This window comes from Colletes gigas, unplaced genomic scaffold, assembly GCF_013123115.1.
Source record: "Colletes gigas isolate AHSC1104 unplaced genomic scaffold, ASM1312311v1 Colletes_gigas_Sc00006, whole genome shotgun sequence".
Classification (NCBI taxonomy): Eukaryota; Metazoa; Arthropoda; class Insecta; order Hymenoptera; family Colletidae; genus Colletes; species Colletes gigas.
The window spans coordinates 8,329,427-8,464,035 of NW_025106635.1; the positions used below are offsets into that span (position 1 = coordinate 8,329,427).

At 39.0% G+C, this 134,609-nt stretch overlaps 5 protein-coding genes across 5 annotated transcripts; all 5 read left to right on the plus strand.

The window, feature by feature from the left end:
• Positions 1–39,186: 39,186 nt before the first annotated feature.
• LOC122395904 lies at positions 39,187–70,027 on the plus strand (the record flags this gene model as incomplete). The annotated part of the gene is made up of 8 exons (XM_043393818.1): positions 39,187–39,210; positions 39,994–43,449; positions 48,472–48,597; positions 48,978–49,088; positions 49,781–49,967; positions 59,628–59,809; positions 65,985–66,225; positions 68,152–70,027. Coding segments are annotated over 8 exons (4,575 nt in total), but the record flags the coding sequence as incomplete, so codon positions are not given.
• Positions 70,028–85,298: 15,271 nt separating this feature from the next.
• Positions 85,299–96,720, plus strand: LOC122395905 (neurotrophin 1). The gene is made up of 10 exons (XM_043393819.1): positions 85,299–85,331; positions 90,068–90,220; positions 90,475–90,645; positions 91,832–91,943; positions 92,075–92,198; positions 92,734–92,919; positions 93,399–93,563; positions 95,643–95,959; positions 96,086–96,365; positions 96,504–96,720. The coding sequence occupies exons 1-10, from the start codon at positions 85,299–85,301 to the stop codon at positions 96,718–96,720; spliced, it is 1,758 nt and encodes a 585-aa protein (XP_043249754.1).
• A 10,597-nt stretch (positions 96,721–107,317) lies between these two features.
• On the plus strand, positions 107,318–112,086 carry LOC122395906. The gene is made up of 3 exons (XM_043393820.1): positions 107,318–107,429; positions 109,435–109,545; positions 111,860–112,086. Exons 1-3 carry the CDS (start codon positions 107,318–107,320, stop codon positions 112,084–112,086), a joined length of 450 nt encoding a protein of 149 aa, XP_043249755.1.
• A 1,821-nt stretch (positions 112,087–113,907) lies between these two features.
• On the plus strand, positions 113,908–120,572 carry LOC122395907. Its single transcript, XM_043393821.1, has 3 exons — positions 113,908–113,925; positions 117,124–117,190; positions 118,942–120,572. Exons 1-3 carry the CDS (start codon positions 113,908–113,910, stop codon positions 120,570–120,572), a joined length of 1,716 nt encoding a protein of 571 aa, XP_043249756.1.
• A 4,577-nt stretch (positions 120,573–125,149) lies between these two features.
• LOC122395815 (glycine-rich protein-like) lies at positions 125,150–127,900 on the plus strand. Its single transcript, XM_043393693.1, has 3 exons — positions 125,150–125,240; positions 126,420–126,573; positions 127,384–127,900. The coding sequence occupies exons 1-3, from the start codon at positions 125,223–125,225 to the stop codon at positions 127,440–127,442; spliced, it is 231 nt and encodes a 76-aa protein (XP_043249628.1). The 5' UTR covers positions 125,150–125,222; the 3' UTR covers positions 127,443–127,900.
• Positions 127,901–134,609: the final 6,709 nt, after the last annotated feature.

Genomic DNA, 134,609 nt, shown 5'->3' on the forward strand with positions numbered 1-134,609 from the left:
CGCGAAATACCAGGCCTGGCAATTACAGAATTTCTGCCGATTTTTCATTCACCGTCAGCATTGTTTTCCATCCGGCGCGGCGGCCGGGGAATGCATCGGGGCTCGAAGAGAAACACGTGGCCGTGCTCCCTTGGTCGCAAACCCTTATAGGTCCGTAGTAAATAGCGAGAAGAGAAGAGGTAGGAGGAAAAATAATAAAAAAAGGAAGAAAAAACAGCTGACAATGGTTTGCGCGGATACCAGGATGAACAGATGGCCACGCAGCCTTTGGGCAATTTACGATTCCTTCGAATCGTACCTCGCCTCTCTCTGTCGCCTCTGGCTGTCCACGTCTCCTTCTCCAGTTTCCAAAGCGGGGGCCGGCGTGGCTTGTTCACGAATTCTTCGCCGTTTCGTTCCTACGCCGAGGGCCCGCGAGCTTACACGAAACGCAGTTTCGCGGAGGATGTAAATTCCGGGGGCCCCCGAGACGTTGTAGCGCCCGGGGGCCTTAAAATCGGCTCCGTTTCGTTGTAGGGCTGTTTGACTTTCAAATTGCTATTTGCGCCTCGAAACGCCGTTGAAGATTTCCACGGAACATTCGTACGAGATGTTTCTGGCTACCGGGAGCTTGGGACGCTCCAAGAAGTCTGCACGGGGACGTCTGTAACGAAGTATGGGGTCTACCAAGGGGGCAGGAATCGAGATGTTTCTCACAATTTCTCAGATTTCAAATAATTTTTTTTCAGGGTGCTTAGAGCTTCACATTGGGATTACTCTTTTCTATTACAATTACTCTTCATTTTGTATCCAACTCTTACCGTAGTTTCTCATATCTACTATTTATCAGACTTTTATGCTTCCCCACGAAGTGTCGATCAAGTTTTAAATATTCCCGTCTGTAACGAAGTTAGGTCTACCAAGGGGACAGGAATCTAGGTCAGTTGTTTCTCACGATTTCTCAGATTTCAGATAATTTTTTTTCAGGGTGCTCAGACCTTCACATTGGGCCCCATTACTCATTTCTATTACAATTACTCTTCATTTTGTATCCAACTCTTACCGTAGTTTCTCATATCTACTGTTCCCCACGAAGTGTCGATCAAGTTCGAAATATTCAGTGGGTGGATTTGATGCTCGAGGATATAAGAACAATGGAGGAAGTTCATATGAGCATTTCGTACTCAAAACAGAGTGTTTACATTAATGAAATAGAATTTCCTCATGATCCCATTGACTGATTTGCTTAAATATCTTGGGGGGCTTGGTTGCAAACATTCGTTTATTCGAGAACACTGCTAATGAGCTCGACATAGCTTAAATATTTGAAACATCAAGAATGAAGGCCAGAAGCTGCACATTCTGTATTTGACGCGTGGAAGAGTCGATTCTGAATCGTGAACTTTGGCGTTATCTGCTGAAGAGTGTGGGTAATATTCGCGCGTAAATCAGGGCCAGCGGCTCTATTGAGAGAAAGGATTATACAGGGCGTCTCAAGATAAGTGTTATTTAATATAATTACAAAGACGAGTAAAGAAAGTTGCAAAAATTAACACCAACGTACCAAAAATGCGAATGGAACAGCGTTAGAAGATCAGTACATAAATAGAAGTCTACTTTTCTATTGCAATTTTATAAAAAGCAATTATTCAAAAATTAAGGAAAAAAATATCTTCCGCTCTATCAAATTTTTCATAAAAATCCTTGAAGGGTCATTCTAAGTTTCTTTTCATCGTTCATTGTATAATCAAGCAGTGCTTATTTTGAGACATCCTATATTGCAAGAAGCTATGAAGAATGCCTTCTCACCGATGTTCTCGGCGCGAAGAAAATTCGTCTGTCCGACCATAAATTGCATTTCATGATAGTAATGCTATTAGCCATTAGTTTATACCAGGCGTGTCGAATGTGCTGCACGCTTGATCTTCTTATTACTTCAAAAAATTGTTTCTTATCATGCAATGTTTCGTCGTACACGTGTTATCTATATTCAGGAATTCCTGATGCAAACTTCTTTTCTCGGTAATAAACAACGATGGAACATCTTAACGATCAAAATTAACTGATCGAAAGCAACATCGTTTCAAAGTTTTGCTCCAAATATTTTCTAAATATTATTTTAAATAGGAATTTCTTTAACATCCTCACGTCTTCTTAAAAATAAAAATATATCGTTTAATTTATTTACGTGGATTGAAAGATAGCCTTCAAAATATTCTTGCTCCTTACAAAATAAATGTAAATTCGCCCTGGATTAAAAATCAGCATGAAATAATCTTTTTCAGATTGAAATAATGATCTTGAATTTCATGAGGAGTGTTACGATTATCGCATCGTCAGAAAGATTTGCTGCACCCAGGGGGACTCCAGACAGGAAACTTAGCGGACTGAACGAAGGGAGATTCTGGGTTTCGTAATTATTCGAGCATAGTGATGGGAGAATGCGTTCTGGCGAGGGTCGTTGCATCCTAGACAGTCCTTATACGATCGAAGCCGCAACGCCGGCATTGTCTAAGCGTTTTTCTAGCCGACGAAGAACCTCCTTGCGTGCGAGTTATATAACAAAATGGCGGCTCGCTCGTCCACCGGCCTCGCGGTGGTCGTTCGTGTAAGCCAGTCGGCACGTAGGGAAGGAAGGGTTCTATGAGACTCTGCGTTAGGCTAGGTAGGTTAAGTCGGTTGGGTCTTTAACCGTGGCGAGGGAATGCCAGCGAAGCGTAGAGCCGAGTTATCATCTCGGTCGTATGATCGAAACGAAACGAGCGAATGAGCCTGCTCACGCGTTCACGACGATCCCTCCGTTCTGGATCATCCTTTATGTGTCTGGGCTCTTCCACTGACCATAGTTTCGCGATTAAAACCCGGGACTCTCAAGAATTTTTTAAATTATACCCTTTTTCTATGCGGATTATCTAATTTCAGTTTTAATTCCAACCATCGCCATTTTTCTCGTACTATACATCTTTTTCAATATATGAAGTAATTTATGTCTTATTTTTGTAGTTAGTTTTCCATAGTTTTGTTTAGATGTTGTTATTAAACGTGAATGTATACTTCGTTAAATTTCTGTTAAATTATGACAATTAGAATCGATTTTCACTGCTCTAGAAAAATGCTTCGATAGGAAGGAAGAACTATATGGACTATGTTCTGATAATAGAACATTCGAATATTAAATTTTGAGTAACAGAGGTTCGAATAAAGAAGATTTTACTGATTCAAAGACAAAATGTCTCTTCTTTCAGGGTTTCTAGGATTAATAGGACAGAGTTTAATTCATAGTGTTTAATAACTTAGAATTCCATTAAACAATCCAGTTAAAATGAATGGTGAATCACACCGAGACCAGGAAGGGTCAAACTGCATACTAAACCAGTTTGTTTTCCAAATATAAATAAAATAGTAACATACGTATCGTCAAAATGAAAAGATACAAACTGAAAATATAAATGTAATAAACACCGAGTTCTTGAATTCCTGCGATCGAAGAGCTCCCTTGAGCCTTGAGGCTGGAAGCTTCACGCGCTAATCGCTATGTAAAGTTATCCAATTGAAGTTAAGTACCGTTGCACGTAGGACTCGGTGTTCAGCAAAGAGGAAACATAGTTTGACAATAGTTAATTAGAGATCATTTGTCCGCGTACGGTTTCTGCGATCGTGCGTTAGAATCCTATTAACGGTACGTTCGCGGCTGCAACTACATTCCGCTTAATACAAAAGAAGCCGTCAAAAAGAGACGGTGACCGATGGAATGATATTAAAGCCACATCGTCCCGGCGTGACAGGCAACACGGTACGAGATCAGATATCGATCACAATCAGTAGGTTTGTCCGTCGCCGGTAAACCCGATCGCTACAGGTCTGAATTGAAACGTACACTCGCGCGATAAGCTACGAAACGCTTTATCGTAGGAACGAGTGGTTTCTTTTCACCCCGGTCGATTCGTTTTCCACTCGGCGGGGCTCGTTTTCAAAGGGACCTGGACTGATCGAACGACGTGTCTCGAGCGCGATGCGTGCACGAACGGTAAAACGGTTGGAATCCGCGGTGCCACAATGCAACCCTGATGAAACGATACGATCGGGTTTATTCCTGCGAGGATAATCGCTGATCGAAAACTAGAGCTCGTTCTGACGAATGTTTTCAGGGTCTCGTGACGCTGTGTAATGCAACTTGCATCTACTCTCGTTCCAAACACGATCAAAACGTCCTGGTATCTTTCTTGCGAAGCGTAGACGCGTTTCTCGGTTTGCTTGTAATTAGTGGGCACGATAGATATTAATCTCATTGATTAAAAGAATTTATTAAAGACGATTACTGCGGCTTATAGGAAAGAAGTAATTTTTTTCTGGCTAAGTATACATTTTACGTTTCGTGCAAGGAACTTGGTATTCGCCTTTGAAATCTGCATACGTATGGGACTAGTTCTTCTGGTCTATAAAGAGTAAATGGACGACGCAATCGAGCCTGCACCACCGACACAGGATTCTTCCAATCGATGTCTTTTTAATTTTTTCTCCCCCCAGTGTCATCGTGTTTTTCTTTGTATTCAACCGGTCGCTATTAAGACTTCCGATCTCGTATCGGTAGAAGCGAAGGAAGGAGAATTTTTCGAGAAGATTGGAATCTCAAAAATCTCGAGCATTACTCGACCAGATATTAATTAGAAATTACAAAGTTGCTTTCAATTTAGTTCTGTCGCAATCCTTCGTTTCGACTTGCACAATTCGGAATCAGAGCCGCGAAGGAGTCGCCATCACCGTGCGTCTGAATTTCAATCGGCGAAACCAATTAAGCGTCCAACGCGAGGGACTTCGTTTCTCAATGGGTGGTGGCCAGTGGGGAAAATTCAATTTCGAGATCGATGAATTAACCGGTTAACAGTGGCGCGTCGCGTTCGTGTTTCCAGATGGCCGATTGTAATAAGAAATGTCTGGGAAGAGGCTCCGGGGCGAATTTTTATTTCCGCGAACAATAGGTGATTTAGCTTCGACGATGGGAACGCGTATCGTTGGGAAGTTTTTATATCTTTATTTGCTGCGGGAGTTGGATCTTAGCGCTCGGTCGCGGAGAGCAATGAAACGCGTCTGATTTCTGCGCGTTGAACTCTCCGGGAATTGGCCGTTATTCGTTTCCACGTTTCACTATATTATCACTAAGATTCGGTCATTTGGGTTGTCACCATCTTTAGAACACGAAAAATTAGAATAGAAATAAAAATAGGTTTGTATTATTGTGTGGATCCTCTGTATATCTCGCTTTACTCGATATTTTTGTTAGTTTTCTTCTTTGTAGTTGCTATTCTATTATATAGAAGCAATCACAGACTGATTATTGAAAAGGCTAGTTTATTTAAAGAATTCATGTTAAATCAAATTGGAGTTGAATCAAATAAATGGACATTGAAATAAAAATAACACTGTTTTCTTCTACTGAATTAAATTTATTATAATATTTCACTAATATATTAAAAGCTCAAAGAAAACAATTCCCATAAATTTTTCTGAGGACAGTCGACGGTCTAATCACTCGTTCGAATATAAGAAACGTCGTTTTTCGAAAGATAAAATAAAATTCACGCAATGGTCAAAACTTTGATAATTAGGAAGTTCGACGAACGTTTCAGTAATCCGGAACACCGTGGATCTCAATCCGTCGTCTCGCGGACTAAGACGGATGCCGTTCGAGCGGTTTACGAATCATTCCCGGCGTCATAATCGAGCCCGGCGAACCACTTAGAGCCACACGAACGCGGTAATTACATAATTCAATCAGCACGCGCGAATAAATCGCCGTCGGAACAAAGTGCAACCGTGGGAGTGCAGTGAACCTCGTCCCGCGCAGATAATTTCAACATGTACCTCGAAAGATGTGTCTAATTCCTCGGCGTTACTCTGTCTATTCTCGCAACCAGTATTCGCCGTGGCCCTAAGAACTCTGCATAATTTATGTGCCGCTTCGCGGCAAGTCCTCGCAGAAGGAAATTGAAATTAAATGCGTAAATGGTTGCAGGTACGCTATTAGTCCTGTACGAATGGGGTATACGAAATACACATTGCAAAATATAATTCCTAGCTGGCAGAGCGAGGTGTGCAAACAACTCGCGTTGCTCCTTCGAACCGTCTGATCGATTGCGCGTGAAATTTCTCGTACACTGTCTGAAAGTTGTGTTCGTTGTCATCGTTCGGCGACTTCATGCTTCATGCAAATTGCCATAGCAGATGCAATGGGTTCAAGAGTTGCTCTCTGGTTCCTGGTTTGCATTGACAGATACCCTACAGTTATTAGATTTATCATTTCGATGATATGTTTCTAGAAATTTTTAAAAATAGTCTCCTTAAATGTTATGGCTGAGCTTGAATATAATGTATATTCTTGCGGTATCAAACTTGGTTAGACATCTTTAATAACGTAATTGTAATATGTCTCATGATGTTACAAAAATCATATCCAGTGACGACATATATATCTAAACTTTCTTTCTTTCCTGTTTTGATAAGAGTTCGTCGCTGGGGTGAACTGTTCTTCATTCTCACCTTTCTTCTGCGGGTAAACTGCATAGTTTAGAAATCAATACTGAACGGACTCTGAGATATATCTTCACGCTTATAATATAGACTAAATATTGTTTAATTCAATTATACATCCCATACAATTCCAATATGCATCCTTTTAAACAAAGTCATCCCCCATTTTCGACCCATTAATCGACTCGATTTCGGTTTCACTGAGAATTTGCAAAACGTTTGGCTCGCGTGGGACGAAGTTTGGCTACGTTCCAGAGCGTGTATATAAAAAGAGCTCCTTCCGCGAGGGGGCATCGTGCATTTCAATTTTCCCGTCGAACGCGAAGAAAGACTGGGGAACAGGCTGAAGGATGTGTACACGTTCCGCGAGGAAATCCAAAGAGTCACGGAACGACCGGCCGGAGCGGCTTCGAGCCTAGTTCTCTAATGTCCTTTTGCGTGGCAGTCACTGGCAGCACGTCCGTCTATGATTCCTCAGCAACATTCTTCGGGCTCAGCAGCGCTATAACCGTAGCGAGAGAGCCGCAGCAGCCGGTACATAAGTTCAGCCTGGGCGCAACGTTCACCAACGAGGAACAGAGATAGCGACAGGCATGTGCACTCGCGGCTCCAGTATTTCTTCGTTCGTTCCCCTTCTTTGCCTCGTCTTCTTTTTATTCCCCGTCGTTTTTCCCCTCTTTCCAGTTTGTATCGTCCTGTGATTCCGCCAAGCGGAACTGCCGGTATATCAAGTGCGCCGACGTTTTCCTATATACAGTGCACCGCGGTGACCATCCCGCTCCTGAGCTTTTTCGACCAAATCCTACGTACAACGTGGCTAGGTAGCCCAAACGTCTCGTTCAAATCTTTTCTCGCCCTTCGCTTATCTCGAGACTTTCGCGAATTGGACTCGATCATTCCCCATGCATTCGATCTCATCCTTGTTGGATGATAGAACACGTATTTGTCCAAACGATGGGTGAGAAATATTGATACTTGATACGTTTTAACTCTCTGACTGGCCACGTCACATGTAGACAGGGCTAAAATAAAAGCTACGGAAATGTGGTTGGTCTCTTCGCCAGCTAGCTAAACGACATACGATCATGGCGGTCACATACATAGTTTCTTTTGTTACTTCAATAAAAATAATTCATTCTCCAGTTGAACTCTTAAAAGAGATACACTTAAATAGGATTCGTGAATTTTAACGAGGTTATCTAAATAAGTACTAAGGCCACGTAGTTTACAAATGCCGAAAATCAACGTGTTGAGACATAATTTCAAAGTAGTGTACCTAGTGACGAACCATGGATACGAGTCCCTTGATCGTAGATGCCACGATGGCGAAGTGACACGTTGCGTGGGTTGTAAATCGGGAATTCAACGATGTTTAACCCGTGGAATCGATCGCTGAACTTGACACGCAATATGTCATTTTGTCACTGTAGCTTCTAAGCCCAGACATCTGTGCTCATACTGCATCACCGAGTGGGTAACTTTAATCAATTATATTGGGTCACGTATTAAATATTACACAGTGTAGAAAATATAATTTGTCGATTGCTTCGATAACTGTTTATCGGATCTGCTCTATACAAAGACTTCTACACTTCTGTAATCGTTGCATACGTGTGCATGTGGGTTTACCATGTAATTATCTACGATCTGTCCTCCACTCATCGATTGTAATTTTTAATAACAGAGGTACTCGATCAATCCGAGTCGGTGACATAAGTTTCTTAGTTACTAACACGTTTATTTCGTGTTCGTGGATTTATTTATTCCAATAAACCGTCAGTTAACGGTTAAACTAAAATTGAAGAGAACGCCCAAGAGAACGTGGTTCAAACAATGGGTATGTTTAATACGACAATGGAACCACAGGTAAAAGGAGAAGTCTCGCGCGTCGAAATTCGTCACACCCAGAACAAGTGAATGAACCAGAAGAGAATAAAGCGGAGGAAGAAGTAAAAAGCCCTGGAAGGAAGGGCCTCTCCCTGTTGCGGTCTGCCTACGCCCCAAGACGATGTTGCATTGTGTACGTACAATATTAACCGCGATATGCAGGGGACGACAAAAGGACCACGAAAGTGTAACTGGCGCTGGGGCTGCTGAGAACTGACCGCGGGACGAATGAATGATTCAGAGCCGTGACTGTCACGACAGCCACGGTGCCACCAGCTAATGCAGAGATGCCAGACGGAGCCCCGGGTGCACCGAAGACACCTCATTCCATTTTCTCACACTATGCCAGATCACTCGTACGTGAGCTCGTAGAGTTTTGGAGAGTCGACAAAGCCAAATTGACACATGCCCTCTTTCTCGATTTTCTGAAGCTCCCCTAAGTAATTTCGAACTGTCTCGTGGGAGTCGAGAGAGGAAGTCTCACATTTGCCTTCTCACTATTGAACAACTGAAATTCGACCTCACGTCAATGGCATACGATTCCAAGTCTCGACTGCCCAGGTATTTTTACTTTCCGACCTATGTAGATGTACATAAGCAAAGTACCATAATGAAATAACAATTTTATGAGACATTTGTTATGGAAATACATATTTTAAGACCCCCTTATCATATTGTAACTATTGAATAAAGAAATTTTTGTTTATTGTTTCTACGTATCAGCGTACATATGTATGTGCATTATTAGTACAATTGAGTATAAATAAATAACTGAGTCAATTTAACTGCAGACGCATGAAAGCCACTTAGACCACTAACTACTCCTGGTTTCTATTGGCCTCTGCTGGCCTGAGCTGGCCTCTGATGATCAGTGCTGACAAAAGTAGAGAGCACATGACAACTTCTGACACCATAGAGCTATTGTTACTGGTTACTCCTGATTTCTGCTTGCCTCTACATGCCTCTGCTGGCCTCTGCTGACCACCGCTTACATTTCTGACAACGTATAACGACTACTACTGGCTTCTGCCAGTCTCTGCTGGCCTTTGCTGACCTTCGCCAGCGTGTGCTTCTCTCTGCTGGCCTTTCCAGGCCTCCTCTGGCCACTACTGGCCTCCGCTGGCCTCTGTTGACCACTGCTGACCACTGCTGATACTTCTGATATGATATATATGTAATAACGTCTGTGTACAATAAATCTACGGCAATAAATGATACAATTGCAAAGAATTCTATGTGTTCTCATCATTTTTTACCTTCCTTTTCCTCTCCAAATCATTCCCTTAGTTATAAGACTCCCTCGGAAGGCTGTTTAGAATTTTTTGACGTCATTTCTAAGAAATCCTGAAAATTTTTGGAAGCCCTGAAACAACTGGGAAGTCCTGAAACAACTGGAAAGTCCTGAAACAGCTGGTAAGGCCTGAAACTGCTGGAAAGTCCTGAAACAACTGGGAAGTCCTGAACCCCATTGGAATTTCGGAAATCCCAGGCCCGCTGGAAAGTCCTGGAACAGCTGGAAAGTCCTGAAACAGCTGGAAAGTCCTGAAACAGCTGGGAAGTCCTGGAATTTCTTGGAAACGCCGAAAATTCTTGGAACCCCTGAATTTTTAGCAAAGTTCTGAGTTTCAGGACTTCCGAGGTGTTTCAGGGAGTCTTATAACTAAGGGAATGATTTGGAGAGGAAAAGGAAGGTAAAAAATGATGAGAACACATAGAATTCTTTGAAATTGTATCATTTATTGCCGTAGATTTATATTACATAGACGTTATCACATATATATCATGTCAGAAGAATCAGCAGTGGTCAGCTGTGGTCAGCATTGGTCAACACTGGTCAGCACTGGTCATCAAAGGCCAGCAGAGACAAGCACACGCTGGCGGAGGTCAGCAAAGGCCAGCAGAGACTGGCAGAAGTCAGTAGTAATCGTTATACGTTGTCAGAAATAGGAGTGATGGTCAGCAGAGTCCGGCAGAGGCCAGCAGAGGCGGGGAGAGGCTGGCAGTAGACTGTAGTAATCGTTATACGTTGTCAGAAGTATCAGGTGTGGTCAGCAGCGTTCAGCAGAGACGGGCAGAGGCTGGCAGAAGTTAGTAGTAATCGTTGTCCGTTGCCAGATATATAAGCGGTGGTCAGCAAAAGCCAGCAAAAGCCAGCAAAAGCCAGCAGAAGCCAGCAATGGTCAGCACAGGCTGGGAGAACCTTTAATCGTTAATTCTACATAAACAAAAAATCAAAAATTATCGTACGTGCAGTTAAACTCTGAACTTATTTATTTATTCGATAGAAAATCCTCCTTTTGCAATATAAAACAGAAAAATTTTCTTTCTTAGTCTTCCTAAATTTCGCGGTCTGGTCACAAGTTCTTCGGGGTTAAAATTCCAAAAGAAACGGATAGAGCTCCCCGTGGTCGTAGGATTCATTAAACGACTTCTTGAAAAAGTACAATGGACAATTGTTCTTCGTCGAGACGCGACAGCGTGCGTTCAAAGGCGCCTCAAGACCGGAGACAATCATTTCCAAGACGCATCTTCCGCTACCCACGCAGTCTCGCACCTGACTCATACTCGCGCATCCGGAACACAGACACTTCACACAACCGTTCCGACCATTCTCTGGGTAAAAAGCTCGCCGAAAGGGAGGATCACCGGACAGTGGCCATTCTTGATCCAATTTACACGTCGTGGATCTGACTGGAATGCCTGGAAGGCCCACGAGGAACGAATAGACTTCAACTGTCTGTATTCTCGCATTCCTAGGCGGATGACGCCGTAAATTCGGGTGGAATCTCCGAATACCAAACTGCCAGCTTGGTTCACTCGAGCCCCCTTCAACGAGGAACATCTTTTGAGTCTACCGCACCTGGAATACCCTTTGCTTTTAACCAGTGTGCAGAGAAAAGTATTGGAAAGAAGGGTTTAATTTTCAAGACTGGTAGAAACGATTATTCGTGGCCAATTTAAGAAGTACGAGCAATGGTATCGTCTCATGATATTACAAGAATCATCTCCAGTGACGACTGTACATGTCGAAAGTTTACTCATGGTGTTTACTATGTATCTTACGCTTATAATAAAGACGAAATTTTACAGTTAAATATTGTTGTTTAATTCAATCATACAACCCATAACCCTACAATTCCAAAAGCTTGGCAATGAACTAAGAACATTGTGAGCGCGTCTGAGACACGAGTGAAGAGCTATGAGGCGATAAAGCTGGTCCTACGATGCGACAAGTGGTTCAATTTATGTGACGACTATTCGGAGGAGCAGTTCAAGATAGTCGTGGCAGGACACCTCGAAAGAATCTTTTTAAACGGTCTTACGTTGTGCCCTTCGAGACCGCTAGAATTTCGACTTATCTGGTATCTGAAGGGAGCGAGGCAGAGGGGGATCGCGAACGTCGTTTTTCACGCGAAACTTTTACGAAACCCTTTGGCTCGTAGCGATACGTACCGGCGGTTGTGTTCCTTCATCTTTTATTCAGTCGCTATCACCCTCGATTCTAAATCCCGGCAGTCATGAGCGACAGCGTCGTCTCTTTCTCTCTGGCCCCGTAAGACGTTTCCTTAGATCACTCGAAGAAGAGCTGGGGGGACATAGAGCCCGTTGCGAAAGGGGGGCCTATGGGTACAGGGATGGCGGAAAAAGGGGGGGTGTCCCACGTAGCCAGAGAATGTAAACGTGGGCGGTAGTTTACATAGAACTTTGAACCGTTTGGAGTCGATGTCGGCTGGCAATGTCTCTCGCCGGGCAAGGGCAGTAATTCAAATCGACAGTAGCATCCATTTGGTTAAGGAGGCCTTACCGAGATACGAATCAGTGATTTATAACTGGCTGCCGGAATGCGTGCGGACGTGCCGATGTCTCTTCCAACATCATCGATATCCATTATTGAGCCTCTTCGTTCACCCCCGAGGCACACGGATCTTCACGAAGTTCGTGTTAACCGGTGAACACCTTTTCTACCGCCACCTCTGCTTTCTCGTTTTCGCGGCTCGATCGACACAGAGTCGTGCACGTCCAACGGAATCCAGCGCTGCTCGCCTCCTGGATGATTCGTGAATTTTCGGTTCTCCGGGGAGTGTAATTCCTCGTTGTTAGAATTTATGGTCGTACGGTTCTTTCGAAATGCTCTGGGTATCGTCCACGATTCACCAAGACTCGATAAAGATTGATTCTCGTTATGTTTACCGAGACTACTATTGTATTCAGAGTGAGCTGCATAAGATGTTACAAACTGAATCAACCTCACTTTCTCGTTTACTTAGAAGAGTTTCAAAGAAAACTTGAGTTTTGATAAACGTGTGGTGTGGAATTGTTGGAAATTCCTCGAACATATTTTAACGATTGTAGTGTGTGACGATTTTTCTCACGTTTTTGGAAAGTATTCGACGATGTCTACATTGCTAGACTGCGAATCTTTATGAAAATTCATACTTTTATTAATAAAATTAAAAAGATGGGAGCTGTGTAGAAGGTTGTCTCTACTCTTAAATATAATAATTCGTATGTTACTCTCTTTTTTGAGATTTAAAATTTCCCATTAGCAGTCTAGATATCACAAACAAAATATGGGAATAAATTTAAAAACATGACTACGGCTCCAGAGTTCTAGCATAGAAACTGAGGGAGCACGCGGATGCCTCCAATGAATTATAGTCTAACAAATTTGATAAGATCCCTGGAAGTGTGGCTTGTGTGGGAGGAATCAGCGGCGGGGATGAGACTAGACGGTTAGACTATCGCTTAGGTGTCTAGTCCAGCTAGTGGGTGTCATCAGATACTGTCTGAAAGAAGCCAGACCGTGGAAGGATGATAAGAAGCAACGTCGAACTGAATTCAGTCACATTCAACATGGTTGCATCTTTAACTGAAAGGAAAGCAAATTTCGTATAGATATTTTTGGTGTATTTGTCAGTAAGACTGATTTAGCACTTTTACCTTATCAAATATTAAACACAAATATTTGAGCCTCGCTTATTACCAATCTAACAAACGTAATCGTATCACTGATTAAAATTCTCTTCCAAACAATTTTTCCTGGATCACCCTTTGGTGCGATTAAAAGTATACGAGTCGAGATAACTGAGAGTTTGAGTGTTCTGAACCCTCAAGGCCAGCGCTATAAAACGTCGAATAGGTTTGTAGGAGTCATTCGAGAAGGTCTCTTTCCCTTGTCTCTTTATTCGCGAAGACGCTGAGGCACGGAAAATTCATTGCACCGACACTGTCGTCGCGCGGGGCATTAAATCTGCGTTCGTAGCGAATACGTTCCATGTGGTCCATTAGCTGATAGCGCGTGTTCCACGATATCTAACCTGGTCTATAAAACGACTAATGTTAACACATCCGTCGATATTCGCGTATGTGCGCTGCATGGCTCACGATACGAAGGTACTTGTTCGCTGTGACGGGTATGGCTGCAGCCCGGTGAAATAGAGACATCGTTTTGATTGCTTAAGTAGTTCAGACGTTCGAAGTTTCCAGCTTGAAACACGAATGGGAGATCCAAACGATCTCGTTTGACAATTAAAAGAATCGTGGCCTATCGATCGATCGAACCGTGCATCACATTTTTCATCGCTTGTTCCTGCTAAGATTTATCTTCTGTTCCCGAGATACTCGAAACGAAAGGCAATTTGTTCGTCGAAATGTTTCGTCTTTGTTGCTACGATTTGGGTTTGTTTTACCCTCGTAGTGGAAACGAATAATCGGAAATAAACGATGTCGTCGAAATCCCGAACGTCGGCGTGGCTGTGGTGCTCGTGGCAAACGTAGATGCACCGACGTTGATACCTCTTAACCTTTGCGATTTTCTGCGTGACCCTAAAGGGCAAGTATAGGCCCGTGCATTGTAACAATGCATCATCTTGTCGCGCTGGGAGGTTCACTGCTTCAAGGCTGGCTGAACCTGCGACTCCGGCTACAGAATACAATGGACGGTTCAGGCACCGTCGTCGGTTCAATGCTTACATTATGACTATCCCCGTGGCTTGGCACATGTAACGATACTTATCCCCGTATCCTTACAGGCTTTGTCTCACATCGGTGGGAGGAGGCGTTCGTGGGATGTAGGCCAAATAAAAATTAATCTCCATTAACGTCCCATCGACTCAATTTGGCACCGTTCCCCCATCAAAACGCTTCCTCTCGACAAACACGAATTTTTCAAACTTACTATATTTCTCTTTCAAGGCACCAGTAATGGTTTTATTAAACTCTGACAGTTTTAGGTTTCCAATGTTTACTTACAAACTCAAAGAATGTAAATTACATATTCAAGAACTTCGTTGTATGTAACAGGATTCACCTGCTTAATAAAAAGAAACATTCGTCTGTTTGCTTCTTATTCTATACTTTTAAACAACAAAGTCTGATCTCTCCCTACACAACAATATTGAGTAAATGGCGAGAAATTGAAAAAGAATAAACTTGCCGTCTGTTGAAAGGAAATTGAAGAAGAATGAAGTGTCCTATGTTTAGTATTGTAAATAGCGTCGAAGATATTTCGATTTAAATGAGGCATCCTGTGCGTGCATTTTTCGCAACGTCCAATTAAAATTGGTCTTCGACTCGTTAGTTATCGAAATGAACCGTACCGAGGCTCCTGAACTTAAAAGAGACGCAAATAAAGAAAATCGACAGGTTTCGCCCGAGGTACGAAGGGAACCCCATTAACAACTCCCCATGGATGGATGAACGATCCGACAGGAGTCAATAAATTTTGACGCAAAGTTAAAGCATTAGAATTTTCCTATTCTAATTCCACCAACGACACGTGTGTGAGCCCTCGAACAAGACTAGATAGTACCAGAACTATTAATTATTCCCGTTCGTGTTACAAGCCTGTCTTCGAAATCGACTACCATGTCGCTCTCTCTCCGTCTCCTCTGGTTTTACTTCGTTGTTCCTCGTCTCGTGACGTGTCCACGCGTTTATGTAACCTGTACTCGAGATACGTGGGCTCATTAGCCACGGTATTACGTGCCGAAAGAAGATCGCATGTAAACGATCGGCATTTATATAGTCAACGATCTGTCTCGAACATCGAGACCACTCGGTGGTTTGCTCCAATGATCTTCGAGACAATGGAAATTTTCGTGTCATTCGCGTTTGGTGATTTTTATTTACTACAGGAACTTTGTTATCTTATTCTACGATAACACTTTCTTCTAATTTATTTTTTTTTCATTAAGCATTTGAAAAGAATTACCTTCTTTGAGGGAGCAGAAAATAATTTTACAAGCCTTCATGTTGGGTTTGTAATTAAACAGATCAATGCTTATTTGCAATTGGAAACCCAAAGCTATCAGAGAGTTGATTAATTGAATTCTGGGATGTTCAACAACTTTATTCAATGTAGTGAAAAGAAGTTCATGTACGTGGAAATGTATATAGTGGAGGAAACAGGATGAAAGGGCAAGGTTCACAGAACATCCTTGCAATATGATCTTAAGAAAAGAAATATTCTACTATAAGGTCGTATTTAATTTGAACAGTAGAGTATAATGAATATTCTACTGTAATTCCTTTTTGACAATTTGGCAAAATCTCTGGTCAATCATAAGACAATTTAGGTCCAGGTTAGGTTTAAATGAAAATTTATTTGTAAACATAATTTCAATCGTAGTTTCATTTTGATTTTTATATATTTTTCTTTGTTTTATAATCTGTGAAAGTTTGGGCTGTTTCAAGTTTAATTCATGATATTGTGATTCGGTCCAACTGCACGACAATTGTGTTTGTGGAGCGGTCAGTGACCAGATCGCACGGACGTATGATCTGAATCACGATCAGAAAAATTTGATTCATGGAACACGGCTCTCGCGTCCTCGTTCCTCTAATAACAAGACCGAACGAACAAAATACGACGAGGTTCGTTAGTATGCAACACGATTGCACGACACTGACCTTTCTCCTCGTAATCAAGGTTCAATGTCCATACAAAATGTTGCAACGAAAATCTCGAGACCTCAGGATGATCGCGATACATCGTAAAATTTTGTTACGAGTAAAAATAATGACATCTTGTAGAAGAAATTACATTTGTAAAATTAAATACTGAAAAAAGCATTCTTCTCAATTTTGTTAGATCATTCACAGCTTTATTATTCTTGTTTCTCGATTTTATAAACAGTTTTTAATTATTGTAAAAATATTCTTCTCTTAAATAAAGAAAAATAATGTATAATTTATTAAAAAGATTTTTCGATTTTTAGATGAGTTTAAAATTGAATCAATAATGTTGCAAAAATTCATTTATTAATTCGTGAAATTTTCATTAATTAATGATTTCCACATTTCTTTCATAATTGGCGTATTTTTTTGCGACAAATTGACAGCCTATCGAAATGTTTTTCTCCGTGGCTCGGTTTCGAAACCATTTCCACTAATTCTTGCGTTTTAATTACCATCGCGAGTGGATTTCGACCAAATACAACGCGTTAAACAAAAAATCTTTGGGTTGGCAGATTAAACGTTGTGTCAAAATCGAGATAAAAGCTAAATTGATGACCACGATGTCCACTAAGAGTCCTCTACGTGCCGTGAGTGGCTTTTAAGATAGTCATTTTTAATTCTTTCCTCTTCACTGTCGACCTTCGTTTCGCGGGCGCTCTCAGCTCTACGCAATTAAGAGTAAGTTTTATTAGTTTATCGCGATGATGAGCTCGGCACTCCGCTTTTGTGGTATTTTTCACGAACCTGTTGTTACCGAAAATTTGTCTTTAATGTAGCAGAAACTTGCTTCATTAATTATCGACGCATCATTTATCATCGGTGTCCTGAAGGATCCTTTCTTCGACGACGATCATAATATTTGTCGTCCAATGATGCATAGGTTCCAACAATAGCATCCATACTCTGAGACGACGGGCCAGAAAGCCGATAAATATGATAGAACCTCCATTATCTATATTAGTGGGCAGACAAGACTGGATACTCTGTTTTTTTCATTTCGATCGTTTTCTCAAGAAAAACTCTTTGTCCTCTTCTACGTCATTTCACTCACTCATTCAGGCCCAGTTACATACAATAAACGCTAATAATAGAAACAAAAATGATTAAAAAGATCCCCTTTAACTATCAAAAGACTTTTGCTCTGTTTGAGTAATACTCGAATCAACAGAATTTGTTTTACAATATTGATGTGTTATTGTAAGTATTTCTGATTTAAGGAAGACTCTTAATAGGACTGTTTGCAGATGAAAGTGTACTTCCTTTCACAGTCGTAATTTCACTTTCTTTGACCATTCCATTATTAACTGCACTTTGTCCAGACGAAACGACAGAATAAAATTTATGTGAACACCTGTTTATGATATTTTCCTGGTACGTTGCAATAGGATGAAGCGAAATCGATGCATCGCTCGAGCAGGTCGTCAGTGGATAATAAAACGAGAAGTGTCCATAAACGGTAGAAGAAGTAGTATCGTACTAGAATAGATGCAATAAAATACTGTGCGTTCGCGAGAAGTTGACAAGTGGGACGTCATCCATCCCCACCCTCGTCATCAAGCTTTGGACTAGAGTGGGGGGATCTGAGGACCAATCAGATTCCGCTAGCCAACTTCTCGCGAACTCGTAGCGCTGCTATTCAAAAGGATCTACGGTGAATCGACAGGGACGAAAGATTCGTCGTGAAAATGCAAACGCGAAGTCGAACCCCAGGGATGATATATGTTCCGGTAATAGCAGAACGGTATTACTGTTTTCTCTTCTTTTGCCTGGACGCGCGCGGACACTGACTGCGCGAAACGGTCGATGACAGATGGCGATTGTCCAGCACTAACGACGTGACCGTGATCTTGAGGGTATCCTTGAACGCGCGTTTCAGTATCCAGCGAAGACAGAAAGTCATTCTTCCTTTCTCCCGATCGCCAGCGGACGGTATCAAGGAGCAAGGTTCAATTTATTCCTTTTATCAGTTCGTAAATTCCCTCGCAATACCGGTGGCCAACGTGATAAAGCCAACATGTTCAGATCCCTCGATAGGAATATCTCTCGTAACGGGATGCAAGAAAGTCGACGTGTTTGGAAAGGAAAGCTTGCTCCTAATTTGATCAACCCCTTAACGTTCATGTTGGAGTCTGACTGCTTTTAAAAGCGATATTTCTTTAATCTAACTGTTTAACACGTTGACTGCCAGACCAAAAACCCCTCAAATTAAAAGGAAAATTAAATTTTGTTTTTAGACAATTGGAAACTAGCATACCAAGAATTTGTCATGGAATTTATTTTGACAGACTCGTTAAAAATCAAGGGCCCTACCTAGCTTTATTTTCTTTTACATTCAATCTTGAGAATTTATTTTTTTAACTCCTTGGTGAAAAGTCGTGTCACCCATATGTGGGTGACGTGGCAGTCAATGTGTTAAGGGATGACAATATTTGTTTTCCTTCAAATTACACGTTAGATACAACATTGTAATTAACAAAAACTGCAGTGTTAGATAGAGAAAACTGATCATTGTTGGTTAACCCGAAAAATATAAGCGTTGAGGGGTAAATGAAGTCTTTCTGCCATAAGAAAATATTTCTGCTTAATATCACTTCGATTTGAACGATCTTTTGCAGGATGATAAAACACGGATTTCCAGCGATATAAAATATTAAAAGCTCGTAATACAATATGACGAAATTAATTTAGAATACTTCTCCCATGTTAGATGTTAAAAATGAAATTTAGCGACGAAAACTGTGAACAGGGGGAAAAGGAAGGGAAACAGCGTGTTTGCAGCGATGGAAAAAATTCTGTGTGAGCCAGTTCGTGACGACGCAGCGATGCACGACTTTGATAACTCCTTCCTTTCTCCGTGTCCACGTGATATCCGGGCGAAAGATCGCACCGGCAGCACGGGGGCTTTTCAGGCGATCGCTTTACATTCGTGAGAAGTCAATGATCTTGATCGTGATCGTCCGTACGCCCGTTTACCTTCGCGAGAAAGAAGGATACCGCTCCTCGAAACGGTACGCAAAACTACGATCGTTGGTATTTCCACCGTTTCTAGCTGATTGCAAGATGCCTCGAATGCCTGGAAAATCGATTAGAAAACGCTCAGTGCTCAAATAGAACGATTTATGAATATTCTAACATGGTTCGAATGCCTAGAACGAATTTTTTCCATTTCCGGGGATGAAGGACTGTTTTCGAAATTTTTTTAGTAGAAAACTATGAGACGTATCTAATTGTTAATTTTTGTGTTCGTTAATGAATGTTTGAAGATGTTATACGAATTCTTTTATTTAACTCGGTCGAGTAATACACGAGTTATTAATTACTGTATCGAAAGTGTCATCGAGTAAATGTAAATGCTACATTTATTATCGTTTTTCTTTTCCGCTTTATCAAACTTTGGTTCAAGATTTTGCATTAAGATAATTCTTGCTGAGATGAATATTGTTACTTATAATATGGTTAAAATTTCAATTCGATCGTACGATTAATTCCTGAAACATCGTGGCCACATGTTTGAAACATGTCGATTCGATGTTTCGCTTCTACGAACGGTGACTTGGCATTTTCGAAAGCTTTGATCATTAAGAAAATGCAAACGAAAAGTAATCGATTCTTTTTCTGCCGAGACAGGAGGGAAGGTTACAGTGTGCGGGGATTTCAAAAATATCAGGGTACGCGCGTTGTTAGAGGTAACGAACGCGTCAAGCGTGCATGATCGATCACGTATCCGCAGGAAAGCGCCTTGAATTCCGTTACTAGGAAATAACGACGCCAGCTTTCTAGAAGGAAGATGAATTTCTGTTGCTGTCTCGGAGGTTAGACACGGAAACGAGGCGTCAATTATGCAGGATGCGCGCCATCCTAAATCATCAGCCCATAAATTAATACTGTCGTACAATTTATTATGATTTATCCTTGATCAACCACGCCCGTGAGAATCTGCTCAGACTCCTTCTGAGCAAATATAGCGTCAGCGAACATTTCAAACTAAACAGTCGATGATAATTTTTATCTCCGTTCGACGATCTAGATCAGAAATTTCCAAACTCTTTGGAAAGTTGGAAGGTTCTATTTAATTTGCAATATTTAAAAATGATCACACACTCATGAGCTTCTAATGTAAACTGGAAAAAACTGGTTATTTTGAAGTCAAATTGAAGTAACTAAAATCACAATATTTTCTTGGGACCTTCTAACATAAATATCCAAGAACATTTCAAACTAAACAGCATATGGTAATTTTTATCTCCTTCGTTGGACGATCTAGATCATTAATTTCCAAACTTTTTGGAAGATTGAAAGGTTCTATTTAATTTGCAATATTTAAAAATTATCACACACTCATGAGCTTCTAATGTAAACTGGAAAAAACTGGTTATTTTGAAGTCAAATTGAAGTAACTAAAATCACAATATTTTCTTGGGACCTTCTAACATAAATATCCAAGAACATTTCAAACTAAACAGCATATGGTAATTTTTATTTCCTTCGTTCGACGATCTAGATCAGCAATTTCCAAACTTTTTGGAAGATTGGAACGTTCTATTTAATTTGCAGTATTTAAAAATCATCACACACTCATGAGCTTCTAATGTAAACTGGAAAAAACTGGTTATTTTGAAGTCAAATTGAAGTAACTAAAATCACAATATTTTCTTGGGACCTTCTAACATAAATATCCAAGAACATTTCAAACTAAACAGCATATGGTAATTTTTATTTCCTTCGTTCGACGATCTAGATCAGCAATTTCCAAACTTTTTGGAAGATTGGAACGTTCTATTTAATTTGCAGTATTTAAAAATCATCACACACTCGTGAGCTTCTAATGTAAACTGGAAAAAACTGGTTATTTTGAAGTCAAATTGAAGTAACTAAAATCACAATATTTTCTTGGGACCTTCTAACATAAATATCCAAGAACATTTCAAACTAAACAGCATATGGTAATTTTTATTTCCTTCGTTCGACGATCTAGATCATTAATTTCCAAACTTTTTGGAAGATTAAAAGGTTCTATTTAATTTGCAATATTTAAAAATTATCATACACTCGTAAGCTTCTAATGTAAACTGGAAAAAACTGATTATTTTGAAATGGAAGTAATTAAAATATTTTTGGGGAAATATCCAGGAAACAATTTTAGAATAAATGATTAATAATTTAGAAGGTTAATGTAACTAGTGTCTCGTATTTTTGGAGCAAGTTTTCAAGTAATTAACAAGGAGCCCGGTTATTTCGAACGTTGGATCATCGAAGTGCTTAGTCAAATACCAGAATGCAAAGTACCAGTAAGAAGGGTTAAAGTACGGTCTTGAATTCCTTGGGATCTTCTTCAGGGATCCCCTGGGTCGCTTGCCACATCCAGGAAGCGTTCCGGCAGGCGACCACTGACTTTTCGCGAACGTCGATCCGACCGTCCGCGTTCCATTGTTCTCCGCGGAGTATTTGCATACGATTTAATGGAACATCGGGGCCCTATTGTGCGTCCCTGGAAACCTTATGTAACGACGTTCAAGGTGATAGTATCTTCGACACGTAATCGCATGCGTAACTTTATCGATGCTACCGGAAAGCCCTTAAACGGATGCTGAGTGTACCTCTGATTTCTTGTTAAACACGTTTAGAATGCGATATCGATAGTGTATGAACACCGTGCTCGACGCACGCTAAGTTTCGAGTACGTAAAACTCGATAATAAAGCTGTGTCTGCGCGTCAAAAGTAATCTATCTATTTTGAGTCGATTTTACCTATCGAGAATTTATTTATCCGTGACACGTTTTGGAAAAGAGCTCACTACTTTCACAAAATGTTTTATATATAAGAATTGTAAAGTTAGATAGATCACTTTAAAATATTTATTTGACTGTACGGTTTATCTCGAATGATAAAAAGAGATTGTTTCATCGTCGATTTGAACTGATAAAATAAGAAACCGCGTAAGTAAGAATCGAAGGCGTCGAACGATGGCAATCAATTTACGGGAGCTCTTCCAACGATCACTTTCGCGAACGAATATGAATCCGTAATTATCAGCGTACTTAATGATCCTTTTATAAACCACTTTAAGGCAATAAGCTATTGAAAGTTTCGACGTTCTGCAATCTGAAAATGCACTCGCAGTTTCTCTTCGGGCCTCGTGTATGATTTAATGGAGGATCGCGGATCCATTGCGCAACGAGGAGCCCGGCGCGATGCGATCTTCGACACGTAATCACGAACTGCTACCGCTGGATTAATCGCGAGCGTGTGTCCTTTATTGTTCGTAAATCGCCCCAGGGACGAGAGAGTGGCCATGAACTTCTCTTGTAACGAGTCTGCAGGTCCATGTCCTTTGGATCTGCTCGGATCGAAAATCGAAACTCGAATATTTCTGAGTTTCTTTCGATGGGAGAATTCGACCTTTCAATTTCACATTTTGTTCTAAATTTTGATATATTATAAGAATTTTTCAAATTGTTGTAGCCATTGTCCTAATTTTAATTCAGTGTTTAGTGAATCTGAGAAAACTCATATTTATTGTAATTTTTTATTAGGTTTCTTCTTCGATTAATTACCATTGTTGTAGCTATTGTTCTAACTTTAATTCAGTGTTTAGTGAATGTTAAAAAACTCATATTTATTGTAATTTTTTATTAGGTTTCTTCTTCGATTAATTACCATTTAATTACCATTGTTGTAGCCATTGTCCTAATTTTAATTCAACCTTTAGTGAATTTGTGAAAACTCATATTTACTATAATTTTTAATTAGATTGTTTCTTTAGTTAATTATCATTATGCATTTGATTTATACGAATTTATATCATCAGGAGTATTTGATTTTTCATTCTCAAATATAAATTAAAAGGAGGGGGTACAGAATAGAAACTTTTCCCCATGGTGCATCCTTTCCCCATTAATAATAAACTATAAGATGTTGAAAATTACACTGATTTTGCTTTCCTGCTGCGAAAAGTTCTCCGTCTGTCACACACAGACGAGTCCACTGCGATGTGTCCGCGCGTAGACGACTCGTTTCACTTGTGTTCGTCTTTCGTGAAGCGTGTATCCGCTTCCGGCGGGGCGATCCGCAGAGGACACTCCGGTCACTGAACACGCATAATTCGTTGATAATTATGTAATGATTATATCATTCCGCGATGATCGACGACGCTCCACTATTTTGGAATTCAATGGACGGCAATTGTATCACCTTTTGTTAATTGAAAGTAACGTTTCAACGATATTACAATGCAAATCTTCACGAATACGTGTAACAATATCGTACTGGTTAATGAAAAGATATTCCTTAAATTTATTAACGATAGTGTCTTCGATAACAATTATGTACTATAATTTGATAAGCATACAGTTTTAAGGTAGATGCAAATATCCAGGGTCGTGTCTAGGCAGTTTGACGCCCCAGGCAGTAATCATCGTTTGTTCAGTCATGCATATCACCTTATGTGTGCATTTAGTAACGGAATAAGTGTTTGATTATTACTTTCGAGGAGCTAATAATAATAATCTACGTAATTTTACTATTTGTACGACAGGAAATGTTTGAAGCTAGAATATATGCTTTCAACGTAGTTCATTTAATTTTGAAAGACCAGTTTCATTTATCGAAGCCTACTACAAAAACCACCTGAATATTTTTAACTTACAGAGTTAAAAACATTATAAAAAAATTACAGCAAGGAGAAGGATTTCCTTAAATTTATTTTACGCCGCGGGAATCGTTTTAAAAAATTCGAGAGATTATCTTTTTCAGCAAATTATGATTCTGTCGACTCGTTGAATCGATTCGACGTCAAGATTTTAGTGCACCGGCCATTTTTCGTGCCTTAATGCCGTGTCTGCTAGATCACGGGGAAGGTTTCTCTAGCGCAACAGGTTGCAGAACACGGTAATAAACATTCTGGTACAGTTAAACGTGCTCGAAGACCGTGTAACCCGTTGCGTTGTATGTCGGGTATCATCCGAAAAATGGTGTGCAACAAAGAGAATGTGTCCAGCAGGTGGTTAGACCTGTTCAACATGTGCGCATCATATGCGCGCTGAATACGATCGTGTGCCACCTGAGGAACACGCGGCACAATTGCCAGCCTCTTTAAACCGTCGAGTTTCAATTGATATTCCCCCTGCCTTCCCATAATATCTACCAAACACGACTGTCTGCAATTATCTCGGTCCTATTCGGCTCTTGCATAATTAATCAATTAATAGTTACTGTTGCTGAACATTCGGTAGCTCCTCCTAGGATACAACAGCCACATATTTAAATTATCGCTTTTTTATTATTCTTAAATAAAGGCTTTCGTAAACAAACAGGCTCAAGAAGATCTAATTCATTTTTGATACACGAAACTAGTGTATTTTTCTTTAATTTAAAATTAGAATCGTTCCTTAATTCTAAACTATGGAAATCAAAGTATCCAGCGATTTTAACCCTTTGACTTACGATTTAATTCCAAATAATTTTTCCAACATATGAGATTATTAATTTTTTTTTGGCTATCAATATTTAATTCATTTAATAAATAAAATAATAAAAATGACTTGCTATTTAATTTTGTTTAAATTTGCTGGTACAAGAAATGGCTACAAGAAAGAATAGATTTACGAATACCTTGTGAATGCAAAAATGTGTTGATTTTAATACATAAGACTTGATGACGAGTGGTCTCATAATTGTGAAATTTGACATCAAGAATTTATGACGAGTCAGACACGTCATTGTATGGCAAGGGGTTAAGAAAGGAAGGAGAAAAGATCTTGGAAAGAATTTCTGATTGACATTTGCGAAGACCTGCGACTAATTGTATCTAAAAATTACACCTCAACCCATTACACAGGCTCCAAGTGGAGTGACTGGTATAATTGGTGCGAATCACTGAACGAACGCCAACGTGTTATTATTAATCACCAATCAATTTACTTATTGCTTGTAGGCAGACTGTAAATTGTATAAGAAAATTAAAAAAAAATACACTGTTTCCATTTAAGGATTGTCACTCGACTCGTGTCTGTAAATTTTTGCGATAACTGCAATTTGAAAGAATAAATTGTCAGCAAATTTCATTCGAGTTTTACAATTCAGTGACTTGTGGTGAAATATTAAATTCGAAACGAGTCTCGTAGGGCTCTAGCTTTCTAACAGAGTATCTTGCACGGGTGAAATTATTATAGAACTTGGGGTTAGCGTCGGACCAGTTCACAGATTTATCGTTCCGAGCAGGTCGCGATCGGTACATAAATATCTTTCAAATATCGCGGGGCAATTACTATCGGTTCTGATAATCGAGCGGATGTAACGCAAAGAAACGAGCAGGTCGACGATCGTGACGTCGACCTCGCCTCTGATCGGTGAACCGATCGCTTCGACGATGACGTTAACATACGGCTGCGCTTCGGACAATCGGGAATGATCCAGCAAATTTTAACGCAAATAAGTGTAATGTCTATTTAATACAACCATTGTGAGTTTAATGAATGGGCCTGTTGCCGCGATACACGAGACGTTACGCTGCCCATTATAAACGAGCAGTTTTTCGAAAGAGAGAAAACCGATTACTCACCGTGGAAGCGTGTGATTTATTTCGAACAGCATGGCAAATCGATTAAAATTCAGGGGGAAAGAATTTTTAAGATCTCGTGCCTGAGAAATAAATCTAGGCTAGAAAAGATTGTAATGGCTGTAATAAAATGAACGATGAACTCTACGAGGCGTCGATCTACATCTCTCGAGACTATTATATACTAGTTAATTGGGCTCTTCGTTATGTAAAACTACCGCATGAATTCTATTAACAACATTTTGAAGAAGACATTAAACACGGAGATCTTCGTCGAACTTCGTATAATTGCAAATTAAATTTGTCTTCGTGTTTCTTACAGAAGTATCGAATGAAAGAAATTTTAATAGATGAGACACATTTTCCAACGATCAACAAAATGAAAATTATGATCTACGTAAGTTTAAGTCTTACAGTTTGAATCTAGATTATGCTTCACGTTCGTAACTATAATTGCCCTTATTATTCACTGCATTCTTGTCCACCAGTTTGGTCTGTATATCTGACCAGGAATGTGGTATTTATTTCCAAGGAACGTTTCGGTTCGCACTCGCGAACGTTTCAGTTTCGTGCAAAATCTGTATGGAAGAGTTCCATCGCGCGGAATACTGATTTTTCCTTCAGATCCTCGGAGGAAAGGAATTCGTGACATTCGCGTTGTCACAGGAGTCACGGCTTCGGCATAAATACCGAGATAATACTCATAGATACAAAGTAACCCTACCAGTTATCCTCCGCACGAAGTCTTGGACAGTACTGAAGCGCGATTATGATCCCAGCTCGTTTAAAATAAACCAAGCGAAATGCAAGGCACCGTGGACCTTGTCTGGTGAACAACAATCATTACGAGACTCCCGTTGCGCCGCGTATTGTAATAAAATCGAATTTACAGTCATCGTCCACATTAACACTTTAATTTCTAACGAGGCTGCAACGACCCCCGAGCATTTAAAAATATCCCGTGAATATTATTTCCACGAAGATCGACTCTCGCGCGTTTCGATAATGTCATTCGCGTATAACGATCGTGAAATTTTATTAACTGGGGGAATTAAATTTAATTGTCGGGATACACGTGGATATACTACCGATCGGAAGATTACGGATAAACGTAAAATGAAGTGTGTTCGATTTAATTACTCAACTTTATATCGTGCACTAGAGAAGAAGGCATTCTGTAAATAGTTTAGATATTAATTGTGGTTCTACTCATTTTTGAAGCAATTATAGGGGATATTAAAAAACCCTTTTAAATTACATTCACCCTCTCAGAAAGTTTAAGGAGCAACAAAAACGATATATTATTTGATTTAATCGAATTATGAGAATAATATGAATCATGGCAAATTTGCACGCTGAATCGACCAATTATCAAATAGAGTGGATAATAAATGCAACAAGATGGTCGACTAACTTAGCTGTTTCTCGCGACGACTCGAACCAAGGATGATCTGATAAATCTGTATTCTTTTTACGCGTTATGAGGCACGTGGAGGACAATAGCGACGCGGAGGCGACGAAGAGTATGAATTAAACGAGAAGTAATCGGTGATACGGCTCCGTTTCTGCGTATTTAGTCGTCTACTCGAGACGCGGTGATTTCGGCGTGAATTTACGAGGCGTAGTCCGACGCGAGTAAACTTATCACGTCGAGTAATGAACACTTGTTCGTTTTAAGTAGCCGTCCGGCAATTTGTACGTCAGTCCGTGCCGTGCGACAAGACCGACTTCTATCTGGCGCGAATCTCGCGGCGCGGCTCGTAATTCTCTTTTTGCGGCGCGTGTACGCTCGCGAGCGAAGTCGCGGTCGCGGAGGCGTTCCAGACGAAACGACCGAAATTCCACGCTAGGAACGACGCCACCAGCACGAGTACACGGACACAGAGATCCCTCTTAATCATGCGACGACTAGCTTCGTTCCGCGCTTCTTTCTTGTCCGCGTCTAATTCGCTGTTTCGCGTCCACGTTCGCTTCGTTATCTTCAATCACGCTAAGTATTCGTATGTAAGATCACCGAACAACAAATTTAATACTACGGTTAGTAACTAGACTTTCGTAATTTTAGTTATTTTTTCGTTGACATCTATTGTTGAAACAATCATTTCATACTTAGAATACTCTACTTGTTTATAAGGGCACTGAAAGACTCTCAAGTGAAATACTACGGTTACTAACTAGACTTTTCGAATTTATTTTAGTCATTTTTCCTCGTAGTTATCAATTCTTGAAACAATCATTTCAGACTAAGAATTGTATGCTTGGATATAGGGACACTGAAAGATAGATTCTCAAGTGAAATACTACGGTTACTAACTAGACTTTTCGAATTTATTTTAGTCATTTTTCCTCGTAGTTATCAATTCTTGAAACAATCATTTCAGACTAAGAATTGTATGCTTGGTTATAGGGGCACTGAAAGACTGATTCTCAAATGAAATACTACGGTCAGTAACTAAACCTTCCCAATTTATTTTACTCAGTTTTCCTCTTAGTTATCTTTATCAATTCTTGAAACAATCATTTCACACTAAGAATTGTCTATTTGTATATAAGGACACTGAAAGACAGATTCTCAAATGAAATACTACGGTCAGTAGACTTTCCTAATTTCAGTTATTTTTTCGTTGAAATCTATCGTTGAAACAATCATTTCACACTAAGAATACTTTACTTGTATATGAGGACAGTGAAAGACAGATTCTCAAGTGAAATACTACGGTCAGTAACAAGGCTTTCCTAATTTATTTCAGTTATTTTTCTGTTGATATTAATTCCACGTACTTATCGTTCAAATTGCACACAATTACTGATATTCTCATAATGAAAAGTAAATATTCATATCAGTTTTCAAGTGAACTGAAAATGCTATACGAAACTGTTTACTCTATATTTTATTTAATCCTGAGATAATTTTCTTAACTACTTTATACTCTAAGCAAACATATCTTTTTTTACATTCTCTCCTGGATAACCCTTCAGAGGGGACAGTCGAGTGCAAAGGGTGCTTCTCTAAAAAGACGAAACGAGAAATACGATCCGAACACGTCAACATTTAATTTCACATATATTATATAAACAATTCCATAAAAATTACGGCGGTGGTCTCACGAATCACGTCTGGGATTTCATTTTAAAAATTCTCTGTCCACGCTACCTCCAACTTTCCAACATTTTGTCTCCGGAGAGGACGTTTTCGAGGGCCCCTGATGATCGACGAAGTAATCGGCTACATCGGTCCGACGACAACCGTCTCCCTCCGGCGAGACAATGGCTGTTACGGCCGTAGTCGCGGAGAAGAATCAACGGAAACAAGGACAGAAGCAACAGAACTGACCTTCCTTATACACGTGTTCACATAAAACATTACGATCTTTTATGCGGTCACGTTCGCGGCGATAACCCACGACTTCTCGTGCCTTCTTCTACGCGACGGGGCTCGGGCTCTCCCTCTCCTTTATTATTATCCCCGATTTTTTTCCGCCTTCGTTCCTCCGGTTTCACGTCGGGACAGGGAGGACACCCACCGTACCTCGAAGAATTCCGTGCAACGTGGATTCTTGCGCGCGAGGCAGAAGGTCAGATGATGACTCGCGATTCCGGAAGGGATAATAGGTGGTCTGCATTATTCAGGACCTCGGGATGCAGGAGTGACCGTGCCCGGTGTCGGATCTCACGTTTCCTCGCGGGAGTTCAACGTGTTCGTGCAAAAATCCCGACCCGTCGATGGGTCGAAATGGATATTCGGCGGTCGGATCGAAACATCCGCCGCGCTGTTCGCGAGCTGATCCCTTTCGAGGAGAAATAAATTGCCCGGACGAACGAACGCATCGATCGTTTTCGGCCTCCTCTAACCTGGCGGTTACGTTGCTTTTATGATTTTTCGAATCTAATAACCTGCGGTCGGTTCGTGCGGTTCTACACAGCCGTTCAATACAGGGTGACTCGTTCGAACCACACGCCATTCGCGATAAAAAAAATACTCATCGAGGAAACCTTAGTTTCGACATTATTTCATCTGGATATTTTTTTTATAGATGGAGGAACAGAGCTGACGGTTCGAGCCAATTTGTAATTTAGTCAGAAATTGTACAATTGAGTTTCTCAACAAAAAAAAAATAATTTTAAATACATCGAAGAATAAATTTGCTCATAAAAATACATCGAGAGAAAATTGTTCTTTAAATAAAATTATTTTATAAGTAGTAGGTTGTTTTAAATTCTTTATCCAGCTGCCTGTACCTTCTCAGTCCTCGATCGATCCTTTGTTTGATTATTACGATGTGAGTAAAATTGAGTTTTCAAGAAAGAAAATAATTTTAAATACATCGAAGAATAAATTTGCTCATAAAAATACATCGAGAGAAAATTGTTCTTTAAATAAAATTATTTTATAAGTAGTGGGTGGTCTTAAATTCCTCGCCCAGTATTCCTGTACCTTCTTGGTCCTCGATCGATCCTTTGTTTGATTATTACGATGTGGTTTACGGTGCCCGTCTTTCTCGTTGACTGTCTCCTCTTATTCAGCGTATCCAAAACTTGTCTCTCCATCTTTCCTATTGTTCTCGTAAATTCGATCGCATTACTCCGCTGTTTCAATGTTCTGGTTGGTTGAATACCGCGGCAGAGATGGATTCCTCGTCTGTGGTGCCTTGTTTACAAGGTCCTTGTCTCGAAGACTCCTATCTATTTGTTTATTTTGCTCCTCTTCAATCTGTCTCTGCATACTGTAGTGTGCATTCAAAACAGGCCACCTGAATAGCTTGCATACTTTTGGCGATAGAATTGCCAGCCATCCGTTCATCGCTATATTCTGTATTTTTCTGTGGCTTCTCTTGTCTGTCTTGGATGAAAATTGTAGACTTGCAACTCGGTATTCCTTCTTATACCTTACAACACTTATTGTTCACCCCATATTTTTAAATTGGATGTAAATTAAATGAATTATATCAATAACTTAATCTCTATCCATCGAAATTGCAATTTTTCGACGGTAAAAATCATTATCAGCTTCGAAAAATGGTAGAATAATATTGACCTGTGTTGGATGAAAATTGTAGACTTACAACTCGTTATTCCTTCTCACACTTTACAACACTTATTTGGTATAGTTATGTTATAAAACAATTCACTGAACTTCAACCATATATACACTTCAATTTTATTTCATCTCAGTTTCTCTACCTATCGAAAATTGCAACTTCCCTCAATGATAAAAATTGAACCATTACAGCTTTGAAAAATGGTAGAATAATATTGACCTTTGTTCCTTACGCAACTGTTGCAGGAACTAAATAATTTTAACGGTTTGTTACATATTTGTCGAGATCGCTGTGTGGAAAGTTTTACGTAATTCGCGTAAAAAGCGGGACAAAGGATCGCCTGACTGGAATGAAACGGGAAAAATTTTGAAAGAAAATGGCGTAATCGCGTGGTAGCCGATTCCTACGATCCTTGCAACCATTCATTTCGCCGGCGCGAGTGTGGGGGGGGAGAGGGGTCATTTTTCGAAGGGAAACGAAACGAGAATCGCCCATTAACCGCACGATAGGGTAGAAGACGTCGATGTACCATCGCGTGTGAGAAAGCCACGAAGGAAGACCCCTGGAGGCTTTCTTTACCCGTGTCTTAGAATGTAACGTAGATGCATCGTGTCTCGTTACTTTTCTTATCAACGTTCGAACGAACGATAGAGAAACGCCAGATTTATACGTTACTCGAATAATATCAGAAAAGAGTGTGTATTATTTAATAATTACATTCATTCTCGTCTCATTGTTCGAACGAGACCTCCACGAAACTCGTTTTAATAATGGATACTGCTTCCTGCATAATGAAAATCTTAAAATAAATCGCCCCTTCGCGATTTGCAATTCGGCTGGCGAAACATCGCGTCTCGAAGTTTACAGCTTTCGTTGCGTGGGCTCGCCACGCGTGTGTGCGTGCACGTGTTTGTGATAGGTGGGCAGTCAATCATGTTCGACCTCGATAAATAATTTTACTGGGACCCTTTGTTGTTGTACATCGACTACCGCCCGAACGTTGCCGTCAGGAAGCTATTGCAATATGCTCGTACAATGAAGACGCCACGGCATAACTGATTATAGGGTTTCAGCTTTGGAATGCTTCAGATTTCTGATTTCCAAGCCAATATTTAATAAATCGTTACGTAAATTTCAGTGGAAACAACGAGAGCATCTGGTAATCATATCATCATGTGATTTTCGATTTTTCTGTGTTTCCTCGAATTAACCCTTTCTCATACAATAACGAGCCTGACTCGTTACAAGTTTTATACATTAAAATCAACACATTTTTACATTCACGAGGTATTCATGAAACAAATCTTTTTCGTGGCCATTTCTTGTACCAACAAAATTAAGTAGTACAGGTTTAAAAAATTATTTGGAATTAAATTGTATGTCAAGGGGTTAAGAAAAAGGTGAGAATTATTTTCAAATCCTTCGAAGGCGGAATATGTTATGACTGAGGATTTTAGTATCCATGACATAAAAAGATCAGGCAAATCATTGTGAAATATAAGAGGTGGTTGGTATTGATATCGATGATTCAAGGGGGAATAAAATTTCGCGTTTAACGCGCGGAAAACGACGGAAGTATATGTAAGTTTACGGTTCGCGTAAGAAAACAACGAGACAACTGTGTTAGGTCCGCACAGAGGCGTCCCTTTTCCCGTCAACGGTGATTTACGAAGGAAGTGATTCCCCTCGTTTAAGGCTGCTTTCCACGTGTCGTAGACTTGTAACTTATGCGCGTACATATGGAGACGTAAGTACCTGATGCGGTCATTCTCGCTACAGCGCCGAGTCGTAGGCTACGGATAAAATTTTGTCCTTCCACGTTAGAGAACCCTGGGCAAAAAGTGTAAATTATCGCGATGGTGGGAAGGCTGGCGGTAGTAATGCAATGCAAAGAGACGGTGCCGGAAGAATCGCGAGATTTACTGTCCACCCTTAATTGTAATGCTACGAAGGTGTTACTGATTTGCATCATTTTGTAACTAAATTTACCGCCGGACTCGCCCGGGGGGGAGAAAAAATATTAAATATGTTACTTAACAGACCGGGTTTCCGTTCGTATCTTTCATCTTGATTTACCGTTTGTCTATTTCAATAATAATTACCGTCTTGTAAATGTGAAAATTAATTTTATTGTGATTCAAAATTCACGAGAAATAATCAGTGAAAAGAGTTAGAGACATATATGTATTTTCTTAAAGAGTACAGAAAATTCTGACCTTTGCAAGAATTTTTATTTCAACGAATTTAACAAGTGACTTGAGTCGATAAATATACTTCGATTATCTCAACCCTTTTATCACTTTGACCCAACGAAAATAAATCTCCTCGACGAAAGGAATATTTTCACGATATCAAATATTGACAAGATGGCTGAAAATTCACCGTTTACATGTTCGTCGTTTCGATTTTGGTAGCAAAAATCACAGCAGCTGTTTACATTTAATCAGACGAAACGAGAAGTGTTTACTCGGTAGCTGAGAGCTTCTTTGGCCTCGCAGATCGAGATAAAAAATAAAATTCTTAAGAATAGTACTCGTCTGCTGCTCGATGCAAACATATATCATTAAAAATTCTTCCCCTCAAAAATAAAGAGAAAAATTTTTTCATTCGAGACTTTGTTTTTTAAAATTCGCCTTCGATTGAGAGTGGTTGGTACAGTGTGTCTGTCCACTGCCCACTGTTTCAACTTGTGCTAATTTTCAAAGCCAATATTCTCGAAAACGGAGCCTCCAACGAACAAATTTGATATCTGAGGTACTCTGTATATTTATTTAATTTATTTAATGGTGAAATTTCTCATTTTTACTAATTTAATCTCACTGGTCAAAAGGAATATTTCTATTGCAATAAATCCCTTTGGCCAAATTCGATGTTTACAACTACTTTGTTATAAATAACACTTTTTGACGAGTACAATTTTTCTTGTAAATAGCATTTCACTTTCACCGTACTAATTTTTATATAATTTTTGTTGTCTCAGTACTGAAGATTGTTTAAATTTCAGAACAGTTTTTGTAACTCAATATCGAAGAATTTTGATAACGAACTATGCTCGCGAATGCTACAATTAGCATGCTCGGGGTAGATACATTTATTTTCCTCGTCTTTCGTGTTCCATGCTTAATAACGTCGAAGGTCGTCCCATCGACAAAATACCAGCGGGTATAGTCTTTGATTAGCGAACGGAATCGCGCAAAAATGTCAGGAATGGTTATCTGCGTGGCGAGTAGCTTTGACTTCTTTTATTTCCGAATGCTTATATGGAAACCGGTACCGTGTAATTACCTCGAGATACCGCTATGGTGTTATCACACCCTTTCCTCTTTTCTCTTTGTCGTATCGGGAACCGAGATAAAGATCTTTCCTCGTCTGTCTTTATAAAGTGGTTTGACCCGGGACCTTGACACTTGACTTCGGCCGCATCCTTTCAGCATTGGAGGAGACCCGTTAGCTTCGAAGGTTCTTTGAAGGGTGACCCTACTTTCCGCCGCTGAAACTGTTACACCGAGCACGGCAATTTGTTTATAAACCATTTTCGATCTTACGCAATCAAATATTTTTTTATTATTTCGTTCGAGAATCTAGTATTTTTTCTCTGCTCCATTAGGTATAATTTGACTTTCCAGAGAAATGAAATTAATTTTGTATATACAACAGAAATTATAAATCGAAATGATACTTATATTGTACAAAATTTAATACTATTAACATTGCTATTGGTGGCTACACACTTCTTTTATGTCGATTTTTAAAATTGTGCACCTTAGGTACACCAAAATGTTGATAATATTGCAAATAACCTCTTTACTCATTTTCAGTTTAATTCTATATTTGTGTATTTATTCAGAAGTTCGAGGAATTTTATTCCTGAAAAATTAGCTTATCGAGAAATATAAAATGAATTTCCATTTTACTTGGCCCAATAAAAACATGCCTAAAACTTGAAAAAAAGAGGAAAATGAATTATTCTGTTCCCATATTATTTAAAAACATTGCAATATTTTGAGACAATAAATTCGAAAAAGTGGTAATCAATTACAAATTTGCACGACGATAAAAATACTGTAACAAACCAAGGTAATAATAGCCTGTAAAAATTGTGCATTTACTCTCAAACGTTACTCGTTAAATAAATATCAAAGTTTCTAAACCTTATATAATGAACCAATAAAACTGCTAACCTCGCCAATAATCTATAATTCGACTGAAGTTTGCCCATCTCCGCCAAAAACTGAGTTTTCAGTATTCCCTATCGCGATATGGCAGTGTTCCAGTTTGATCCCGAACATCTTCCGCAATATCTGATCGGAAGTTCAAGTATGATAAACGGAGCCTGTGCTCCGATGCTGCTAACGGTACCATCCGATCCTTTCTCTTTCTCGTGCCGTTGTATCTGCAATCACGATGAAAGTCTTCCTCTTGTCTACATGCACAGAGTGACTTGACCCAAGACCCTGGCACTCGATCAACTTAAATTCTTTTCTCACGAGCCTAGCAGCCTTCAAATGTCGCTGATGTTAATCGTTTGCACGGGTAATTGCTGCTGTCGTCCAGCCCCGCCGATACGTCAAAATCAAAATTACCGCGTTAACAGTCCTTCCGTCAGCATAAACATTTCCGTTTCTTTGTTTTTTTTCATCACTTTCCGTACCTCGATCGATCCACATTTCCAAACGGTCGTTGCTCCGCCGTTTTGTACCGCGAAACAAGTTTGCACTTTTAAAATAGCTTTCGCCCGCTTTACTCGATGAAAACGGGATTCCTATCTGTGACTTTTCAACGATCCACTCGCGACGTTTGTCATTTTCTGTCGACAAAATTTTTCTGGTCATATTTGACTTGGGATTCTGTTTTTAACAATTTCATAATTTAATTCTTCAACTTTCTTTTATGCATAATGAAAGAAATATATTAGCTAAAAGTGAAAACAGCTCTTTCTGGCCAAACGTAACAATTTCTCAAATATTACAAAAAAGTTTCTCTTGAAGATTTCTCATTTTCATATATACTGTCTCTTGCAGTAAATGCATGTTCTCTTTCGATAAATAAGAAAGGGGTAAGTATTGTATTATAGAAAGATTCTGTCTTTCCCTTGGAAGAAAATTGGAAAAATAATGTCGTAATGAAGGTGTATTCACAGAGAATATAAATTGGTAGGGCCACTATTCGAGAAACAGGTTTTATGGTTAGTTTCAATGTCACGAGCGTTCTAACGGTGTTCCAAATCGCTAGCCGCCGCGTTCCACGCTCGAATTTGGTCCGCGATTTTAATCGGATCGTGACTCCAAAGAATTTCACCGGCACGACGTGGCCGAAGGCGAAGAGCAAAGAACCAAATATTCCTCCGTGAAGTAACGGTACAGGGTCCCTGAAACCCTGAGAGGCAAAAAAAAATAACAAGACCACTCCAGCCATCCGCGACACCGATGAGCGTCCCGTTCTTTTAAGGACTGCCTCTCGTGAATTCGTTCCCATTCACGTTCTGTTTACCCCCTTCAGCCGAACAGCCAACCGTGTAATTTGAATGGAATGCGGCGTTAATCACTCGAACAATTCGTTCCTCGATAATTAGCCCTCAAACTGTTCGTGCAAATTAGCGAAACGACCAGCTCGTTATCGGTAGCAATTTCGTAACACAAAACAGTTATAAGACAACATTCTATTTTATTAAAAATTTCTATTCTGCTTCTATAAAAATCTTCTTGAAAAATTGATTTAAATAGATGATGGAATAAACTCGTTCTTTATGGGAAACTACTAATCTCTAATCTATTTCTATAGAAACCTCGTACAGTTTGAAACTTGTATCTCATTTTATATGTTAAAATCTTCGTCGAGAAATTGATTTAAATAGATGATGGAATGAAGTCGTTCTATATAGGAATCTAATAATTTCTAATCTATTTTTATAGAAACCTCGTACAGTTTAAAACTTGTATCTCATTTTATATGTTAAAATCTTCTTTGAAAAATTGATTTAAATAAATGATGGAATGAAGTTGTTCTTTATGAAAAACTAATAATTTCTAATCTATTTCTATAAAAACCTCGTACAGTTTAAAACTTGTATCTTATTTTATATGTTAAAATCTTCGTCGAGAGATTGATTTAAATGGATGATGGAATGAAGTCGTTATTTATGGGAAACCACGCGAAGAAAAATTGTTATAGATGATGAATTACCCTAGTTTAAGCAGCCACGATTATTTCTTGTTAATGCGTGCTTTATTAATCCAAGACAAGTATTACGATCGAGGAAAGACACTCGCCATGCAAGAAGTTTCATGTTGATTTATTATTTCGCGTACGCTGGCAGACACGGGGGCGTATTATGGAAAAATTACATCGTGTATTCGAGTTCGTGTAATGATTGTTCTAATACTCTCCGATGCATTGTTACAGATCCGTTTATATTATCCGAACTTTCCCTTTACGAATAGTGCCGGAACGAAGCGGAATTTTCATGTCGTGATTATACAGCGGCGCACTACTGCCGCCAATTATTCACATCGAGATCACTGAGCACCACAGATGCTTCATTATTACTCTGTAACTCTAATTTTTGTGTACCTGTACTTCTATCATCGAAGACTTTACTGTTATATAAAAGAGGGCACGATTTCTGTCAAGAATCGTACAGAAAATATTCTTCTCCTGATAAAAAATCTGTTGAAATCGAATGTATGTTACGTTAGAGACAAGAATACTTTATTTTCCAAGTTGGAATGATGTTTTTACAAGTAAAAAATTTTATGGAAATGCGTTGAGTAGTTTAATAAAATCTCAAACTATCGCGCGTTGGGAGAGACCGTCGGTGATTGGAAACTGATAATTTAAGTGATCCATTTCTGAGATCAGACAGAGCAACAGGGGGCTAGTAGTCGAGAAGATACGTAAAAGTCTTAAGCAAACGCAATAAACGTTTGACTGCATTGAAGATTCGATCGCACGTTAGTGAAAGTCGTTAAAATCCAATCGGTATTACAACAATAAAAAGACGTTTAATGGAAGCTAGTCTTCACGGTCGAGTTACGAAGAAAAAGTTTCTTCGTTTGTTTCTGCTGGAAGGAAATCAATCGTAACGTTTCCAGTTGGCTAAATTGCAGTTGAACGGAACCGAAGATCTTTCAATCGACGGAATTTAAGTTTTATATATTCTTGGAAATGATTGTCATTATTGAATAAATACATATCAAGATTTGTTAAAAATAGTAGTCTTCTCAATCTCTAGATTTTAGTCAGATTTAAATGACGTGTGGAATGAATTGGATAGAGAAATAACAAAAATTGTTAAACAGTTAGAAACGACATGACAGAGGTTTCTTCTATGAAAAGACAATAGAATTTTAATGTTTGTCCAAGAAATAATTATAACACAATTACGATTTTTATCTTCAAATACTCAATGTTCTTTCAATATTTGAAGACAAAGTTTTTGATAAAATGTTTTAAAGCTCGAAGGGTGCTTAAAATGTTTGAGTGGCAATGTACAGGGCGTTCATAAATTCAGTGTTTACACGCTTAGAAAAATAAACACGACGTTAGAGTTGAAACAATCTCGGTTGATCGCTCGAGCCACTATTTCAACGTCAAACGTGACTCTAATTTTTACGTAAGGTTGCCTCCGTGACTGTGGTGGGGACAACCTGTCAGTAGCCTTGAATGGATAATTAATTCAGATCCCACTATAGCAAGCATCGATTCAAGAAAAAGGTTTCGATAAGCAATAGAAAATATTAAAGCAGTTTTTAACTATCTTTCACCGTTTATACTATATTATATATTTAATAGTTGGAAAATCCATATCGTTTAATGGGTTAAAGTACTAAAAATTAAATAACTCTGTCAACCGATGTAAGTAGAAATGTTTATTCAAATATTTTTAAACAACACGCACGGCTAATCTCACGCGTCACTCGCAGATACGCGAAATATATGCACATATACAAAATATGCAAATTGTAACACGCGTTGTTAATAATCCTCAAAAGACAAAACGAATGACTGTTCGCGTCTCATTATTTTAACATTATCCCACAGAAATATTCATTTGCATCCAACGCCTACAGTCTAAATTTCTCACAACCCGTTCCGAGCGGGTCAACCTGTTTCTTCTACTGTTTGGGAATGTCGATTTGTGGGTACTACGGGTTGCATTAATCCCGCGTTACGACCATGCTGATAATTCTTTTTCAAATCTGCACGTACAGTCGAGGCTAAAATAAAAATTTTCAAACGCAAAGCATTGGGTGAATACCTTGGTGGTAAATATCGTAGAATGAGACTCTAAATTTTAATTTCCTTACGTAAAATTTAATTCGAAAGTATATTTACACCTGGGTAAAATTTTTACCATTTTTGCTTGAAAAGAAACTTTGTCGCAATTTTTCTCAGTTACGATACTTTTCTTTCTCGATAAAAGGCCTCGAAGTTGCAATAAAGACTATTGACCTTGCGTCCAAGTGTTCACTGGATAACATTTATATTTATTCTAACTCTTTGAGGGCACTTAAAGCCCTAATTAGTAGATCGATTAATGCTAAAACAAATTCTATTTTCAGCTGCAACTCTCGATTTCCGTGTTACTAAATTCGCTATAAAACTTCAAACCGAACGAATCAGGAACCAATATTAAAAGGGGTCCTCCGTATCGATGGCCTCATTTGTTTAAAATAATCAGAAAAAAGGTATTTACTTTCATGTATGTAGATAGGAATTGAAAGGGTTCGACTTCGACAGCAGAAAGAACTCTGGTCGAGAGTAGTCACTTATGGTTCTTACGCTCACGTTTTTACGTTCTTTTATGTTAAATAGCTATAGTAATATTAAATAATATAATTTACATAGTTACGTTTAAAGTGTCCCAATATTTGAACTCGACAACACGCTTGTGCCATCCCTGAAGTCCTTAAAAATTTTTAAAATCGTCTTATGTTCGGTTTTTCAGGGCAAATACCCCACCGTGCCTCCGTTCGGTCCCTAGAATAATTGTTATCCCTCGCTACCGAGAACGGTTTGTTATCGTCAAATATTTGCTTTCAGAGTCCCCGGTCGGCGATCACCGTCAGGGTCGCATGTCCCTTCAGACCGAGCTGCCGTCGTCGAAGGCGAAGAGGGAGCAAGCTCTTCGCAGCATCCTCGCCGCGAGAAGACGACAGATCTTGAGTCAACGACCAATCGAATCGCGGAATCTGAACCGCACACCGAGACCGCTCGAACCGTCGCCGAAGGATTCGCCGGATGTGCTGGAGGCGCAGGAGACCAGGCACGGAATGTACGTAACAGCGTCGTCCAAGGCGGAGCTACCGATCGCGGACGAGCCATCGAGCAGGATTATCGTGGCCGATTTAGCGGGCAAAGACGCGGACGTCGAGCTCGTCTCTAAGGAGCTAGAAGGCGAGCAGGTGGCCGAGCGTACCACGAGAAAACCGAGCAACGAGAGCTCGCCGGCGTCAAGCGTCGAGGGTAAACCGGCCTCCGGTAACTCGAGAAGCAATTACTCCATCGGCCATAGAAATTCTTCCTCGCCTCCGTCCTCCCCGACGTCTTCATCGTTGCTCGCCAGCAGTCAGAAACCAACGGACGCGGACGCCCGCAAAAAGAATATCGTATCGATGCCCGAGTCGCTGTACAATTATTTCAGGCCCGTGGAGAGCAACATACCGGTCGAGGACATGTCGCAGTTTCTTTACTTCGGCCAGAAGATCCAGTCGGAGGCGCACACCAGCACCGGGAACACCGAGGCGACGCCGACGTCACCGATCGCCTCCATCTCGCGACGCAGATACTCCATGAAACGATTCGGCGCCACCACTCCGGTACCCAGGTTGGAGGAAATCATGAACGAGGAGATGAACATCGCCGTGGAGCGACGCATAGTGGAGAAGAACAAGGTCTCCAAGATCAAGAACGCGTTCAGGGGCCCGGAAAACGGAGTGTACTACAGGAAAGCCAGGCCCACGGATCCCACGATTGCCTCGAACGTTATCCTCGGGAATTCCACGGAGACGGTCTGCGGAACGGACTCTCCCGACGATAACCCGTCCGCTCACGCCGACAGGGACCAGCTGCGCCGCGAGAGAGGAAGTCCTCCTGCCCACGTGCCCGCGGAATCGAGGAATGCGAGCAACTCGACCCAGATACCGCAGCCCGTTTCCGCGGAAAGTGAAATCGAGTTTAGGGAGCTCGACGAAACGGACACGGAGATGTTCGGGGACCACACCGAACAGAGGATCAGAAGGGTGGACATCTTCGACGTACCCCAGAATCGATCTCGAGCTCCGAGTGCTCGCGAGAGCAACAACATCGAGACGTCGACGTCCAGGGAGAAGATCGCTCGATCGAGCACGGAACCGTTCTGGACGTCCCCTGAGACCTCCACCCTGCGGATAATCGTAACCGAGGGCAGCTTGGATCAGGGTTTCGCGGCGGGCACCGACGCCGTAGAGAAGTATACCGTTAAACCGGTCGATTCCACGGAGGAACGAGTTCGCAGCCTCGCTTCCGGCGAGGCTCCCACTCCGGGTGCACCGACGGCCGCGACGACGCGGACCAAGGGTCGACACCGGGAACAGAAGCATCGGGATCAGGGGCAGCATCGACATCGGGAACAACAGCAGCAGCACGTGTACGCGTACACGATAACGAACGTGACGCGGCTATTGCGCAACTACACCGGACCTGGGTTAAGCAGAGAGGAACAAGGAGGTTCCGAGCGGGGCACCGGTACGACCGAGATAACGACCGGATCGGTGCAGCGGCGTCAGCCGCCGCCGCCGTCTCTTCTTCTGCTTCCTCGTGCCGGTAGTGGTATAGAGGCGGACCGAGCGCCGGCGGAACTCAGTGCCGGCACGACCGTCGAAGCAGTCGCAGCTGGTGGAGCGTCCACTGGTCACCTGGTGGGGGAACGACAGAGGAAAGTCGTAACAGTCGCGCCTCAGACGGGGGAACGCGCGGTCAACGGTGCATCGACGCAGCTGACCGTAAACAAGAGCGGACCGAGGCCGGGCAAACCGACGGAAGTCGCTAGCAGAGGCGCCGTCCGATGGAACCACACTAGGGCCAGGAACGACGAACTCGAGGGCGTAGGGGACAGACGGTTCCTCAGGAAGTCCGCGAGCGCGGTGCTCAATCAGAGAATCGGGGCCAACGGCGACGAGGACGCGGCGGTCGGGAAAAGGCGACGGACAAATGGCCAAATCAGAAGGGTCAAAGGTATTCACGATCGAACGACGAATGGATCCGTCTCGAGGAACGATGAGGACACTGTGAACCGGACTACCGAACTCGCCATGACGACGGAAAGCGTCACCGCGGCCGAGGAAGTCGGTTCGACCACCCCTCAAACGGTCGTTAATACCACGGAGGAGGACGCGAGCAATCTGACGGAGGCGGTGACTTCGATGGACAGTGACATCGGTGATACCAAAGACAAAAATGAGAACGAAAGTGTACGCGGTTCGTCGTCCGTGACAGTGACCGTGGACGAAACCGTCGGGCCCAGAGAAACGACCGCGACACCGATTCCGGCGCCAGTTTTCCCAGTTACGCCCAGAATAATCGCGGAAACCGTTCGCGAGAAGGAGACTTTCACCGTGAGTCCAACGGAGCCCAGCCAGGCGACGGACGCGAAACCGACCGAGCCGAACAAGCCCTACGGGATGGCCAACCTGGACCCATCGGAGATCCAAAAGATGTATCGATCCAACGCGACCGTACCTACCCCCGCGACGACGATAGAAGCGCCCACGACCGCGATCACCACGATAGAGACTCCGACAACGCGGGACCAAAGCGCTACTTCCGACTCGAAACCAGATCCAGATTCGCCGAGACGCGTGTCCGGCGAGAGATCCCCGGAAGTCAGAGGGCGAAACCTGTCCGACAAATCGAAAGACAAGGACGACGTGTTGCCCATAATGCAGCTGTACAACACCTCGGATATATTCAACGGCAGCGGACCCATGAACTCGTTCTCCCGCGGAACGGAACGTCGAGTCGAGCTTCCGGTGGAGTCCAAGCAACCGGACGTTTCCAGAACGACCGAGAAAGTCAACGACACGGTCACCCCGAAAAGTTCGCCCGGCGACGGTCCCAGCACCAACCGTGTCCCCGTTTCCGAGACGACGAGGAAGGACAAGCACGACGACGCTCGCGAAACGTCCTCTCACGTGCCGCCGACGGGCCCGGGCAGAGGGCCCGTGAATGGGAACAGGACGAGACACAGGCCCCTCTATCATCACGCGATCCTCCCGGAATACAACATCTCTGTGTACCCCGACGAACTGAACAGGACGTTCTTCGACACCGGTCTGATATCGGTCAGTCCCAGGGAATCGGTGAATGTCAGTGAAGTGATATCGAAGAGACACGACGGGGACGCCATCGCGTCCCAGGAAACGGTCGCCGTGGTCAGCTACATCCTAGCGACGCTCGTCGTCTTCCCCATCGCTGTCGGCGTTGGCCTCATTCTTAGAAGACTGATACTTAGGAATCGTAAGGTGAGTGTGGCTGGATTTGGATTTGGGTCAGAGGTACAGACGGGGATTAGAAAGTATTTCTACGCGTACGTAACGTATGTCGCTGAACGAAAGTGGTCTTGTGATCTTTGGTGCTGGTCCGGTGCCCAGACTCCGCGGCGTGAAAGTTCGCGGAGGTGTAGGAACAAGGTTGGTGTCAGTGACCAGCTCACTTTCGGAATGGGTATCCTGAATTGTGTGCGGCTCTTCCTCGTCGGGGCTGCAGCGATCGTGTACGAGATGGTCGAGAAACTTTTTAATAAACTTGTTAGCGCGTCCCAGAAAATATTAGTCGCTTTCTTTCCTGGTTGCTGGAAGTCTATGAAATCGATGCATATTCTTGCAGAAAATTAGTATTCGAAGTGAAATTTTGAAAAATTTTACTTTTATGCAATTCGCGATGAAACAAATTAAGTATTGAGAGCGAAATTTTTTCATTCGAGGCTTCGTTTTCGAGAAAATTATTAGTCGCTTTCCTTCTTGGTTACTTTTATGCAGTCTATGGAATCGATGCATGTTCTTGCAGAAAATTAGATTTCGAAGTGGAATTTTGAAAAATTGTACTGTTGTGCAATTTTTGATGCAATTCGTGATTCTACGCGAAGAAATAAATAAAAAGTTGAGAGGGAAATTTTTTAATTCGAAGCCTCGTTTTCGAGGTAATTGACTGAAAATATCAACGCAAGTAGAAACATTGATCAATGGACAGACATGTCAGACAAATCGTACTCTATTTGTAACTCTATTATCTCGAAAAGGAAGCCTCGAACGAAAAAAGTTTCTTCCTTATTTTCGACTTGTTTTTTTAAATATTCTCCGTTTCTTTTTCACTATTTGAGCATTAAAGTTACTGTTTTTATAATTTATGGGTTTGATCCCTATGTATATTCTGTTGTGATTGAAATGGAGGATGCAAAAAACAGAGTTATTCTAATAAAATTAAAAATTCTCGCATTCGATGCACTTTTACTGAAAATATTCTTCAGAAGGTTCGAATATTTTTTTTGCTCATAAGAACAAGTTCACTTACGACAGTTATTGAAATACAGCCTCATGCTACGCTTTCTCCAATGTCTGGAACATCCGACACAGCCTGATCTAGATAAAATATTCTCCTACACCTGAAACTTAAAAAAGTAAAAACAAGAATATAAATAAATATATAATAATGGTGTTTCGAGACGCATATTTTCTGGGATACCCCAATAATTAAATCGCAATTGCGAAACTGGTTGACGCGCCGCGATGATGGATCCTCACGTCGAAATTATTTTCCTCCAGTTCGCGTTTCGAAAACACGATTTGCATGCCGCGTTTCCGGCTCGAAATCGGATCGAGACAGCGTCGATTTTCGACGGAGATTTTCCTGGAAACAGTTTTGATGAATTCTGCAACGAGAATCCACGATCGATACAGTGAATCATGGCGGTGCTTCGAAACGCGCAGAAGTCGAAACGTTTCATTTTTATTGACCTCGATTCCCGTCCGGTGGGTGTAGCTTCCTTTCGGTCGCTGCCGATCGTCGGAACGTTCTCGCGGCAAAAACTTTGATTTACGATTGTGTACCGTAAACCGTATCTGGCCGATGATCGCAAAATCGAAACGCAGATCGTATACCAATGCCACTTATGTACCGTTACGCAGCCTGCGGATTACCAACGACCACGAGCATTTATCATCCAGCCATTAACCGAGACTTTCGTGTTATCTCGCGGCCAACGAAACAGTTGTGCGTGTGTAGCGTCAAGTTCAACAATTTGATGGCTGGGTTCGAAAGTGCCGCTTCCCAGCTGGTTCCGTGTTCGAGGAATTAATTGGATCGAGATCGCGCCGGACGAATTAACGAGGGGACCCACACGACACCTTACACACCGATTTTTTGGAAACGTAGACAGATAAAGAACCAAAAAAAAATGTTTCATTTGAGGCGAGAAATTGGCTGATCCAGGGTTCCTCGAACTTTGTCTTTTCGACATTCTTTAAATTGTTACACATTTCTCGACTTAAACTTTTGTAGCAGATTGATGTAGAACTTGAAATGTATTTAAAATTATATACATTTTGACAGAATTCTTATTAATTGATTTGTAGGTAAAACAATTTCATTATGAAGAGAAACAACTGGGTTGCAAAATTAAATTGCTCCAGCTGTGTAATCGACATGGCTGATCAATAGGAAGGAGATTGTACTGTAACCAGTCAGACCAGCTCCTCGTCACTGCACATTGAAGTTCATTTATACAAATGTGATAGCAATTCTTTGTTTAAACCAAATCTAATTGCTGTCCAGTGGTGCACAACCTTTTTAGTTCTTGCAATAAATCAGTCAAAATAGTATTTTTTGTAGGCTAAATTTCAAGTTAAGACGATAGCAAAGTGTAAGATAATTAAGTGCATATATTGAAAGATTTATGTAGTAGCCTATCATCTACTGGAACATTAGTTTTGTAATATCTTTTGTATAGATCTTTGAATTTTCTTTTAACTGTATTTTGTGAACGTAACGTTGTCTTGAAGCATTTAATATATAATAAATTAAATTAGAAGCATTTAATATTAATAAATTAAATTTAATTATACAGTACTTTTCAGCATAGAAGAACATTCTAGATCACTGTTTCGCTTAAAAAAATACCATTTACCTGATATGTATAAACTAGTTGTCATTTATGATATTTATTGTTTATTATTCGATAAATTACGGAGTATCTGAATAAACGATTAAATAAATACGAAATATTTTTTGGTTGTCTATCTATTTACGAAGTCTCGATAAAATCAGTGCTTAACAGCGCGTTATGTGGTCCCCATGTAAGTTGGCGTTAGCGTGTATTCCGACGATCATCAAGGTTGAAAGACGCTGAATGAAGCGTAATGAAAGATTGCTTCTTCTGATGAAAATGGCATAACCACTGGGAAGCAAATGCTTTGAAGGCTTATTAATGATGGTGTTTCGGAGTTCCGCTGGAAAGTTTGCGGGTCGTGGTAACAGGACTTCGAACGCTTATGTTTTTTTTGTTTGCGCGATTATATCAGTTCTGCGAAGGATATTTTTCAGACGCTCTTGGGTAATGAAAGCATCTTCTGTAACGGACCTTCTGGGAAAAATGATTTCTCGGAACACAATTTATTTTTGATACTCGTAATTCGTTGTTTGCTTATTCAAATTTTATATCGTTCCTGGTAAATTTTTATAATTTTAATTTTTAAGAAATTACTTGAGTAGTATTATCAATGTTTCTGATTTCATTTCTACTGTGCATTTCGTACTATTTGTACAAAATTTCTAAAATCAAAGTATTCATGTGCTCACTTAGGAACTTTGATGCAAATTCAATAAATTTTAATAAAAATACATTTTCTAATTATAAACGATATCTTCGTTGATGCAAATACTGGGCAAATAAATTTATTACTAATACTTCGTGGAATGTTCAATGAATTATTTAACGACTTTGAAAACACGAATCGTTAATCAATTTTTACTTTTAAATATACTTCTATCGTGTTGACATTTTAATGAATTTTTGTTATCTTACTGGCAAGCAATTTCGCGATATACGTTGTCATTTCAGTGTCACAGTAAATTGCGCAAGCATCTAAATTTCTCGATTAATGAACGAAATGTTGAAAATGAGTCATCGTGACGCGATATTTTGTTGCATATTTTTGTGAAACATGTCGTACCGGCCCTGAACTCGTCACGAACACAACGACTCGTCGAATAATTTTTATGGTTCGCGAAGGTTCGCCAATGATTCACCGCGAATGGTCGCTCAATCGACAATTACGATCGTCAGGTTCATTGTATGAAGAGGATTACCTGCTGTCTTCCTTCGAGCGAGAATGCGCCATGACGTCCCATCATCTTAGATCCATTTGATAGTATAATGCCTTAACCTAACGAGAAAATAAATACGGAATTGCATAACGTGAAGATGGTTCGCGCCATTGTCTCCGATAAGAGTTTAATTGCTCGTCTCGCGAACAGGACGCGCCGAACTCGAACATCGAGACTGAAAAATTGAAATTCATTGATAAAAGCCGAGGAAAAATGAGATTCATTGACGAAGTTACCGCGAGAAGGAAACTTCGATTCATCGAAGTTGCATCGAGGAAGTTCGTAATTTGCTCTTTAAGCAAGAGCAAAATATTCAATCGCGTCAGCAGGAAACGAACAACGTCGATTTATTATCTGCAAATGCATGCTCGATTCGCGAATTATCTGGCACAGCTCGATTATTTTTAGCGCGAGCGATCGTAAAAATCGAGGATATAAATTCGAAGCTAACTGGACATTCATGATTGTAAACTCTCGCGATGGTACAAAGGGTCACGTGAAGACAAAAACGAATGAAAAGATCCAAGGGCCAAACCCGTTTGAGGGCTTCCTCGAAAACATCGAATATGCTTTACGCGCTTTGCATTGAAATTTCATCGAAAAGAAAGAGGGGACCTGTTAGTTTTGACGCGAGATCGTCAGAGAACACAAGCTCGACGAAACAAATATAAAATTTCAAAAGAATTCTATAAATACAGACACTGATTTGTCGTTTCTAAAAATAATATTTATTTTAAAACTAGGCGTCGATCTCCTGACATGGGCAAACAGCTCGTTCGATGCAACGCAAACGAAACGCGTCGCGAAATGATTCGCACGACATTTTTCAAGCGTCATTCTTTAAATAAAAAAGCAAACAGTCGCGTATCGTCTCTCGGTTTTGCGTCAAAGTCGTTTTTCTATCTGCCGCGCTGCTTTGCATATTTTCAAGTTCAACGAGCGTTATCTGCGAGATTCGTGCTCGGTTACGACGGAACAAACTCTCGTTTATAACGAAACGATAAGAGGCCCGTTGAGTCGTGTAATTAAATAAATGAAACACACGATGCTGCGTAGCTACCTGACATTGCAGCCACGGTGGATTGCATTTTACGAGACGCGTACTCGCAATTTTACGCGTGAAAATTTTTACGAAATCAACGTACGACGTTCATGTTGCATAGGTGCTCGAGGAGTCTGACACATCGTCGGAGATAAGTTGCCGGAAGGACGCGCTGAACCTTGAAAACGGAGACTTCAAAACGTCCATTGAGAAGGCGATCACGAAGTTACCGAGGATACAACACTTGGTAAGCTTACGTTTCTTTTGTTTTATTATCATAACTTTAACCTTTGGCGAAGGTACCTGAATACTACGTTCGCGATTTTATTATATCGAAATTACCACTGCAACGATTATCAAATCGACTTGCACGCTTTCATTAATAATGTTACGATGGAATCTCTTTGTAATAAACTTTTCCCAATTCAGGACGTTTTGGGCCATTTTCAACGAATAGAATATCTAAGCGTTATTGTAAATAAAAAATGTAATACAGTTATCTACTGTTTGAATTAAATTTGACCCATTTTTGAAACTTCTGAAACGTCAGAGGGAGCTCCTCGTCAGTTTTAATTCGTTTCTAAATAATTGTCTGTCGCGATTGAATAGCGTTTTTTTTCTTTTCAGTGTCACGAAGCGGAGAAGCCGCCGCCTCCGTCGTCGCAGGAATCTAGATGGGAGTTTCCTAGAGATAAGCTTAGGTTACAGACGGTCCTCGGCCAAGGAAACTTCGGCCAGGTAAGACATTATTTTCTACTTCGAACTGGACAGAAACACCAAGAGAGCCAAGTCAGCGCGATAATAAATCGTCGAACGTTAACGCGAAACGTTCAGCGCCGGCAGAACCACCGATTCTATGCCCCATGAAATAGTCTGGGAATTCATAAGAATAGCAGCTTTTCGTATTTTAAAAAATATGGTCCGACGTTGCATAATTTGCTTCTTAACAACGGACTTTAAGTAACTCGTTTATCTATTATGGAAATTGATTTCGCTGATAATTCGAATAATTAGTTACGTAATAACGATAAAACGAGGAAACTTTTTTATTATATTCAGCTTAGTGATCTAATGTTCTCCAAATGTTCGACAATCAAGTGTTCCGTGCGTAATTCTTCCAACTTTACGATTAACAAACCGATAATTAGCGGAATCTTTTTTACATAAGTCTCCTGCTAGAGAGAATTATAATAATTGCGTAATTGTTTATTTACAATCGGTCCTATGAGCGCATAATTTCTGACATGATAGTTCTTGGAATCTTCTTCGATCTTTTGTTTCGAAGAATTCCAAAATATTTGAATTTTTGGATACGATCTTTATGTAGAAAATTGCTAAGATAGCTTAACCTTTTTCGATCTACTCAATGTAAAAGTTGAATTAACACTTATTAAATAGGTATTCCTATGTCACAATTTTCTATCGTTAAGGTCTGGAAGGCTGAAGCTGACGATCTGACCGGTCATCAAGGAACGACTCGTTTAGTGGCCGTCAAAACAGTCAAAGAAGGTGCTTCCGATCGAGAGAAAGAGGATCTGGTTCGAGAACTCGAGATCATGCAACAACTCGGTAGTCATCCTAACGTTGTCACCCTCCTTGGTTGTTGCACCGAGCAAGGTAAGCTTTAACAAACATCATTCACTGTTTCTCATAAGTGCAACGTCCAGAAAAATGCATTTGTATTTCAGAAACATGAAGTTGCATTCCTCTTTACTCGTGTCAGTTCCTTGCAACATTTCGTGTAAAAATAAAATCGTTGCACTTATTAAATTTAATTCTGTGTCACACTCTGGATAAAAATGTCCTACTCTTTTTATTTCTAAAATTTCATTTGTATAAATTTATGTAATATAAATTGTCCGTTATTTCGAACTTGAATCGATTGAATAATTTAGAATTTCTATCTCTAACATCTTTACATTTACGCGATGCTATCCCACGAGCTTTTCATTTACAGACGTCTGTTATGCTAATTTGCCACCGGTGTATGAAAATTCATGTTCTCTTTTGCATCTGCGATCGAGACATCTTCTTTATGACTGACTGCACGAATCATTTATGTAATACTTTACATGCACGGGCACCGACGACGTAAAACTATATAAAAACTAGTAGCGTTTTAAGTGCCCCCCTAACGTAAAACATGCAGTTACGATGCTACGATTAAGCAATCATGCTTGGTAAAGAAACTTCATTTTTTACAAGAGCAAGTCTCTGTTTCTAATTTTATAATGAATGTCAAATGTGCTTTAAAAGCTCTTCTCGATTTCTCTGTAATTTCTCTACACCCTTAAACAGTGAATGAAACTATGACTCATGAAAGGATTAAAAATTCCTTTTCTGTTCTTTTACGCGAGGAATTTCTCCGCGAAATCTAACCATTTGAACAATAATTCTATTCGACGAGTCCATAAAAAGAACGACAGTGATTACTCCTTAAATTGTGTTTGTCTCCCTGCAAGATGACGTAAATTTAATTATTTATGATTCCGTGTTTTTGTCGACCAATCACAGATCGTATCGTTGCAAACCGCGGTGTAATGCATATTGAAGGTATCGTTAGGGTAACGCAAGAGAAGCATTCTTTGTCATTGAGTCACCGATAGTCGTATTTTTTTTTTCTTTTTTTTCTTTTCGTTCGATCGCTGCAAACCGCCATCGTAATCATTTTTATACGCGCGTCTCTATTGTTTTGCGAATAAAAGGAAGATCGATCGTTTTCTCGGAGGAGACAGCTGTTTACCATCATCCTGTTGGTAATTGAGCAACAGGCCTAACAGCCTCCGCCAAGTCGCAACGGACAGATTAACGAGTTCTGCGCAGTTCGTCGTCTACGATAACAAATCGACTAATTATGAAAATAGTCGAATGCGATTTTTGTTCGGCGGGGGATTTCTCACGGCTCGCAAACAGTTTGCTTGTTGCGAGAGAACTATCTCATGTGCGCAGGAAATCTTGCATAAAAGGTTAACTTAATGTGCATATCGATCGTTGTTGGGTGCACATCTTAAGTTCAGAGTTAGATTTCACAGCATACGTGTTCTTTAATGATATGTTTTCCATGTAATTGAAAACTAAATCTGAAAATATGGCGTTAGGAAAGTTCCAACGTAGCATGATCGTCTACTGAAAATAGCCTTTAATCTAATCTTTGGCAAATTCTGATCGAATATGATTTTCTGGAATTTTCTTTCGCGTTTAACCTACTTCGAGAAACGATTCTGTTCTCGAGCTTGTTCAGCACGTTTTGCATGCATCAGCACCTTTGAATTCACTCGTTTCTCACTGGTATTGCATATCGGTCATCCTCGCTTGGAGTTACATCATCAAAATACAAAATTGAAAGAAGACTATTGCGCAACGTCGCGGTGGAAATTTTGTATACAAAAGAGTGGAATACAAAGTGTCAGTAATTACTCCCTGGTTAATTGCAATAGAATAGTTACCTGGCAATTACACCGACAAACGTAATTAAGTAATTATATCATTATTCGCCGTTAATTGTTATTTAGCGTGATAGAACGACGAATCAATTCATTGGCAGTTTATTTTCGCGTCTTGAATTAGCGATTGTACACGGTTGAATTGTACGTTCGAAATTGCGTCAACAAATGTAATTAAAGACGATTGTATAGTTTAATAAAAGGATAAACAGTTGTTTCGATATTGGTAACTCTCCAGAGACGAGAAAGAAGTATCCAACTGTAACAAAAGTTGGATCAATTTTTCAGCGAAAAAAAAAATTTCAAATCGTTCTGAAAAAATTACTTTAGCTAGGAAAGTCAATTACAATCATTTTTGGTGAATAGACATACCCCCGAAATCTTAACCGCTTTCGAGAAAAAAATTCGGGAAGGTGTAAAATTTGTCAACATAATTAAAAATTTTCAAATCGTTCTAAAAAAATTATTTTTGTTTCCAGGGGTCAATTATAGTCATTTTTGGTGAATAGACATACCCCCGAAATCTGAGCCACTTTCGAGAAAAAAATTCGAGAAGGCGTGAAATTTTTCAAGAAAATTAAAAATTTTCAAATCGTTCTAAAAAAATTGTTTCTGTTTGTAGGGGTCAATTATAGTCATTTTTGGTCAATAGACATACCCACAATTTCCTACGCATTTTCGAGAAAAAAATTCGAGAAGGTGTGAAATTTGTCAACAAAATTAAGAATTTTCAAATCCTTATAAAAAAATTGTTTCTGTTTGCAGGGGTCAATTATAGTCATTTTTGGTCAATAGACATACCCCCAATTTCCTACGCATTTTCGAGAAAAAAATTCATTACTGAAAATATAATGTCTGATCATAACTGTCTATTACCCTGAAAATTGAAAAGTTACAAATCATTCTGGAAAAATTATTTTTGATTGCAGGGGTCAATTATAATCATGCTTGGTTAATAGACATACCCTCAAAATCCTACCCACTTTCGAGAAAAAAATTCGAGTAGTTGGGAATTATTTTTAGTTAGTTAGCACGTAGTGTCAAAGTAAATATGAAAATAAACATAGAAGGCAACATAAATTAGAATAGTTGTTACGTTCATAGGTTAGAGGATGAAATGCTCTTTAAAATGAGTGCTTGTAGAAGTCGATAGCTTAATTAGTTCCGGAGATGGGGTTTGTTTACTTTTCATTCTTTACGTCGCGAGGTCAATGACTGCACGTGATCGTAGTAAACAGTAAACATTGCGTAACTGGGTCACTCGGCCACTCGATCACGTGCGAGAAAGTGCATTTACATAAATTGCAATATCTCCGAAACGGAAAGTCGGATCGACAAAAACCAAAAACGATTTTAAAGGGGAAGCTTCACCGCTACCAACAATGATTCAATTATGAAGAAAATCCTAGTAATTTCGGAACTGTACGCATGTAAAGTTTTATTATTTTTAATACGCGTTGTTACGTATACTATAAGGGAAGTCGTCAAATTAAATGACTCTAAAATAACACTGTATGTCAGAAATTCCAAACGAAATTTAAAAAATGGCGAATGGACAACAAAATTTTATTTTTGTATACTCTTGAACACCATATTGTAAATCCAATATAATGCATTTTATATACACGGTTATGGATGGATCAAAAATAGAATATTCTTCTCGAGAAACAAGATTGAGGATCTTTCAGAGGCACAACGTTCTTCTCTATCGTTTCTAAGGCTGCGAGGAGAGCCAAAGGAGCTTAAGGAGGAACAAATTTCTAAATTGCAAGCTTCTTAAATGCATAATCTTTTCGCAAATTACGGTGGCTGTCGCGACGCGTGAAATTATATGCTTCGTTACGCGGACGCAGATTGCGATTAACGACAAATCTGTGCTTGAGACATCAAAACTCCAACGAGACAATCTGCAGTTTTAGTCGTGCCGGGCTTCAAGGGGAAGGCCCATTATACGTCTTTCGTTCCAGGCTCGTCGGTATCGTCGCTCACATCGTATAAATTTCCATACGCGTCCCCACGGCGACGATCCTCATGGCACAATACGTCTATTAAGTCGGCGAAATGATCGTTCCTACGGGGTTCAGGGAGAGAATACCGGTATCGATACGATCGGTCCGCGGTCGATCTGAATTTGACGTCGCGGCGACCTTCCGCCGATATTTATGCGTGCGCTATTCGTTTTCGCGATTGTATGCTAATGCGCGGCGAGCTCGTCTAGCAATAACATGAAATTTAATCCTTCTACGTGGAAGTGGTTTTTTTTTCGAGACTTGACGCAAAAACCGCCCGTTTCGCTCTTAGAAGAATTGCCGCGCGCTTGGTTTGCGACTTTTCCTTCACAATGGCGCGTAACTTTTCTGGCAGCGTCGCCGATTTCTTTGATAACGACCGCAGATTGCATTGTGCATGGCGCGGAATGGGAATGGACCATTTGAATTTGTCGGTGGGAGAGATGGAGCAACCCGCAAAGAATGCTAAAAATTGTAAACAGTCGGGAGCTCTAATATGCTGTACAGGCTGCCTCATAAACGTTTTTCGCCACGAGCATTGTTAGAAATCATTTCGATTTGTTTTAATAACATCTATAGAACTAAAGTATAAATTTAGAATTAAAGATAGTAATTTACACCTGTTACACCTTCAAAAAAAATCTTTTACATATGTAGAATGCACTGTTTAAGTTTTAAAAACAAATTTCAAGTAATATTTACAAAATGTTTGCTTTTCTCGATTTCCACGGAGGGATGACTCCTTAAAATGAAAACAAATAATTATGTCTGGATTAAGAATATTAGAGTCGTTAAATAAAATATTTTAGCTCTTATAAAGATCGTTGGAATAATTTGTGGACGATTATCGAAGCCCCGCGGATGGCGCGTTTGCCTTCAGACGCATCTTCTTGAAGGACTTTCGACTTCGTTGCTCTGGCATAGAAGAAAAAACACGCCCGCGAGGACCTCCACGCAAGATTTACGGCATCTGAATTTCTGACCCTCCATCCCCCCTGTATTTATCGTTCGGGTCCGGGTGGGCGCGTTCAAATTCCTCTCCAGAGACGTTTTCGTCCCTTGACGGCCGACTCTCGTCAAAGGGTGCCCTCGTGTACGCCCTTCCTAACGACTCCCATTGAAAAAATAAAGGACCCCAAGCTCGAAGGCCCAACGTACGCTTTTAATGTGGCCTGTCGCGCTACAGCGCAACACCGATATCTCATAAAGGATTGAATGATAGCCATCGATTGAAACAGCGTATCTTGTCGAGGAAATAAAAATTCACTTCCTCGATACTCTACTTGCACAGAAATGCACTTGAAATTTAGCTTATTTCTCAGTTAGCCACTCAACTCTGATATGCTTACGATTGCAATGAAATATTTCTTAAGGGATCGAAATAAATTTTTTTACTATAGATAATGCACATGAAACTCTTTAAAAGGAAATTTTATATTTCTCTCAAAATGACTCTAAACAGAGTTTGAAATTCCAAACTTACTATGGAACTGCACAAGAACTTCTTAAAATTTTAAACGAAAAATAGCCATTTTGACTAGGAATGTTTTCATCATATTTCAGAAACAAAGTGGCGTCGATGTTCGAAAAATTCCATTTGTATTTTCCACCGAGGTGTTTAAAAAAATAACAAAAATAGCCTGCTCCACGTATGGAGGCGTCAGAATGATTGCTCGACGCTCGTTAGATCGCTTCATTCCGCGACGATGGTTAAAAATTCACCCACGAGGAGCAACGAAGGATCTTCGAGGGCGATCCTTCGGGACGAACCTCGAACCTGACTCGTTTTTCGATTCGTTTTTTATTTTCAAGGGGAGTCTAATCGAGCCTTGGCTTATTTATTCGCAGGGGACAAGATTCCTCGACGCTTTAGCGCGCGTATGAATTAGGGGCAACATTAAACGCAGGCTCTCTGTCGTGGCTTTTGATCCTGCGACGCGCGTACCGCGACCTCTTCCTCCATAAACTATCGCGCGTGGCGATCATTATACAAGGGGCCACCGGTTATCGATGACAAATTTCACTGATCCGCTCGAAAGTTTCTGTTGAATGTCACGCATTCTGGTTAGTCAGGTGCAATAAACGAATTTCATTCGCATTCTACAACGACTTAATCTATCGACTCGTTCACATTTGTAATCGTGATTTACTACGAGTACCATTTTTGGTTCTCATTGGGAAATAAGCACTTGTTATAGTTGGAAATTAAGAAATTAAGAATCAAATAACTCGTTTATTAAATTTTATTAAAGATTGCAATGGAAAAAGACGTATTTGCAAAATTTATGCAACCAAAAAATATATCTATTATATGCATTTTGTAGAGGATGAAACCAAATTAAACCACTTGCAACAATGTATCCTTCTACGTAATTGATTTCGAAATACTTAGATTAATATTTTCTAATATCATCGAAATTAATGATACAAGAATTTGTATTCAAACTCGTATTTATCATTATAAAAGCAATACTCTAAATATCAAATTTCTTCAACGGTAGTACATAAAAATTATAATAAATTATAAATATAAAATTTAGATATAAATATAAATTAAAATATAAATATAAATAAAAAAATTATAAAAATTATAATGAATTAGAGTAAGCAATCACGTGAAAGGGACAAGTGTGCACAGCGATTATTCATGCTATTTTAAGTAACCTGCATGTTTTCAAGAAAAGTTCAGATTGAAGTTACTTTAAAAAATAGCTGGTTTTCTTAGAGTCAGATGAATGGATTACTGTCTACTATTGCGACAGCTTTATGATTTCACTTCAAATTCATGTTCGTTCTTAACGAATAAAATTTTCTGTGTCGCTGAATTCTTCTTGACGAATCGTTTTAATTAAACGTAAATTAATTCATTCGAGACCAGTATCGCAAATTGCAAGGTTCATCGTCGGCGTAACGGAATTCCCCCATTACAGATTTTATCAATCGTTAATATAGACGCAATTATTTCATCTATAACCAACACTCTGAATCGTAGATTTTCTTCATTATTTATGAAGTAACACTTTTCATTGAAATTTAAAGCAAAGACATTGCACACACGCGTTCAGCGTGGTTTTTCACGCGTTGCTAATGAAATGATAATAAATGCTATCCATTCTGTACGTTTACTCCGAGCTTCCACCATAGAATTGTCATTTTCTCGGGAAAGAGGCGCGTTATTTTATCAAACCGACTGTCTATTTCTCGCACGGCCAATAATTCCGAGAAAGACAAAGTTGCTGGCACGTGCGAGTGTTGTAAGATCCTATCCTCGCGTCTTATGCTAAAAAGCTCGTGGATCGCGGCGCGAAAAAGCGAGAGGGAAGGAGAAGCTGTAGGAAGATATGCATTTATGTATTCGCGCTTTGTTCGGTGTTAAGTTATAGTATTCGAACGCCCACTGACGCCAGTATCGAGTCAACCAACTCAGAGGTTCTTGTTTCTCTCTGTGACATAAATTTGTCAAAATCGAACAATCGCAGGCGATCAAACGTCGACGGTTTCTATGATCGACAAAGTAAACAAATCTCAAACTAGATTGTACAAGAAACTCTTTAGACGAGAAATAAAAATAAAACAAAATTGAAACCCAAGTCTTCGTTACCCAGACAAACGCAGTTTTATTGCAACGTATTGAAGTGAGATCTCCTCGTTGCAGTATCGAACTTGCCACAGAATCCGACAGCGGACGGTTACCCATTAATTATGAACATTAAATTACCACGTAACAATCCTCGCGAGCAGCAAATAGTTTCGCTCTTCTCGCTCCGATGCCACGAATTATAGAAAACTGGTAGTTAGTGGTACACGCGCGGTAATTGCAAGCAATCGCAGAAATTAATTGTCGAACAAGCAGATACCTATCTCCATTGGATTATGCAAAGAAACCTTGCGCGCGTGTTCCGTCGATGGCAATTATTTTTAATTATTCGCTCATACCTAATGTATCGAAATCGATACGTCAATGTATCATACGGCTCGGAATATCGTGTCTTCATAATGTCGTTTAGTATTCGATTAATGATAAACGGGGCCTGCAATCTCTCGTTTCGTAACATTTTCGTCCACGAGACTGCGAGACTCGGACTCACAACTTAGGACACACGAGAACGACCCTTGACTCATGAAACCCGATACGACACGATCCCGGACTCGTTGGACCCGACACAGCTGACCTTGTACATATGGAATCTGATACGAGCGAAGTAAAACTCATGGCACTTAACATAGGGTACACACTCATGGGGATCCCATGTGTGATACTCGTTGGACCAATACAGAATAGTGACACTCAATTTAGAGAAGTTACAGGGTCGTAGTCTCAATACACGTGACCTTGGTCTTGTAAGTACATATGTTACAGAATCTTTTTCAAAATCCATTTCATAATCTGAAAATAATTATTATTCTCACGATTTGGAATTAAAGTAGATGACACTTAACATAGGGTACACACTCATGGGGATCCCGTGTGTGATACTCGTTGGACCAATACAGAATAGTGACACCCAATTTAGAGAAGTTACAGGGTCGTAGACTCAATACACATGACCTTGGTCTTGTAAGTACATATGTTACAGAATCTTTTTCAAAATCCATTTCATAATCTGAAAATAATTATTATTCTCACGATTTGGAATTAAAATAGAAGACACTTAATCTAGTAAGTTTGTATTCAGGACAAATCATGGATTTATAACAATTGTATTCGAAGTTAACACTATAAATATTTGAAAATTTCGAAATTTATTACGATAGTTTTGTCAGGTTTCATAAGTCTGAATCGTCAAGGTTCCTGCAATTTTGATACCGTATCAGATCCCATTAGTTTCGAGGTTATCTTTATCAGATACCGTGAGTTCACAGTCGGCGTCGAGTCCTTTGAAGCCACCATTTTCTGTATTTGTACCTAATTTTTTCCGCCGAGTACGGAATACATTGTGTGCACTTAGGCGTATCTAGAACGCGGTTGCTTTCCATTTACAGCAGATGCCAGCGATTTCCGCGTTGTGTACAGCCGTACTATACTACAGAATAATTTTAACGAATTGTACATTTGCGTATGCAATTACTTAACGTTCGTAATCTACAACAAATACCAGAGTTCTATTAAAAGCGCCTGGTGTCCTACAAATGTTGATCATGAACTCAAGTTGATCCAATAAAAAGTCTAGATTGAAAAAAAATCCATAATCCTATAGAAAAATTCTGTAACGATTTCTACAATGTTTCTCCCCCCTGGAAACGAACAGGTTTTAACAAATGTTTCTTCGAATTATAAATAAAGATTTTCGTGTGTACTTTTGGATCAGAGAGGTACTGTGATACGCGTATTCATCATTGAAGGATGGAGGTGTTATCTTAAAGAATAACTGCACCCCCGTGGCGAAGTTAAAGCTCACTGTCGTTCGAATTATGAGTATTGCTACATGTCTTAACGCGCGAATAAATATTTGGACGCGCCGCGGGGTTCGGGGCCAGCAAAGAGGGAACGACCGGAAGAAAGAAATGCTTCTTAACAAACCGAAGTTATTAGAGGCCGGTAATGCTAGCCTAATATGAAAGTTACGAGCTCGTGGAGCCAGCAAAAGTGGGCCCATAAGTTACAATCAACCGGATACTGCCCACGGGGGCCCGAAAGTGCTCCGGTTAAATTACTTTAAGGGCCTCCCTACAGTACAGCCCTTCGTATTCTCGCCATGTGGTCCCTCTAATCCTTTGCACGCTTCTCCCCGCTGTCCGTGGTTAACGTTGATCAAACTGCAATTTCATGATACTTTCGGGCGCCGTCTGTTTGGAATTAATTATGCGATCGTGCTTGTTTACAGAGCCTCATTATCTCATACTCGAGTACGTGATGTACGGGAAACTGTTGGCGTATCTGCGCGATCATCGTACCAGGCAGGATTTCTACAATTTCAGCGAGGACTCGGCCGCCCTTACGTCCAGGGATCTAACAGTTTTCGGATACTGCGTGGCAAGAGGAATGGAGTATCTCGCATCGAAGAAGGTGAGCTTTTTCCTTCGTTAATTATAAAATATGACAAAGGAAAAATGTACTTGTCCATCGAGATCAAATAAAACGTCAGAGTATATAAATATGTTTTCCAAAACAAACTGAATTTAACGATTGTGTGTTCATCTTCGAAATATGAGCCTATAAGCATATACATTTTTTAACACAAATTCGAATGACTATTTAAAATTTTTTTTTTTAATTTTAATCTCGAAAGCAAGGAAAATACATAAAATCCCTGATAAAATAAAATCTTAAATAGAATTCTTTTGCTAGAGAAGACTATTTTTAAAATTTACAAATACATTGCCTTTTGTCTTATTTTATACTCTGAGAGTAGTTTCTCAGAAAATTCTGAAATTTATAATTAAAAAATGTCGGATTAATTTTTTATCTGAATTTTAATATTCCCCATTGGTGACTATTAAAAGTGAAAAATTATTAGTAAACTTCTGCAATACCGTTGTCAATTTATTTGGATCGTTATCGCGACGAGTAAAACGCGATTATTTAAATTGCTCAACTTCGGTACGCGCAAAGCGAGTAAAAATGTGAATACGTACAACTTTGCGCAAGCTCGGTACGCAATATCGGCGTAATATTTCTCGGTTTAGTGATCCCCGAGGAAAAGGAACACCGCGGAATAAGGAAAAAGAACGGCGGCTATTAAATTCGATCGTTTAAATTCTTTTCCGCTAGCCTCCACAAAGCTCGCATAAAGTATCATCTCCTCAGCGATTCTTATTAATTTCAAAGTTGGAATCCACTACCCCGTGGATGCACTTAAATCAACGCTCGCCTTATCTGTATTTCGATCACTCTTATGAGTGCTCTCGGTATTGCCACGAAATTTATTACGACTTTTGCATCCTCGCGTGTTCGATACCTCGCGTTCGAAGCCGAAACGAAACGGCCATCGTCTATTTATTGCGACATTATATCGAAGAATTGCTCCCGATCTTGCTACCTTGTATCAGCCCGAACCTGTTCTTAATTCTTCTCGAACGTGAATCAGTCCGTAAATCATGGCTGATCAAAAATAAAGGAGACTGATCTATTCGATAAAATTTATTCTCAATTTATGGAGCTTCGACTCGTTGATAAGAGAAGGAATCTCGAACCATTAAAGGTATTTGTCAGATAAATAGCTTTAAACGCTATGAAATGAAACGAAAGCTCTTGCAAAACACGTAATATACTTCGATAATTTTAAATTAGCGAATATGCTTGCGATTCTGAATTATGGCGCTGATACTATCCGAATGTAAATTCTTTCGAAGTGTCGTTGGACAACCTTATAGCAGAAACGTACAAAACGGGAGAATCAAGTTTTTCTTGTAAAAATGTAGAATGCAGAGTCCAAAGATCAACAACTATAACGTTTCTGGCCTCACGATTCGTTCAAAGAATGCAAAATAAATATTTCTATGCGCCCCGCGGTGCTTTAATGGAGTTTTTTACCCAACGATATCACCGAAGCTTCGAAGACAATCTATGTCATAAATTTTCTTTTTTCCTCGATGTTAGATTAACGTTTTGGCATTGCCTGTGCTTAACAAAAACAAAAACGATTGACGTAAATGTTATTCAGTTTGATAAGAACTGTTCGAAGTAACAATAAAATAACACCATTTTCGTAAAGAATTTGTTGCACACGAAAGGGCTTTTGAACCATTTAATTAAAAACAAATTGAAGTTCTTCATACCGAATAATTAATAATACAAGTGTTAGTAAGTTTTGCGTTTGAGAATGGAGATAATTACGAAGACGGAATAAAAATGTACATTATTTTTCAAGGATCAAGATTGTCTCGGAGCAACGTTCAACGTAATTGCACGATGCAGGAAAATGCATTTATCGGTGTGAATGCAATAATTGACGCAATATTCGCGAAGGTAATCCTTCGATTAGTAGAATTTCGCAAGGACGAACACCAAATAAACCGTCCATAATTATTTTCCTCGAATGTCGAATTACCGACGTTCGCGTAATCGTTTCGAGGAATTGCCGCGCGAAAGCTGATTTTCTGAAGTTAGTGGACAATAATTGCCCATCGGAAGGAAAACAATAGTTTCCAGCTCGGTCTGAGGAGCATCAAGGTTCTTCTTACGAGTACGGGAAACGTGCTCTCAGCTTCGAGCCTCCGTGAACACTTTGCATCGATTTCGAAAGAGTTTAAACAAATAAAATGTAGAAATGTGTATTAAAACGCGAAACGATCGTTTCGATGGGATCGGAGATTCGTGAGGTGTACAATGTTAGAGGGAAAGCAAAAGATATGACCGATTTACGCAGCCATATTCTAAACAGCTGATAGCTATCTTCTTCATTTCCATAATTCAGCCGTCCGGTTCGAGTTTTATACGAGTCATCATTTCCTTAATCCATTTCGAAACGACTTTCTTCGTCGAAGAATTAGAATAACAAATCACGGTCTCGTCTGCATTGGACCATAAATGCTTCACCGTATTTAAATTGAATCCATCGTAAAGAAACACTATGGTTCGGTTATTTTGCAGGTAGTTCGAGCTTTCTTGTAATTTTCTTTTGCTTCTTATCGCGATTATTACAATTTGCTTACTTTCTGTTTCAAGTGTGAGGCGAACAGAGTGTTTAGAAAACGCGATTAAGGTTCTAATTATCGTTGTTTCGCGTGCATCTTGCAGGAATGCAGTTCTCGCATTAAATTTCAATGATTCCCGTCGATCGGTAGCGGGCTGGAGCCGATTACAAAATTAAGAATGGAAAATAGTTAAGCATCATCGTCGACCGGTTATGATTCGCGAAGAGGTGTATGCACGCGAGAGGCTCGGGGCGTCAAGCAGCAGGAACCAAGTCACGATTGGAATCAGCATCCTGTACTCTTCGTTGGGATGGACGACTTAAGAGCAAACCGAGTCAGGATGTCGATTTCAATCAAAGATTATATACGTCTTCGTAGAAACATCTCTCGGGGCCGATACATATTGTACGGTTAATTGAAAATGGAAGCCACGGGTGATACACGGACGAGATCGAATCGACGAAACGAACTATCGAAACATTGGGTTTCATTACTTAAAACAATACATGACACACTTTCATTACTCGATAACAAGAAGTGTACATTTCAGATCGTCGATACTAAAAAACACTTGAATATAATACGAAGATCCAGTAAATTATTTGCTTATAAGTGTTTCATGAATCATTGAGACGTAACTATCCATTTAATACACCTGAATGATTTCTATAATTGGGTGACATTTATATTTCGTAAGAACTGATTCAAATTTTTTTTTTTTTTGTTTTCAAGCCTTTCTTGGGAACCTATGGTTCAAAGTTAGGCGACCACGCGTAGAAATTAAAAGTTCAATTAATTATTACGTATAGTTACCATCTTAGAATCCTGTAGGAATTTTAATAATTTTGAATAATTCAATAATTTGCAAACCACTTGAGCGAAGTATTCAGACACATGGTACGTTGCGTATGTGTAAATCATTTTCCTCCGACTATATACAGCGATTACGTATTGTCGTCACGTGTACGAAAATATCTAATTATGTATCGGTAGAGCCAAGGAAATGGCTGACAGAAGTAATATTTAAGGTGATGATTTCAGGATGTGGACGGAACCTCGTGGCACGTTAAAAATCAACAAAACATCGATTGTGTAACAGTAAAGATTCTTTTTCTGTTTTACAAACACGAATGTTTTACAATAGAGAATATTTTATTAATAAAACAATTCGTTGCTACGAGTATGTCACTATGAAGACCAAAATATACCCCAAATATATCACTCTATATGAACATATAAAATTCATAATTTATACTTTTTTTCACGATGTTCATTCTTTCTCGAAACGATAAAGATAACGATGTCCGTCCTGTTTCTTTACCTTTTTCCTCTGTGCTTTTTTAAAACGCTAGTTAACCGATATTTATCGCAACTTCTATTCTTTACGAAGGCGTCTCGTTTCTCCTCGAAAAGGACGTCACGTATTCCTCGAAAAAGACGTCTCGTTGGTTTTTCGTCCACACATAACCGCGTTTCAGTATATCGAACATGTTAACATGCCTCGGTGTGCAAACCGAGGCAGGATTCGAGCGGTAAAACATATTTTCATCCGCTCGAAGCGCCGACGAGCGCGCAAAAAGCACGAGCGGCTCAAAGGCGACAAATGGATCCTCGTTCGAGTTTTTCGTTAACCGGCCGCGATGTTCCTGCCTCGCCGCGATAAATCAAAAAGATGAAGTCATTAAAGAAACGGCCAAGATGTATGTACACCCAGTTTGCTTTGACATTGAGCTGCACGGTTCATTAGCATCGCCGACCAACGATCGGATTTTCCGATCGGCGAATCAACGTTTTTCTACGCCCGGTTCGTTTAGGAACAGGTTCCCGACGATTCTGATATTATCGGTACAAAATATGAATTACTTTCACGCTCCTGGAGCGTAGGAATTTTGATTAAAACATCGAGAGATAGTTAGGTATTTTGGAAGGAAAGGAGGAGAAGTTGGTCCACGATGGTTGGTCTAAAATAATATTCCCACGCGTATTCGTAGAATGGTGATTCGTTATAAATGTACAAAATTAGGTTACTTTTTTATATATTGACATTTTTAAGGGGTTGTATATGAATGAATTATGAAAGGAACTTGCTAACCGGTCGTGTCACGTTGTAAACATTGATTCTGGTCCTATTCGTAAGCAGGTTTTCTCATGAACTAGATTCCTGCAAGGATTGCGAACAGATACTTTTGTGATATCCGAATTACAATTATTTTTGATATAATAAACAAGCTGTTCAAATACAAAATGTACAGATACGTAGAATAATGAAAAGTGAAGGTAAAGCTTGGACTAAATAATTAGGAACTTCTATAAAATATTAAATATATCCAACATCTACACTGATGTAATTATATTATTGTATTTTGTTACCAAATGTAGTGTCTAATGGCTCTAGTATGGGTTATCACTTGCAAAAACACACCAAGTTATTATTGATTTGTAATTTTGTTTTATATTGTTAAACCTCTCTATTACTTTTGTAATTGGATATTACTTGTTCGTTAATATTAAAAATGAAAGAAAAACTGCTTCGTAAATAGGTGTGAAGTAACACAGTTGTAATAAACAACATTTGGTAAAAATTAAATGGAAAAGTATTTACAGGAAACAAGTCAAAAAACAAAACAACTTCATAAATAGGAGTGAAGTAACACAGTTTTAATAAACAACATTTGATTAAAAATAAATGGAAAGAAGTTTTATGTGTTTGCGCCTCTCTATCAGTTTTGTAATTGAGCATTATTTGTATCCTAATATTAGAAAAGAAAACAGGACAAAAAACAACTTCGTAAATAGGTGTGAAATAACATATTTATAACAAACAACATTTGGTAAAAATGAAATAGAAAAATATTTATAAGAAACAACTCCGCTGACATTTAAAAGAAAAACAAACCAAAACAACTTCATAGATAGGAGTGAAGTAACACTCCTTTCCAATATGGAAAGAATCCATAAAAAACAAGTTTCTCTATAATAATGAATCACCATTATAGTGTATTATGCAAATACAAAGTAGAAGTAAAATTATACGTATTCGTCACGATTCGACGTTTCGTGTTTCATTTACGAGGATCTCATACGAATTTAAGTGCCCCCGCAAAGAGGAAAAGAATCGCTCAAAAAATTCTATCGAAACGATTTACGATAAAGACACGCAAAAAATTGACAGATTAATTTCCTCGTTGTCCTTTTCCGCGTCCGACATCACGTCGGCCGGTTCCCATTTCCGTACGGTGGGTCACGTAGCGGCGTAAACTAAATCGAATTCGGCTTCCGTGGGCGTGCAAATGCGCGATAAATCACGGACAATAATAAATAATAACGAGTAGCGGCGTTGCCGCCGGTCGCGGATTCCGCCATAAAATTCGACTCGTAAATATCGCGCGGAGGAAGCGACCGTCGAACGAAGGGGGTACGGAAGGTCGAGTTTCTCGCTGCCGCGGGGAACCCCCCGTACGAGGATACAATTTCGTGCGTCCTGTCACGCGACACTGCGTGATGCGGTTGCGTAACAGGACGTCCACCTGCGGTCGCGTACCCGCGAGCCTGGAGAAAAATTATTGTACATCGGATCAACCTGTGCCCTCTCCTTGGTCCCGCAGATCATCCACCGTGATCTCGCCGCGAGGAACGTGTTGGTGGACCACAACAAGCTGTGCAAGATCGCGGACTTTGGCATGTCCAGATTCGCGAACGAGGACGGCGAGGTGATCGAGACCAGACACGGAAGGAACGCCCTGCCCATCAGGTGGATGGCCCCGGAATCCTTGATCTACTCGCTCTTCACCACTAAGACTGACGTATGGAGCTTCGGGATCCTGATGTGGGAGATCGTCACCCTAGGTACGTGCTTAGATCATTTCCTGGGTTAAACGTCGCGTCGTATTGGTCATAGCAACGATGGTATTATTTTTTACGGGGTGTAAAGTGATTCTATGCTGAAAAATACGTCGAAAAGGAAAGGTAACATTTTTTCGTTTGAGGCTTCGTTTTGGAGATAATTCTAATTTGAATCGTTTGGAGTGTATGTCCATGGATCGCTGTTTTTACTGTATTGTACGTATGAGTTTTCTCGAAAATGGAGCTTCAAATGAAGAAATATTACTCTTTTGTTTTTACTTATTTTTGCACGTTTTAATGTGAAATTTTATTAGTGACTCTAAAGAATTCAAGATTTATTAATAAATTCTGAATTTCTAATTCTTTGATCTGAATTCTGATCTATTTTCTATCAGTTTGAACAATTTCCACTAATTGGTTTTCTATAATTCATCCTGATGGTATCGACTTCCTTGCACCGTGAACATAATACAGCTAATTATACAGTAATAACATCCGCAGAAAAGCAATCTAGACAATGGTGAATGGGAGCGGTTCGACTTTAATTTCTGTTATAAAATCTAAGCCTAAGCGTAAATGGACCGGGGGACTCTCTTCGCAGTAATTGCACGCATAAAACACGTCGAGCCACGGACTAATAAAATTCTAACGCCCATTAAAATTCGTAATTCATTCGTTGTTATTAAACCTGTAAAATTAGGTCGGAAAATGAGAAATTGTTTCATGGAGCAACATATATTGTACACTGTGATTCCTGCAAACATTCTCACAACATTATTTTTATAATCGTAGGGAACGAATGTTGCATAAATGTGGGTCTATTTCCCTTCTTCTTTACAATCCTTAACATCCTTTTTAAACATATTTATTTCAGAAAAGCTTTGATTCTTTTAGCTAACTCAATTTAACAAATGGACTCTCAATCTCAACTGAATTATTTCACTTAATGTTGATTTTTACTAAAGTGGTAAATGGGAATCAACTTTTCTTTAAAGCATTTAGAAAATAATGAACTAACGGAGGATTATATTAAACAATTATTAGTTTAAACTGCGGTGGACCTCAATAATCTACTTAGGGGTTAAAGTAGAGATATTCTTCGTACTATAAAAATATTTTTCGATTATAAAATAAAATATAAACTCCTCAAGAATGTTTACTTTTCAGTCGAAAAAAGCTCACCCAAAAGCAGTATTAAAATTCCAACTTCGAAAAGATTAACCCTTGAACTTCGAGTCTTTATTAATACGAACGACTAACAATAGTAATTGCAATTTTAAAATAAAAATTTAAAAAATAAAAAAAATTTTCTCTTTTCCACAGAAATGTATAAATATCCATGATTTAAATTTTATTTATATATAACATATATGAAACTTGAATCGAGCTATGGCACCTATAATATTTGTGGAGTGTAAGGGGTTAAATAAATTTTAGAAAAAATACAATATCGTTTGCACGAACCACGCTTTTAGACAATGCTCAAATTATGATATTAGTAAAAAGAAAACACTTGGTGGTCTCTTCAACGTGGGGGATCCAAAGTCGATACCGAAGAGCTCTAAAATATATTTCTCGATCATCTTTGACGCGTAGCGTAACAGACACTGATATATCGATAACAAAGGAGATTTCTATGTCCATAGATTCAAGATAGCTATAATATAATATTTATGAGGCGCAAGGGGTTAAATAAATTTTAGAAAAAATACAATATCGTTTGCACGAGTCACGCCATTTATCATCCATGCTTTTAGACAACGCTCAAATGATGAAATTAGTAAATAGAAAACACTTGATGGTCCCTTCAACGTGGGGGGTACAAAGTCGAAACCGAAGAGGCTCTAAAATATATTTCTCGATCATCTTTGACGCGTAGCGTAACAGACACTGATCTATCGATGACGAAGGGAATTTCTGTGTCCACAGGTTCGACACCGTACCCGGACATGACGGCACGGGAAGTCATGCGGAACGTGCAGAACGGTTATCGACTGGAGAGGCCTTCGCACTGCCGAAGCGAGCTGTTCAGGGTGATATCCCGATGCTGGCACGCCGATCCAGACCGCAGGCCGGAATTCCAGACGCTGAGGAGGGATCTGGCGCAGCTGCTCGAGGACAACATGAACGGACATTACGTCGATCTCGAGAGCTTCGCGTCGGAGTGCACCGATTGAAAACTCCAGCCAGAAATTTCGGGAACCGTCTCGCCGACCCTCGAGTCTCCCACGCGCTAGAAATCCGCGATCGATCGATCGACGCGCCAGAGGGATGACACGGCCCTCTCGGAGCTCTTGGGACGAAGCTAGGAGTCGAGAAATTGAAAATTCCTCGAGAAAGAGAGTACGAATTTTTATGAAGCAACGCGATGTCGATGAATGCAAGTGGGTGAGCCAAAATAAATTGGGAACAATTGCAAGAAATTCTGAATATTTTTTGGGCTTTTTAATAAATGGAATCGTACTCAGTTCTTCTGGGGAATATTTATTCCGAAAGAAACGAGGGAATCTTTGATCGTGATAAGCTCATTTTGCACTCCGTAACGATAATGATTTCGAAGCTAACAAATTTCGGGAGTAATTTATTTTTGATACGTGAAACAGAATTTACCGAACACGTGCTTTGCAGTGCGTTTGCATTTCCCTTTGTCGAAAGTGAGAAACGAATACGAATCCGTCCGAAAGCCTTCGATTCGTCCAAAGCACAGTGCTATTGCAGACTTTTATGCTAGTTGCGCGCCAGTAAGACGAAAATCGTTAAGATATATCGAATAACGATAACTGTTAAAATACGCACAAGATGACTTATTTCGCAGACGTTTGAAATATTGTTTCAAAAGCGTTCTGTCACCGAATCCTTTTAAAAAGTATTTTTACGAACCAATCTCTTCGAGCAGGTGCTTAAAGGATTCGCAAAAGTGCTAATATTTAATCTTCCGAGAACAACGCGTCGTGTGGAAAATATTCAGTGGACCCTGAAGAAATTATCGAACGTGAGAGTAATTTTGGACGAGATCGTTTTGTACGAAACGAAGAGAAGAACGACGACAACGCAAATAAGAATATAATACTTCGAAGACAGAGACATTCTTTTGGTTCTCGAAAGCGGAGAAAATGTTTGGAAAGGTCTAAGTATTTCGTTTTAGTATTATTATGTATCTAGCGTTCTCAATTAATGCGCCAGTCATCGAGCGTTCGTTCGCGTCGGTGTTTTTTTTACTCAACGCAGACGTTTGTTGCATCGATACAAACGTTCAATAATTGATAAAAGAAGACCAGCAAATTTATTCGACTCTGATAAGATAATTTTAACATTGTTCGTTGACTGTAACGACGCGTGTCTCGATTGTATAAGCAACAAGAATAAATTGAAAATTTACAAATTCAAAAATCTAACATCACAACTTTACGCAATAATTTTCCCCCCCAATGATTTCACCGGTTTTGATCTTTGAACAGGAGTCTGCGTTCCGATGGAAATTCTCTGCTCATAACAAGAAACCCCGACGTGCAAACGATCGATCATGCAACTCATCGCGCCGCGAAATGATCGCGTTTTGACGATATCATTTTGTCCCGCGTGTCTTATATAGTGACGAATCCTCATTTCGGAGCATTGTACATAAAATCGCATTATTAAAACGGGTCGAAAAAGAAACGACCCCCTCTTCAATCATCGCCCTATCATCTGTATCGAGGATTATTATTTTTATTATTATTATTATTATTATTATTATTATTATTATTATTATTATTATTATTATTATTAATATCTGTATTATCACTGATTAATCGTTATTAAGCACGTACATTCATAAGATTTTCAATCGTCGATTTATTCTTAATCATTCTAGTCTCTCCCGATGCGTCCGGGGTGGCGATTGGTCTTTATTTTATTGCAACACGTAAATCACGGACAGACACGCGTAAATTTATTCTGTATTGTGATATATCTGCGTACTTTTATACCGTGGATGCTCCCCAGAGCCGATTAAAGCCCCCACCATTGTCGGTTGTTTATCGTATTAAGTTTTGTATCTCATACGGTCGATTTCTCTTCGACGCATCCCTCGACCTCGCTTACGCATCATCGAAGAGAAGCGACGCTATTCGATATCACATGTTATCACGATGTTACTCTGCGTAGTTTACGATACGAGCGTATATACGTACGCTTTATTCCCACCCTTTCCATAAAAAAATACAAGAATTACTGTATGTAAACTCAACTATTGTAAGAGCTCTTTTTTTTGTCAGTAAACGTTGTCGTAAATTTCATTCGACTTTTTTTTATTTCTCGAATATTTCTAGTTCGTTTTCCAACTACCACCCCTTGGGATAGTTATCGTAAGGCGTTCTGGCTCTGCTCGAACGTGTTTCGTTTTGAAAAATCTCATTACACGAGTTATCGAGTTTGCACATTTCTGCGATGCAAAAATCACCGTTTCTTAAATTGGACGCGCAAACGCGAGACTGCGTTCGGTTCCTGATTAATCGAGCCGCGTTTGCGCCGGACACGCAGATTTATTCGCGAATGAGCGGACGAGATAAGGGCGAAAACCCTATGGCGGCGGTGAGTTCGGTTCGTTCCATCAAAGTCTCCAAGTCGACGATCTAAAAAAGAGAAAACACTGCCAGGAAGAATGCCATTTAAGAAAGTATGCATCGCCAATGTTCCGAGAGACCGAAGGATAATGCAATTTTAGCGGTGTATCGCTTAAAAATATTTTTTACATTTACCCTTGTGTTCAAACGTTTCACTACATTTAAAATTAGAATATACTGTAATTTTCTTTTTCGTAAATCACGTCCCATAAATAAGGTCAATTTTATCCCTGAATTTTAAAAATTCTGATTCTATTCGTGAGAAAATCAAAGTCACAGTATAATTTCAGCTTAAAATACTCTTTTCTATCTTTCAAAATGAACGAGTTATCAAGGTTAACCTGTCCTAAGTGCTCTGTATATCGCTAAGTCAAAAGGAGGAAAGTGACAGTTGACATTTTTCGCGCGATAAACGTGGAAATAATTACCGTGGAACGCGACTCGGTACGTCTTCATTAAACTAATTGAAGGGACGCTCCGGTCGTGCATCGATTTAATTGCGAAAATGTACGAACGAATTGTCCAAGCAGTACACGTGGGCGTGGAACGATATCGTTCGCGTGCTTTCTCGCTTCTTAATTATTATTATCGCGACACCGAGTCCCTTCGCTCTTTGGACCTTAATTAACTCGCGAACAGGCGAATCGATACTCGTAAGGAATTGCGTTCTTGCACGTGACCGCACGCGACACCGTGATTTCGGAGTTTTATCGACGCCACTTAACGCAAACGCGAAGTCCTCTTCGCCAAATTACCGTCGATTTACTCCAAATAGCATGAATTCCACGAATCAATGATAAAATTGTTCTTTGTTTGCTCACAAACAAGGTAAGTGGCCCTAATTTCAACCCTAAAATTAGGAATTACTTGATATTGCTAACACTGCATTAATTATGACGTTGCTACGGAATCACAAATATCCTTGTACGGTAATCTGTGTAAACTTTGTTTATAGAATGATTACAATAATGACAATTTATATGTTGAAAAGTGAAACACTTTCTAAAAGAATCGTACGGTATCAAGAATGCTACTAAAAATGTACTAAACATATCTAACATTAGAAAAGGAACTTAGATGATTTGAGATATCTGGGGAATGCAATTTCATATACTTTAGCGCGTCAAAAACATCTATGGAACCTAGTAGCCAATAAAACATGGTATTAGAGAGTTAGTATTAGGAATATTATGAAAGTCTTCTGATATTATTATGTTTGTTATTTTATCTTGAATATTTACTAGAGTCATTAATGTTCTATTATCCAAAACTCTCCTAAAAAAGGCAATCATGGTTTCCTATTAAATTAAAGATTAAATTTTAATAGAAGCCTGATTTTTCACGTTTACGATAATAATATAAAAACAAAAGTACTGTTCTAAAAGAAGAAAATGACTGCATGCTGTCAATTAGAAGATTCAATCAGGCAGCTAGAATCTCAATAGACACATCAGTGGAACAGTAATATATTCACTGATGATAATCGTACGAAGCATACATACTTCTAGGATAAATTACCATCAAATGGCTTAATCAGTGCTATCCGTCAATTGGAATAAATCAAAATAACACGTACCATTCATTGAATCACTTATAACATCCACTGTTGCCTTCGATTACCAAGTGTACAAAATTACTATAATCTTCATGCAATTGCAAGATCGCGATTGATTCTTAAACTTTCATCAAAATTGCATGATGATGAGGTGAAAAAAATCTCCTTAATTATATTTACAATAAAAGAGAAATTCCTCTTTCCTAACTAATCCTACATTTGAAAGTGCAACACATTAAATTCTAATCGACTGTGAAATAATATTATTTAAAAATTCTATTTAAAAACAATCTTCTTTACGACCGATATAATGGAAGCAAACTTTTCTAAAAATTCTGGTCGTTAAATTCGAATTCCATCCAAGGGCAGTCTGTTACGTACACTTTCACCCGTAACACCTAATTAAGGACGATTATCGTTCGCGTAGCCAGCTTGCAATTAACTCTGAACTTCCGTATACACCGTGATCGCCGATCGAAGCAGGAAACTGCTCGATGCGGCGGTAAAATTGAGTTCCGTTATATGGTCGCGTCGTTAAAGGGTATTACGAAGCGCGCGGGTCGTTTGCATAATTTTAGGAATTATCTCTCGAACCTGGTAACGGTATTGTCCTTCGAAACACCCGAAAGGTCCTCGTACCGTGCAGTACTTTAAGACAGAGTGGATTTCGCGAGACTCGGAATAATTAAACTACCCAGCCAATTTATGGCCACAGAACTCTTCGTGTATCTTTCACTCTGTCCATTAATATTAAGCTAGTCCTTTGAATAGTTACTATCTTCCCTAATGGCTCGATCAGTACGCAAAAGCGCTGTCAATTATTGCCAATATTGTTTCATTTTAATCTTGATCAAACGTAACGTTAAAAATTTTGCAAGATTCTGAATAACGATGTTATTAATCTTTCGACTATTGTAACTTTGCGAAAGGAAATCGTACAGGAAGTCCCTTGAGATCATTTTAAACGGAACCTCTAGAAAATTTGACAAATTTAAATGTCTCTTACAAATTTTCTACGCGATTACGGTCACCATGAACTTGACAATTTGAGTCTCTTTTGAAGAGTTAGATAGATGTTTAGAAAATACGAAACATATAGAGTGATTTACTGTATATAAAACGTGTTGAAAAACAAAGCAGTACCACCTCTGCTTTTGCTAAACACTGTCAAACCTAATTAGATAACGCAGATATCGTAATTATTATTTTTAAAAAAGATCAAAGTGACCGTAACAGTTATGGAAGAAGTAAGACGCGATACCGGTTGAGGGTGAAATAAGTTTCAGCAGAAACGTTAGGGATAAATCTGCGAATGAGATGTTGCGTTCAGTGTTATCTTATCATCAAGTTCGAGTGATTTAAGAAGGTGTTGCGGCAGTGACGTTTTGATTGAATGTCGGCTAACAAGTTGCATACACTTCCTCGTAACAAGCCCGACAAACGTGTTACGTATGAGTTATCTCCAAAGACGTTTGGCTTTCCTGTATCCTGTTCGCCGTATGGTTGATAATGTCCTCTGGAACATGCAAGTTCAGACAGGGTGCGTAATCCGACCCGAGAATCGAAAAACTCTCAGGTATAATACTACGGTAAAATTCTCCGTGTTAATAGAGACTCATCATCTTACATTTTAAGCAAAAATAAAATGTGGACCCTTCTAATAATGCAACCTTTTCACATTTTAAATTATATATTGAGCTTTCTTCCATCTCAGATTTGTGAATAGTAATTATCTTTCCTTGTGGGATGATTCTAATATTACGATATTTTTTAATCTACGAATTATTTTGTATCTAACTTATAAGAGAATGAATGGATTAGCAAAATAGTGGAGTAATTAAAAATAAATTTTCTGCGTAATCATCTTTTCTGGTGAGATGTTACTAATATTACGATACTTTTTAATGCACAAATTATTTTGCAACTAACTCGTTACAAAAAAAAATGAATGGATTAGCGAAAAGTGGAATAATTAAAAATAAGTTTTCTGCGTCAACGCGTTTCATTGTTCAATCGTCGAAACGTCCCGCAGTTAATCCCATTAATTTTCCATAAGTTTAGCATAAACGAGGCTGACGAGCACGACTCGAGAGGAAAGAGATCGCAGAAATTGGCCAATCTTTCCAGACGAAAACAGATACGAGGGAAGCATAGAAATTGGTCAGAGTCATCCGACGTTTCCAATGGTTCCTGAAGTCTGTTGGTTGCAATTGCGTGGATGGCATATTCCTGGCAGAGCCGTGTTCGCCGCGCCGTGTATCGGTGCACGGATCGTTATCGTAAATTGGATCGCATTCCGGAAATCTTGAAACAGCCGTAAAACGTCCAGACTCGTTTATGGCCACGGGGTAAACCGATGGTCGTACGAGAAAGAGACCTAACGTCGCGAGAAAAATCGCATAAACGATCCGCGAAGCGCACCGATACTTTCCGTGCACGTATCCGCGGCCCTCGTACCGCATTTTTATCTTCTTAATCAAATTTAAAGTCCGAATGTATACTGGGTGATTCTAGAAAATGGGACAATCTCTGATAATACTCTAAAGATTCCAAATATTTATGGAATAAAAAGCAAGTGAATTGCAAGCTTTTTACACTAATCGATTTGCATCTAGAAATATGGGTTAAGTTAGAATCATTTAGAACCCAATACTTTACAATTTTATATTTGATTAAAGCATCGAACAAATTTTGTAGTTGAAAAATAGTCTTGTGAGTGAGTTTCTTAATTTTTGAAATTGTCATGCCTATTTCTGAATATTTGGAGTCGTCTGTGTTGAATAATGCGACTGACTCGAACTTAGCGATTTGTATAGAGTTTCTATCCGCACGTCCAACGCGATTACTATGCATTTTAAATTATAAAGTTTCACAAATCTCACGTTCGCATCCCGTAGGTTAATTCTCTCAAGTTTTCTCCCTCGTAGTTCACTTTCAACTGTCCTTTCTCTCGACTGCAAACTCTCATCCCATAGAAATGTATTCGTACTCCTACGCGATTGAGCATTATGTTCTCTAACGTAACTTGAAGCTCGATGAACGCTCTAAATTACAAGATGATGGAAACTAATTTCTGTGAGACGGTGATTCTATATTTTCTAAAATCTATGCTTCGCGTCGTTATATAAAAAATGCCAAGGTAGCGAGACTATTCCTTTTTATGTCCTTCGAGCAACGGTAATAGAAAAAATCAAGGATCATCGAAACCGATAAAGGGGCAGAAGTCGATAGCAAAAATACTTTTATTGGCGAAATGATCGTCGTAAATTACAATTTCAATTAACGCGAGCATCGCATCGGCGTTCGTCTTTAATGGTTGTCGTTAAGAAGGCTGTAATTTGTGCTCGTTTTAGGGATAGATAAAAGTCCCTCCGATGACTTTAACGAGCCGATGGATAGTTATTTTACGAAGGTCACTGGGGTAAGCCTCGCGTGCAGGAAGATTCTCTGGGAACGTGTGTCTAGGTCGCGGTTGCTATCTATAGAAAGACTTTCGCCTAGAAATCAAGTTAACGGTGTCCAGATAACATCGCGAGAGTAATATGAAAATCGAAAACACACGAACACCGTTCGAGATGACATCGAATATTCGAGAGGAAAGAATGCATCGAAAGTGAGCCGTGACCAAAAATTACGAGAATTTCTACGCAACGCCTGCAAACAAGCAGTATAATAAACCAGCGACAATTTGAGACTTCATGACCTTATCTTGCCTAATCAAAATAACAATTTAAACTTGTATCGACTGCAAACGACTATACAAATATTATAATATTGATCAATCTAGTTTTCAACATTTTTAGCTAATTTAATTCCCTTAGAATATTTACAAAATTAATTAACGATGAAGGAATATTATATAGGATAGGTAATGAGAATCTGATGATTTTTGGAATATGAAAATGAATACTATAAAACATCGTCATCATTCTATATATAAGTTTTTTATATTACTTATGTATAATTCAAATTAATAACAATAGATTGGTATTCCTTTTAGCTTTGCCAATTTTCTTCGTTAATTAATTTTGTAGAAATACTGAAGAGGACTAAAAGAATATCGAAAGACAGATTCGATGATTATTATATTCTTTTCTACAAACTAATATTCTCACATGGAGATATACTGAGGATCATAATTTTACCGTTATGGGAATGAGTCTGAAAATTCCTGACAATCTCGTCGTTACAAATCAACCAAAACTGATTCTCTTAATACATATGGAGTAGTTCATTAATCTTCTGTAACAGCCTATGATTCTAAGGTCATATATCAATTTTTTTAGATACATAATCCTACCTTTTTACATTGCGATTTAAAAGAAATTACATAAGCACCACCAGAATGTATTTATAATGATTATTAGCTGGAATTTATCGTACAAAATGGATACACTGGAAAGGTAATTTTTATTGAAAATTGCACTTTAATTCGAGTCTCATTATCATTCTAATTATCCATCAACTATTTTTTAATTTTTCTTGAAGTTAAAAGTAATTCGTATTATGGAGAATTAAATTGAAGTAAAATTTAAAACTTTGGATACAGTAATTGTTATCAGCTCGAAAACTATCCCGTTTTGTCTAATGTTGGAAATAATATATGCAACTGTTTATCCATTATAGAATGAACTATTTCTCTTCTTGTAAACTGTCAAATAACGCTGTTGTAATTACGAATGTTATACAATAACAAGTACTCCAAGTACTCCACTGAATTTTAATATTTTTCAGAGTATAATTTAAATAAATATCGAGGACATTCTAAGACATGGAAAATCGATGTGCCAGTCAACGTGTTATTAAAGACTCGACATACTTTCTATGTATCACCAAGAATTTTAAAATGTTTGAAAAATTTAATTTAATTTCCCTGGATCAAAGAGGTCATCCCTGACAACATATCATCACATTTTATTCTCCCTCACGTGCAATTCTGGGATTTAATAATTACATGATACGTGATACGAGAGATACTATTCAAAATACATAAATCTGTTAGTTTGGAGTGGCCTGATTTTATCTTAACTATTATGACGAGTTATATATCTGTGGATTTGAATATCGTGACTTTCTATATTCCTCATGTTAGAAGACATTTCTGAACTGTTCAGAAGACTGGTCCAAATATCATTAATTCAAAGAAAATACTAAAACTCTACAGTACAAGAAAATATTTATTTTAAATGTCTCGTTTAAGCAACATACTAGAAACTTTAAAGCAATGGATGTCCACACTGATTGCGAGGAACGAGATCTCTGATTAATTTTTACAGTGTATATAATGTGGATGTTGTGAACATAAATTTCCATTTCGAAGAAGTAACGCGCAATCAAAGGTAAGATCGTATCGACGCGTTCCACTTTCGTTCGTTACAGGCTGAAAATTTTACCTTTCGTCGATCAAAGCCATTTCTTTTTATAGTAAAGTTAACGAGCCCGTGACCCAAATATTTTACGAAATGAGCGCGTTTCACTTTACCGTAACTTGCCGAAATAATGCAAAATATCCGCGCGTCGAGAATACCAAACACAAGTTCGAAAATAAAATAAAAACAAACGATTCATTATAGTTGGGAAGCCCCACTCGAATTATCAAAGCAAAAATCGATTTAGAAGAAACGTGAGTTCTTACAAACTCTATTTTTAAAATTAGATCTACGTATATTTTCTATCCAAGTCATTAGAAATATACAGCAATGGAATCCAACTTTTACCAAAGAAATTAAAAAGAGATAATAATTCCTGGCGGCAGTTATGTCGATAAAAAAAAGGATTGCAACGATTTTATAAAAACTTTGGAATGAAAAACTGCGCATAACTCGATGAATAACGTAACAGAAGGCTACGCCATACTTGAATAGTTTTAATTTAATGGTACTTAACGTTCGTAATCTTAGGTTGGTTCTCGAGGGAAAGAAGACCGGTAACGAATCGTTGATGAAGCGACTTTTACAGAGATAAAAGACACCGCCGCAGGCTGTCCCGACCATTTTTAGACGCGAAAGACTCGCCAAGGCTTTAGAAGTAGCTGCGTCTTCCAATTTTGCGAACATAAAGGCACATTATTACATCCCTCGAAGGAACTATGCCCATACGAGCAGCGAATATCGAAATCCTTTGAAACATCAGCCATTTCTTTCCTTTACGCAATTTAAAGTCAATAAACGCTTATTCGTTAATAAATAGAGCGTTAAATATTTTCTAATCTAATTCAAAAATAGCCATCAAGGATCTATCTAAACCCAACTCGTCTATTTAAGAATTAACAGTTATTTAGACACACCTGCAATACCAAAGTCGAAGTAGTTTCTGGGTCGTAGCGATCATTACTGTTACAAAATTATGGCACTCTTTTACCGTCGAAACATCGAAAGAAACAGGCACGCAATTAATTTTTTACGAAACGGGTTAATGAAGGAAACAAACAATTTCTGGTACCGTGTAAATTGCGTCGTTAAAAGCTAATTAAATAACACTGAAAGAAGACAGTGGGTGAAAGTGACTTCCTCTAACGACGAAATAAACGGGGCTAAATTGAAGAATGCGCGAGTATCGTTTAATTGCGGACGTGTCGTAAAATTGTAACACGCTTTTCGACATTCCAGTTCTCACCATTACCTTATTTACACATGTATGTACGTATTGTTTCGCAATATTCTCCCTGTGAATCGCGGATGGCACGCGTCCTTACAAAAATAAAGATCAATCGTCTAAACTAGATTAAATTATTTTTTAAATTAAGAATTTTTTCTAGAGGCTTACAACGTCCAACACTTTCAGGCCATTCATAACAAAACACATAATTACACTCGGGACTTGGAATTCTTAGAGTTCTTGGCACTTAACAGAGATTGATGCATCAGAGGAGATGACCTCTATACGTCGCAATTTTCCGTTAATAATTGAATGGACCTTCGAATCTTTTTTTTCTAGCAACAAGTTGGAACGATCATAATTTACTTTGAAACTATGAACTATCCACGCTGAAATTAATTTTTTTTTATTTCGATAATTAAGAATCCGTATGCCTTCAACTATCAAAAGTTCAATGAAATCCAAGTGGAACAGAGGTGACCTCTTGAAACGTCGCGATTTTCCGTTAATAATTGAATGGACCTTCGAATCTTTTATTTCTGAGAAAGCAACAAGTTAGAACGGTCACAATTTACTTTGAAATTATGAGCTATCCACGCTGAAATTAATTTCTTTTTATTTCGATAATTAGGAACCTGTATATGCCTTCAACTATCAAAAGTTCAATGAAATCCAAGTGGAACAGAGATCTTTCTCCCTTCGGACGTCAGACCTCTGCAATAAGACTTCGTATAAGACTCGATGCGTAAAGAAGTGTCACACGGAACACACAGCGCGACGAAAAGATTTACGTTTTAAATCTCCTTCCCAATTTCTCTCGAAGCGTGGCGAACATCGGAATCGTCTTGTCGCCGTCAGCCAGCCTGTTCACATCCTAAAACACGCGAATGCGTAAATCAAGAACGCCCCCCAGTCGCGGTTAGTCCTTTTTCACCGTGGCCACGTTGCTCGAAACGCACCGTGTAACAGGTTCGAGTGGCTGTTGGGGGGACGTTGTCGTGGCGCGCATAACGCCTATAAACTGTCCCATACCGAAGCCATAACAGTTTTCTTTATCGCCTTAACTGACCCGGCGATCGTCCCGCGATCGATTCCACCGGCCGTTTATTTCTATTTCCACGACTCCTTTAAATATCCGCGGCGAGGAAACCATCGCGAGGGCAGTATCGTTAAACCATTCGGTGGAACACCTTACGGCGATCTTTATGCGCCGACTATCGGTTGCAATGCGTCGTTTCGGAATGCAGATTCCCCCGGCGTCGTAGACTGCTGGACAATGGATACCGTGACCGCCGCCACCAATGGTATCCCGTGACAGTTTACGCGTGCCATTGGTAGCGCTGGGTTTGTAAATTTATAGAGTAAAATTAGGGGGATCGTAAACGCTTTACGCTTATACGCGAGATTTACACAGTTGTCCCGCCGTGGGTAAGTACGTTTTCACCGTGTTGCGTTTCGAGACGTTCGAAGAGCCATTTGTCGGGCATTTATCTAATATCGCTGCTTGCAATTAGAGATGGGAATGACTGACGATGTTATTGATAATTTAATAAGGGGGCAGTCTCGTGTAAACGTTGCAAAGTTAACCATACTTATTAATTTTTTTAAATAAATTTTACATCTAACGCTGTAATTCATTTTCGTAGATTACTTAACTATCCTTTGGGAATACAAAATAAATTAAAACTGTGAAATAAAAACACAGTAAACATGTGTTTAAACACTGACGTAGGTGATTGCAGCTCTCAAGGTTGACTAAATTAAACAAAATAAAGAGATTTTTATTCGGTAGGTTTCCTGATTATCGCCTGAACCAAAATAATTAATTTATCATTCTGTTATTTTTGTCATTTTACTTACATAAACTCATTACAAAAATAACCTTTTTTAACAACATGTAAAAATTTCGGAGCAATCGAATGTATAGTTTTCGAGATTTTATCTACACCAGTTAAGAAAATTACATTTCTAGAGAAACGCATTTAAAGTCTGCAAGATCATACTAATCGTACATTAAGTAAAATAATTCAGTTGAGATTGAGAGTCCACTTAAGGGTTAAATTCGTTACGTTATAGCTTCAAAAAATGTTGAAAATATCCAAGAATAGGGAAAACTAATATGACAGTCAATGTGATAAAGAAAAAGCCTGCTCCTTAAATAACACTATTTCGTTATGAAATAATTATAAACTCACCCATAAGTAGTATCCAAGCAAACTACAAAAATCTTCTACTCAGGAAAGTTGCTGTTGTTAAATATAAGTCGTCCAGAGAAGTACCCAGTGTGTGTTGTTGGTAAGTTGGCGGCTTGAGACGACTGAGGGGCGAGGGCAGGAAGCCGTGACGTTCTCCGCTTGACAGACGCGATTGACTAAGCCATCTACTTCGCGGATGGGCTCCGTCACGTGACGACTGCTTCCCCTTCCACGTCCACGAGCCTATTGCGCCTATTGCAGTACGCACGTGCAGATACGAATGCCATCTTACCAGCATTGAACACTATGAAAGTTTTTTTTAAATCCCTTCTTCGTCCCTGACAAGTTTCTTTTTTATTTATTTATTTATTGTTTTATGAAATTGGTTTTTTGTAAGAAAATAGATATACATTTCTGGATGTCAAGTTTTACGATCACGAGGTTACTTTTCATCGAGTCTTATATGTATTGATTTTAATGTATAAGAGTTCATGACAAGTATTTTATAATATACTATATGTTATTATATAAAGATATAAATATGTGTTGATTTTAATGTATTAGACTTGATGACAAGTAGATTATAATATACTACATGCTATTATATAAATATATAGATATGTATTGATTTTAATGTATAAGACTTTATGACAAATAGCCTCGTGATTGTGGAACTTGACATCAAGAAAGGTATATCCATTTTGTTATAGAAAACCAATTTTATAAAACAGTTTTATACCAATTAAATCAATTTTATAACATATAATATACTACATGTTATTATATAAATATATAAATACTATTTAATGTATAAGACTTGATGACAAGTAGCCTCGTGATTGTGGAACTTGACATCATATAAATAACATATATAAATATATAAATGTGTGTTGATTTTAATGAATAAGACTTGATGACAACTAACCTCGTGATTGTGAAACTTGACACCAAGAAATGTACATCTATTTTGTTACAAAAAATAATATAAATTCGTACGTACAAATTTAAACGAAATTAAATACTATACGTTTGAAGTTAATTGGAAAATGATACATCCTATAATCCTGCTACCATTGCACCCCAAAGTGTAATTCACCTTGAAATATCGTTCACACTTTCCGGTCCCCGGCGCGAACTACCCGCGTAGTATCAAAGAAATAACAAGTTCTCGATAGTAAAAAGTGTCTGAGAAACAATAACTAGCCAAGAAGCCGATAATACGAACCGGTTGGCTGGAAACGAACGAGTCGACTCTTCTTCGCTAGCATTTAATTACAGGCGCGCAGGGAGCGTTTCCGACCGAGGAACGAGTCGGGTAACAGGTAGAAGGTAATTGTAATCCTTCCTGCGAAGTTTCGACGCTCCGGTAAGGATATCGCATGTCAATTGCCTCGCTGAACATTCCCCGAGATTCTATCGGCGATTACGTTGCGTTAAACGTTACGTTAAACACCCTAACGACCTCTTGCACCAGACGTTTCCGTACGAAATGTCGCCAATTACAGTGTGCGCCGATAGTAGCGAGAGTCGTAGAAACTCCCCTGAAGAGCACCATACGAGAGTGACGAACGCTGATTGCTGGTTTAACCGGCGACCGTGTTTTAACCGAAACCTCGTGCCTGTCTAATTCAGAAACGCTTCGCCGCTTTCACCCTCCGGTTCGTCAGGAGGCTGCTATTAGAAACGTGGCTACCACGCGAGCAAAACGAATCTCAATTGGATCCAGGATTCGAGGCACGAGGAAAGTTTATTGGACGCGAAAAACGCTACGGTTTCGCTTTTAATTGCTAAGGTTTACTGCAACGGGTGCCAGATTGCGACTGAATCAGGAATTTATTGCTTCCTGTGGATGATATCTGCTTTTTGCAACAATTCACTGGACTGAAATAACTTGAATAATAAATCAAGCTATTATATTCTGAGCTTTGTGCAATTTGTACGATTTTCGAAACCTTTCAGGGTTTAAGAGTGATATTAGTTGTTATTCCAATAGTTATTTACTGTATTAGTTTAGGTTAATATCGAAGTTAGATATACCTATGCCAGTCTATAAAACTGTCAACACCTAGTGACACTGAAAGAATAAATGGAATTAAAGTAATATCGATGGCTTCTTTACCCTCAATTTTTGTGACACCAATACAAAGACATTCGTTATGGCATTCTACTTTCTAAAATAATATTCCTTTTTATATTGCCATACTTTCGTAATCGGTTTCCTGGCGTGACGTCAAATGCAGTGATTTACACCCGAAATTAATGTTGAATTAACGTTAAGACGGACATTTTCTCGCGCTTTTTGTCCTCGAGTTGTACAAAAAATTAAGGCGAAAATAACATCGACCACCTGTCGCACGGCTCACAATCTTCAACGATGACACAGTCACTTTACTCGAGTTCTCTTCTTCTCTCGTAGTCTGCTTCATTTTACCAAGAAACTAACAGTTCTACTCCGCGTTACGCGGCATCTGTTGTAACCAAGTTAACAACAAATTTTTCTGTTCAATTTTTAACTACCTTCATTACTCTGAGCCTGGAAAATGTGAGCTATTCGCGTTTACATCGAAAGTACTTGAAGAGAGTAGTAATCAACGACGTTTGAGAATTTAATTCCAGGTGGGAGGGTAATCGTGAAAGGTGTAATTAAAGACATGTTCCAAATACCTTTGATCAATTTACGACGAAATAATGTTCCCCAGTTTGGACGAAAGGCACTTCTATACTGTGTTGAAAACAAACCATTCAGTATTTACATTATGATTGACTTATTTTTAAATATCATATGTTTATAAATCACGTTCTAAATGTTCCCATGTATTAATATCTCCTGCTTTTAATTCTTTTTTATGAGGATCTTTAAACGACTTGGAATAATTGCATGACCGAATCCAATGTGCTTGGGAAGTAATTCGAGACCTGGAATGTTCGAGAAAGTTAGCAACTCTGTAAGAAGATGCCAAGGATGTATGAAAATGGGAACATGTAGAACACCTTCTGTAAAAGTTAGTCAACAAAACTGAGCTTTTGTCTTGTGCCTACCAAAGTCATTAATTTTTATTCCAACTAAAAAATATACCATAATCTCTTAACGCCACCAAGTGACTGTCGATTTCACGGAACTCAAGGATGACAGACTGAACGTTCACGTCTCTGTCGCGCCCACGATTAAATCATTATTCCGATTACAGGCTGAGGTAATTCAGTCCAAGAAGGGAATCGTGATCGAAGGACAACGACTCGTGTCAGACTTATGGATGTCAGTTTTTGAGTTCTGCATCGTCAACGTTTAGAAACGTTCTGAGGCTGAGAGAAGCAAAATCTCTGATCGAAGAGGAAGAAGGGCAGACCGAAGATGAGTCAATCGTGAGCTATCAGGAAAAAAAACGTGACGTGCTGTCACATCGAGGGGTGATGGGGAACGACCACCTCTCAGCCTGAGCTGTTCACCGATAGTAAAGCTGTACTGTTCGAGGAAGGAGGAGAGGTCGAGTGGCCGACTTCTTCCTCCTCTCGAATACGACACGCTTATCCGCCGTCCGGTTTTCTCGGTCACGGTTGTACGAAAGGGGGAACACGCAGGACGAACCACGCTCGTTCCTACATTATCCCCACGTGAGACCCGCCAAGCGTCGAGTCGATTCTTCTTCTTTGGCGTCTCCTTCCACCTGATGAAGACGAGGACCATACACACTCCGCGGCGGCTCAAAGAACGACTCGGTGCTCCACCGCGGACGCAGAGTTTTCCCATCCACGAAACGCGTGGACTGTTTCTCCTCTACATCCTCGCGTCGAGAGTTCGATTTGAAATATTCGCCCTCTGATCCGTGCCAACGCGAAGAGAAACGAAGTAATAAATCGAGGGAGCCCGTTTTCTTTGGTGTATCCGTGGAGGACTTGGGGACTTTAACGAGACGCGTCGATCGGGGACCCCCATCGATGATTGGTGGCTCGCAATTTGTTTACTTCGTTGGGGCTGTCGGTGAAGTAACGAGGAACTGAGAATTTCGTCGGTGAAGCAGGGAAAATTGAGAAGAAGAAACGCGATAGTTAACAGTGGCAGTGAATGTTCGGTGCGTTGGGAAGAAGTGAGAAGAGATCGTTGATGTTAGAGTACACGGAAGAGCAATGATGGCACGAGGATTACTTCTCATTTCAGTGGTAAAGAGATATTCGTCTATTATTTAGCGATCTACGAAAGGAAATAAATATACAAATTATTATGTGCATTATATGGAGAAATTATTGACTAGAGCTTTCTTTGCAAGCTACGCAGAAATATCTCCTTTTTCGTTAAGAATTTATATTAACTTCAAAGGTATAATTAAAGTTATAAATATAGTATATATTTGTGCCAGTATAAATTAAAAAAATATAAAAATACGAAAAAGAAAAAGGAAAGAAAAGGGTAAAGTATCTTCACAAATTATTACAGAGAAAAATATAAAATTATTAAAAGACAAACTCAAGAAAAAGTTACAAGGAGATATTTCTTGAAAGAAAATTTCTTCGAGGAAATTTAATTGACGATTAAATCGCGTTTTAATGCCGTGTTTTCGGCGCGAGAAGGTGACTGACTGCTCACCTGACCACATCTGTTGCTTCTCTGCTAAAGTGGAACAACCTTTTGCGTGGCCTTGATCCAGTAACCTGCCGGAACCAGGAAAAGTAAATAGCTTCCTCTTAATCGCTGCAGAATTCCGAGTTCGCTGTCGCGTAACAAGTGAAACATTTAATAACCGCGTAAATAGAGTATTGTTACTGGGATACACGACGATTTTAATCTCACATTTTTTATATTGGTTCACGAAACTGTTATTATTCGTCTATCATCGATTTATCATTGAAAATGGTTGAATATATTTTTGTTTCTATGTTGCTTGGAACGAATTCAAATATAATACGAACGAATGATATTTCATTTCGAAAACTAATAAATTAAACAAGATTTAAAATAGCCAACTAAAACTGTAGGTTTATAGCCAGTGACAATGATCATTGATTAGAAGCATTAAACGAATTTCCAAACAATAGAAAATATGTGTACGAATGAAAATTAATTATTATAGACAGTGATAGTTATCAAGTAATAATTTTGTAAGAAATTACTGACGAAAGTCGAAGGAAAATTAGTCGCGTTATTATTCGTGCCAATGGCGCAAGAAAAGTGTCGTCCTCGAAGAAAATACAAAAATATCTAGGAATCTCTGCGATGCTAGAAAGTATACCTTCTTCGAAACGAATCGTTCCTTTCAAACTTCATGACTCGGTTGCGTGTAAAACGGCAATTGTATCATTCGAAAGTTCATTTTTTGAATCAATTGTACATAAACGGAACGTAAAAGTACTAAGACCGTGATTAACGGCGTTTCGTTAAATCAATTACTACCATTGCGCGTCTTTCACGAATTCATTTGTAAAATTATTCGCTCCTCGTATATGAAAGTGTACTTAAAAATGCTTGGAAATAGGTTACGCGTTGACAAGAAGATAATCGGAGTATTTATCGCCTTACTGGTCGGGAAGAAACGAAATCTTCGGTTTGGCTGTCTCGGGCTACAAAATGAAATCGTTACGCCCATTCCACGTAAATAATCATAACTGCGGGGTTATGTTACAAAATATCCTGAAAATTGTTCGCTATTAGCTAAGAATTGATGACGAGCCGCGATAGGAAAGAAAAGGATCACTCAGTGAAATCGTAGCTCTTCTGTGTGAGCATCATGGTTACTGGGTCAACGCTGATTGCAAACAAAAGAGGATATGTTGGAATTTCCACTTTTACGGTTATTTCACGTGGCATAATGCGTCTCACGTGCTATTACATTGCCCACTTCCTGCACTGACAGCGTTAACACTTCGTTCTCGCGCCTCTCCGTTCGCGTTCGTGCCAAAAAATAAAGCGTGTTAAGTCGAGCAGAAAGATTCTGCGAAATCAGGTGTTGCAGCGTAAGAAACGAATCAGAACTTGTCGTACAAGAACAAATAAGACAACTCGATTCGATAAATCGGCACAAGGTCTGTGGTAAATTGTAGCATCAATGAAAATCATGATTCTACGTTGAGACACACGAGACCACCAAAAAGAATTGTCTCTGATACTGTAGAATCGTGTTGAAAATTTTCGTGTTCAGGGGATGTTCGAAAAATTTAGCAACATTATAGTTTCCAGATACCTGGGACTCAGCAGGATCGTTTCAGGACATTATAAACTTGTTTCGGGCTACGTTGAATATAGAATGATTTAAACCTGTTACTCCTAATTCGTGGGGACAGTGAACCGAACCCTGGCTCGATCGAACCAGGTGCTTCGAATCGAGTGAAACTTTATTTAGATAGACTTGATGGAACCTGAATCCGGTTCTAGTCGATTCGAGGCTGGCTAGTCTCGATGCAAAGGGTGTGGACATTATTTTATTTTACTCGTGTCTGGGTGGGCCTGTCAGATCCCATCTAATTGGAGATAGATCACTGTTCAGTCTGATTCATTCGATGTTTTGTTTTTTATCAGGGTATCTTCACCCTGTTGATTCAAATTTAGGATACTGGTATCGTCAATTATTGAAATTTTATTGCTCTTGGCATGTTTGCGGAGCAATTCATTTTTATACTTAAGATTGACAGGACCCCAGTTTGTAATTTTATTGAATTTATCGCGAATCTAATCGTATCTGCTCCAATACACGATGATTATTTAAATTACTTAATTTTCATATTAATTCATATTTATTTTCGAAAGTTATTTCTATTTACGTGTCCCGAATGCAATGTTTCATGAAACGAAACAAATATTTTCAGCTCCCAACGGTACATACTTTGACTTTCCATTCGCTATCTGGTCCCAATCAAAAAACCGTCGGAAATTTGTATTTTAGAAAGTTACCCTTGTCGCTGGTCCCCGTATCAGCGTGAAAGTTATACAACCGCTTATTCAAATTCAAAGAGAGAAACTAGGCAACCGTGATAAATGAAAACCTCCACCGAAGCGTTGCACTGTCGTCGATTAATCGACAGTTCGAAACAACCGCGTAGACGCCTGCGCTTTCGATACAACAGGATAAATTATATAAATATTACACTGTGTCTAACATTCGTGCTCTAGTTACAAATACATCGTGTCTAAAGAGGACTAAAATGAAATGAATTCGTAATCTTTCCATGCAAAGCAACGATTCGAAGGTTTCTCAACGCAGGTGTATCTCGAGCGTTGCGAGCCATCGAATTAGCCAAGATGATATACACGAGCGTAAACACACGTTTAGAACAACGTAACTTTCACCGTCGCGAGTGTTTCTCGCGGATCCGCAGGCACGTACGTTTTTATCATTCTCTTTCTCGCGTCGTCCGGTGGAAAATAGCTTAATTTCACCCATCACGCACAACCGTGCGTTCGGAGTGTTCCTTTTCGAGTTTTCACGGCGATTTCACGACGTTGCGCGTCAGTTTGCGCGCTTCCGTTGCAACGCGAACGAAACGTTTCTCCACAGTCGACGCACACGTCCGCTTTCGACGTGATTTCTTCCTAAGATAGCTGGTCCACCGACTTGGTAAACAAGAGGCGCGCGTAACGCCTCCACGCGATTTAATTCCTGCACGCATAACCGCGGAATCGTTGCATTGTCTGTTTAGGGAAATCCTATCGCGTTCCACGTACCGCGCGCGTTACGATTACGAGAGGGAAAGGGCGCGTTTCGAACGAAACGATCGTCTGAGAACGATAAGAGCCCAAGAGTGCGTTGCACTCGTATATCCCGAAGAATTCGCGAGAGGGATAGAGAAAAATAAAAAAACGAAACACAGTGGAGGCAATACCAGTTTCGGGACACGATGATTTTTTATCAGGGATCTTCGTTCTTTATTCTCCGGGGCCCCGAGAGGGTCGTAAATTTCTGTATATAACGGAAAAGAATTAATTACGTGTCCGAACGGGGGAGAAAGAAATCGCGGTATTCCGGGTACATCGTTTTAATCACGCTATGATATAGTAAGAGTCGTTGGCTGTACCATAATTTAGAATTAACGCGCGGTTATTAACGAGAGCGATCAATTTAACTGCCCACCCGTTAGAGCAGTTACTGTTCTCCTTTGAAATATCAATGAAGGCTATAATTTCAATTTTCTTTTTTTATCTTGTAATAAAAATTTATATAGGGTTGTCGAATGAAAAATTCTTGAAATCTAAAATATATTAAAGTCTAAAAATGTCGAAACATACGATTGGAAATTAGTCAAAGTAGAATTATTTTATACATTACTCATTATAGTTTGGCTTGAGTTATTAAAAATAAATAAATTTAAAGTACTTTTTGTTTAGGAAGGATCTACATGGGTTAAAATGTCACGTCAAAATGTATATAATACGAATACACAAGATTAGGTGAAGAGAACATGCAGACTAGACAGTTGGTTCTTTTCTGTCAGTCAATCGATTACTATAATTCTTAGTAAGATATTTTCGAGTGTTGTTAAAGTAATCCATAATAAATAAAATGTGTTTTCAACTCCAGAAGGAAAACTTTATCTACCAAAATAGAATCACTGTACATGCTTGGTACGACTTAATTATCGAAGTTGATGCATTTACGCGGAAATCTGATGCAAAATTTATTTTAACGCGCGTTTTATGCCCGTATTGCAACGATTGTTTCATACATGAATGTTCGAGATGTCGTTCGAAACGAAGTGACTCTAAAATTGAATGATTGAAAGCAAGTAACAGCTCGTGCAGTGAAAATGATTAATCATTCGCGATGATTTGACAGGCGATGGTTACGAATGCAACGCGCACGATATAATAAGTCGACCGCACCGTGTGTGACGAACAATGTTATTGTCAGTGATAATAATAAGTTTGTGCGAACGCACACAAATGATCCCGTGGTCGTTTCACTCTCTAGGCAGTCGTGCTACTATCCTCGATTAATGTCGGCGCTGAGGAGGATCTCAAAGACGACGCGGACCTTAACGACCATAAAGAACACAACGAGACGACCGTCGCGTCCATCAAGATCAACGACGAAGTGTCCGGGAACAAGACGGCGGCGATTTCGGTGAGCGAAAGAGGTTTCTATTTGCTTAAATAATATTTACACGGCGCGTTAACCACGGTTAATTGCGGTTAAACGTATTAACGCTGTAACAGATTTACTTTAAACGCGATCAAAAATTCGTAGAGAAGAAAGTTTGCGATGAAAAATAAAATTTCAAGATCAAGATTTAAGATAGGAATTTTAGATTCTGAGTTACTTCTGAATGGTATCTAAAAGTGAAGGTTTTGAAGTGTTTAAATATTGGTTCTTCAAAGATTATTCAAAAATTGATATTTCTGTCATTGAAGAAGTTTCGTTCTACCTTTGGAAATGGGAATCGACAGAACGCTACCAGAGGGCTAGCGCTACCGATCAGTGCAGATATTGCAAAAATTATACCTGATGACGCTACAGGTGACGAAGAAACGCCAGAGGAACTACCAGAGGTGAATAGAAATTTTTTAACTCATTCTTATTCGAAGTATAAATTACTAATATTACTATTTTTTTAAATCCTCTATAACGTTTAAATAATGTCTTAGTGTATTTCATTTCATTTGCAATGATTATGTTATTTTTTTAAACATAGAAGTACGTCCAAAAACTAAATATAATTTCGACACCCTTTCCATACCTCAAGTTGGCATTATTTTGACCAAGAACATTGGAATAATAATATTTAGATTGCACTGTCTTGAGACCTCAGAATCAATATCGATAAACATGTACGTAGAGGAAAAATTGTAGGAGAAAATTCTAGAAAGTAGTTTTCAGAGCTTCTCTGTACAATGAATCGTCGCTAATCTTCCAAAGCGTGTACCAATGTGTTTCTGTCCAATAAATACACTTGTCATCGTGTGACAATCTTTAAACTTATTTACAAAAGCACGTGTCACGTAAAATAACCACACAAACATCTCATACAGCTGCACTCAGCTTTCTCGTTCGCATTGATTTTAGTATCGCGTCAATATCTAACGTTTTACGACTTCGATTCGGTTTCACCGTGCCATTTAAGCCCCCCAGTCCAAAGTACGATTAATCTAACGAGAGATACGCATCTTTCATCGTGTGTTAAAGTCACCAGCATTTCCTTTCGACCGTTTATCTCGTTGGATCTAGGAATTTTCAGGAGGACACTTTCGTTCGTAGGATATGTTCCCGCGCGAGCACTTTCACGCGGCTGCAATCGATGTTTTTAATTACAGTCCGCGTAGAAATTCCAGGAGAATCACGCGTTGGACGAACATAGTCATTTCCGACGAATATACGCGGGGCACTTTCCATTCTGGACATTAATTAGCGTACCGGGTTAAAATATATGCAAACACGCGGACACATTGTTACCAGCGATTAAGATCCCCGCGACGGATAACTTGAAATTAAAATTAAAATGTAATTATCGTACACTTAATTACGAAGAGAGATTAAGTTGAATGGAAGAGTTTATCTACTCGTTACGAAATTAAAAATTCAGTGAACTTAATTGATTATTTGAAGATTCGACAATTTCATTATTGCACCAAAAAATTGTCAAAGAATACATGCTTCTTGACTCCATTTAGATCGATCGAATATAAATTTTCTCAACTCGAAATACAAACATTTGAATAAATTTTATTCTTTTTATAGGCTCAAGAACTGAAGATTATTAGACCTAGTTTATCTGGTTTGAGGAAACGTCCCACGTATCGACCCCCTCCAAGAAGACCATCTCTCACGAATCGAAGAAACGTTTATTCTGGTTTGCTTTCTGTTTATATTCAACCTTTGATCACCTTTCAGAAATACAGAGAAACTCATAAAATATCGTTCTTTACTTTTACGTAGTAATTTAGTAGGAATATCGGTATTGAAACGATCTTGATTTCACAGATCTGACCAGGACGCCGATAATCAGACCACCAAGGCGGCCCGCGGAAGCAAAGAGAGATCCCACGGAGAACGAGTGCACTTTCTTCACAAAGACAGTTTGTCTCGAAGCAACTGATTATCCGCAGTGAGTCTAATGTTACACTTTTCCCTTTATTCCACCGGAATCCAACAATTGCACAACCGATTCGTGAGCCAGCGTGCAGTCTAATATATTTTCTCGAACGCGGAGACAAGGATTAGGTTTAATTGGACCGTCGTTTCACAACAGTAACGACGTAATTCGCGGGGCTCATTAAAATGGAAGAAAGTACTTTCCTACAATTCTATACATTCGTACTGCCATTGCGCAATTGTCAGTTTGTCTCGATGTTCTCATCGTCTGTTCATTTAACCGAGCATCGCGGGACTCTGGACGAAAGAGGAAGTCGTGAAATTAACGGCGAAAGCATGAACTTTCGTTTTTTCCCCCCCTCTCCCTCTGGGTAATATGACTTTGTGATTTGTCACGTGTAAAATGTATAACGGAGTAGATCGTACGACTCGGGAGTTTTAAAGACGCTTTTAACGAATTGTGTTTAACTCGAACGACGCCCGTAATGATTTGTAATTAATTCTTCATCGTTCAATTTATTGATTTTAATGAAGTGAAACTTGTTCAGCGAGGCGATAACCAGGAGCTTGAGGAGCAACAAGGAGATGGTCGCAGCCTTGTTGACTGATTACAAGTCGCAGGATTTTGATGAGTCTGGTGAAAGTCTGCCGGTCTCGTTGCCTCTCGAAAATAAATATGAGAACAAGTATGGTGGACGATATGAAAATCGGTACGAGAACAACGAGATCAGAAGGTGAGAGTTAATTGTTGTCGAAACTTGTATGATAATGTCTATTTTTGAGGTTATTCTATTCATATCACCCTTGAGAAATAAAGAAAGTAAAGAAGCAAAGAATATTTACCAGTAAAATATTGAAAATTTGTAAAATATTCTTGTAAATCGTTCAATGATTTATTTTGTTGGAATTAAACAATAATATATACTGACCCCCTGTTGAACGTTTACCCGGCAGACAGCAATGCATCAACGTATTGCGAATTATCTGTTTGCAGGATTAGAAAGTACACTAAACAGTATTTATAAGATTGATAATTATTTATGGGGTGATTCGATACGCCAAAATAAGATAAAAGAACGACAAAATCGTGATTGAGGATTTGTAAACATTTTTTGAGAACATATTTAAGAAGATATGTTTGGCATAAAGCTTCAAACTTAATTTTTTAAATTTGCCTTTGACTTTCAATATTTTATTCTTTAATTTATTTTAGGAGATCCGATTTAAGTTCACCGTTTGACAATGTTGAAGAAGGTTTCACGTGTCCGTCGATCATCAAGTATGCACGCCCGCAGTTGGCCAGAGCCGCCTCTGGCATTTGGAAATATATAATAAACACCGGTGAACACACGCAGACTTTGAGATTGGAAAAGTGTTCGTAAGTAGAGTTTAATTATAAATATTAGATCGTTCAATAAATTCCTGGCGCTCGACTTTCTTGGATCGACTATGAAACGGATGACATGTCTACGTATTAAAAATAATTCAACTTTACACACATGCAGTTTAGAAACTATTAGAATTTTATTAATTATTAAGCAACTATTAGAAGTGGTAAAACCTCCCCTTTGAAATGGTTTTTGGTTTTTGTCGATCCAACGTTTCATTTTAGAGATATCATAATTTATGTAAAGGGGTAATTTTTTAATTTCCACTAGGATCTCACTTTCCGTCTTATAAAGGGCTACTAATGCGTATTGAAAATAGTAAAACTTTAGACGCGTGTAGTTTCGAAACTACTAGTATTTTATTAATAATTGAACCATTGTTGGTAGTGGTGAAGCCTCCCCTTTGAAATGGTCTTTGGTTTTTGTCGATCCGACTTTCCGTTTTCGAGATATCGTAATTTATATGAAAAGATAATTTTTCAATTTCCACTCTCCGTCTTACGAAAGCCTATTAACGCGTATTAAGAATAGTAAAACTTTAGACGCGTACAGTTCCGAAACTACTAGTGTTTTATTAATTATTGAGCCACCGTTAGCAGCGGCAAGGCCTCCCCTTTAAAATGGTTTTTGGTTTTTGTCGATCCGACTTTCCGTTTTCGAGATATCGTAATTTATGTAAAGGGGTAATTTTTTTAATTTGACTATCTCTGTCTCCGTCTGACGCGTCGCGCTGGACCTCTTTGTCGCACGTGAGTCGTGACCGAGTGACCTAGTTCCGGGCGAAGTATTTCCAAGAATTTACTACGCATTGTTTACTAGTGTCACGCGTGCGAGATGAATGAACTCGCGCGAGCGCACTACGAAACGTAAACAAACCCCATCTCAGAAACTAGCCACCGCATCGACTTGAAATTAAAATCGCTATATCTCCGGAACTAATAAAGCTATCGACTCGTACAAACGCTCATTTTAAAGGGCATTTAATCCCCTAACCGATGACCATATCACATACTATAATTTTTGCTATCTTCCATGTTTATTTTAACATTTACTTTGACACTCGACTCGAAACAAAAATTTTCATATCTCCGGAATTAATAAAGCTAACGTCTCGTACAAACGCTCACTTTAAAGAGTTCCTTACCCTCTATCCGATGACCATATCAATTACTATAATTTATGCTTCCTTCTATATTTAATTTTAAAATATATTTATTAAATAATTTCCACTTAGATTTCAAAGGTAACTTTATTTTATAATTTCAATTCTAATTTGCATTTAACGTTTGATGCAGAAAATATTGCTTACGTTGTACATATTATGTTAAATTTGAACTTTAGAAATTATCATTTAACTGGCCAACAAGTCACACTATATAAAAAGTTTAATAAAACAGTACTTCTTTCACTTTGTACTATTTTGGAAATATTTTAGAAACGTTTAATAAAAAAGTACGCATAAAAAGAATATAATAGAGATACACGAATAAGGAAGTACATCACATATTGAATGAAGAAGATATTGAAGAATTTTAGTGTCCACAATGAAAGAGAAAATAGCTAAAATTATAGAAAGCACTCTAACACGAATAGAATAATTTTATTAACAATTAATTTATCACTGTTATGAGAATACCAAGATTCGAAACTACGATTAATTACCGAGGAATACTCTTTTCATGAATTTTATCTTATTTCTCATTACATCTGCAATTCAAATATTTATTCATGACTTCCTAGAAACTCGCTCCTTCTGTTTTCGAAACAATTCATCTCTATCGTTTATTCTAACGATGTACTTCCGTACTACAAGAAAAATGGATGTTACATTCAATTAACACTTTCTTAAACAGCTTCACTGAAACATTTCTATTAAGCTAGCCGTAGAAATTGAAACTGGATGCTTCGTTACAAACGATTGAGCAAAATATCTACTTTGTTCGCAGTTCCTTGCGGTAGAAGACCTCACTTTGCAGCTCACTTTCTTTTCACCCATAAAACTACGTAGAATTTCATAGAAATAGAATCCTTCGAACGATTGAATAATATAGAAACTTATTCAATTCCAGGAATCCACAGTCGAGTTGTTCGTTCATCTCAGAGAACTATCGATCGTCGTGCGTGCAAGTGTACAATTATCACAGACTGCTGACTTGGGACAGCAAATTGGGCCTACACATGGACATTTTCAAAGTGCCGTCGTGTTGCAGCTGCCACGTGCACGGTTATAGCGAGATCTTTCCCCCTCATCAGAAGGATCCACCCCAAAAGCTCAAAGAATCGTTCCCAGGATCTGATTTCGCCACGACGAACGATCAGAAAGAAGATTACGAGGACGTTTCCAAGCTGAACTACTTGAACAAATACGCAAATAACTTTGACTCCAGTCACGGTACGCTCGAGAAGAAACTTAATTTGTCTGACTTAATAAAAATATGCAATCATTTCTTATTGGGATTATCGACGAGTATTGTGCAGGCAGAGTTATTATTTTGTTTCTTTGGCTCTGTAGGCTCGAGCAACAAGAAACCCATAGCGGATGCCACGCCAAGTCGACCGTCGTTCACTCTTCCCGTGAGGACGAGGTCGAAGAAGCCTTCGTCATCGAATTCAAGGCCGTTCGACAAGCTGCCTCAGCAACACGCGCCTAACACCAGGGCTCCAGGCTACACCGGACCGTTACTGAAAGGCTCCAGGCCAACCAGACCTAACAGACCACCTTACAGACGAGAATCAACGACACACGTCGAAGAAAACACCGAGGCTGCGAGTAACAGTTCGATTGGAAACAGGTACACTACGCGAGACGGAATATTTAGAACGAAATAAAAATCTTAACTTTTGTCGATTACGATGGTTAACGTTTTGGGCATCTGACTGTGGGCGTAATGAATGTTTTAAATTGTTACGAATAAGTTTGTAATATACAGGTACAGTCAACCGTACGATCTGGACATGGACGCCTCGTCGCGGCTGCAAAACAGCGGCTTTTACGACGAGTATCAGGAGCCACAGAGGCGAATCAATTATAATTACCATCCAATCATCGATTTCTTTCGACCCGAGGCGTCGATGCTGCAATCGTCGGAGACCCAGTCAGCGGCCCAAGACGATTCCAACGCGTGGAAACCGGTGATATCGTCATAAGCGAAGATCCATTTACTTCGGAGTACCTGATCCCTTATATCTCTTGTAAAAAGAAATCGTTATTATCGAATTATTAATCGTGTTTGACTGTTAACCGACCATAGAGCGTAGTATACGCATCGAGAGTAGATTTATATTTAATAGTTATTCCGTAAACTTAAGCACTCGTTCATATTCATCGAAGATATCTTCTCACGTCAAAGAAAGCTGTGAAATTATTTTCGACTATTTTTCTAACATTCTCTGACGAAGCTTCGACTATTGGAATTTTATATCAGGGTTCTGAGTAATTCTAAAAAATCTATTTGATGTAAATCTCCCCGTAATAGTTGTACCACCCTTTAATTAAAATTAGAAACCGCCTACATAATTGTTATTGAAAGTTTATCGGATTAAAACTTTGGAATGACAGATAGATCGTAGCTAAACGTTTATATATTTCTGTTATACATAGAGGAAGTAGAATGAACAGAGGATACGCCTGTAGAAGCATAATGATTACGTTGGGCAGGTGCAATCGCGAAATCATTGTAGTTATGTAACGCTGCGTGAACTTTATTCTATTATATTTATTACTTGTTATTTTTATTAATTTATGTTCGCTAATTGTACGTACGTGTCTTACAAATTATTAAATATACGATACAGCAACGACTTAACTGCACTTCTTCAAACCTTGTACATTCTACGATAACGAAAAACGAACTTCTTTCGATTCTTTGTCTTGTATGTAAAACAAATATCTTCTGTTTCTCTGTAAATGTACAAACTGTATAAAACACACACAAAATAAAGATTTATACAAATTGGTATTGCTTTTGCAAGTAATTATTCAATATACGTTTAAATATCTCGAGTAGAAGATGAACAATTCAGCCAGAAATCTGAAGAAAATTATCTGTTAGGTATTATTTGAGAAGTTCAAGATCTTAAATAGGAAAAAGAAGTCAGTCTTGGAAATATTTGCAAATCGTATATTGGATCAGGCATTTTAATCAGCTTTCGCAAGGCTTGTGACTAAACATTGTCCTCATTCCGTTCTCTTTTTTTCTTTAGAACACTGTGGTTTCGCGATACCAAGTTCTGCAATCTTCTAAATCAACGAAACTAGTCAAGAAATATAAACAAGTGATAAATGCATGAGCAGAACAGGACATTAGAAAATGAGAAGTTAATTTTCAACGTTTGATTTTACAGCATCCATCACGCAAATATTTTGTTTACATTTCCTTGCCGCTTTAAAAGGAGTATGGGTTGCTATCAGGTCTTAAAAATTTCCTAAAATTTCCAACGTGAATCTTATCGACTCTCACGAACTCAAAATTGCGTTTGCCATGTTCTATAATTTTAAAGACACAAAGAGTTCTTCTAAACTGATGTCTTCTCCTATTATGTCCTACGTATCCTTGCTCTTTTCAATCGCGATACTTGAAGTTTATGTCACGGAGCTGCTTATCGTAGCAGTGTAAAGAGACGTTTATACGAAACTGGCCATCCACAGTCAAGAGCACAGACCGTTTTGCTTAGCTCAGTCGCCTGTGAATCGTTTGCTTCGCTTGCCAAGTTTCTGCAGAAGCGATTGCACTGAGCCTTTCCGCGTTGGTCCACGAAGCGTGTCGCTCGAGCCACAGTTCTCTCCGCATCGCTAACTCCGGATAAAACTAAACCGAACCACGAATTCTAGAAACTGACCAGTCGTGAAATCGAATCTGCGACATTTTTCTCGAAATCACTGAAAAATTTAATCCCCTTATACGAAGTGTTTGGTCAGCCCTGGACAAAATTTAAATGGAAGACTCTAGAGGCTAAAATAAAACGAAAATCAAGGATACTAATTTGTTGATTGAGACTTCGTTAAAAAGTTATAGAAACATTTCCGGCCACACAGTATATTTCCAGTAATGAATTTTTTTCTCGAAAATGCGTAGGATTTCGGGGGTGTGTCTATTCACCAAAAAAGATTGTAATTGACCCCCGCAATCAAAAATAATTTTTTTAGAACGATTCCAAAATTTTTAATTTTCAGGGTAACAGACAGTTATGATCAGACATTATATTTTCAGTAATGAATTTTTTTCTTGAAAATGCGTAGGAATCCGGGGGTATGTCTATTGACCAGAAATGATTATAATTGACCTTTACAAACAAAGATAATTTTTTTAGAACGATTTCAAAATTTTTAATTTTGTTAAAAAATTTCACACCTTCTCGAATTTTTTTCTAGAAAATGCGTAGGAATTCCAGGGTATGTATATTGACCAAAAATGATTATAATTGACCCTTACAAACAAAAATAATTTTTTTAGAACGATTTAAAAATTTTAGTTTTGTCAAAAAATTTCACACCTCGAATTTTTTTCTGGAAAGTGGTTAAGATTTCGGGGGTATGTCTATTCGCCAAAAATGATTGTAATTGACCCCCACAACCGAAAATAATTTTTCCAGAATGATTTGAAATTTTCTAATTTAATTTTTTAATAACTTTTTAACGAAGCCTCAATCAACAAATTGATATTCTTGATTTTCGTCTTATTTTGGCCTCTAGAATCTCCCATTAAAATTTTTCCCAAAAGTGACCGAACAACCTGTATAGTGGTATAATCTGAAACTTTGGAATAAAATTTAGTATTACTTTTGCACTGTAACATTATAAACAGCAAAATAATAAGCCAGCCCTCAACTTGGGAGGTTAAACTAAACGTAGAGTGATTTGACGTATCAAATAAAAATCGTAACGCAGTAGATAATAATATCGTTACGTCAAGTGGTTCAAAATAGTCTTGATAATTTATTAAAAAATCTATAACAGACCTTCCTGTTAGTCTGTTATTAAAAATCGTAATATTATTATAACCCTGACTTATGAAAAATATTTATTACGTAAGTTGTAAACGAGAGTAATCGAAGAAACAAGATCAAGCTACTGCAATATACGAACTTTCCGATAGATGATCGATATTCGATACAAATTACCGAATCCAAACAGAAAGTGGCGCAGAAAAACGGAGTGCAATTAACGGTGCGCGTGTATCAGCGAGCAGGCTGATCGAGAATTTCTTTATTCCCTTTCCAGTGAAACGATCCACCGAAGGATTCAATCGAGAGTGACAGAACCGTTGAACGCTTAGGCTTGCACGGTCCGTGAACAACAGGCTAGATCCTACCTCTCTGCCTTTCGGATCACCGAGAAAATATAAATTAGGCCACGAGGACTATGCAGCGGACAGTTCGATGGTGGTTCTCGCTCGAAAATGATTAGAAACCGCCGGCTGTCGCTTATCCTTCGAAAAAACAGACGACAGTTTCTCCGCGTCGAATACCTCTGGCGATGAACGTGAAACGTTGCCAGCCACGTTACGAGATCTCGACAATAAATCTATTGAAATTGTTTAAACGGTGCTGAAGAAAATCCTTAGTTCGTGTCTTGTGAAACCCTACAGAATGACCGACCAATAAATTAAATCGATGCGATAATACTTCTGTTTTTATCGGACACTCAGTGCAATGGCAAGCTCCGACTAACGCAATGAGTCGAGTATCGCTAATTCGTCGCTTGTGTTTCATTTTTCTGGTGTCAGTTCTCGAAACTCGCGCGAAATCGGTAACATTAACGAATCTTGCTTCAGGCTATGCCAAGGGAACGATAGCTAACGATTCGAGCGAACCAGCGATCACTTCTCGACCAGAAGACCAGGATCCTATCGAAGCTTCGGAGACGATCGTTTACAATAGATTCGCGAATCCTCCAGAAAATGACAAAGGGCACTCAGCTTCCGAAGAAGATCCTGAAGGACCAGAGGATCACGTGATACCGTATTCGGAGCACGAGAACCCGAAGGAGGTCCCAACGAAACCGAAATACACGGCTCCGGGCCAATGGGCCAAGCCATCGAGAGACAGGGACGTTTCCTCGGAAGACGTACCCACGAGATTGTACGCTCAAGTCCGGAAGACTCACACGGTGAGACGTCTGCCACGGTGGAAGGCGGTGGAGAGCGCAGACTCGGCGGAGGAGAAGGAAAACGCGGCGAGATTGAAGGAAGTGGTGAAGAACACCAAGGTGAACACCGTCTACACCGAAGAGGGCTACGAGGATTCCGCGTACGATCATGCTGGCCACGCCAGGGACGCTGATTATCACGAAGGATACGCCAGAAAGCTGCACGAGCAGATCGACGCAAAAAAGAAGATAAAGGATGGTGAAAACAACGAGGAAGATGAACGTTCGAACGAACTTAGCAAGCATAAAAAGATAGATCCTGAGGAGTTCAAGGACTACGATGAGGATTATAGAGATTTCGAGTATAGAACAGATTCTAGTAAATTAGTGGACGTTGAAAGCGAGGATAAGTGGAAGAAGACAGTAAATCCGAAATCGGTGGCTGAGAATGGCATACAGAGGCTGCAGGAGGATTTGGAAAAGGAGGCTGAGGAGAAGGAGAAAGGAATTGAGATCAATAAATTGGAGAAAGATTCTAGCGATGCAAAAGCTGGAAAGAAAGGGGGAAAGAAGAAACAAGGAAAAGAATTATTGAAAGATAGAGAAAACGATGATTCTATAGAAACATTAGAGGAATCGCAAGATCGTTCGATTTCGACGGAACGCAGTGTTCACGAAATTACGACTTCAACGCCTAGTTTTGAAAATGTTTCGAACAACCCTGAATCGTACAGATACGAAGTAGATGAAAAATCGCCTTGTACAGAGGCGATTGATTTTCAGCCAGTCGATGATGGTTCTGTAACTCCTAGCTACGGTCAAATCTTCTGGGATTACTTTAAAACGCAGAATCAGTTCACCACGATACAACCTCCGGTTATTTTGGAATCGACTACCGCAAGTCCAAATCCCTTGCAAGCTTCGTCCATCGTAGGAAACGCAAATCTACTTTATGGAGGTCAGATAATAACGCCATTTCCGATCGTTGAATCGGCGACTTTAGAAGGAATCAACCAAAACGAACAATTTCCAGAAATATATAAAGTCATCCCCAGCAACGATCCTGGACTTTTACTGGGCAATTCTGCAACAAACTTGGATGGAACGGTAGAGTTTGACAAGAATTTTGGCAACTCTTTCTTCGATCCATCGTTACATTCATTCACAAACCGTAAACCGCGCTATAAGATCACTGTGAGACAAAAACCAACGAAATCTATAGATCCTCCCACTACAGAAACCCCAAAAGAATCAAGGAACACCTTGTTCCACGACAACTACATGAAAGTTCTCATGCATCTGAAGAACGAAAACAACGCCAAGAATCTGCACCCGAATTCCTTGCAGAGGTACAAGGATCAACGAGATCTGACGAGACCTCGATCACCGTTTTTGCAAAACGAGGACTCGTACTACAATTTCGATCCTCGTGGACGCAGATCCAGAATTCAGGCTCGCAAAATGAGCTCGATACCGGCTGTGGACTTACTTCCGCCCGCGCCGTTGCCCAGCAGCGATTACGCGAGGTACAAAGAAGCGAACGATCACGTAACCCGTGCCGGAAGAGCGTCGAAGTCGATGAAAACTGTTCCCGGGTCGTTTCGTCGCCAGCAGAAAGGCGTCGACGCTGGCAAAATTCGCGCAAAAAGGAGAGAAAGAAGATCCACGGCGTGGGAAAGCGTCCAGTCGCTGGCGAACGATAGCGCGTCGAATCGGGGCGAAACAGAACGAATAGAGAGAAACACGAGGATCGGGGAAAGAAATCCGCGACGTAGAGCGACACGCGAGACGACAAAACAGCCTGTCGAGAAGAAATCCAAATCCCACGCGAACGAAGAAAGAGAAAGCAGCCTCGTTGTTTCCGATGCGAGCAAGAACAGAAATACTAGAACTACCTTAGAGAACAGTAATGAGAAAGGAAAGAGTCACGAAGAGCTTCTGGAAGAGTCGCCCAAAGTCACCGAAGATGTCATAAACGAAGAAATCGACGCTCGGTTTAACGAGAACGAAGAAGATCCAAGCGAGGAAGTCGAAGCAGAGGTTCCAGAGTTCGATTACGTGGAGGAGATCGAAGAAGATGATTCGGATAATGCTACTGCTATAGATGCCACTACCACCAGCTTGGATCTGCAGAAGTATCCGTTTTACAACGACGAGAAGCTGCCAACTCCGTCCGCGTTGAGGTACGCGATCGATCCACGAAGAGTGCCCAAGAAGACGTACGGTAAAATGGAGTTTTACAGTTCGCGGGACGCTTATAAGCACTGCGACGAAGTGGAGCCCAAGTTGGACGTGCTACCTAAAGAAGAGAGCCCAGTTCCTGATAGAGGCTTAAAAGAGGATCAGCCTCGACTGACCGGTTTAGGGGACAAGCTCGACTGTTTCAAGGCGAAATACTTCGACGAGGAACCGTTCGACAATCCGCTGTTCCTCGAGAAGGAAGTGGAGGATCCTGTACCAGCTTTGAACCTGGACACCAAACGATTCGCCTCCAGAATCATGATGTTCCCGAAAGAGGACGATGACTACGTGGAGCAGAAGTCTTCCAAGAGACCGGAAAGCAATCGTCAACAGAAGAGACCGGATACCATGGCTGCTAGGGTCCAGAAAACGCGACGTATTCGTTACAAAATGTATCCTAAAAGCAGAATGGTGACGAGACCGCGGGTTTACAGAGTAAATTCGCAAGGGAGGTTCGTGAAAACTACTCAGAGACCACGGAAGGTTGTAGTGAAACGGCCAGTCACGTCCGCGAGCGAAATGTCGTCGTTCTACATGCCCTATCAGAACCAGGTTTACGAAGACGTTATGGGGACCATCAGGAACATGGCGAACTCGTATCAAGTCGAGGAAATCACCACGGTGCCAACGTCGGAGGAAGTGACGATTACTACAACAGAGAGCAACAAAGTTAAAACAAATGCATCGGCTAATTCGACGAGTAATGGAAAAAAGGAAAAGGATGGCTTGATGATAAATATTATCGAACGTCCTAGCAACGTGCACGTCAATATCGAAGGGCTGGTACCACCGAATCGATCTAACAGACACCACACGATGAACAGCAGGAGCAGAGTTCCGCAGAGAAGCAGAACTAGAATGCAATTTGTGCAGAAGTCTGTGAGACCTGTCAAACGTCGTCGAAAGATTCGTATTTACAAACGAGATACAAAGAGTAACGAAGAGTACAAGATCAACGAGAACTCGAAAGGCAAATCAAGAGGCACAAATATTCCTGAGAAGAGGAAATCTAATTTCGTTAACGCTTCGAGCGACGGAGATCAGACGAAACAAAAATCTCAGAGAGTCGTTTACACGATCATGGACAGAATCAGACATTCGAAACCGAAAGAGGAGGCGAGAGGAATTGGTAAGTTCGCGAACGCGTCAAGGATGGAGGAAGATGGCAGAAGAAAGGAGCCCAGGTACAATTATATCAGAAGAAGGAAACCTTCGAATTTGGCATTGACTACGACCGAAACGTCGATCAATTCCACGGATAAAATTGATTGGACAGAGTCAACCACTGAAACGATAGCCACTACAAGTGGAATCGTCGACAGTCGGGAACTTCTCAAAGAGAATCAAGAAGTTCAATATTTCGTGAATAACACCGACAACGAGAAATTGAATTTTAATGAAACGAAATATAATAATAGTTACGCAGTTCACGAAAATATCGATGAGGCTACCACATGGAAACCATCAGAGATTTCTAGACTGGAGACATTTTTGGACACTGAACCGCCAGGGTACACTGATTTCTCTTCCGAGGAGCTGAAGAAATCCCTTTTCCAACGTAATAACGATTCCAAAGGTTCGAATTTCAGCAACGAGAAAGAAGACGAGGACTCGAAAGCGTTTCGATCGTATTTCCCCGAGGAAAAATCTGCTAACGAGAAAATGGAACCGAAAGAGTCATCAGAAGACAGCTCGTCGATGGAAAGCGATTCGAAGGAAGAAGATAGGACGTTTTTCTCTTATGCGGACAGACCCTTGTCGCCAGCAGAGAACAACGAGGACCAAAAATATTCCGAGCTTGGTCCACGCATAAATAAACCGTCGTTTTTCCACCCACCGTTCGCGTTTTCGAATCGTAGAACGTCTTCGAGCTCCGAAGAAGATTCCAAGGAGGCGGAATCCGCGGAACGAAAGGAGTACGTTTTTCCGTGGTACAGGGACAAAGAGGATAAAGAGAAACGTAGTCGATATCGTGGTCGAATGGGCGAATACGAGTATCCTTGGGAGAGGAGGGAACGTTTGGCGCGAGAGGAGAGGAGAAAACGAGAGGGAAAGCGTGGAAGGTTCAGCTTCGACGACGAAGACGATGACAACGATGACACCTTCGCGAGGAAATATCGAAGGAACGTTTATCCGCGAGGAAGGTATCGTTTCTGGTCTCGCAAAGAGGACGAGGACTCGAAGGAATCGGATAACGTGGAAATCAGCAGCGAGCATAAACCGATCATGAAGTATAGCAGCAGATACAATGCTAAGAACGCGACGTTGCCCGTCGACGAGGCATCGACGAACGCGGAGGACATTAGTAGATCCATTTCGAAGTTTCTCGAAGGGGATTCTGAGGAGAAACCGTCCAAGGAGAATAGTTCGCAGGAAAGGAGGCCCAATTCTCTGAAACGTAGTGGAATTTCTAGGGGAATGATCGTTCCTGAGGACGTCACTTTGCCACCGACGAGAAGAGGTCGAAGCAAAGATACGTCGAGGACTTCGACTGGTAATTCTACGGAAGTGATGGTCGACAGAGGCGATTCGTTACAGGATGAGGGGAAAAGAGGACACAGGAATACTTTGGACACTTCTGAGTCTCGATCGACGACGGAAGAACCGAGACAGAGAAGACGCAGACCGAAGACCGTTGTTTCGATGGTGGAAAGTACACCGAAACCTGCGACTCGAGCGAATCGAAGTCGTAGGAGACAGAAATCGACAACGCCTGGTATTGTTACGCCCACCACTTCGACGAGTACAACTTCGGCGCCGAGAGTCGTAAGGAGAAAGCCTCAAAAGTCGGTCAAGCATTTGAAAATAGGTACGGTTCCAAAAGTGGAGGATAGATCGAACAGCTACGGCGACAAGGGAGTAGAGACCTCGAGTAGGAGAAGCAAATTATCGAACGATTCGAAAATATCGAAAGAAAATGAGGGGAGAAAGAGTCGAAACGAATCGAGAAAATCTGAAAATACCACTGTTCGAGAGTTGAAAGAGAAAAGCTTCGAAGGAAGGGAGACATCGAACGAGAGTATCACTCGTCAGGGAGGAAATGGAGCGAGTCAGAATTCAGAAAGTAAATCTATTAAGCCTGAAGGTGAATCAGATCGCGAAGTTGCAAGGAAGAGTGACGAAGTGAACGACTCGAAGGAAACGTCGTTCGATGAAGGGAATCGCGAAAGATTTGATTTCAAAGACGTCAGGGTTGAAAAATTGAGCGACTTTGTCAAGTCTGATGACGATTATGACGATAAGTATGGAAATATTTTGAAGTCAGACACGAGTTTCACGCCGCAGGGCGCTGTTCAACTGTCCGAGCAAGGATCGAGGGAAATCGTTTCCACAGTTTCCTGGATATCGGAGAATTATAATTTTTAAGGTACCAAGCTTTCCTTTGTTCTATATTTGAAAATTTATAACCGAAGTAAAATTAGAAGAATTGAAAATATAATTGGAGAAGTAATTTGTTATTGCTATGATTTGGAAACATTTGTATCAATTTTAAGATGTACAAAAGAATATTTTATAAAAGGAATTAATCAATTTCAGAATCGTTTGGAGGACAACTTGCTGGGAAGTACTTGTCATTTACTTTCAAGAAACTCTTAACTTGAAATAAACTAAAATAACTGAAATATCCTGAAGCAACAAAAGAATAACAAAACGAAGAGTTTGAAAATCGAATTGTTATACAAACAAGAAGAGAAGAATGAATATGGCAAAAAGTCAAAGGAAAATCATCTAAAAATCAGGACTAAGGCTTTATTATTAGAATATCGTGATAAATTGTTATTAGTTGTACGATTAAAATATTTTATTTCGTTACGTGTTTCTATAGAATTCTGTTAAATATATAAAATCGTTTGTTATCGTTAACCTCTTTGTTTTTAACTTGTGTTGCTGTACATAAATCAGAGTATTTGAAATAAATATAAATGTTACATGAAAGGCAATACGTTGTTTTAGAGTTTTGGCAAAAACCTTGAATTTTTTCAGACTGGGTCAACCATTGTCTCTTTTATTAATAGAAAACCTAGTAAATATTTAATGGACACTTTTGAAGATAACGAATTATTATGTCGGCTGAGGATAATGATGCGTGCTATTAGAGTGTTGTATAAAGTATTTTACATTTAGAATATAATGACTTTATTTAATACCACGCTTTTACGGATTTTATGGTCTAAATATCGCTATAGCCGATAAATTATGCGAGTAAAATAATTAATTAGTTAACGTCAAAAGTGAACAAAACCGAATGGAATATTTTTTTCTTGTAAACGCTGAAATTTAATCAATAATTTTCAATTTTGAAATATGATACATACATTTATAGAAATTACTAACGTTTCAGACGAAGAATTAAAACAGGATCTCGTTTTCTAAATATAAATTCGTTCGATGCATTAACGTCATACAAATTCCTACATGCTTACTATACCTAATCACAAGAAAAATGAATTTTCTTCGACAGAAGTACGAGGAAAAGTGGAGTTACATTACGCATTCGCGATCAGCTTAGGTTTAAACGATGTGAGAGGTAAGTCAGCGCCCGCCAAGGTTAAGGTAGACGATATATCCTCCATTTACATACGCGTTGCATTCTAATAAAATCCAGCATTGGGTATAACATTCGGTACTGAAAGGAATAGTAGCCTTTGATTGGCTAATTCAGAAGCCAAGCCCCGTATATAATTCGATCTTTAGTTTGGTGCATTAGTTTCCTTCTTGCATCGCGTCGCGACACCTAAAGGGTCAATATGCTTTCTTCGAAGGTACGTCCACTTTTCGAGAAAAGAGAATTCAGGAAATAACTCTGCTTTCGTCACAATGCAAATAGAGTGGAGTACATTGATTTAGAAATACGAACGTTTGTACCAAAATGTCAAATAAAAATTCTTTTGCGCGAAGTGCATCGAGGAAGAATTAGTGAACACGAAAGGACAATATAACAGCAATAACTTGACTACTATTTTATTTAATATCAGATTTACTGCTTTCTAAAATTGCTTTATGTAAACGTCAATATAAAAAAGTTTAAATACTTTTATAAATGTATGTAATGTTTATAGAATTACTTGCAGCCATTAAATGCAATTAAACCGATCGTGTACTGCTATGGTACAAAATTAATATTGTAATTTCAACAAAAGTAAAGTGAAACAATGCGACAAAGGCATTTCCAATTGCGTGTGCTTGAATTAGTGACACATTAACAGAAAGGACATTGTTTCTCGCACAATAATTAGAAACCATGCGTAAGTGGTTCGCTATTCAAAGTTAAAAGAGAAAATAGTAGATCACGCGAGTGATACAAATCACGCGAGTAACGCTGTGAGAGGTGATTGTGTCCCCCAAGGTCCATATGTGTTACAGTTCTGCGAATATTAGATTTATGTCCATTGAACTGCATTCAGAGAATTGAAGTTCATTGAAAACATAATTGAAATCTTTAATTCTTTGAATTAAAGTTTTCTGTAATTTTATTTTCGTAGCTATCTGTCTATTGTTTTTGAACACGATAATACCATCGTGTATGCAAGGTTCTGCGATGACGAAAATCATCGAAATAATATCCTCGTTAACGATTGACCAACGGTAACCTTACTCCGCGGATACAATTTGATCTTCGACTTTGTGCTCAAATTTCGCCTGTTTCGCGATTTGCCAACGAGAAATGCGGACCTGTCCAAAGTATCAAACAATTATCTTTTATTCAAGCGCAATTTCTGTCTTTATTTATCGATTGAACCTCTTTATTACTCGAAACGTAACTACAGACGAAAAAATATTTTTAGAAACATAGTAAAAAGAACTCTTTATCGTATATGTTGAAATGAAAGTACTCAAGTGTCTCGTGACAAGTTGTCTATGCGCAAAAATGTCACAGGGAAAGTGAAATCGTTTAACGTCTAACAGTTAATGCTTCGAACGTATTTGTTTATTGTTTTGCGAAATTTCTAAATTTGTACGCGACAACGGTGATATATTGTCGTGAACGTCGTTTGAAACGAAGCAAAGACTAGGTTACAAATAATAGTGTACTTTCTATCTGCGATTATCATTCGCTATGGTTATCTAACAAGGGAAATGGCTATGCTTTTAACTGGAAGTGTTAAATCTATTTTGAAAGTGTCACAATTGGGGATTTAAGACAATGGTATGGTCTACAAACAATCAGTATTGTACCATATCTCAAGCTTCAGTTCAATTGAAAATTTGTGCTTATTGAAATTTATCTCACAATTTAAAATTTCTTTTTATAATTTATATTTTTAACTATTGTGTGTATGATGAATTTAACTCGATTATGTGCAATGCTGTAGAATTCTATTACGTGCAGTTGAAACTATACATACTATAGCAGATAGCAGATGTTATTTAAACAAAATGAAAAAGAATTTTGTAATTGGAAATGTACCATGAGCTAAACTTAAATGAAAGATAAGAATGTATTATTTTATTCTTATGAAATCTAGCCAGGAAATTGTTTATCTGTATAATAGTTGAATCCTACAAAATATTGCCACATTTATTGTCAACAGTTCATTGTTTGCAGACCATTTTGCCGTTAACTGTGGTTGGTTTGCTAAGCTTATCAACAGTCACACCGGACAGCGCAGGAATCGTGGAAATGGTGAATGGATTGGCGTACGGTAAGCCAGTTTCTCCTTACTTTCTGCCAGTAAAGCAAAACTAAGGATAATCTACTACTCCGTATCACTATAGAAGAGATATAAAATAAACCTAACAATGAAAGAATATTTTACGTTATACAAGACTCTAGTTACAGTTCATTCATTACTTTCGTATCCAGTGTCATTGATTTAGAATGGAATAAGATTGCAACGCCTGTTGCGGTAAGAACTGAAACTATGAATTGACCTAGTGAAGAAGTATATTTACGATGACCTATGCAAGGGGGATCGCAGCCAATTTGCTAATATTACTTAGTTTTTAATTAATAATTGCATTACCCAGCTAAGAGCGATACGATTATTAATTAAACCGTTAATAATATTACCCAGGTCTCACCACGTGGAGGTTGCTGCGAATGGAGACCCGCTCTAACCAAATCCCAATCACCCTCCATTAATAAAAATCTTCTGTGACCAATGAAAGATGCACAACCAACGAAGAGAGTATTTGAACCAAAACGTTTGTATTCAAATAGAACCCTGCTTGACATAATAGTTAATATAGATAATGTTGGTCGAAGAAGCAATAAACGAAAGTGCAACCAACGAAAGAGTTTTCTGAGATAGAATTTGCCTGTAAATGGTCATCAACAAAACAGAGAAGTAAACCAAAATATTGTCTGTTTGATATTGACAAATATTGTCTGTTAATATAGAGAACCAAACTCCTGTTTAACTATAACTCTAAATTCGTTTATATCCGGATTCAGACCTTTCGTCCTACAACATGGGGACCGAAGGAATAAAAATCACATGCAACTCACTGGTCAGTAGTGGTCAGTAGTGGTCAGTAGTGGTCAGTCCTGGTCAGTCCTGGTCAGTAGTGGTCAGTTCTGGTCATCCCTGGTCACCAGTGGTCAGCTCGGTTCACTAATGGCCAGAGGTAGGCCCCCGAATTCGCGAGACCCGATCCTCCTGGAATCCCCAGGGGTACTGAAAGAGTATGATAGCAGTGACTCTCCATATACTTCTTCCTAAAGTGGAAGAGTGGGGAGTTACAGACAAAGTTGACAGTCTGGTCTACAGAACTATTTCGGTTGGTCCTACCTCTTGGCTATTCCTGGACTTTGATCTTGATGTCAGCCTCACTCTTGACCATCGATGACCATTACCTAACCATTGTTGACAAGCGAATAACCAACGACCCATTAAAACCACCAAGAAGTCGAAGATTAAAGCCTTCTTACAAGGATCCCCTTAAAATTGAATGCACGATCTTTTGAACATTTTGTTCCACTTGCTTATTCTATTATTATTAAGCATAATCTTATAATCAAAAGCAGTACTACTCCAAGAATGATAGTTGACAGAAACTGTAATGAAGTCTAAAGGCTCATTCCGTTAAAAAACAATAAAATGTCTGTAATTTTATGTTCTGTCTCACTTCCTCTTGTGTTCTTTCGTGTAACCTGTTGGTAATGTTGCGAGTGGCACGAAAATGGCAATGGGGCTCTAGAGCCCCAGAAAAATGGGCCGAAAAAATACATTGGATGTAAGGTCTACTTGTATACTTCATCTGTGGTGAAAGTATTTTTTGAAACTGTTTGATTTAATTCTCATTGCTAATAGCGCTAAAGTCTAATTCCATACTGAATTGATAACGTTGGATTTGACGCCTAAATGGTAAATGGAAAAGACATTGTCTATTACAGCCACTAAAAGGTAGTTTTAATTTTGATGCAATACTATATACAGAAATGCAATTAATTCTAATCATTTTACATGTGTTTGTTATTATTTTTTTATTCAGTAGTATAACTGTAGAGGACGACACCATCTTACAAAATCATTTCGTTCGTAATCCTTTCACTTTCCAGAGTAGAATGTTTGAACTCAAGACTGACGAAGGAATTCCATTAATTTAAAAAAATTACTAAACTATAGATGGTGAGAAATATTAAACGTCACTGTACTTTTGAATTATGGTCAACAACAGTAAAATGTCTGGTCTTTTAATCCACAGAATTCAATGCTTAAGTAGATGGTAATGCATGATGTTTACAATATTCCGATTACAGCAACGCGTAAAAATGACAGTAGAGACGAATCATATACATAGTTAAATAATTTACATTAATTAATAGTTTTGTCTTGCTGTGATAACGTATCACGAATATTTAAGTAAACCCATTAAATATTGCGACAATTCAGATCCAAACAATGAATTTGTATTTGCTCGAATCACTTTAACTATTCGATAGTTTTGATTTTCTTTTAGGTCATCTATTGAACTGATTTGTCTCTTCTGTTAATTATTGTTATTTTGTTACAGGTGGGATCCCATACGGAAGCGTAACTGGCATGGTGTCCAAGTATCCAGGATTTATGAGACAACAAATCAACACACTCCAAGCTCGACCATTAGGTGGATTCAATTCTGCTCGACCAGTGGTTGTTAATCCAAATTTCAGAAGCACAGTACAAGGAGTACAACCACAAACCGTGCAAATTTACAATCTTCCACGTATCGTTGGCAATATTGGTCACTTACGATATTAAACTCGATTAACTCGAAAATGTTAAAAATAAACCGTTTACATGATCCAATCTTCCAGATTCATTACAATTTCCTTAAACTTCTTTTAGCCTCAGTAATCTCTTATGCCAAAAACATAAATATGCAATTCGATAAATTAAACTCACATTTGTAAATGCAATTAATTGCCATTGTTAAGTACTACTTATTGACGATATTTAAATTCGTTTCGATTCATAATTAATTTCAATGAACGAGTCTCAACTGTTGCAATAATGATACTGATAGAAAGAGAAACTTATCTTTAAGCATATTCACACACAAAGTAGAATGAACAGGTATCGTAACATTGTAAATAACGTTGGCAGTTTATCCAGCTTCGAAGCAATGTTTCACTGCTAAAAGTGTTCATTTGACTGTGGAAGGAATAATATTTATTGTTTCGGTGTCAGGTGAGAGGGCAAAGTAACGACTAGTCTTATATTAATATCGACTCAAACTGGTTTCTTGACAAGGCGTTTAAGTTTATTGCAACACGCGAATAGATACTTTTAAATACGATGAAAAGACAACTAAGTTGAGAGTGTTGCATACAAAATTTTCTGAATGCAACGAACGTGTTCTAACTCGTAAGAAGTCAGCTATATCCTAGAACTAAACTTGGAACAATAACGATTATTTCTAGAAAGATAATTTGCACAATTTTATTCTTTGCCATCATTTAAATATCATCGAAGATATTTAGCTTCACGGTTTGAAATTCTGAACACCGAGTACTGTTTTGCCAGGTAATAAAGTTGTAAAGATAGACAGAGTGGTATCATGAATAATGAAGAGACAACAGGCGGATTATAAATGTATGCAAATCGTGTAAGGATGAGAATATTTCTCATAATTGTGAATGAAAGAATATTCCCTTTCAATTGGATTTACTCAATCACTGTGTAACAAGTGGAAAGAGGATTGTAAGAACGTTTTGACAAGTAATGATTGGTTTGGATTCAACTGTAACGGATGGTTTTCTGCCACGTGAACCGGGTAATTGTATTTCCAAAGCATGTGACATAAATCTGTTCCGAAATTTCAAAGAACATGTCGCTGCAAACATTTCCACAGATTTATTATTCTTGAAGTTACGAAGTCCATTGCTATAATTTTGTACGATCCTATAATTTCGATTTAAATGCTTTTTGTTCACAAATTTTCCAACAGAATTATTCAAACATTTGGTACGAGTGATTCTTTTCGATTCTACCACTGACCTTTACAACTTCACCTTGAATTGACCTCTTAGAGAAATTAACTACCCTTTAAAAATTAAAATTTTCTTTTTTGTTGTGACAAGTATCGAGGATATATGTCCAAATGGTGAATATTTTTTAGGAATATCGAGCAATATTTATACAAGGTTATTTGGACCTCTTCAGTTGCACAGAATTATTTAAAATTAATAATAGGTACAAGAATGTAAAATAAGTTTAAAATAAACTGAAGATATGAAACCTACATTTTATTATTTCTCCATAATTTCACAAACAAAAGTTGCATAGAACAAGTTTGTAGAAAATGTATTTTATTGCAATACTATACTCGAAGATAAAGAATGCAAATTGTTTCAAATTTGTTGGTCAGTGTAATCAGTTGTTTCGTGTATCGTGTATCGATTCTTGTTCAAATAAAAACGCCCCACCGTGGTTCTGACTTAAGTTTCAGCTATTCTTTGATGTATGAAAAATTTTCCAGACTAGTGTTATTTGAATTAGGGCAAAAGCGTTTATGGAGAGAAAGTATAAATGACATCGGGCACGGTGTATGGCTGTTAGTCGTGACGAGTCGCACGCACGATGCATTACCCGCTGCACGTGAGTATATGGACACTAATTCGATCCTCGTTGGTAGAAAACAAAAAGAGGAGCCACTCTTTCGCAACTACAAAGACGAGATTCACCCTACGTCGATGCACCATGCACTTTTTTGGAACAGAAATCGAGAAAATTCATTATTATTCATTGAGTGTGTTTGCAGAGTTCAGTGATTGGTTAAAAACGCAACACTTTGAGTAAATTAAAAAAATATTCAAGTCTTGAACTATTTCCCCAACGTCATTGGTAAATTAAAATTCAAATTTCTAATCAAATCGTATTTGAAAAATTATAAAATATTGCTACAGAATTTGAAAATAGAAGTGACCCTATAGAAGCAATATATTAGTATTTACATAATGATGTGCATTGATTTGTCAATTGTGAAAGGTAGAAATTTATAGCACATAAAAATTAGTGGTGTTAACAACGATCGATAATTTATTGCTACATGGTGCATCGTGTGTTGCAACACGAAGAGATAATCAGTCTACTCGCACTTGTGCCAGTTTTGCAATAATAAATGACGAAGTCTGTTGCATTTTCGTTGGATGAAAGCATAGAACACTCCGATAATTTATTCTGTGCCACAGTGTAAACCCTTCGATCAGATAAGGCGATTTTAAATGAATTTATTAGTGTAATGTGCAACCCTACAGATTTGTCGGTGTCGCTATTTGTGATTGGTACAATAGAGTTTACGTATTCGCGATAATTTATAGCGATTTGTGAATAATGTGCTACACAGATGTTGTACGAGATTTATACGTGTCAGATAAATTTTAATGAACTGTTCTACAATACGTCTGCTACGAGCTTTGTATCTATATATTCAAAAGTGCACGTCCTTGCAAGAAGAAAGGATTATACGTTGCATAATCATGCTAATTACGATCCGAGTATAACAATACGAGATCGTACTTACTTTGTGTTCTGAGAATGCATTCCACTTAAAATCTGTGCAATTAGTTGTAAATAATAATAATTATCCGGGACTGAATTGCATTAAATTAAACACGATGCTGAAAATGGTACATTAATTGTTGTACAGGTATCACGTCGCTTTTTGTTTGATTAGATTTTATTAATAAAACTTACGATTCATACAGATTTGTTCAAGGGATAAGGACGATATTGATTTGTTCGATCGATGTGAAAGCTTGTATAGTAATCGGTTCGGTTGGAGGTATATTCGATAAATGTGAATGTGTTTTACCTTATTTTAGATCACGATAGTGGCCATTCACGAGACTATCGTCGTGTGTAAATAGCCACACGTGCTTTATTACGATCGCGTAATATGTACGCTGCTTGTAGAAATGAACCTCGTGAATGAGTAACATGTGAATGGAATATAATCCCTTTTACGCTTTAGCGATAATTTAACGCATTAATTATTTATGTATCTTCGTGTATCATCGATAAATAATTATTTGATCTAAAACCACGTTTACATGAAAAGATATGTAACGAAGAAACATATTTGGAAATATTTTAAAGAATTTGGAACAAAATTTTTGACGAATTTTTCTTTTTAGGGCCCCTATCAGATGCATATAAATAATAACACGGAACAACAAAAGTTTCTAGAAATTTTATTAGTTGAATTTCTTTTTTAGTAAAAGGGGATTGGAAATATAGTGGAAAGTATTTTCAGACCATCGAGCTTCAAACTAATTTGCTATTGTATAACACCGTAATTACGATCCGATGAAACGTCCAAACTAATAAGCAGTAATTCATCGAAACTATTTTCTTGAATGGGCTGCACCGAGCAGCACAATAATTGCCGTTCGTTTTCCAGCTTTCTTCCATGCGTGCCGTATATTTCATAATATAACTCGAATATTATACAACTACCGCCAATTATTTTCACAAGCATAGGCAATTTCGTTCTCAGAATCCCAGGAATTTCAGGAAGCAATAAGTTCGCTGCGTTCGATTGATTCGTGAAGCGTTCCGACCTCGCGTGAAACAGGTTCCATGAGAAGAAATGAACAATATTGATTGCTTCCCGTTACGGGAGTGTCGTATTCTATAACAAAACACGAATACCAGCAATTCTTGTCTAATAGACGATGTTAACCCGAACGTTGACGTATGATCAGTGTCAAAATGATAAAGGAATCGCTGAATGTCTCTGCTAATATGAATGAATCATCGTTCGGATATCCAAACGCTAAACTAACGACGTACAAAATTAGTAAATTTAAATTTAAATCAATCATTGAAAAAAAAATCAACAGAGAAAAAAACAGGACTCTTGAACCATATACGTTGTTCTATTTTAATTTTTTGATGATGTAATCATAGTTGTGGTTCGTTTAAAAATTATCCCTTTCAAACACAATAGGATTTGCAATATTTTTCATTGTAGCTATATACAATATTTACGAACTGTTCAATATTTTTCAGTCTATATTCTAATTAAATTGGTAATATTAGAGTTTAAAGAAGATAGCTATTAAACTGTAAAGTGACAATCTAAACGTCTATTTATTATTGTCTAAACATTTTTATATTGCGTGTATCTAATATTCTCGTGTATACACCAACAAAATTCCTAATAATTATAGTTTGATAGTACAGTATTATAGAAATGTTTGAATACGTTGGGGCATGTATTTATAGCTATTGCAACTTCGAAATTTGCACAATCAATCACAGTATATTTCTGTATACATTTTAGTCAAATTCTGGAGAAAAATCGTACTATACGTTCCAAGATTTCTAAATGCACGTTCAGTTCTCTGGCCAGTGTCTTTAATTGCATCCTCGAAGTTTGAACGATCAATCACGATGTATCGTTCGTATCCCGGAAAAGTTAATGTCATAGCTCGAAGAAGACGCGGCAATCGACAAAATCGAAACGTCCGTTCAGGTGTCCAACGAGTGTTATTTTTTCTTCCGTCCTGGCGGTTGCACCCTCGAAATTTGCACAATAGTATCGCATCGGAAGCAAGTGTGTCACGTATGAAACGGTGCGTTGATCTTCGGATTCGCGCGCGTACCGCGGGTTGCGTCACGCAATGACAAATAAAACATCGTATTAGAGAAAATTGCTGGCTACGAGGATCGCGGAGTCTCATTACGTGCCCCGCGTTACGCAGTCCAAAGGGAAGCGTAGAATTTTCGCGATACAAAGTGAAAGAATGCAACGATTCCACGTTTCTGACTCTCGATTTTCTCCTGTTGCAGATAACGGTGCTCTGCGCAGGGCTATGGATCCTACGAGGCGATGCTCACGCGGCTAAAACCGGCGTCAGTAAGCAGATTATTATGTCCTTCTGGGAATCCGTGAATGGTCTGCGTGCTCGGCCTTGAACTACTTTTTTTTAAACAATAACTATTATTATTAGAGACACCGAGTCGCGCAAGTGACGTTAATTCTACCCTTTTCTCTTCTATTACTCGCGTTATTACAATTGCACGTCAAAGATTGAACAACTCAGCCACAATGAAATACGTTTCACGAACATGATTGCAATGGTAATAAAATGGAAGGCCTTCGAACATGGTTGACACGAAGAAACAATTTCTTTTTTGTATTTTCTTGAAGAATATAGTTTGGAAAATATATCTGCATCACCTTATGCCTGAACTACTAAAATTAACGAAATTATTACTGTTTAAAGACAGTTATGGAGATGCAAAACTTTAAATACATTTTTCTCGAAACTATGTTTTCCAAAACTGTGTCCACGATACAGAAAAATCTACTTGATCAATTTACTTAAAATTTTAGGTACACATTCAGTACATATATGGCTATAACCCCTATCAAAATCAACTCACAATTTTCATTTTTTATATTTTTTTAGAGCCTTCGAACATATTTTAGCACGAAGAAACTTTTTTAACACTTTTACTCTCAATCCATTATGGAACTGAAACAAATAATTCTGAAATTTAAATATTAAAGGAAATAAATTCAAGTAGGATTCGTGAATTTTAGCGAGGTTACGAAAATGAGAACTGAAATGAATTTTGAGTTATGTAGTCTTCAATATCGAATCAAAGTTTTGGTCTAGTAAATAATTTCACGATTTTCCTATAGTGAAAAATACGCTGCTTCCAAATTATTCCATTGCCCAATAAGCGACGATAGGCGACTGAGATCAAATTCAAGATTACCAAACAAATTACCAAACGGGTCGATAATTTTCGACCATCTTCTTATTCGTTTGTACACGTAACAGGAACGGATAAAAGCCGATCGAAATGTCAGGTGAATAAATTAAAAACAATCGCTGCGCCCGGTGCGAAATTCTGCTAAATTTGTCGGTCTCGTATCAACCGAATCGGGGCAAAATGTTTTAAGAGGAGAAAGTACAAGTGACATCTCGCATGATGTATGTTTGTTACGATGCGCACGATGCGTCGAGCGACGCACGCGAGTCCACTAACGCGATCCTCGTTGACAGAGGAAAAAAACAGGTGTTTCGCAACGACGAAGACGATATTCGTCCTACATCGATGCTACGTGTGGTAACAGGGCTACCACCGACGCGCGAATCGTAGAAATTAACTGTCAATTCGATATAATTACAACTATTTTGTTGGCCTACATTGTGCTTGGTCTAGAGAAAGTAAACAAATTTTTTGGTTTCAAAAACAAGATATGTCTGTAGCTTAATTATATTTTTCAAGTAGCAATATATGGGTTTAAAAAACAAGTTTCGTTTCTTTCCAGGAGAAAGAAGGCGTGTCATACCTTATTCGAATCACACATAATTTAATCAAATTTCTATTGTACTCGATATCAGAAAATGATGGTTGAAAATTTCTTAATTTCTCATTGATTACGTAAATAATCTCCAACAATTCGCGCTCGCCAATTAATCCAACGAACGACGAAGCATCCAAATAATTCATGTTTTGACATAGTCGAACGAAACCTAACACGTTTCCTTCTAATCGTGTAAATCCTACATGTTAATTTCGTTGTATATCAAATGTTGATCCGACCACCTCCCAATTCATATCAAACGAATACTTTCTAAATTTGCGTAACAGGTCCCGAGGTGCTGACGTCGTTCGCCAAGAACGTCGCGTCCGTCCTGTCGTCTACCTTGCTGAGCGACTTCCAAGATTCGCCTTCGAACCAGTCGTCCACGAATTTGGGCTCCCCGAAAAAACCGCCAGAGACACAATCGAACAAGGAGAGCATCGAAACTGCGAGTCCGTCGGCCGCGGGGAAGCCCCCGGGTCGCCTCAGGAGGTTCGTCGGAGGTCCTCGGACCTCGAACGAAGGAAGAAACAGGTTCCAGAACGCTTACGTAACCTCGAACGTTCCTCAATTCTTGAATCGATACAGCCAAGAGCCGATCAAACCGTACGAGTTCGCGGTGAATCGCGACCTGCGCGTTCCACAGAACGGGAACAACAAAAACGTGAACGCCGACGCGAGAGACAACTCCATCGACGCTGAGATCAACGCGGCGTCTCTGCGTTACTCCAATCCCCAGTTCAAATACAAACCCGAGCTGGTCGATTCGTTGGCGAACGCGAACCAGTACGGGCATTTTGGCTTCCCCAATTACAATCACTTGCATCAGACGCCTGGAACCGCGCAATCATTGAACGCGAATGGGATCGACGCCAACGGGGGAGCCAACGAAAACGCCCAGCCGACCCAAATAACGCACAGACCGTACAACCTGAACTACCACGGCCCCTTCCACGGTCCCCATCATCCGCCATTTTACAGACACCCGGATTTCTACCCGAACCACGGACCTGTCGAAGGGAACGGTCAGCCTGCGGCTCCAGAAACCGAGCAGGTTGACGGTAACCCGTCCAGGATAACCGAGGATCAGAATCAAGGACAATCGACGATAGGAGGCTACGACTATCCACGTTTCTACTATCGACCGCCTTACCACGGTGGATTTTATGGACCGCCATACTTTTACAATCATCCTTACAACGGCTCCTTCGATCCAGCTCTTGAACAACCTGGAGGCAATAATACACATGGTCATTTCCCTCACGGTTTCCCTGGGTATGGATTTAATCCTTACGGTCCTTACCAGCCATACTACCCGAATTTCCACGGCTACGGGAGACCTGCTCAGCCTCAAAATCCGCCTGAGAACGCAGGAAACGCTGAGCAATTAGAAAATGGTCAAAATGGTCAAAATGGTAATTCCTCGGCCAATCAGCCACCGTACGGATATCCACCGTACGGACCATTTTATGGGGACGTTCACTTCCCAGGATATCCTCTGGGGCCTATTATTCCACATCGTTTCCATCATGGGTTCCACGATCATTTCATTCATCGATTCAAACTGGGCCCGTATTTGCCCCCAGAACTTTACGGATATTTCGCGCCAGGCCCTTGGTTCCAACCATTCGGTGGACATAATAACAAGAACAATGGTAACAAACCTGCAATGATGCCCGAGGATGCCGCGAAACCTGCTGAGGCGGAGAAGACTATAAACGCGAGCCCAGAGAATTCGGGAATGGGTATGAACAGCGACGCGGAAGTGATATCCGAGAGCAAGTCGGAAGGAATCGAAACCTTGCCTTCGAATGGACACAAGAAGTTTCTTTTTCCATGGTCTTTGGCCAAAGACAAAGATAAACTAACGCGCCAAGAGTTTAATGTATTAGCTGAGAATAGAGACTCGGAGGATTAAGATTTGGAATGAAGAATTGTTTTATTGTAGGATAAGGTTGACGATATTGGATTAAATTTAATATACGGGGGTCGAACGATGGATGGTGCAACCGAGGAGGGAGTGGTTTGATTTATTTTACAAACAAAGAATGAAGAATTAAAATTTTTCTATCGAAAGTTTCGTTGGACTTCGGTGCAAGTAGAAAAGGTGGGTTATGGACAGACATAGCGAAGCGATAAGTGTGCACTTATTTGGGAAACAAAATTATGTAGGATCAACCCTTTCTCGGTTGTACTATCGATACACCCCGTATAGATCTTTGTTAGTTAATTATTTAAGTGAACAACGCTAATAGTATATAGCTAAACTAATTAAACGAAATAAACGTATATATTTATTAATTTTCAGCGCCTATGGTTGTGAAATAGTAAATACCTTTCGTTCCATGAATTACACCTGCACACTTATACTTCCCTTGCAAATTCTTTTTCATCCTTAATATGTTTGAGTTAATATAGTGTGTGTACTTGTTACTTTATAGTGTTTCTAATTACACTAATGTTACTTAAAAGGTCTCAAGTATTATTGATCATTTGACGTACATATGTAAATGTTCTAATTGAAGTTCCCAATTAATTCAGTTAGAAAGATTGGTCCTAGCCAGTACCATTTCTAAGCATTTTCTTATTTCATTCATCGCTCGATAAATACAATATGTAGGTCATTTATCCACTGTACATTTTTTAGTCATTTCAGCGAGTAGATACAATCCCTTAAATATTTCCTCGCAGGAGACAGCCCAATGCAAAAGGATAATTTAGCTATTTGAATCGACTGAAATTGCACCGTAATAAACGATCAAAGTTTTACATTTTTCTCTCCTTGGTTGCCAGTTATTTTTATGGATTCTTGTTCAATGAAAGTGCCCGCCCATTCACAAGACACGTTACGAAACCGTTCTCTCGAGCAGTGATTAAAACAAATAAACGCCCACCATTGAACGTCGCGCGACTGATTTCGATCTCTCGTCCTCGCCAAGTGTCGGCGACAAGAAAAATCGCGAATAGCGATCCATCGACGGGGGAAAAATATAATTGGTTGCTGACACGGTGTCCGCAACGACACGTGCCGTAACTTGGCATTGGTCAGCGATGGATTCCCATGGTTATGATACACAAAAAGGTTCCCATAGCTCCGGCTGGCCTTATCCTGCAATTATCCGTCGTGCCCACGGTGCGTGCCAACTACGGTCTAATAATTTTCGTGACCTCCGCGAGAAGATTTTGCATACGCGTGTCGCATATCAATGAGGATGATCGACGAACTACGTGCAATGCATTCTGCGTCGATCAGGGTTGCGTAACCCACAAACCCTTTCCTGGTCATAAATCGAGTAGCGCCGACCGAACGAAGCGTGGGAATTCGAAATCCTGTCAATGTAATTTTGTTCTTACTTGGAAACGTTACGATTTTGATGAAAATACGACAGGTAATTTTTTACAAAATATTTGACACGTATTTTAGTGGCTGACACACACATTGAAAGGGTAAGTAAAATTAATTGAAGAATTTTGTTCAAAAACTCTGAATTAAAGAATTTCTTTTTGCCCTGTTTTTCCCTTCGTACAAAAGAGTTTTTAATAATAATAATATTAAAAAAATACAACCAGGCAGAAAACATTTAAATTAAAATTAATAACACAATAATAAACTCGAACTAACGACGCCTCCAAGGTGAATATGTTTGAACATTTATATTAAAATTAGTAACAGAACAATAAAATCGAAGTATAACGACGCCTCCAAGGTGAATATGTAGCTGCGCGTAACACGCGGAAAGTCCTTCGACGTTCGCAACGTAGATCGCGTATTCTGGGGAAACGGCGTTAAAACAGGGGGAAAAATGATCGCGTAATAAGCAGAATTAGACTCCGAGTGCTTTAGACGCGATGATTCATGAACAGGCATCGATGAATACAAAATTAATACAGTAAACGACGCCGCGTGTATTGATTTCCAAGCAGCATCGCTATCGCGCGATAAAACATTGTTTTCGCGTTTAAAAAATTTTGAAATGCACAAACCGTGTGCAACGCAGCGATCGGTACGATGGAAAGCAGTCTGCAATTAATGAATCGCGTGGAAATAATTACTCATCGCGTGCACGACGATTAATTACGCGAGACGCGTGGAAGACGTACCGTGTCTTTTCTCGAATCATCGACAGATTTCGACGGGATTCGCGAGTAGATCGAAAACTCGGGTTTAACAATAAACAATTAATATCGTCGTGAACACCAAAATGCTTTCAGGTATTCGTCGGGCAGTATTACAATCGGTATCAGCCGCAATCCATTACGCGTTTACTGTAATTAATGACAAACGCATCCACGGGTACCACACGTGTCGCAATCATCTTTTTTTTTCGCGATTTCGTCCCACGACACGCACCATGTAATTTCACCATTTTGTAACGACAATCCCCCCTCCCCCCTCGCCCCTGTTACGAAACCGTCAACTTTTCTTCTTTCTGTTTCGATCACCATAGTCACCGGCACCATCTCTTCGGTTAAATCCGCCAGATCGAGCGTTCGTGCACGCATTGTCCCTTCTCGCATAATTAAACCGTCCATTAGCGTCGTAATGAGCAGTGCTCAACCCGTCATCTTGTTCCTTTTTTATCGTAAAAGATCTCGTATTATACTTGACGAGGCAGTTTAAAAGGATTCGCGAAGTGCACATTAGCCTATTAACCCTTATCAATCGTACGCAAGCATTCGATCAGGCAGATACGATACGACTAACTGATCGAGAAACGTATCTACATAAATTAAGCAAATCTCGAAAAGCTATGGACTTTTTACTAAAAATGTTTTTATATCAAACTAGATCCTAGATCAAAAATAATTTGAAGACACTTCATTGCATCACTGAGTGTATTTATATGTAAATATATTTCACTTTGAAAAATAAATTGTTGATAACTTTTAATGCAATGAAATCTCTAGCCTGTATATCGATTTGCTTTTTTGTTTCCCTCTGAATTTGTTTCTGTAATGTGAAATGAATTCACAACAAAATATCTACTTTTTATTACTTCGTTTTTGGGAACATATCGATACACCGATTTCATGATATAAAATTACATACTTTTAGTTACCAGCTTTTGGATATCGACATACCTGCGTTGTCGACGATTTTAGTAGATCGTGTATTAGTATCGTTAATCATTAGTGACCATCGTATCGGTAATATTGATCCCATTGATCAATTCGTAGGGCAAGCAGCAATCCGCGATATTACAATAAGTAAGCAAGAAAGCAAATCAGTGATCTGTAACCTTCGACCTGTGAGTCAAGCGGTCACGATATCATAACGTCTACCAGCAAATCAAATACAGCGTCAAAAATGTTATCAAGTAGAAGAAGGAAAGTCTTTCCAATACTATTCATACTCATATTTGTACCAGTAATTGATTTATCTTTTTGACATTACTTTAACCAACTCCAACTTTACTACTGTGTTATAAAATACCAGTGATCACAAAGATGAAAAGGTTATCAACCACTGATGCATTCTGTATATTAGATCATTATAATATTTCAATATATTTGAAATCAATGTAACACAGAATAAATCATGAATAAAAATTTCATATCACCCACATATGATATGATTTTTTACTGAGCTAAAAGAAATTAATTCTCCAGATTAGATTAGATTAGGTTAAAGAAATTAAATCTAGATAGGACTCTTGAATTTTAACGGGGCTGTAAATATAAATTGTATGACAAATTGTGGGTATGCTAGTTTCCAATTATCTAAAAACAAAGTATCGTTTTCGTGGATGATCGACGTGTTAAAGATAAAAAATTATCGATGGGTACGTATGAAACTGATCAACGTCTCCCACCACTTTGAATGATATTTTCGACCTATCTTGGTAATCCAAAAATTGTGCTATTCGCCAAAGCATAACGAGAAGAATGGAAATTCTTGCATCCAGAAACCGAAGTTGAAACGAACACGGTAATTTTCGACGACCGCTTCGAAATACACGATTCACTGCAATAGGCGTTGCAAAATTATTACCGCGAGTATGCGAAATTTCCCGAAACGAACTTGCGTTTTACAGAAACGTCCCAAAACGTTTCCATTTGATATCGTCGTGCCGCAATCGCGCAAAAAGTATTAATTCTACGGTTAGCCTGATTTCATGGAATTCGCCGGGCACCGCCACTACGGGATTAGCGACGTGTTGTATTGTTTTTCCACGGGTTTCTCAGAAGGTAAGTAGAATTGAGAAACGTAATAGAACGTTTCTTGAGACGTAAGAGTGGCACCCTCGACGAATTTGGATGTCAAGGCGCTGTTCACAGGGCGTGCATGTGTGGCCATCCCGAAACGCGTTACTGCATCGTGTCTCTTTCATAATGACGCATTGCATTCGCATAATCTCAGGGTAACAATGCCGGGCATTGCTATTAGTGTTAACAGAGGAAAGCCAATACGAAGGCTGGGAAAATTGCAGTCGGGGGACGTGGCGGGACACGTCTTTCTTATAAAAGAACCGGAGACCAACGTTGGACGGACAGTGGTATTCTACTGATAGAGAAAAATTAGTGCATTTACTCGAGGAACAAACAGGCTGGTGTCAGCTGACAGAGAATGGCTTGCTTGAAACTTGTAAGTAAACACTAGAGGAACTACCAGCCAAATTTATGTTTAATCCCTCGATTTTGCCACATGGACGTGATATAATAAATAACAGAATGGAAAAGTATAAAGCATACATTGTATTTGCACGTGTACCACGCCCAACAACAGTGTTTACGTAACATTTTTACGAAATAAAATTATTTAAAAATTTACTATTAGTCTGTTCATATTATCTCAACGTTGCAATGTTGCAACAATCGATGCATGCGTTATTTTACTGTCAGTGGAAATTGCAAATGAGAGATTTAGGTGGAGTTTCAATGCATCCACAAATTGATATTCAAGCCAAACTTATGAATATTTTTATTTAACCTACATGCAGTTGTAATGAATTTACAATATTAAATTTGCATTTTTTGTTTCTATATAAAATACTTGTATTTGAAAAGATATGAAATTATGCATAACATGAGATTACATCTGCTTGTCTATAGACGTAATAAATCATCGTAAATCGATCTATCAAACTCGTATCCAACGAATACTGAGTAATAAGATCCACTTTCACACATAATTGCCTATTACGTTATCTCGACTCTGACTAAACGGGACGGTCGCGTATAATGTTTACATTGCACTCTAGAAAAACTCCGTAATTACGGTACAGTCATACAGATTAACTGCAGTAGAGTGGTTTCGTTTAGTTTAACGTTATCGTAAATTATTCTTATTTACTGTTTATTTGAATCAATACTAAATATTATGCAAAACCAAGAGAAACATGGTTGCATTGTTTCGAACTGTGGTATTTCAAAAGTGAAAACATGCGACTTACGTAATTTTGCCTTACAACCGGACATATCGAGAGAAAAATTGCTTAAAAAATACATGAAGCCTCAATTGAAAGAATTTATCAATTTCAATATCCTTAATAAATTTAAATATTTAATAATTATATCGTGAGGATTATGTAATTAAGAAAGCTAAGTTTTCTATTCATTTTTTCAGAGAAATAAAAAATTAAACAGTATCTTATTTGTTTTATGATTGAATTTGTTCGAAAGTATTGTAATTCGTTTCTGTTAATTTTTCTGTTATGCTATCATGTGACATAAATTTTAAACCGAAGTGTAGTACATAAACTGATATACACGTTATTATTTATGCACTCTTTGGATCTCATGGTCTTTTTCCTCATCCATATAGTACACGTTCCTGCTGCTGGCTGTCGTAATTGGCATCGTCGCTGGGAAACCGGGATATTTGGGTGGATTCGGAGGATACGGGGGATACGGCGGTTACTATCCATACCTTTATAATTACAAATATCCGGGTTACGGATATGGATACGGACATTATGGTAAGAAACTATTCACCATTGCACAATGAGACTTGGGACTCGACAGAACTGCTTCCAACGTCAATGAATCTTTTGTACACTCTTCGATAAACAGCTTGATTTAATATTACACAAAGTTTGACGTTCTCGAAAGGAATGTTTTAAAAGTTACTATGTGGAATTATGCGAGGCGTTCCAAAATGATGGAGCACGTCGAGACGCGTAAATTCATCATGCAAAGAGAAATCGAAAAGTTATATTTCATTTTGTAATCTGACGCTTCGTTTTCGAGGCACAAGCAATTAAAATTCATATTAATGGTTTTTAGTTTGCATCACACATACCCACACGATTACAATTGCTCAATTTTTAACGAATTTTCACAGTGATTTTATTAATTTCTCACAAACCAGAATATCACACTATTTACTAGTTACGTGATTTTACAATTTTTAAATAAATTTTACAATGTTAGCGTCAGCCTCGATATAACACTAACAAATCATTAGAAAACTTTTTTAAAGAGAAACATTAACGACTGTTTCTAAATTTAAAATTTTTCATGCACTCGAATTTTAATATCTAAGTTTTATTTCCACGAGCACGAAGAATTTGTTTCTTTCGGTATCTCTTGAAATTTTGGGGCATTCTGTGTAAAACTCATTTCATAAAATGTCAAACTTAACGTTCGTTAGTTTAGGGTTTTGTTTTTTTTACTAAAAATCAAGATATGAACAAAATATTCATGGACGTTGTGCTTATGATCGATCTCAATGTAAACAAAACATTCATCGACGTTACATTGTCATCCTAATTTGCTTTTCCCTTTAGGCTACCCCAGTTATGGTTATGGTCATGGATTTGGTCACTTCGGTGGTCACTTTCACTAATCGAAAAGACGACCATTTGGATTCCACGATATACGATGTGGGAAGGAAAGACGTTTAGAACGATCGTAATACCGATTCTATTATCGTAATCCCGTTTTTCAACATTGGAACCGTGCTAACGAAATGCGTCTACTTTTCGTCACTCGAAGATTGCTATCTATACTTCTAGTGCAACTGCATTTATTGTTTCTTTCCCTGAATTCTGAATCATTGATCGCAACGATACGAAATCAATAATGAACACACTTCTCGAACAGGCATATATATTCTCGATGTCGTTGAAGATTATGCGAAACGAATAAATAAACCATAGACTTTAATGGAGGCACCATGTTTGAAATTATTAATGTGTCTGATACAAACATATCTTAGACAATAAATCTTACAGTGAAAGAATTATATATTTTTGTATCGGTGACACTGAAACGGCAATCGACATACTTATAATTTTATTCAAAATTCACGCTTGAATTAACAATTTCTACCGTTACAGAAAATTTAAAACAAGCACCATGAATTGTTTAAACTTATAACTAAGAATGTATTGTTACGAATATTGTTAAATAAATTTCTCTTTATTTCCTACTGCTTCCGTTTCTATGAAGGGGCTTCACAAATTTCCGATTTGCAATTGTTCTAGGATATTATCTATCATTAATGGTTTCTGTACGATACGTTTAATGGGTGTGTGGTATAACATATCTTAATTAATACGTAGAATGATACAATAAATCGCGATAAAACGAGACGATACTTTGGAAAAAATCTTTCTAATGAATTTCTAAAAATTCTAATGATTTTTGACAGCAAAACTTTAATTTCATTGATAAAGAGATTGAAAACCTATAATAAACTAGTATAGACCTCTGTCAATGATTTGATTAGTGAAATACTGTTGGGAAAGCTTTAAGTGTGATAATTGTTTGCATTATAGCTTCAGAGACAAAAATAGTAGACTAATGGTCGGATACAGACGAGTCAGATGTTATAATTAGGATCACATTTATCTACATCGATGTTTTTACGAAGGAATTCTGTGTCACACATCTTTCTTTAACGTTCGACATTACCTGAATCGTCCTGTTTAGTAGAACAAGTCATCGATACACCGACTATGTTCTCGTACAATCTGATCAGATAACGTAGAAACGGTGGAACCCGACAGAGTCAACCACGGCCCAGTGTGTACGCATGTAAACACACATGAATCGTTGGAAAGGGATAGAGTCGGTACCACAATGGTTGAACACGAAACAGACTTTCCCATGCCCCATTGGATCATAACGACTTCGGACTTGCGTGAGTCAATATGGACGATTCACGTGAACGAACTCACGAGACCCAAAACAAACGAACACGGTCGATTTTAAACTTGGTTATGAAAATCAATAGACTACTTGAAACTGTAAATACCCAAGAGAGAAAATTCTGGGATTGTTGAACCCAATATAAGTGACTTGAGGCTCGTGAAAGACAATACAGAAGAGTTCAGATTTGTGAAATGCAATGTGAACGATTTGGGACTTTGGATATCAGAGATAGCTTGGATTGTTTGGTAACCAATAGAGAAATGACTTAGAAAACTAGAATTGTGAATGTAGATATTCATATCTTGACAACACAAGCGACTGTAGACTCGTGAGACTTATACAGTAAATCTCAAACGTACAAAGATACGATTTGAAGACATCTGCATCTCAAGTTCAATGAGTTCAATGTCAGCTCAGTAGAGACTCGTATGACTAATTGTAAGTCGGATGATTCTAAGGTCAATTGTAGCGAGTGTCGCGTGTCCTGTGTCGCCTGTAATATGTTTCACGAGTCCAAAGTTGTGAGTATCAGGTTTGACCGCGTCCATAGTCGCGTGTATCAAATTTTCATGTACTCAGAGTCGTCCGTATCGTATTACACGACCCTAAATGCTTCTGTATCACATTCCATGAGTTTGGATTCCTCTGTACTATCTTCCACAGGATCACACGCGTTCGACATTGTCAGTATCGAATTTCAGGTGCCCAATCGACATTTTACGAACGACACGGGACTCGAGTGTTGTCAGATTTAGGATATTACAGTAATCTAGCATCGGAACTTGCAACTAAAGCATCGTTGGTGTCAGATCTTGCAACTCAGAATTTATTGGTTTTGGTTTTTAATACACTAGACAAATTCCTCAAAATTACTGCGATATAATGTCTGTGGCCTCATCTGCATCCGATTAGACATTACTGCCACACAGGTATTATTTCTAAAAACTTGGACATCGTGGATATTTCGTCACAGGATCGTAGTTATCGTTGAATTATCTTTGTTCTCATCAGTGTCGCTCATTATTGCATTAGACAAGTTGAAAGTCTGATCACAGTCTTGTCAATGTCAATTTCTTCATCCATTCGTCTTTTTCTAATTCTTCATAAAACTTACGCATTCCATTTAACTGTCATTTAGTTAATTCATTTGGCAAAGAATGTTGTCCTCGTAGTAAAACGTCATTCTTAGTACAAATAAACATTACTGTATACAAAGGCATTTATCAATCCGAACATTGCTTTTAAGTACAGTAACCTTTCAAGTATTTTATTTCCTTTTTTAAATAAACGTAACTTTTATACTTTTTACGTGTGTTCTAAACTGTGTTGACTCAATTTGCCTTACATCCTGTGGTTCGAGCAAATAATGATCGAGCGTATGATAAAAAGATCAAGCGGGTCGAATGTATGATATGCTCGTTGTAGGATAATCAATAATTTCTATTAGCAAAAAGATATATTCCACTTCGCGTGTCCAGGAAAAAATCTTGACTACTGACTTGCGAGAATTCCTAATTGCAATGTCGAACGATGCCGTTGAGAGGTGTTAAAAGCAAGTATTGAACCTTTTATGCTGTGTTAGTGAAATCTTCGTTCTCTGTATATTTCCATTTAATTGGGCAACGCCGACGCGATTAAGAGAGAATGCGACTGCAGGTGCACAGGTCATCCTCGACTTTTCAGGTCGTCCAGACTTTTACTTTGGAACAAGTTAACCGCAATTGATTGCAAACGCGACGTTAACAACCATCCGTGCGCAACATTTTATCAAGAATATTCCTTCCCGTGTACATAATTCGAGTACAAAGTGTTACGAATTTGATTTCCATAAAAATTTGAACATAATCGAAGGCGAGACAAGAGAGGTACTTGCAACGATGCGTCCTTCTCGACGAACTTTCTGGTCCTCGACTTGAATAAAAATTTCAGAAGACGTTACATAATCTCATATCCACTATGCTTTTACACGCCGTATCGTAGTATGTTGTGTATATCTTGTGAAATCACTTATGGTCACTTACAGCGTCTCAAGTTTACCTTGATAGACGGATTCATTAATGATGTACTAATTCGTCTCAATTAAAATTCGAAGGTTGTCGCGTGGTCCGAACAAGGACGTTGACAAAAGTATAGCAGTAAATTTTCAATTCCATAGGCGTGAATCGACATTAATCACTTGGGTACGATTCCTGAAAGTATTTAGTTCCTTTTTCTCGTTGGTTAGATTCCACAGCGAAGGTTGCTGATAAGCATGATCATAAATAACGCGTAAGTAGCTCCTAAAAATATTCTTCATCGGGGACGCGTTTCGAAATTTTTTGTTTCGAAAACGAAAGTGAAACACTATGCTGCATCTATTAAGTCGTAACAATTTTATCTTGGTAATATTTGTTTGCAAATAACTGGACAAATTCACACGTAACGAGTCGTCTTTCTTTTACCGCCTCATAATCTCAAATTAGAGACGGATTATAAATCGTACCTCCGGTGAACACTGTTTGAGGTCAGATCCTGATTAGAGAAAGGGATTGTATCTATAAATCAGAACTGCGTGACATTCTCGTTTGGGAACGAAAAAACACGTTCGAGAGAAGATTCGATGTTTCTCTCGTGAAAAATTATGGCCTCCCGTTGTGTCGTTTAAGCTGGACGAAGAAAGCGCGTCGTCAAAAGACAACTTTGTCCCAAAGATCATCATCGTCTTCGTTAACGATGTTATCCAACGCAAGGAAAAGATCGAAGGCCACACGAACCGTGATTACGACCTTTTCCGTGGTCGCGGTTGCCCCTTCATTCAGTTGAAAACTAAGTACTGAGAGAAAGGTTAGTCTCATGAGGAAAAGAACTTCATTCATACGTGGAAAGAATCAATTCCGTCGTAGCATCGATTTCCGAAAAAATAATAATAATTTTTGCTACCCATTACCGTTGGTATTGTTCGAAACTTTGGATTATACAATATAAATACACTATTTAGTCGAGTTAGTTGTATAAATATTAAATTTAAGTGTTAACCTATGAGACAACATTTCACTCATGTTTCCTTGCAAATGACTGAAATCATTATGTACCGAGTGAATGGTACTCGAAGGCAATGAGTCGAATAATTATGAAAAGAAGTTTACGTGTGTACGTCCAAAGCCGATTTGCACTACTTGAAACGCCTCCTTTCGCATTCCGTTGCCTCATTTTCGTAATCGTGGGAATTCGGTTACCATAAGAAGGAATTACCAGATCACATTCAATATAGTACACAATGTTCACGAAACTATGAAGAAATGTATCTAATAACAGGGAAAACGGTTCGCTAGGTACCAATTGTTAATGTTCTCAGTAATTTAAGGCAAAGTTCAGTCTACAATGCTAGTTGGAAGAAGAGTCACATTCACTTCGCATCCACATTCGATATAACGTTTCTTAAAGCTCGACAAATGATATTTAATAGCTCTGAATATATCTAACGTTTCATAACGCGGAATATAAATTGTTTAATTACTGTACATTTACGATCGTGCGTAATGTTAGAGAGGTCGTAAAACATTTTTAGAATAGAGTTCCGTTTCTGACGAAAGAATAATTAAATTTAAAAGGAACAACTTGCTACGTAAATGTATTGTGACAAACTTGAGAACAGAAATGAAATGAAGTCGATGTACAAGATTAATTATAAAAATTCGATAGAAACGTCATATTTTACTGTCTACGAATCGAATTACTAGTGTTCCCAGATACTCTCAAGGTTTCCTCGAAGTGTATCTTGCGCGTACAGCGGTTTACGATCGGCCATTATAAGCAATGAAGAGGGATGGTGCTAAACGAGTGATTGCTTAAGAGAAATGGGTTGGCCCATTTATGTGCCAATTGCCGTCGATAATAACTCGCGCCTAAGTTTCTCGGTACATTCTATAAATACGTTAGCGATTAACGTGTCAGTTTTCGACGAACGAACGTCAAAATATGAAATCGAGTCGCGTCGGTTGAAATTGACGAGGACAACGTTTTAAATAGATATAATTAATTAAAGTGGCGTACCGTCGTATCAGAAACGCGCTAAGACCAATGAAACTGACTCGCGAGGCTCGCGATCGTGCGTAACTAATGGTTTTCTGGAGTGTTTGTATACTTCGTTATTTGTCAAACGCTCGTCTTTGTTGGTTTCGCTCACAATGGCGACATCGATAAATAGATGCAAGTGCAAATATACGTACTCGTAGACAACCGGGAACGATGAACTCGCGTAACGTTCGCGATTATTACAGTCGATCGTCGAGCATCATTGTGTTCGAGGTTCTTCACCTGCATGGGAATCTACATAAATCTCGATGACGATGGCACAAGCGAAACCTTGCATAACTGAAATTACCCTACCTTTTCTCCGCTTTTCACGAGATTCTATTCGATATCCTGGTCAGACAATACATTACGCTCAAGATCATATCGTACTCGTTAAAACGAGAAAAAAAAATGAACACGACCATTTTCTCATCTCTGCAGACCTAAACCAAACAATTCTCCCATGTCTACACAAGGAATTCCGACCTAGTCTACAGCATATTCTCATTACTTCATTGTTAACCTAGATCAAATCCAGATGGGTCTATTACATCGACGAACCTAACCCAGAAAATTCGTATCTTTGCTCCTGGCTCGGAGTAACCAATATTATTCTCTTCTTTTTCCTTTTAAAATTCATTTATATTGGAATGTCAAATTTACTTAAATCTCTGTTGCAACGTCCATGCACCTTTGTATTTACCATCTCAGACGTATTTACAAAAATTATTTACGATCGTTTCGTTGGTCTCATCGATTAATTGCTGCGTCATTTCTGCATTACATATCCATTTATTCGTCACTCGCATTAAAAGCGTCTTTCATCTTCGCCTTTGGTGTCTAATTACGCTCAATTAGCCGGGGAACCTTTTGATGTTGGACGCTCGGTGCTCGCGGAGACGGTGATAAATAATTTGGCGAGTAACGATTTCGAAAATTAATGTCACAGACAAAGGGTGAAATGCTTGCAACTCTAGCAACTTAATTATGGTGTGTTACGCAGTGTCTACGAGATTGTATATTATGCGATTAGAGAATATTACGTGTCCACTTTCTACGCGAGTCCTAACGAGATTATTTTTCGCCAGTTTTAAGATAAATGACATAATGAGCACGAATAGCCTGGGAATGATTAACATAACGTGACTAATGAAGCTTGCGAAGGTGTTTAGAACAAAGTCAGAGGAATTGTGATACCATGTTGTGAGCACCAAAGCTTGATATTTATAAGGCATCAATTATAACTAGACTTTAAATACTGTTTAAACATCGAAAACAGAAAAACAGATTTCTTATTCTCAATTTACATCTGCAATCTAAATGTCAGAAGCCACCAAACGTCGAAGCAGATCCAAATGATGAAACGATCGCGGCTTAATTGAGATAATTTAACCAAGCATGGACACGAACAAGTTGAACTAATCACAATGAAACGTTCGATCGTCATACTCGACGATTACTCGTACGAACGTAAGATCGAAGTTAATTTCGTTTCAAATTCGAGTATCTCCTACGACCACTCAGCCAAGCGAGGCCAAACTCGTAGTCCATAAATTTCATTTTAATAGCGAGTGTTATACACCCGCGAGTCGATGACTTCTATTGGCCATCATTGAACGAACACGTCCTTCGATCGCGATTCTCCGTGAACTGAATTACCTCAGGCTGTAATCGGAACAAAGGTGCTACGTTGTGAACAGTATAGCGCGGCTCCCTTTAATCATGCTCTCTAGCGCGACGATGGCGTCCAGATTGATCACGTCATCCTCCATTTTCCACGAAATTTACGGCTAGCGTTGAAGTG

Excerpts from the sequence above, each read along its gene's own strand:
- LOC122395815 (XM_043393693.1), top strand. Across the intron at positions 126,574-127,383 it reads ATATGGATACGGACATTATG|GCTACCCCAGTTATGGTTAT; the intron begins GTAAGAAACTAT and ends TTTTCCCTTTAG.
- LOC122395905 (XM_043393819.1), top strand. The coding sequence starts at position 85,299 with ATGATGGCACGAGGATTACTTCTCATTTCAGTG. Across the intron at positions 90,221-90,474 it reads ACAAGACGGCGGCGATTTCG|ATTATTCAAAAATTGATATT; the intron begins GTGAGCGAAAGA and ends GGTTCTTCAAAG. Across the intron at positions 90,646-91,831 it reads CGCCAGAGGAACTACCAGAG|GCTCAAGAACTGAAGATTAT; the intron begins GTGAATAGAAAT and ends TTCTTTTTATAG.
- LOC122395907 (XM_043393821.1), top strand. Across the intron at positions 117,191-118,941 it reads CGCGGCTAAAACCGGCGTCA|GTCCCGAGGTGCTGACGTCG; the intron begins GTAAGCAGATTA and ends TTTGCGTAACAG.
- LOC122395906 (XM_043393820.1), top strand. The coding sequence starts at position 107,318 with ATGCTTACTATACCTAATCACAAGAAAAATGAATTTTCTTCGACAGAA. Across the intron at positions 107,430-109,434 it reads AGGTTTAAACGATGTGAGAG|TTCATTGTTTGCAGACCATT; the intron begins GTAAGTCAGCGC and ends TATTGTCAACAG. Across the intron at positions 109,546-111,859 it reads GGTGAATGGATTGGCGTACG|GTGGGATCCCATACGGAAGC; the intron begins GTAAGCCAGTTT and ends ATTTTGTTACAG.